This window comes from Siniperca chuatsi, linkage group LG20, assembly GCF_020085105.1.
Source record: "Siniperca chuatsi isolate FFG_IHB_CAS linkage group LG20, ASM2008510v1, whole genome shotgun sequence".
Lineage (NCBI taxonomy): Eukaryota > Metazoa > Chordata > Actinopteri > Centrarchiformes > Sinipercidae > Siniperca > Siniperca chuatsi.
Genome location: NC_058061.1, coordinates 25,222,372 through 25,352,108, shown reverse-complemented (window position 1 = coordinate 25,352,108; position 129,737 = coordinate 25,222,372). Strand labels below are relative to the sequence as shown.

General features: G+C 40.8%; 3 protein-coding genes and 2 long non-coding RNA genes across 11 annotated transcripts in view; 1 reads left to right on the top strand and 4 right to left on the bottom strand.

Moving 5' to 3' along the window:
* rfng (RFNG O-fucosylpeptide 3-beta-N-acetylglucosaminyltransferase) overlaps positions 1-1,408 on the bottom strand; it is a 41,736-nt gene extending 40,328 nt beyond the window's left edge. Inside the window, exon 1 of the mRNA XM_044178338.1 lies at positions 1,053-1,408. The gene's annotated coding sequence lies outside the window, so the exon portion shown is untranslated. The remainder of the gene's footprint in view (positions 1-1,052) is intronic.
* Positions 1,409-4,353: 2,945 nt separating this feature from the next.
* LOC122867491 lies at positions 4,354-12,311 on the bottom strand. The gene is made up of 3 exons (XR_006375933.1): positions 11,017-12,311; positions 10,848-10,897; positions 4,354-5,912 (listed from the first exon to the last, which is right to left on the bottom strand). It is a non-coding gene; the product is annotated as an uncharacterized LOC122867491 (long non-coding RNA).
* Positions 12,312-30,189: 17,878 nt separating this feature from the next.
* LOC122867481 (V-type proton ATPase 116 kDa subunit a1-like) lies at positions 30,190-75,473 on the bottom strand. Of its 6 annotated transcripts, none has more exons than XM_044178317.1 (23): positions 75,373-75,473; positions 74,296-74,363; positions 72,725-72,887; positions 72,078-72,156; positions 71,686-71,783; positions 70,136-70,264; positions 69,968-70,050; positions 66,187-66,313; positions 65,899-65,981; positions 65,210-65,303; positions 64,103-64,315; positions 62,551-62,701; positions 61,236-61,375; positions 60,954-61,117; positions 59,814-59,904; positions 57,735-57,853; positions 52,405-52,621; positions 50,255-50,362; positions 47,217-47,417; positions 44,817-44,834; positions 41,538-41,655; positions 41,150-41,321; positions 30,190-32,859 (listed from the first exon to the last, which is right to left on the bottom strand). In XM_044178317.1, the coding sequence occupies exons 3-23, from the start codon at positions 72,839-72,841 to the stop codon at positions 32,766-32,768; spliced, it is 2,616 nt and encodes an 871-aa protein (XP_044034252.1). In that variant the 5' UTR covers positions 72,842-72,887; positions 74,296-74,363; positions 75,373-75,473; the 3' UTR covers positions 30,190-32,765. The 6 variants fall into 6 exon arrangements, with proteins under 6 accessions (XP_044034252.1, XP_044034254.1, XP_044034253.1 ...); XM_044178319.1 differs by having other exon boundaries at positions 47,217-47,324; XM_044178318.1 differs by lacking the exon at positions 44,817-44,834.
* Positions 75,474-77,730: 2,257 nt separating this feature from the next.
* LOC122867490 lies at positions 77,731-78,938 on the bottom strand. Its single transcript, XR_006375932.1, has 3 exons — positions 78,656-78,938; positions 77,976-78,162; positions 77,731-77,858 (listed from the first exon to the last, which is right to left on the bottom strand). It is a non-coding gene; the product is annotated as an uncharacterized LOC122867490 (long non-coding RNA).
* A 2,687-nt stretch (positions 78,939-81,625) lies between these two features.
* Positions 81,626-124,751, top strand: LOC122867485 (caveolae-associated protein 1-like). Of its 2 annotated transcripts, XR_006375930.1 has the most exons (3): positions 81,626-82,509; positions 120,929-122,141; positions 122,271-124,751. XR_006375930.1 is itself a non-coding variant. In XM_044178329.1 (2 exons), the coding sequence occupies exons 1-2, from the start codon at positions 81,979-81,981 to the stop codon at positions 121,805-121,807; spliced, it is 1,410 nt and encodes a 469-aa protein (XP_044034264.1). In that variant the 5' UTR covers positions 81,626-81,978; the 3' UTR covers positions 121,808-124,751. The 2 variants fall into 2 exon arrangements, 1 of the variants encoding a protein (XP_044034264.1); XM_044178329.1 differs by having other exon boundaries at positions 120,929-124,751.
* The last annotated feature ends 4,986 nt before the right edge of the window (positions 124,752-129,737 follow it).

Below are 129,737 nucleotides of genomic sequence, written 5' to 3'. Positions count from 1 at the left end.
ATATATATATATATATATATATATATATATATATATATATATATACATATATATATATATATATATATATATATATATATACATATATATATATATATATACATATATATACATATATATATATATATATATATATATATATATATATATATATATATATATATATATATATATATATATATATATATATATATACATACATATATATATATATATATATATATATATATATATATATATACATATATATACATATATATATATATATATATATATATATATATATATATATATATATATATATATATATATAGTGTAAAAGTTTGTGAGTTGGCGAGTTTTGGAGATATCGGCTGTAGAGATGTCTGCCCTCTCTCGGCTATAATCGAACAATATGGCACTCGGCTTGTGGTGCTCAAAGCGGCAAAAATATTTATTGTATTAAATTAAACCAATGTTGAAATAAGGAACCGTAGTTCCTAATCTGCCTAGAAAACAATGCAGTATCCGTAATTGATACTTCCTTGCAGAACATTGCCTTTAATTGTTTAATGCCAGCACTTAAACTAGCTCTGGCAACTTTCATATCAAACAGCTATGCTATTTCAGTTTAAAATTCGATCGGCTTGTTTATATGCAGTGTTACATATCGGTTACTTATGGCACAAGTGATTTTAAGAGGCAAACAGACACACTGTTAAATACGACATACGTATAACGTACCAAGCAATTCTCACTTTCGTTACATTTGCACGTTTACATTTGGTTACTGCTTACAGCTGTGAAACCTAGGTGGAGAAAATATGTGAATTCTGAGATGCCGTTAACGTTACAAAAGTAGAACTTTGATTCAAATATATGCTGATTGAATAATTAAATGTATGACGATTTGAAGAGTACTTTGTATCAAGTCCTATACGATTTACCCTCTTGTTCTATGAGACACAGGAGTCAGTGCAAATGGAAAAATGAAAAGATCCAAAGTGGAGTTTAGCGTGGTGTAACTAACAGCTTTGTAAAGAATGGCATTGGGGCTTCGCTGCAGCACTTACCATGAAATTTCAGAAGACACATTTGACTTCTTTTTTCCAGTATGGCGCTTTTAAGTCACTCTGGAAACAGCAGAGAAGCATACAGCTTTTACTGAAACCTAACTAGCTAGCTTACTGGAAAAACAATCCTCAGTTTCGACGTTGTTGAATAAATGCCACCGGATCCACTGCTCGACTCGAGTCAACAGTTTTCGTAGTTCCTCTTCTGCCCTCTCAGTTTAGATAATCGGTCTTATTTGGCGTTAATTAAGTTGTTAAGACGACTTTTAGAAGCAAAATATAACCAATTATTCCACAAACCACTAAACTCAACAGCTGTGCCAAGATAGCAAGGATAAAAGAATTGCTGTTCCCGTCAAATCTTTCAAAATAAAAGGTTAATCGAAGCAATTTATCACCAGTAGGCTAGGTAAAGCAAGATGGCCTGAGTGGACATTGGTGTAACTTGCAGAAAAGTCAAGAAATAAGAACTCTCGTAACTTTTTGTAATATTGGGGAAAAGGTAAGATCATATAATTTCATCAAATATCTGCTACTCATTCACAATGTACTCATAGTTTTCGGTGCTCTTAGTTACAATGTTACAAAATGTAACTGCATAACAAAAGCATTTATTACAATTTGTTAAAATTGGTTTCAATCAGTCGTATTGCCCATTTATTTTATTATTTAACATTAGGTTCTTTTCCCTCCTCTATAGGCTAAATACAGCCATTTGTGCTTGTGCAAAACTGATAACATTATGCAATTATTTACAAATTAAATGTCAGACAACTTGGAATGATCACGGTTAAAATGCTAAACTTTTCAATATAGTTAAAATATGCTTTTATTCTGAAAAAGTGTACTTGTGGTATTTCGCGGGCTAACTCTCGTGAGCTTGACGCAGCTATCAGCCGAGCTCTATTCTCTGATTATAGTTTGCTTCTAAAGTCGACTTCTTTAAATTGCACCTCATCGCCCTCTGCCGGTCGTGATAACAAGGTGCTTGACTAGCCGTGTGTAAAGCTGCTTCACTCTGTGAACATGACATATGTATAACATCGTAACTGTGGTCAGTTCTCTGCACAGACCTTAATTATGCTTGAATGATGGAAAAAGCACTTTTTTTTTACTGCATTTAACACATACCCTACATAGAAATATATACACTAGTGTCACTTCTATTTGGAGGAATCCATTGTTATCACAATGCCACTATTAATATTATAATCTTCTATCCCACAATATTCATGTCATTATCAACCATCCATTAACGATCAGAAATACTACATATATTACATAACAAATTAAAATAGATAATATCACCTGTATTGTGTGTACTTAAATCTGCTTATTTGGCATTAGTTAGATGCACGTACTTAAGGATAAAGGATAAGGTAATATTCTGGCAGTATTCATTTAATACTGTGTATTTTTCTTATCCAACAACAAATATCATGTGCAGAGTCAAACCAACAATCAATGTATCCTAATAACAAGTATGGGGAGGTGGAAGGCAAAGTCAGCCAGTATCCAAAGTCTGATATATCTTCTTCCTCTGAGCCGTAGAGCTCCATTGTTGTCCAAAAACTATTAAAAATACATCAATGAGCCACACTATTGCACTGGGTGAGATGTTCCTTCATTACCATGAACACACACATCTTCTCTCTCCCATAGATCTGTGCCTTCTCATTTCTCTCCTCTCTCCTTCTGTCGCTTTCAGCAGGTATTTCTGCCCCCGGGGGTGCAGAGACTGGATCTGTGGTTGTGGGCCCTGTGTTCCTGCTCGACAACTGCTACTACAGTTATTGTCATTGGCTCTGTTAATTAATACTGACATTATTTGACATGTTTTTTCTTGCCACTGTCACCAAATGCTTGCTCATGGTGGGATTTGTTGGGTCTCTGTAAATAATATTATAAAGAGTAAGGTCTAGACCTGCTCTATAGGAAAAGTGCAATGAGATAACTTCTGTTATGAATTGGCGCTATATAAATAAAATTGAATTGAATTGAACTGAATTGTAGTATTTTGACTAAATCCCACATTCACCATTCTGCTTAATGTGGATGAATACACTGCTGAAAATAGTCCCCAACAAATGCACTATTTCCTCCTGTTTGTACAGTAACTGTTTTGTACAGTAACTAACTTTTTTAGAAAATTATTGAGCTTTTAAAAAAAATGTTTAACCATATATGTTAAACATATATGGATATGTGTGGCTTTTTTAAAAAAAGATTTTTGTCTTCAGTAGGAACTAATGGGCTTTGGGCTGAGAACCATAGACAGAGTTGGGAAGTCAGAAAGTATTGAGAGATGGACATTGTTTGTTTTGGTCTGTTCATGGGATTTATTGACAACAAAAAAAATTGAATAACTCCAACCTTATCCTTTAATTAGGTAAGAAATGAATGGTTCAGCTGAAACGTATCAATTCCATTAGACTGTAATGCCCCATATGGGAGTTTTTCCACTTTTCAGATGATTTGGAGAGGTTCTCTCTGTTGGGCCCTTTGATTTGTCTGTATATGGTTCCAGTAGGCTGAAGAAACAAATATTGAAAAAACAAATACTGAATCTTTATCAAGAAGTATATCAAATTTGACCCTTAGACGTGTGAGTGGAAAAGATAACAGAATGTTGAGAACAGATCATTCATTCTTGACCGTGGAAACAGTATTTGACAAAATAATCTCACCCCAAGATTTGATTTAAATTTTTTTATTTTTTTGGCAGTAGGGAGGAACTAAAGAGAGGGGGCGCATGACATGCAACAAAAGCCCCCACCTGGAATCGAAGCAGGGACATAGCAGTATGTGCCTCAACCACTCAGCTACTGGGATGTCCAACATTATTGTAGAAAGTGAGAATTTTTGAAAACATTAGCGCTGGATGTAAAAAAACAAAACAAAATAAACATTGTCATTGAAGGTGATGCCAGGTTTGGCATAATAGTCCAATACCCATATTCTTGTCTGCACATACAGTGTCTTCAGAAAGTATTCAGACCCCTTCACATTTATTATCTTGTAGATGTAATTTTAAATGGATAAAAGTGCCATTTTTGCCCATCAATCTACTAGAACTAGAATTACCACACCATGGTTGTATGCCTCCACCAACTAGTCAAGTTGCAGCTTACATCCATGTCTGTCCAGACTCATATAATAAATGTAGTCAATACTTGGAAGGAATTGAATAAAAAGGTATAAAGTATATTTTTTGGCTAAATGGAAGAAACATATGTATGATTCCAGTGAATATACATTGTTGAACTGATTAATGAAGGATTATCACAGATGTATTGGCCAAACAGGTACACATGTACTTGATTACTATGTAAAGATGGATTAGTGCTATAGTGCTTTTTTTTTCACTCACTCACTCACAGAATCATTATTAGCAAGTTTGCAGTTATGTGATTTTGATGACGCTCGAAATTCAGAATGAGGCAGGAAGTGAAATGCAGATGGAGGAAAGCCTGTACTGTGCTAGTTATTGTCTAATTATTGTGTCGTCCCAGTCAACATGTGTGTGAAATCTGAAATCGCCCAATTCATTCTTAAATTATGGCTAAAAACCTGTTTTGAGGTCACAATGACCTTTGACCTTTGAGTCAAAAGTCTCACCAATTCATTGTCCGGCCAACTGTGAAATATGGTCCTCAGTTATGGCAAAAAACTTGTTTTGTGAGGTCACAGTTACCTTGACCTTTGACAACTAAATTCGAATCAGTTCATTCTTGTGTCATTCTTCAAGTGGACGTTTGTGCCAAATTTGAAGACATTCCCTCAAGGCTTTCCTGAGATATCGCGTTCATGAGTATGGGATGGATGGATGGACGGACGAACAACCCGAGAACCATGCCTGGTTCTCGGGCTATCACCGGAGCGCAGGCATAAAGACTGAAATCTCTCTTTTATATAAGTATTCAGACCATTTCCTGTGGCACTCCAAATTGTGGTCAGGTGTATCCTGTTTGCTTTAATTATATTCGAGTTATACTTCACTGTAGGGATGGTATTAGCCAGGTGATGAGCAGTGCTTGGAGTTCTGCCCAAAGAGTTACATTTTTATCTCATCAGACAAGAGAATCTTTTTTCTCAAACTCTAAGCAGGCTCCTCGGAACACTCAAAGGTTTAGAAATGGTTTTATACCCTTGCCCTGATTTATGCCTCGCCACAATTGTATCGTGGAGGTTTACACAGAGCTCCTTGGACTTCATGGCTTGGTTTTTGTCCTGACATGCAGTGTGAATTGTGGGACCTTATATACATAGATGTGTGGTTTCTAAACTATGTCCAATAATTTTAATTTGCCACAGGTGGACATCTCAAGGACAATTAAAGCAAACAGGAAACACTGACCACAAGTGCCACAGCAAAGAGTTTGAATACAGTTAGACTGAATACATAAGATTTCAGTTTTTGAGTTTTACTAAATTTGCAAAAAATTCTAAAAACATGTTTTTGATTGGTTTTGATTGATGTGCAAAAAGGCAATTTTATGCATTTAAAATTAAATCTACAACACAATAAAATCCGCAAAACGTGAAGGGGTCTGAATGCTTTCTGAAGCCACTGTAGGTATGCATTTATGTGGTTGTGGTACGCTCTAGAATGTTGCAGTTAGGAAGGGGCAGGGCTGTGTATGATTTTGACTCTGTTATTGTGGCAGGCAGAGTAACTAACAGCAGAGCAGTCCAGACTCAATGAGCTGTCGTTCCTTCCAATCTAGCTGTCATCACTGTATCCACTCCTTTTCAGATCAGGATATGCCTGCTCCTCCTCTTCATCTGTCACGATGTTGTTCTCTTACAGGAAAAGGTTCCTGTGTGCTGTGTCTGGGTCCATTGTGAGTTCACAGGAATCTGATGGAGAGAACAAACCAACGGTCAGACGGAGTGGGCTAACCAGGATTTGGAAACCACCCTGTGTTGCCTAGTTTCCTCTAACCTCTCTTCTTGGAGTTGGCAGTTGGCTTGGATGGAACATAATTCCCTCATAATTCTCTGCCTTGTTTTGCCACAGCTCTGTCTCCTTTTGAGGGTGCCCTCTGTTACCAGCCACCTCTCTTCCTGAGCCAGGAGAGGGAGGTCAGTGTTCCATCTGCCCCGGAGTTCATCCGCCACTGTCGCCGAACCTGGAGAAGAGCATGTTCCATCCTGCTGCGTACAGTCTCCAAGTACAGGCTCCAGACAGACTGGCATCATACTCCAACTCCCCGCTACCAGGTTGGACAGAGAGTGTGGCTTTTGTCTAAGGATCTTCCTCTCAGAGTTAAATCCCGCAAGATGGCTCCCAAATTTGTGGGCCCATTCAAGATCATCAAGATCATCAAGATCATCAACCCTTCTGCGGTCCATCTGCAACTTCCCATTCTCTCTGGATCCACCCCCCCTTCCATGTCTCCAAGATCAAGCCGGTTGCCACCAGCCCCCTTTCTGCTACTACTTGTCCTCCACAACTGCCTTATCTGGTAGGTGTTTCTGCTGTCTGTACGGTCAGGTGTTTGCTGGATGTCACCAGGGCAGGGGCCTCCAATTTCTGGTGGACTGGAAGGTATACGGAGCATGTGTCTGCATTTTTGTGTGCCCACCAGAGGCTTGGCATCATAAACTGACATTTTATCGAGTTTTTAAGTCATGTTTCTACACTACACTGTTTTCCTGGCTATTGTTTTACCTATATGTTTTAACTTAGTAAAAGACGTATGGATCTTAAGTGATTTTAAGCTGGCTATCAACTCGACGTGGTTTACCGGACTGCCTCCACTGCTGATAGCTCAGCTAGGTTTGTTTTTAGCCTGGTGGCTAGGCTAGCTGGTTGCTTTTATTAAGGATTTTAAGCTTTTAGCATTTTTATGGACTTTAGTGTGCATTTTAAGCTTTGAGCACTTTTACAGAAGCATGATGGCTGAGTGTGGATCTTGTCACCTTGCCGTCATAAAGCTGAAGAAAAGTATCGCTTGTCTGGAAGCCGAACTCAGAGAAAAAGACAAGCTCATCCTGAAGTTCTCCACTGTCGCCTCAGCCCAGGCAAAACACCTTGCAGTCCTCAGCTTCTCTGGCTGCGGCAACCGGACTGCTCCACTCCAGTACTGGACAATGATCCCACTCTTCCGTGGCTCAGCTGCATCATCACTGGCACCCTGCAGCATGAAGCCATTTCAGCTAAGCCTGAAGATCCGTGGCTCCTCATGGGTGCAAAGCCCAAAGCAATGGCCATTTCTACTCCTTGCCGAGCCCCAGTGGATGTCATTCGTCAGCGGGGTTGGTTAGAGGGCTCTGGTGAGTTCAACTCCACATCAACTGGAGCACTGGACTGTAGCCTGCAAGGACAAACATGGTGGAAAGTGCCAGCCTCCTCCTCTTTCACATCGGGACCTCCCACTGGTCAATAGGTTTGACATCCTGGTTACGCAGGACTTTCCTCCACTGGAGGGACGCTCCCACTTTCCAGCGGTCAAGTCTTCCTTCTCCTCTTGCCGCAAGTTACTGACAAGAGGCCTTGATCAGGAGAAGCTCTGGAGGTCTCATTCATCCAGAGACAGCAGAGAACACCTCTGCTAAGAAGGACGCCACCCCCTCGCCGCAGCAGCCACGTCTACCCCAGGGACAGCTGCGGTCTCCACAATAATCAACTCTGCCTCCTCCTCAGGGGCAAATTCACAAAAGGATCTTGCAGCTTTTGCGGCCGCTAAACCTGAACAAATAAACGAATGAAAGAGCGGGGGGAGTTAATAGATAATTATAATAGTTATAATTCTAATTAGAATAAGTTCTCTTTCAAATCAAATATTTTAAGATATGAGTGGAAAGCATTGTTCTTGCAACTGCATTTATAAAAATGTTTGACTCAAACATTGCTTAACCATGTCAAACTGCTACCTGAATGTTTTGTACACTGCTTTTTGCTATTGGTAAATAGAGTCAGAGTTTAGCGAATCTGTGCATTTGCGGCCATTTGTGGATTTAGAACTGCTTTGTTTCAGCCGATAAGATCCATTAAAATACCCAGATTGGTCCAAACACTGATCCTGTAGGATTGCCTCTGGAAATATATACAATTCATCTTGTGCGGAACATAAATTTCTGTAACAAATTTCATAGCAATACATCTAATAGTTGTTGAGATATTTCAATCAGAACCAACAATGTTAACCTGCTAGTGACACTACAAGAAAAGTCAGGGGATCACGAAAGTAATTAGGATTCATTGTCTGGAAACCGTGAATGTCCGTACCAACATATAGTATTTCACTGGCAGTAAAAACTTTGACCTTTTGCTGCATCATCTGCAGAGAGTTTCTAATTCTAATCTGAGAGGCTGTTTTTACTGTGTGGAGGTACAGTACAGTAAGTTTGAAGACATAGCTCCAATCATTTGAGATGAATTGTAAATCTAACCTGAGAGCTTCCAGTTTACAGTGTGGACTCTCCAGGTCAGCAGACAGGAGCGTCACTCCTGAATCCTGCAGGTCATTGTAATTCAGGTCCAACTCTATCAGACTAGAGGACTGGCTGCTGAGAAATCGGGACAGATCTTTACAGCTTCTATTTGATAGGTTACAGCCACACTGTCTGAAGAAGTTATTTTCTTTCTTGTATATTTAAGGTTAATTTAATTGATTTGGTTGTGTATGAAGGTACAGAGATTTACTGGAGACTTTGACCACTGGCAGCAGCCACAGAAGACCTTCCTCTGAAGCAAAGTATTTCCTCAGGTCAAACGCATCCAGATAAAGACCAGAGCTGACCACTGAGCAGGAGAAAGTTTATCTGTGGAAAGACTCCCTGAACTCAGGTACAGTTGGATCTCCTCCACTAGAGAACAGTTGTTCAGCTCATTCAGACAGTGGAACAGGTTATAGCTTCTCTCTGCAGAGAGATTCTCCCTGATGTTTCCTGATTCATCTGTGAGCTTTTTTGTGTCAGCATGCCTTGTAGGAGAGTCTGACTGGTCTGCACTGACAAGCCCAGGAGGAAGCAGAGGAATAAGTCCAGGTATCCATTTGGACTCTGTAAGGCCTTGTCCACAGCACTCTGGTAAAAGAGTTTTACTATAGATTTGTGATTTACTGGCCTAGACATCCGAGTGGATTGTTCTTCTGACAGCAGATTGACACCAGAGTTGGTGAATGTCAGATGGACGTGAAGAGCAGCCAGAAACTCCTGAACACTCAGATATATGAAGCACAACACCTTGTCCTGGTACAGCCCTCTCTCCTCTGTAAGATCTGTGTGAACACTCCTGAGTGTACTGAGGCTGCTCTGATATCGATGCCACACTCTGTAATAGAAGATCAGGTTGCGTTTTCCCAGAGACACAATCATCTTCCTGCTCTCTGGATTCCAACGTGGATCAGCCTCAGCTCCAGATCATACTTGATGTTCTTCAGTTTGGACTGAACCACCAGGAAGTGGATTTACATCTCAGTCAGGAGCTTGGGCAGCTCTCCTCCCTTTCTGGTTTTCAACACATCCCCCAGAACTGTAGTAGTGATCCAGCAGAAGACTTTGATGTAGCACATGATGTGGAGGCTTTGTGATATCTTGATGTGGGAGATGATTCTGCTGGCCTGCTCCTCATCTCTGAATCTCTTCCTGAAGTACTCCTCCTTCTGTGGGTCAGTGAACCCTCTAACCTCTGTCACCATGTCAACACACTCAGGAGGGATCTGATTGGCTGCAGTTTCTGAAGCAGTTTCCCTCTGATGAGGTTTGTCAGCAACACATCCACCGAGGTGGACTCAGTGACATCAGTCAGGATCTCATTGCTTTGGAAGTCCAAGGGAAGTCGACACTCATTCAGACTGTCAAAAATGAGCACAACCTGGAACTTCTTAAACCTGCAGATTCCTGCTTCTTTGGTTTCAGTAAAGAAGTGATGAACCAGATCTACCAAGCTGTACTTTTTCCTCTTTCAGCACAATCAGCTCTCTGAAAGTGAATGGAAATGTTAACTGTATGTCCTGGTTGGCTTTGTCTTCAGCCCAGTCCAGAGTGAAATTCTGTGTTAAGACTGTTTTCCCAATGTCAGCCACTCCCATTGTCATAACTGTTCTGATTGGTTGATCTCTTCCAGGTAGAGGTTGTAATATGTCTTTACATGCAATTGTTGTTTCCAGTCTGTCTGGTTTCCTGGATGCTGTTTCTGTCTGACCTCATGTTCATCACAGACCACTCCACTCCCTCCCTCTGTGATGTAGAGCTCTGTGTAGATTTGATTCAGAAGTGTTGGGTTTCCTGATTTAGCAATCCCCTCAAACAAGTGAACTTAAGATTAGATTTGAGTTTACACTGGCACATAGCAGCACTAGTTCCTGCCTACCCCTTAAGTACAACGAAGAATCTAACTCTACAGCCCTAAATCCACAACTAGAGTTTGCTGTTTAGATTAATTTCACAAGTCGAGTTAGCAATATAATTAACCATGCTGTCCAGCATAACTTGGAGAGACGAAATGACTCAAATGTTGGAGAAATGCAGCTGGTGGCAGGTGCAGATGAGAAAAAGCTGGTACAGAAATCACATGACCCAGGAGTGTGACCTTTTCAGGCACAAACTGCAGCTTGGATAAGCTAGCTTTGTGGCCATTTTCTGCAAGGTGACTGAACAGAGCTAGTGTGACCTTTACACAAGCTTCTCTTGTTTTTGAACAGATCATAAGGTCATCTACATATTGTAGGAGCGCACTTCCTTCTGTCAATTTTAATGTTTCCAAATAGTTTTTTAATGCATCATTAAAGATTCCAGGACTCTCCGAATACCCTTGGAGTAGTCTGGTGAATGTAAAACTCTTACCTTCAAAAGAGAATGCAAACCAATACTGGCTGTCAGGATCCACTGGGATGCTGAAAAAAGCATTAGCCAGGTCAACAACTGAAAACCACTTACTACCAGATGGCACCTGTAAGAGTATTTTGTGTGGGCTGGGAACATCAGGTGCTCGTGCATGTACTGCTGCATTTACCGTCTGTAAGTCTTTCACGAATCTCCAATGTTGTGGCTCTCCGGCGTCCCGGAATTTTCGTACAGGGAAAATAGGTGTCCGGACTGGAGATCTTGCATATGGAATAATCACTTCCCTGTTGCTATAGCTGATAATCTTTTCCGGAATACTTGAAGTTGTCTGTGAAAATCCACACCTGAGTCTGATGTCTTTACCCAACCAGCAGCTTCCTCACAATGTCTGGTCCAAGGGCCCATGCATTCCCATGTATCCTGCTTTGCTTTGACCAGGGGGACATGAGAATATGTGTTAGGGACCTGAAACAAAGCTTTACAAAGTGGATCATTGAAAGCTACTGAGACAGTGCATGTTTTTTTATCATTCCAGTACAACCAGGTCAGCTTTAGTGTGTTTCTCTCTTTGTCTTGCCTGAACCATGTGTTTATCAACCCCAAGATGTACATGTGATGTGCTGTGCAGTGTAACTCTTGTGGTTCCTTGATGTCATGTATAGTTGTCTGGAAAGAGAGCTTTGACCTCTGTGAGCAGTGTTATTTACAGAGCCAGCAGCTGTGTGAGGCAGCTTCCATTGATAAGAGTACATCAGCTCCCTGTCGCTGTGTTTCACATATTGTAATGCAGTGTCAGAAATTCTGGCTACAATGATGCCTTCAGGAGTGGAAATCAGAATAATTCCTTATCTTATCATCATACCTCTTCCGATAATATTGATCGGGCACAAGAAAAACAGTGTCTTTTCCAGCAACATTGATTGTGTGTTCAGGCATGCGTTTGTATGCATCATGTGTATATCCAGTGTATATCTCTGCTGGGGCTTTGTCATCAGTGGCTTGTGTGTGCTCAAGGTAAGAGATAGCCTCACTTATCAATGTCTGTGTGTGTGGCTGTGTCTCATGCAGGCAGTTGTCTTTGCGTCGTGTGTTCACATGCTCTTTTGTGTCAGTGTGGGTGCTTTTACGTAACGGATGTGAAGAATGCTCTGTCGTCTCCAGTTCAGTGTTCAAGCCAGCCCCTTCCCGACCTGGCGTCGAAACCCTGTCTAGTCAGTCAGCCTGACCGTGATTCTTGGAGCAATCTTTTGCCCAATGTTATCTTTCCCAAATCCATTCTCAAGGGAAAGAGTTTTTTTGTTGTTTTATTTTGTCACAGAGGTCACTAATGGCCTGCTTATACAGTATGTTATCAGCATGGTCCCACTCTGTCTGTTTCAGCCTTATATCCGCTGTAGGAAAGCCCCCCCTGTAGGGGAAAGACAGTTTACAGACTCACTTGAGAACGAAAAAAAATTAACCGTTCAATGCCTTTAAGAGCGGGCTGCCTCAGATCATGTTTGGCATTCACACCTTTTACTTACTCACTTTTTAAAATATATTTTACTATTGTTTTATTAGTTTTTTTCTTCACGCATCCACTCCCCCCTTTTTTAAAGATGAGTTCCAAACTACAAATCTTTAGACAACCCACGAGGGAACCTAATGAGTGAGGCAAGTGTGTAGAAAAGAATCGGTCTGTAAGAAATACCCGTCTGACAGTGAAAATTTTGGCCAAATACTGCAATGATTCACACAGTATTCCCAGACCTGCCCTGCTGAGACGTCTGTCACGCAAACCCCTCATGGTAGAGAGAATCGGTATACCCCAGGCCCCCTTGAATAAACTCACTAGAAAGAGAGTGCTGCCACAGCCACTAGATTCACAGCGGTGAACGAGCCTTGGACACTCAGTGCAGCAGGTCCCCTTGTCTCCAATAAAACACTAAGTCAGACAGAGTCAGGTGCAATTCATAGATTCAGGCAAAAATACAGCAAACCGAGGCTGGTTCATGAACCAAGACACTGAAGGCTGAAAACACAATACATCCGGCAGAAATCAGAAATAATGATTGCTGAGGACCTTTTTGGGGCTTGGGGGCCTTTAAATCTATCCTATGGTAAATAGGCCTTTCATACTTACTATTTTCATGTAGTGCTTCTTTTACTGTTAATGATTAACAGTAACAGGCATTGCCATCAACTAAACCAGCAAGATGACAACCCATTTTACATGGCCCACAGTGCGTTGCTCTGCTCCATCCATAGAGGCAACAGTGGTAAAGTGGGTCGTCCACTGTGAGAATTAATCATTTAAACGAAGGTTGCTTGCCTTCGTTTCTCTCTTCTCTCTTCGTGCTTCTCTCCAGACTTTTCCTTTGCAAATAAACGAACGTGCTGACAAATTCGGTGACCCCAACGTGATTTGCTGAGGAAGAAAAGGAGAAAATTTGATGCCGTCCACTACTGAGGTTTTTTCTGGTTTCTCTGTGTTGACTCCTCGTCACTCATCGGACCCCCTCAAAGAAAAGGTAAGCAGAAACCTGTTGTAACAACCAAATTCTGTGCATTGACTAATACCAAATTAAAAGTGAGTGAGGAGAAGGTAAGGAAATTACAGTCTAAATCTTATAAGATAAATAACTACATTGAACAAACAATAAGTGACTGGTGACTTGTAACAAAGTAACAAAAAAGTAGGGTTAGAGTCCCTAAGAAAACATGGTTAGAGTCCCTGAGGGTTGGTTGTTTTATCACAAAGTACCAATTGTTGTGGCTTGTATGTTGTGTGATTGTGACTGAGCTACATTGGTTTGGGTTGTATGATCTATTGGAAGTAATTGTAAAAAAATAAAATAAAATAAAATAGACGACTGTATAGAGAAGCATAATGGAAGACCAGCCTATGACTTTGGGCCTGCTGAAGGCATATGTGATAAGGAAGTTAGAAGAAAAAGGAAATGATAAGGACAAAGGACAGGTAAAGAAGGCAGTAGAAAAACTGTGGGCGAAATAGATAAGACAGGGTCTCCTCACCAGCAACCAGGAAGCCGAGCTGCCTACCCCTCAAATGATCATGTGCATGATGACTGCCGCAGCTGCAAATCATAGAGAAGCCCTTTGTGATTGGGAGACGGCAGGAAGCCATAAATGTGGATTGGCTTAAAAGAGACTAGGAAAAGCTAGCAACAGAGATGTGACCACCACAGCCATTTGCGCAATAATGACAGCAGCAGGCAAGAGCCAGGGGAAGGCAAAGAAAGAAAAAAAAGGAGGGGTCAGCAGCAGCCTCAGCAACAGCAATTGTATTGGCAGTCTCCCCATCAGCACCTCCAGAGAAAGGGGATCCGCCCAGCCAACTATACCCTGGATGGACCCTCCCCTATACTATACACCTCCCAGCTCCAAGAAAACCCTCCTCTCCACTAGTGCAGGCCCCTGTGGTGCTTGTAAAAGGAGGGCAGCTTAAATCAGAGCAACCGCTCTACCTCTGAGCCTCCTAACTGTGCCCGCTTCAGCTTCACCATCGCCTGCAGCCTCCAGAGGAACACCAATAAGAACTCAGGTTCAGAAAAAGGAAGATTAGCCTCCACCTGATCAGGGACATCGAACCCCCCTCCCTTGGTGGATGAACCCCAGGTGACCTATGGAAAACAGTGGAACGGAGGGATGAAAAACGGTGGGTCAATGGAGAGAAAAGGACTGGGGTGGCAGGACTCTGATAGAGAGAACAAACAAGATAAAGAGATAAGGGAGATGAATAATCAACTCCTCTGGACCATGGGTCATGATCCTGTTCGATGGCTGGAAACTCCAATCCAGAGATTGGCGGGAGTGCTTATAGGCCAATTTGAAGGACCAGACATATACTTACACCAGACTACCACAAGACTATCGGGACAGCCCTGGACTGTTCAATTGTGTATTAAAACAACACTTCACACCCTTGGCTCTACCCCAAGATGTAGTGGTCATACAGTACGTGGACAACATTCTCTTGGCTGCGCCTACAGCTGAAGCCTGCCTGACTGGTACACACTCCCTGCTCACACTGCTCGCAGAACAAGGGTACAAGGTCAAGAGAGAAAAAGTGCAAATTTGCAGACGCATGGTTGTGTTTCTAGGTCGTGAGAACTCTCATGAAGGACACACCCTCACCGTCTCACAGAAGTCATCCATCCTGTCACATGGAAAACCAGCCATAGCCCAACAAATGTTAGCCTTTTTAGGCCTGACAGGGTATTGCCGTAACCATGTTCCTGCGTATGTCGAGCTCACACAACTCTGTGTGAGCTGTCATGGACTCAACCTGCAGAAGAGGCCTTCACCCACATGAAACAAGCACTGGCACAAGGTCCTGCTCTGACATCACCTGACTACACAAAACTTTCAATCTTGATGTTTCTGAAAAAGCTGGAGCAGTTAATGCTGTGCTTTTTCAGAAAAAGGAGGGAGAAAGAAGAGTGCTAATGTACCACAGCTCCAAACTGGATAATATGGAAACAGGGATCATAAAAATAAGCCACATAGTGATGTAACACGACTTTGTGGAGTAGTGGCATTTTTGGGATCAAGTGCATTCACCTTCTCCACAGCAAGAAAGAAAATTCTGCTGCAACCACATGTCACATACCACACTGAGGGTGTGAACATGGCAAGAGGACTGACCACAGACAATAGCCAAGCGCATAACCGTGCTGAGATGTAAGACTCAGAGCGGATCTGGAAATAGAACCTCTACAAAGAAAAACAGACTTTTCTTTTGCAAATAAACAAACGCGCTGACACCACCTGTGTCACCAGGGCTTACCCCAGCCCACATATTGAAGTGTCTTTGGGCAAGACACTGTAGTGGCAATTCCTTCGGAATAAAGAAACACTCAAGGCAATCACTTGTCTTTCTGTAGGTTTACTTCAAGCGTCTGCAGACGGACTCACAGCAGCAAAACATACATCAGTATAATCTGCTCTGAATGAGTACAGAGGAAAAAGAGCATCAGTTATTTATCCAGTCTTCAGGGTCAGACTCCTCAGCCCGGGGAGAAGAGTGTCCCTGAAGTCTGGACATAACAGTCAGTAGGATAATTTGTAGTTCCATGTCATCATTATCAGTGTACTGTTCTCATCTCACAGTCCAAACAATCATACACAAATGAAGTATTGACGCCAAACAATTATAATAATATCTGTATATTATTATATCAGAGAGTCCGTTTGTTCTTGCCATTACAATTCCTCCCTTTTTAGCATAAAATCATCTTAAAAATAAATGCTAATCAAAATAATTAAGAACAAACTTCAAGTAGGAAAGGAAAAATCAAACAACCAGACAAGTGGGGAAAACCTCAAGCGTCAGAGGAAGAAAAACCCCACATATACTTACCATTAGCTTATCCAACAAACTTCAATTCAATAGCCTGTCATTAGCAATCATTATCATTATAACTGGAGACAAATAGGAATGAACTAAAAAAATTTAATGAGACTAAACCAAAAAACTAAGTTATAACCAATAAGCATGCGTGAATCAGCAAAACAACAGAACTATTATTGTTATTATAACTTTAACCATTAGGTAAATAGCTCTAGCAGTAATATATGAGCATACATGAACATTTTATTCTAAACTCACATCATACTTCAAAATCCAGTGACATGCAATTTTACATGCAATTTTATTCTCCTCAAATCATCTCATTGTCAAACGGTGGAATCCATTCAACAGAGCTGGATGTTTCTATTGGCATATTCATATACTGACCCATAGATGATTTAATTGCTGTAGCAATCATTGATCTGAAGCAGGGAATTACACAGCAGGTCAAAAGGAGGAAGAGCACAATAACTAGGAGCACAGGTGCCAACACTTTCATCAACACGTTCTTCCATCCTCCCATAGTCAGCCATGACCATATGTCCCATCCTCCCACACTCTGGGAGTCCAGGCTTTTCTCCTTGTGCAGTAGATCGTTCAGATGGTCTGTGATGTCTGGAACATAGGTGCAGCAACCAGTCCCAATAATATGACAAACTCCTCCTTGACTAGCCAGCATCAAGTCCAAAGCCATTCTGTTCTGCAGGGCCACGTTTTGATCCCCTGCATGGTAGGAGTGAGAGTGGAAAACCCTACCTCTACCAGTGCCGTCAAGTTCTCAAGATCTATGGCCAGGTGATCTATCTTGTGTGCATTATTCACAGTCCCCACCAGGGAGGATGCCACTGATTCCTTTCTCCCCTGGTGACACTCGTAGTGGATCGCTGTGCTCCACACGTGCTCTCTTAGGGATCCAAATCCATCCTCCGTAGGCATCAGGACGATGGGATTGTCGCTTCCTGGGCGGTTTAAGCTGGTGGTGTCAGTCAGATTCAGCTGAGCGATGTATGGCTGAGGTCCCCTGCATTCGCTTGTTCCACCCGGTGCCGCATGTTGTAGTGACAATCTGTTTGCATGCTGAAGTCCCCAGGAAGTGGTCTCTAGGACGTGTAGCACTGTCTGGTGAATCCAACCATACCGGCCTGGGACGTTGGATTGGTAGTCATGATGGGCCAATGAATTCCTTGCTGGGTTATTTGGCTCATGTTCCAAAACCTGGCTGTGGAGCCGTCGTAGTTGGTGATGCTGATGTTACATAGCTTGAGTGCAGCTCCAATGTCTCTCACTGTTCTGTTCTGCAGAGTAACCCCCCGGGTGAATGCCACCATGACTCCTAGGGTCTCAGAGACATTTAATGGCGTGGGTTTCACTGGGATGGAGTCCCCCACCCCATGGGGGAGCTGCACACAGGCGTAGCAGCTCTGGTTAGTCACTTTTCTGGCAAGGATGTTGGGGAAGACGAGTGGCACCTCCCTTTTGACCCCTCCTTCTTCTGTGGTTAGTTGTGATTTGAATGTTTCCATTAGTGAGATGACAGGACAATGATGATAGCGAGCAGCACCCCGTCTCCGTGGCCTCCCGGTCCGTCACCCCTCCTTCGCCATCTTTCTCTGGTCTCAAGTGTCATCTTATCAGTTGTGTCACCTCTGCCTACCCCCTAATCAGTGTGCCCGTGATGTTGGTTCGGGAGGGTAGTGGTTCTAGGTGGTCTCAGTGGAACCTCTGTGCTCAGAGAAACTCCCCCACGGGACCGCCACTCCCCTCCAATATCCCCTGAATGCACAAGGGAGGAAGGTTCGGTTCACTCACTGATCTCGATCTCACTTGTCTGGTGTTTGGCTGCTGGCCCGGCTCGGGTACTCGTTTGCAGTGGGTGGCGTGGATCCATGTAGCTCTCTCTGCCACCTTTACAGCTGTTTCAGTGGTGAGCAAGATCTGGTAGGGACCATTCCACCTGCGAGCCCGCCAGTTCTTCCGTCTGAAATCCTTCACCACGATCCAATCACCAGGCTCCAAGTCATGCAGTTTCCTCTCTGCAGCCTTTGGAATGGCTTCCTTCACCTGTTTGTGAATATCAGAAAGCACAGTGGACAAGTTTGTGCAATAGCGTAGCATCTCATCCTCCTCACATTGGCTGGTGTCAGGAAGTTGTCTTTTCACTGGCCCAATACCAGTGTTCAATGGCCTGCCAAATAGGATTTCAAAAGGACTGAGACCCCCCCTGCTTCTTATCCTGGACCTCATGTACATCAGAACAATGGGGAGTGCTTTTGTCCAGGGCAGCCCTGTCTCATCACAACACTTAGCAAGCTTGTTTTTCAGAGAACTGTTCTCCCTCTCCACGGCTCCTGCGCTGGCTGGGTGATAAGCACAATGATGTTTTAAATCAATACCAAGATACTCTCCTACACTCTTCAATGCTGCGCTCATGAAAGGTGTACCGTTATCACTGGAGATCTTATCTGGAATATCCCAGCAGGGGACGATATCTCGCATAAGACTCCTTGCTACTGCTGCTGAATCCTGTTTGGCCTCTACCCATTTAGAGAACATGTCAACAATGACCAAACAATATTTCTTTCCCTCACTGGGTGTCAGCTCAATGAAATCCATCTGCATTTTTGGCAAAATAAAATTTTTGAGAGAAGTTATTAAATCCCTTTGCGAACCAGCATCTGTTCCGCTCCAGCACCATGCTCCTCTTTGACCCATGGTCTCGCCCATGGGTCAACACAACATAATTATGGAACAGATACTTCGGTAAGCATGGTCTGTCACTTGGTCCATACCACACTTTGTCTGTGACAGTGCAGCCTGCCTTTCGCCACACTGCTTTTTCCTCTGCCGTTGCTCTTGTCTGCAGTCCCTGCAGATCAGCTGTAGGTGTCAGAGGTTCATTAGTTAGTGCAACACATCAAGTGGTCGGTGTTTGTTGTTATCCGCTCTGGCATTCCCCTGTGAGATAGGATCAAGGTTGTTAGTGTGTGCTTCACATTTACAAATGGCAATCTGCTTAGGCAACAGCACAGCATCCAAGAGTTCAGCAACCAGTGTGTGATGTGCAATGGGTTTGGCTGTGGATGTAAGGAAGTTTCTGTTTGCCCAGAGTTTTCCAAAATCATGCGCCACTCCCCATGCATATCTGCTATCTGTGAAAATGTTCACAGTTTGGTCATTAGCACATTTACATGCTTCCGTTAATGCAACTAACTCTGCTGCCTGTGCTGAGTAATTTGATGGGAGTGGTTTAGCCAGAATTGTTTCATACAATGTTGTTACTGCAAACCCTGCAAGATTTTTACCAGTTGCTGGATCTCGTGATGCTGAACTGTCAACAAACAGCTCCAGCTCTGGATTGATCAATGGTGTTTCCTGCAGATCTGGTCTGGGGGAGCAAGTCTCTGTTATCACTGCCACACAATCATGAGGTTCACCGTCTGCCGCTGTAGGGAGGAGAGTTGCTGGGTTAAGCACTGTACATCTCTTAACAGTGATATTAGGCATTTCAAGCAATATGGTGTTGTATCTTAACCACCTGGCTGTTGAGAGATGTGATGTTTTCTGTTCAAGCAATATCATTGAGACAGCATGTGGAACCAACAATGTCAGATCAGCGCAACCCACAATGTCACGTGAGGCTATAACAGCTTTCTCTGCAGCCGCCACAGCCTTCTCTGCTTCTGGTGTCCAGTGGACTTTGTCTTTTGCTGCAAGACCTTTCCCATGTACAATATCTGCAAGGCGATTGAGCAGAGCTAGTGTGTCTTTTACACAAGCTTCTCTTGTTTTTGAGCAGATCATAAGGTCATCTACATATTGTAGCAGCGCACTTCCTTCTGTCAATCTCAACATTTCCAAATTGTTTTTTTTTAACGCATCATTAAATATTCCAGGACTCTCCAAATACCCTTGGATGAGTCTGGTGAATGTAAAACTCTTACCTTAAAAAGAAAACGCAAACCAATACTGGCTGTCAGGATCCACTGGGATGCTGAAAAAGCATTAGCCAGGTCAATAACTGAAAACCACTTACTCCCAGGTGGCATCTGTGAGAGTATTGTGTGTGGGTTGGGAACATTGGGTGCTCTTGCATGTACTGCTGCATTTACCGCCTGCAAGTCCTGCACGAATCTCCAATGTTGTGGCTCTCCGCGTCCCGGAGTTTCCGTCTGGGGAAAATAGGTGTTCGGACTGGAGAATTTGCGCATGGAATAATCACTCCTGCTTTTAAAAGAGAATCAAACACCGGTTTAATACCATCAACAGCTTCCTTCTTCAAAGGATACTGGTTCTGACATGGCCTGTATGAAGATTTTGGTGTGATTACTACAGGCTCAGCATCTTTGATTAATCCTACATCATACTTGTGTTGTGCCCACAAGCATGATGGTACCTGATTTAACTCAGGAATTTCTGAGACGTCTTTCACAAAAATGTTTCTGTCATGACTTATTTCATCCTCTGATGTTACCAAACTGGTCATTAAAAACTCTGAATCTGGAATGAGCTTAATGCTTCTTACCCCTGTTGCTATAGCTGAAAATCTTTTCCGGAATACCTGAAGTTGGTTGTGAAAATCCACCCCTGAGTCTGATGTCTTTACCCAGCCAGCAGCTTCCTCACAACGCCTGGTCCAAGGGCCCAAGCATTCCCATGTATCCTGCTTTGCTTTGACCAGGGGGACATGAGGATATGTGTTAGGGACCTGAAACAAAACTTCACACAGTGGATCATTGAAAGCTACTGAGACAGTGCATCTTTTATCATTCCAGTACAACCAGGTCAGCTTTAGTGTGTTTCTCTCTTTGTCTTGCCTGAACCATGTGTCCTCAAAATGTTTATCAACCCCAAGATGTACATGTGATGTGCAGTGTAACTCTTGTGGCAACTTGATGTCTATTCGTGTATAGTTGTCTGGAAAGAGAGCTCTGACCTCAGCAATCAGAGTGTTATTTACAGAGCCAGCAGCTGTGTGAGGCAGTTTCCATTGATAAGAGTACATCAGCTCCCTGCTACTGTGTTTCACATATTGCGATGCAGTGTCAGAAATTCTGGCTACAATGATGCCTTCGGGAGTGGAAATCAGAATAATTCCTAATCTTATCATCATATCCCTTAGATAATGTTGATCGGGCATCGTTTAGATAACAAGAATGAATGTTTAAAGTGTTTCTCAATTTCTTCACTGCATGGCAATGGTGTGGTATACCTTTCCACCAGGGGCGTTCCTGAAACTCCCACTGTCCTCACAAATCTGCCACTCATCTTTGGAAGGACTGCAAATTCTGACTCTCTGATGACAGAATCAGTCGCACCAGAATCCACAAGAAAAACAATATCTTTTCCAGCAACATTGATTGTGTGTTCAGGCATGCGTTTGTATGCATCATGTGTATATTCAGTGTATATCTCTGCTGGGGCTTTGTCATCAGTGGCTTGTGTGTGCTCAAGGTAAGAGATAGCCTCACTTATCAATGTCTGTGTGTGTGTCGGTGTCTCATGCAGGCAGTTGTCTGTGTCTTGTGTGTTCACATGCTCTTTCGTGTCAGTGTGGGTGCTCTTACGTAACTGATGTGAAGAATGCTCTGTCATCTCCAGTTCAGTGTTCAAGCCAGCTCCTTCCTGACCTGGCGTCGACACCCCATCTAGTCAGTCAGCCTGCTCGTGACTCTTGGGGCAATCTTTTGCCCAATGTCCCATTTTGCCACATTTGAAACAAGCGTCATTCCTTCCTCGTCCTCTTCCTCTTCCTCCACGTCCCCGTCGGCCTTGGTCTCGACCTCTGTTCTGATTCTCATACGCCCTCAGCTGCGCCATGTGTAATCTGTCCGTCAGCTGCGTACTTTTCTTCCTTTGCTCATCTTTGAGGAATTGTTCTGCATGGATAGCGTGTCTCTCTATGGTCTCCAGGTTACCATACTCCCAGGTCACGCATATGTTCATGGAATGAAAATCAGTTGTGAGGTCCCATCTCCTGCTGCCACCTCCATCATCGGTGCAATCGCTTTTAAGGAGGTGCGGAGTTTGATCTGGGCGGAATTCTTTGTTGCTTCGAGTGTGATGAGGGCTGGAAGGGCGATTGGGGGTGTTTGGGCCACCCCAATGTGATTTGTAGGCCTCTTTGGGTGTTGGAGGTGCGGGAATAAATGATCCTTGTCCTCCTGTTGCCTCGTCTGGGTATTTTGAGGCCGCAGTTGGTGGCTGTGCCTCTGCTGGTGCTGCTTTTGTAGCTGCTGCTTCTCGTTGTTGAGGCTGACTTCCTTTGATGGGGGCCGAGTCCAGATCCAGCTTGGCACACTGTGGGACATACTGAGACACAGAGGTGTTTGGCTGATCTGCCCCTGCCTTATTTATTTTTTTTATCCCTGATATGGGCTTCATGCTGCCAACAAGCATAAGCCTTCCAGTCTGCTTTAAATTTATTTTTTTTCTTTTGAGTGACTTGTTCTTTCTCTTCTAATTTGCCTTTTAATATCTCTATCTGTCTGAGAGAGAAGCTGCCGGTTGATGGAAAACCAAATTCCTTTACCCAGATGTCCAGCTGGTCAATGCTGTGTTTACCATAATTGGTAATCATGTAGTTTATATTAGGGGATTTCAACATAGGTGATAGCAGTTTTGATCTTTCATTCCCAGAAGTTTTGCTATTGTTAGAACCCATATTTATTCTTTAACCCGGATTCCCCAACTATAATAACTTCGTTTGGTGTTTTAAATGGCCTCTTTGTGCTTTTTAATATTTTGGCTGGATTCTTAGGAGTGCTTCTGCCACAATTAAGAGGAAAGAAAAAAAAGGACCTTGAAGCTGGCTGCTAGGGGAAAGACAGTTAGATAGTTCACAGACTTTCTTGAGAACCAACCCCCCCCAAAAAATTAAGTAATATTAACCCTTCAATGCCTCTTAGAGCGGCCTGTTTTATTGTCTTCCCAGATCATTAGTTTGGCATTCACACTTTTTACTTACTCAGTTTTTTAATTATTTTATGTTTTGTTTTGTTTGTTTTTTTTTTGTCTTTTTATTTTCCCTTTCACACATTCACTCCTCCTCTTTTTTAAAGATGAGTTCCAAACTACGAATCTTTAAATAACCCAAGAGGGAACCAAATGACTGTGTAGAAAAGAATTGCAGAAAAGAAAGTAAGATATACCCTGTCTGACAGTGAAAAGTTTGGCCAAATACTGCAATGATTCACACAGCGGTCCCAGACCTGCCCTGCTGACACGTCTGTCACGCACACCCCTCACGGTAGCGAGAATCGGTATACCCCAGGCCCCCTTGAATAAACTCACCAGAAAGAGAGTGCTGCCACAGCCACTAGGTTCACTGGATCACAGCGGTGAGCGAGCCTCGGACACCCAGGGCAGCAGGCCCCTCGTCTCCACCCTTCCTTGCCGGGAGGTTGAGGTACAGAGTCCCAGACTCTAGCCGTACACGGTGTTAACCTGCCGCTCCGAGCGCCCAAGTCTCCTCACACGAGTGAAAATGCCGACAACGCCAAATTGTAGTGGCAATTCCTTCGGAATAAAGAAACACTCAAGGCAATCACTTGTCTTTCTGTAGGTTTACTTCAAGCGTCTGCAGACGGACTCACAGCAGTAAAACATACATCAGTATAATCTGCTCTGAATGAGTACAGAGGAAAAAGAGCATCAGTTATTTATCCAGTCTTCAGGGTCAGACTCCTCAGCCCGGGGAGAAGAGTGTCCCTGAAGTCTGGACATAACAGTCAGTAGGATAATTTGTAGTTCCATGTCATCATTATCAGTGTACTGTTCTCATCTCACAGTCCAAACAATCATACACAAATGAAGTATTGACGCCAAACAATTATAATAATATCTGTATATTATTATATCAGAGAGTCCGTTTGTTCTTGCCATTACAACACTGAACCCCAAATTGCTCCCGAGGTCTGTACCTTCAGTGTGTGCTGCCTAGGCAACAGCCCCATCTTCCTGCCCAGCTGTCAGCCCTTCCAGACGTGAAGAGACAGATAGGAAGACAGTGAGGTGAGTTACTGTGCAGGGGTTTCAAGGTCAGCTCCCTTCTCAGGGTTGCAAGTGACTCCTATGTGATTCGTTATATTGACCTTTGACCTTCTTCTCCCCTGTTGCATTAATATCTTACAATGGCCCCTTAAGGAAATTTCCATCACAGATTCCCCTTTTGATCACTGGTGATCACATTATTCTGCTATAACCCTTTACATTTATTGGGATCAGTCATAAGCATCTCAGAATGGAAATGACACATACACTTAACAATCCAAATAATCAATTTCTTTTTCCTTTCGGGTGTTCCCTTTCAGGGGTCGCCACAGCGAATCATGTGCCTCCATCTAACCCTCTCATCCTCTTCACTCACACCAATTAACTTCATGTCCTCTCTCACTACATCCATAAATCTCCTCTTTGGTTTTCCTCTAGACCTCCTGCCTGGCAGCTCCAACCTCAGCTGTTGACCCTAAGTACTTAAAGTCCTGCACCTTCTTCACCTCTGCTCCCTGTAACCTCACTGTTCCACCTGGCTCCATCTCATTGACATACATGTATTCTGTCTTACTGCAGCTAAGCTTCATTCCTCTGTTTTCCAGAGCAGACCTCCATCTCTCTAGATTTTCCTCCACCTGCCCCCTGCTCTCACTACAAATCACAACGTCATCCGCAAACATCATAGTCCACAGAGATTCCTGTCTAACCTCATCTGTCAGCCTGTCCATCACCAGAGCAAACAAGAAGGAGCTCAGAGCCGATCCTTGATGCAGACCCACCTCCACCTTGAACTCCTCTGTCACACCTACAGCACACCTCACCAAGGTCTTACAGCTCTCATACATGTCCTGCACCACTCTAACATACTTCTCTGCCACTCCAGACTTCCTCATACAATACCACAGCTCCTCTCTCGGCACCCTGTCATACGCTCTCTCTAAGTCTATGAAGACACAATGCAACTCCCTATGACCTTCTCTGTACTTCTCCGTCAACATCCTCAAAGCAAATACTGCATCTGTTGTACTCTTTCTAGGCATGAAACCATATTGCTGCTCACAAATGCTCACCTCTGCCCTTAGCCTAGCTTCCACTACTCTTTCCCACAACTTCATTGTATGGCTCATCAGCTTTATTCCTCTGTAGTTGCCACAGCTCTGCACATCTCCCTCGTTCTTAAAAATTGGCACCAGTACACTTCTCCTCCATTCCTCGGGCATCCTCTCACTCTCCAAGATCTTGTTAAACAAACTAGTCAGAAACTCTAGTGCCATCTCTCCTAGACACTTCCATACCTCCACAGGTATGTCATCAGGACCAACTGCCTTTCCACTTTTCATCCTCTTCAACGTCCTCCTCACTTCACTCTTGCTAATCTTTGCTACTTCCTGCTCCACACCAGTCACCTCTTCTACTCTTCGTTCCCTTTCATTTTCCTCATTCATCAACTCTTCAAAGTACTCCTTCCATCTTCCCATCACACTCCTGGCACCTGTCAATACATTTCCATCCTTATCTTTAATCACCCTAACCTGCTGCACATCCTTCCCATCTCTATCTGTTTGTCTGGCCAACCTGTACAAATCCACCTCTCCCTCTTTAGTGTCCAACCTAGCATACAAGTCCTCATATGCTCTTTGTTTGGCCTTTGCCACCTCTACCTTCACCTTACGCTGCATCTCCCTGTACTCCTGTCTACTCTCTTCAGTCTTCTCAGTGTTCCACTTCTTCTTAGCTAACCTCTTTCTCTGTATACAGTCCTGAACTTCCTCATTCCACCACCAAGTCTCCTTGTCCACGTTCCTCTTTCCAGATGACACACCGAGTACCCTCCTACCTGTCTCCCTGATCACATTAGCTGTAGTGGTCCAGTCATCTGGGAGCACTTCCTGACCACCTAGAGTCTGTCTCAGCTCCTCCAAGAAAACTACACGACATTCTTCCTTTTTCAACTTCCACCACTTCGTCCTCTGCTCTGCCTTTGTCCTCTTCATCTTCCTCACCACCAGAGTCATTTTACACACTACCATCCTGTGTTGTCTGGCTACACTCTCCCCTACCACTACTTTACAATCACTGGTCTGTTTCAGATTACAATGTCTACACAAGATGTAGTCCACCTGAGTGCTTCTACCTCCGCTCTTATATGTAACCCTATGTTCCTGCCTTTTCTGGAAGAAAGTGTTCACTACAGCCATTTCCATCCTCTTTGCAAGGTCTACCACCATCTGTCTGAAGACCCATCACATTCTCATCACCTCTGTTCCCTTCATCTACATGCCCATTGAAATCTGCAACAATCACCACTCTCTCACCTCTGGGGATGCTCTGCATCACTTCATCTAACTCACTCCAGAATTTCTCCTTCTCTTCTAACTCACATCCTACCTGTGGGACATAATCACTCACAACATTGAACATCACCCCTTCAATTTCCAGCTTCTGACTCATCAACCTGTCTGATACTCTTTTCACCTCTAGAACATTCCTCACAAACTCCTCTTTCAGGATAACTCCTACTCCGTTTCTCTTCCTATCTGACCCATGGTAGAACAACTTGAACCCTGCTCCTAAGCTTCTAGCCTTGCTACCTTTCCACTTGGTCTCCTGGACACTGCATCATGTCAATCAACTCTCTAGCCTTCCCTGTCATAGTCCCAACATTCAAAGTCCCTACTGTCAGTCCTACATTCTTAGCTTTCCTCTTCTCTCTCTGCCTACGAACACACCTTCCTCCTCTCCTTCTTCGTCTTCGACCTCAATTCAACCTCCACTGTTACATAATTAAATTATTTATGCACATGTCACATTCAATTTTTGCTCTTGTCACCTTCATATATTTCATTCCCCTAATTGCTTTGTCCATAGCACAGTCCATATTTCCTTTGTAAAGTCAATATTTAATTTCAAGTTTTATATCCCATTTCAAAACTAGTACTATTCCATACTGTAAATAGATTTTAAAATGTCAATCTAATTATTATTCTTGGGTGTTGCGTTTTTTGGGAGCAAACGCCAAGACACAATCTTTGTATGCTTGCATTGTTTAATAAAGCAGATTCTGATTGAATGGGCTATGTAATGCTGACATAAAATCCCCAAACCAAGATTCATAAAGATACAAAAAATCACAAGGGTTGTGTAAACAGTAGCCTATGCGTCCCTCGGTATTTGATGACCTGTGAATGAGAACAAGTTGGTCTTTTCAGCCATAACCCCAGCACTTCAGGCCTTCCTCCAAGCCTGTGGTACTAATGCGGTAGATTGTAATATTGTACAATAATCTCTGTAGGTGACTCATTTTGGTCACAAGTTCCACTAAAAAAGAAAAAACAAACAAACAAAAAGCTTAATTTTATATACTGGAGCTAAACCAGATTCATCGTTGGAAAAGCTGCAAACTGGAGAGTAAGACATGTCAGTATGAAGATTCTTCATGGCTCCTGCTTTGAGATACTGCCCTTTGAACCTTGGCCTTGGTGCATGTTTGAAGGCTTATAATCCAGCAACAAAAGAGGCTACAAACATGGGACCAACTGTTATAGAGAGCTCTTGACTCCAGATATCATATGAGCATAGCAACAACTTGGGGTGCCATCAAAAAAGATAAATTTCATTGATCCCACACAGGGGAAATTCGCTTGTTAAAGCAGCTCAAGATTCAACACGTACAGGAAAAGGTTAATAGATAAAAAATAAAAATAAAATAGAAATAGCGAATAGAAAATAAGAACTATAAACACTATATACACCTATCATTTATAGAGCTATGTGATGGTGCACAGAAGACTTGCACAGACATTGTAATACACACATGGTGTGTAGCATTATACTACAAAAAAAAAACAAGGGGGGTGAGGGGGCACAGTGGTGACAGAGATTGTGTCAGGGATCGTGTCTTCCTCAGCTCGGGTTCTGCGCAGTATCTTAGCTCTTCCTAGGACTGCACTCTTCTGGACAGAGACTTCAGATGTTGTACCTGGAATTTGCTGGAGCCAATCTCCCAGTATGGGGGTCACAGCCCCCAATGCTCCGATTACCACTGGCAACACTGTTGCTTTTACTCTCCACATCTTTTCTAGCTCCTCTTTCAGCCCTTGGTATTTTTCAAGCCTCTCGTGTTCCTTCTTCTTGATGTTGCTGTCACTTGCGATTGCTACATCTATCACCACTGTCTTCTTCTGCTATTTGTCGATCAACATGGTGTCTGGTTGGTTAGCCATACAGAATCTTAGCTCAGTCATTCTCAACTACCTTAGGAGGTGTCTTCCATTTTGACCTTGGGACTTCCAGCCCATACTCATGGCAGATGTTCCTGTACACTATGCCAGCCACTTGGTCATGGCATTATATGTACGTTGCTCCTTTCTGCATCTTACACCCTGCTGTTATGTGCTGAACTGTCTCAAGGGCATCTTTGCACAGTCTGCACCTGGGGTCCTGTCTGGGGTGGTAAACCCTAGCCTCTATTGATTGTGTACTGAGTGCCTGTTCTTGTGCTGCCATAATTAGTGCTTCTGTGCTGTCCTTTAGTCCAGCCTTTTCCAGCCACTGGTAGAATTTCTTGATACCAGCCACTTCTTCTATCTGTTGGTGGTACATGCCGTACAGGGGCTTGTCTCTCCTTAATGGTTCATCCTTCTCCTCACCCTTGGGTTTCTGCTGCCTGAGGTATTCACTTAGCCATTTGTCATTGGGGGCCATCTTCCTGATGTACTCCTGGATCTTTGTTGTTTCATCCTGGAAAGTGGTTCTGACACTCACTAGTCCTCATTCTGCTTAGTGTATACTCTCAGGGTGCTGGGCCTCAGGGTGCTGGATTTGGGTGAAACCCTCCATGCATTGTGAGGAGCTTCCTTGACTTGATTGACCTCTATCTCCTCCTTTGGCCAGTTTATTATACCAGCAGGGTATCTGATGACTGGCAGGGCGTATGTGTGGCTGGCTCGGATCTTGTTCTTCCCATTCAGCTGACTTTTCAGGACCTGCCTTACTCTGTGTAGGTATCTGGCTGTGGCTGACTTCCTTGCTGCCTCCTCCTGGTTTCCGTTTGCTTGCGGGATCCCAATGTATTTGTAGCTGCCCTGAACATCTGCAATGTTGCCTCTAATGGTTCAACCCCCTTGGTTTTGACCATTTTCCCTCTTTTTGATACCATCCGTTGTTGGCTTCTAGACTTGTTTTCCATAGCCCCACTGAGTTGATGAAGGCTCTTAGTGTCCTGTTGATCTTGTACATTTCCAAGCATTCCAGTATCCATGTGGCATTGAGTCATAGGCTTTTGTGTAGTCAATCCAGGTGGTACACAGGGCGGTCTGCCTTGTCTCGAGTGACTGCTCTATCAACTAGTAGTTGGTGATTGGCTCCTCTGGTATTACTACCAATTCCCTTCTGGGCCTATTTTCTGTGCAGTCAAATTTATTTACATTGTGCAACTACCTCCTGCTGATGCTCACAGTGTCCTATAGTCCTTTAAAGTATTAAGACTATTTTAAGAGGCACTGAATGCAAAAATGTTTTTTTTCTGGGATTTGGGGACCTGAAGTTTAAATTTAAAGTTTACTTTTCATCATTTAATTAAATTTATTAAATTTGAGTATTTTCAGGCAAAGAAAAATTAAGAAATACATTATGAATAAATACAAAAAAAAAAAAAAAAATCCACCACAATGCAATTCCTAACAGTGGGAGCTTTTTTAGACCATGATGTATGAAAACTTTGGGACATGCAACAGTTTTGAAATCAAAACCACCACCAACAAAGTTAAAATGAAACAGCTGAATTAATTAAACCTGAAAACATTTTTACAGATGTTTTACCTCAGTGTTTCTAAAATTTTGGCTATGGCCCAGATGCTGCATAACATCCAACAATTTTGTAATTAATCAGTTCTATAATTACCACACAGTGAACCTGTGCCCTTCAGGGCTCCTGAGGATCTGAGGATTTACCTGCTTTACCCAGAGAGAGTGAGAAAAAAAAAACAGGACACAAGATGAATGCCCTGGTTTCTATTTATTATTGATCACAAACACATTACCTTCCATATCACCAGTCACTGACCAACATCACTTACATGTGTTGTTTAGAGGCTCTTTTTGTCTGCAGCCTTTTGGCATCAGAATGATACAACTGAAAATCTCATGTAGACTTCACAAACATGTTTTCTGAAGCAAAACAAACAAAAAAAGAATCTAAATAATGAAAATCAAATACAATATCAATGACTTCATTATCATTATCAGACTACCATGATTGTTGTTATGAATATAAACTGTGCCTCAGTTTAAACAGAATAGATGTTTCAATGCAGCACAGCATACTTTAAATCTTCACCTTATTTAACCCTTAATGGGTATGGTGACCAGATTGAGTAATTTGTTTAAAATGTTGCACACTGTAATTTCAAAATTAAAGTTAAGATATGTTGAAAAAGTAGTGTACATTTTTCAAAAACAAAGGAAGGACAAAGTTGTGTCACAATTCTTTCATGAGTGATATTATTTCCCACATTGAAACAACTGGAGGTGATTCCACACAATTAACATTTAGATACTTTAGAGTAAATGTATCAGTACAGTTCTTCAGCTGGGGTACAACAAGAATTCACACAGACTGAGCACAGGGAAGTTACAGATCACAGCACAGAGGACACCATGTCGTCATCTCATCATGGACAACTGTGTTCTCCTCTCAATATAACACTGGGTCATGGTCAGATAATAACAAATCAATACATCCATTTGATCCATACAATGATTCTATAAACTGGTGGAGTTTATAGTGAAATTAAATGGAAATGAACAATGTGATTTCTGGGTGTACTGATCAAATACTGGGAGGAATCATATTGCTTTTTAATCATATTGCAATGCCAAATGTTGAATCATGGCCTTACAATTCCACATCATATCATTTCATGGCAAAAACTACACTCTACAACCCATAGTAAGTGGTAGCTGTGGCAGAAGATAAGCCATGCTGTATGGACAGCACATAAAAGGATAATTCCAGCTTGGGTCTTAATTTTAATAATTGCTGAGATCTGGGAACACACTAAGTCATAGTTGAAGCAGGAAGTTGGTCTGTATACTTTAATAATTTTACAGTTCGCCATTTTCTCTTCCAAATGCGTTTCACATTCATCTGACTGCTCGTGTTTCAGAATCCTTTTTAGCGATGTCACCACATTCGGAGATCTTAGCATTTAACATGACTGGGCCTTTAATACAGTGTTTAGCTATGAAATTAATTCTTACTGTATACAAATGTATCATAGTACAATTCTTCTGTCTTGTGTCTCAATATTGTTATTCCCTTGCACTGTCTGATGATTTGTCAGTTCTTAAAGTAAAACTACAAGCTCAGCGTGAACACTGGGATTTCTGCAATGTTTGTGTAGATTTTCTGATTATACTGGAGTAAAACAGCTGGTCTTACAGTCTTTTTCATTAGCAGGATGAATCTTTAAAGGTTTTTCCATTGCCTAAGTGCTCCATGCTGTACATATCCGTAAGTGAGGGTATTTTACACAGGTTTGCAGTGGTATTTATGTCAACTCTGGATTCTGGTTCAGTTCCAGACACCACCTAACCACACTGAGAAAATCTTGTTCCAAATCCTCCTCCAACAAAACTGTAGTGCAGTTTATTAGGAGAGGCAACTTTAATGTAGACTCACTACAGGAAATGACACCAAAATGCAAAGATGTAGGGGTGTTGTCTCTCAAGCGCCACTGCCATTACTGTGATGGGAGAGTGGAATTGAACACGTTTACACTGACAGGACAGATGTTTGGGTATATCAAGGTAAGCAGTCGCCCCCTCTGACATATGAAGGTATTCTGTGTGAATGTGGAACTTATCCAGTCACAAAGTACCGGGGAGAAATTAGCAGTGTAGCGCTTCTGTCCGACCTACAGTGAAACTGCTGTGTGGAGGAGCTCATTAACCCAGCAGGAATAGTGGTTAGCTATGATTTAAATCATCAAACTTCATGATTTCTTGCATTGTAATCAGAAGAAATGCATGTAATAAAAATCGGAAATGCATGATACTGTAAAAGTGGAATTTCAGCCAGGAAACATAGTACCAAGCTAGCAAGAAGCAAGGGCTGGTGGCTCACCAGTGGTCCTGTGTAGGCAGATCACTTGGTCTTTAGTGGTCCCTGGTCAGTCTTTTGTTGGCAAGCCACTCAGAAAGTCATCTAAACATGAAGATTTTCCAAGTTTTACTTCTGCCTACAATCCAGATTCATCTATAAGGACACAGACCAGGCCAAATGTATTTGGTTATGGATATCTTAGAAGGAAAGTTGGAAGAGGAGATGTTATTACAGCGGTTGTGAACATGCTGAGTGCTGAGTACAGTGATGGTACTGTGCCACAGCACTAGAAGCTCCAGTATGGGCATAGTGTGCTCTGGAAAAACCCTTTACAAGGACTACATTATAACTCATACGCAAACGTTTCACAAATGACCACTAGAGGGGGACAGAGGGCTGCACCTGGGCTCATGCACACAAACACATACATAGAGGAGAGAAGGGAAGGCTGGGGACTCTGCTGGGACTCTCACTCGTCAAATCGTCCCTCCAGGATGCTCTCAAATGAGAAGGGGACAAACTTGAAGCCCTGGCCAGAGTAGAACTTGTTCTGGAACTCCACCCTGAAAAGGAACGACAAGCAGAAAGAAACTGGTGGTGAAAACTGGGGTTTAATGAGTATGGTCAAATATATCGATATATACATATCACAAGATCAAAGTGTTTCCTGTTGAATATTATTCTTGTCAGGGTGAACTGAGGAAGATTATTCTCAAGCTGAAACACTGTCAGTTAATAAAATATATCATGAATAATAATATAACTGAGCTTTGGACAGTGAGCAGGATCTCTATTTTGTCCCGTTGGTGGCTCTTCTCCATTAAACATAACAGGCAAATTCTTGTATTTATCTTCCCAAAATGGTCAACATATTTGACCATTTGACCACAAGGTAAATATATAATAAACAAACATTACCACGACTAAAGGCGTCAGGATGTTAAAGAGCATCTAAAACCCTTTTCCTATACTGATATTGGAATTGGGACTCTGTGACCTACAATTTTGGTAACTTTTCAAAGGACAGCTCTGTTCTTTTCTCAAAATAACACTGGTTCATGGTCAGGAAGTAACAAATCAATACATCCATTTGATCCATATTGATTCTAAACTGTGGAGTTAAGTTAAATTAAATGAAAATTAAACATTTCTGGATATACTGATCAAATACTGGGAGGAATCATATTGCTTTGTAGTCATATTACAAATATCACCAAATGTTAACTCACGGCCCTACAACGCAACACATTCATTTCATGGCAAAAACTACAATTTACAATCCATAGATAATAATTAATATTATAAAGAGTACGGTCTAGACCTGCTCAATGAAAAGTGCAATGAGATAACTTCTGTTATGAATTGGCACTATATAAATATAAATTTGAATTGAACTGAATTGAATAGATTGTTTCTAAGTGGTGGTAGCTGTGGCAGAAGTTACCCCATGCTGCATGGACAGCCCATTAAAGGATAATTCCAGCTTATTACAACTTGGTTCTTAATTTAATTGCTGAGATCTGGGAAACAGTACAATAAGTCAAAGTTGAAACAGAAAGTTGGTCTCTAAACTTTTACAGTCTGCCCTCATTTTCTCTACTAAAAACTGACAATCATACCCACTTCATGCAGTAATTGGCCAGGTGAGTATAGGTGAGAAACATAAGTATAGCTGACGCTGATGGGACTGTCATTAGTTTGGAAGGTATTTAGTCATAAATTAAAGTATTTGACAGATAAATATTTTGACGTGATGATGGTGCTTAAAACATTTAAAAAATGCCCTTGGAGTCTTAATAACTATGTTAGCATTACTACAAGAAGACAAAACAGTGTATCAAGACAACAAAGAAAGAAATAATAATACGTTTTTTCCCCAGCTGGGTAGATCATGGATACCTGCAGCTTTCTTGTTCAGACTACCATTATCTTCCAGTGACATCCTGGCTGAGCTGACTCATTGTCTGAAAGGCAACCGCCAAAACCTCGCTCTTCTAATCAGACAACTTCACCTGTCATACTAACAGACCGACTGATGTGCTAATGATCCCTTTTTATACTTATTTTGACTTTTCCAGTCAAAACAAAGACAGGAACCCGCCAGCAGATAGCATTAAAGTACGCTAGAAACCAGGAAAGTTAGCATGTATAACCTTAAGACTGAAGTGCAGTTTGTACCTTGATATAATGTTGTGATATTAATCTTATTCCTTAAAACTAATATTTATTTGGCTGTTATGTCTTTAAGGTAGGGCACATTCCAAGTAAATCAAATTCAAATCCTCCCACACAACAGTGCAATTAGTCTCTGCTCTCTGAAATGACATACTATTATTATTACTATACTCATACTGTACAAATTAAAGTGCCTCTCCATAGTAAGGTGCCTTTGATAAAGGGTTTATGAAGGGTTATAAGTTGTGACTAATGGCTTTATTTTAGTTGTTAATAAATCATAAATCATGCACTCAATTGATCATTTATAAGCATTGATAAGAACAACTTTTGGGTTGCCAGTTGCCAATCCCAGTTTGACCACTTGGAATGGACCAAAATCCATTAATCAACCACTTATTAATATTTATAACTGCAGACTTGATGGATTTAAACCACTTAATGAATGTGTTATTAACATTGCTAACTGTGGATTATTAAGAAGTAAGAAACCCATGAGTATTTATTTGTGCATTACCAACATTTATAACTCCATTATTACCAAATAGAAAGGATAAACACAAGTCAATGGGAGTTTTAAAATTTAAAGCAGTAAGATTACAAAGTTATAAACTCTTTATAAAGGTTCCTCATTAGAAAGTGATAGCAAAATATGTCTTGAAAACCACAAGACTGGTTAATCTACTTCCTGAACATGCTTTAATAAAACCTCAGATAAACTTTGTAGCTGCAGTGCAGCGTGGCATTGGGGAAATCCAAGTGGAACTTTTTCCACATGCAGGAAACCACTCCGCCCATCGGCCCACATTTCTGGCTTTAACAAGCTCCATGTTCCACAGACCAGATGCTTAGCAGTAAGCTAGTGGGAAGCTTAGCCTTTTGAAATCCTTGAACTCTTCACTTTGTTGTTTGTACAGAATAACATGTCTCAGACATTTACACACACACAGATGACAGCAGTAGGTAGAAATGAACTGTGAGAGTCAGTGAATGGAACACATAAAAGGAATACAGTCTTATGAACTGCACAAACTCAGATTGCTATGTGACCAAATATGGCTGCTGAAAGCCACAGTCATTGACACCTCCTCTCATATCTCTACCAGTAAAACAAGACTCTGATGTGCTGCCTGCTTATTGAGAAAAAGTTATGTTCATACAGAAAATGAACTTTTTCAATGAATATGTGATAAAGTTCATCAGTTTTTGAAAACATTTCCATTCTGGGGTGCCTGCTACTTCAGATGACAGGGGAGTTGGAAACATGGAGAATGCTAACTGCACTTTTTAAAATACAGTTTTTGTGAATTTCTGGCTATTTCCCCCAAATTAAGGGGTTATTATATCTTAAAATAAAAAGGTCACAGAGCTTTAAGCAATAAAGTTATTAATAATACACAATAACATTCTTTTCAATACCAGCAATCACTTTCTATGAGGGGCGGCTGTGGCTCAGGAGGTAGAGTGGGTCGTCCATTAATCCCAAGGTTGCTATATAAGTGCAAGTGCTATATAAATATAATCCAGTTACAGACTGTAAGACTTGATTGTAAGATTGTAAGTGAACTGCACTTAATTTTCTGATTCATCTGCAGTAAAATGAAAATCATTTGGTTTTCGCTCTTTTACCATATTTTGAGAATTTTCCTCAGCACGCTAAATTTACTTGCATCCACAGTTAGAATAATGTAATTCTCAAATCCTGGCAACCTCTGATGTCTTCATTTAAGAAGAGGGGATTTTTAGTTCCTTCTGGTTCCTGGCCTCAGCAAGCAAGGGGAGTGCCCAGGAATGTCTCCCAGCCGTGGCAAATATTTGGCCTGCTGGACCTGCGAGAGGACAACACTTAAAAAGACGAAAGAAATGAGAGATCCTCTTATCTGCCTCTCCACACATCTGTGGAGGTGTAAAAAATGCTCGTACCTAACACACACTACACTCGACTTACTCTGGTGTGTGTGTTTGTGTGTGTGTGTCTGTGTATGTTTGTACAAATAACTCATCAGTATGTGTGAAAAGTGGACAGCAGAGCAGAGGGTCCAGGTTGACTGCTGTTTACTTTGAACATGACTATTTCCATTCACCCACCTCTGTGAAAAATACTCTACTACTCTTTTTAACCTTAGCAGAGACCTGTTGAGCCGACATGCTACTGCTTTATTAACAAAGTGCCTCACATTCATACAGTTACACACACTGGAGTCTGAAATCTGCCCAGTATAACCACAGCCTCTTTCTGTGGACCACTGGAAGCTTATGCATTCACTTTGTTAGAAAAGTTAATTGAGAAACTCACTCTGTCATGGCTGAAGCACTGAGCTCCATTCTGTTTAGACAGTGTGGCTCCTGCCTCAGGGGACACCCTTCCTCTTTAGTTCACTGATTCACTCAGTGTTCATGTCATTTGAACATTCTAATTTAAAGGAGCTGTAACCCACTGAGCAATTTTCCGTTGATTCGACGTCTAAAAGACGTTTAAATAGCACATAGCCATCTAGTTTAAAATGTTTAAGACTTGAAACTAGTGATTGAGACCATAAAGTGTTTACTGAGGTAATAAATCAAGTGAGAAGTAGGGTCATTTTCTCATAGACTTCTATACAATCTGACTACTTTTTGCAATCAGTGGAGTCGCCCCCTGCTGGCCATTAGAAAGAATGTAGGTTTAAGGCACTTTCTCATTGGCTCCACTTTCTGGCCCAGATGTTGCCGCTTGGTATAAAAAGAGCACAGAGAGGGTGGGATAACAACACAGGCAGAGGGAGTGTGACGTCATCCTCTGCTCAGGATGCCATTACTCCACTATAACTTAGTATCTATAGTTGTTGCTATATTAATGTTCAGAATCTCAGTTACAGAACCTTTAAATTCCAAATCTATTTTACACCTTTTTTGTTACCTCTGTATATCAATACTGAGTTTTTGAAGCTGATAAAAATATCTTATTTGAGAATTTAAACGATAAGACTGGCGATTCTATATATTTTTCTGTCTTATTGTAATAAATCCTACCCTGTCTGTGGCTCTCAGCCACAAGCCCATTGGTTCCTACTGAAGATGTAAATCTTTAAAAAATAGCTCACAAGTATGTAGTTTCATTTAAAGAAAAGGCTAAGTTATTTCTTAAAACAGCTGGCCACTGTGGCTTTTATCAAACTTTGCTCAAGCAGGAGGAAATGCATTTGCTGGGAACAATTTTTAGTGGTGGATTGATACACATGGTGCTCTAGTGAGCGACACATAGAAGCGCTTTCTGATCTGACACCCCTATCAGCAAGATGACACCATTTGTCTGTGCCTTCCAAAACTGTTACAAATGTTGAAAAATATGTTTTATAATATGACAACGCTATGATTAAGGTTTAGTAAATTTTAAGCACAAAAATCACTTGGTTAGGTTTAGGGAAAGATTACATGGAGGTGCAGATTATCTCCATTTAATGTCAGTTGGTACACACCCATTTTTGGACGTCATATACAGTATATGTCCTATGCAGGTTCAATACCTTAGATGAAAATTTTAAGTCTTTTAAAGAATGCCTTTGAATGTCAAGTTGCGTTCATGACAGGCTCGCTATTAGACGTCTGGCCAAGACCCCCTCTGATCGTGTATGGACATTAAGAACATGGTCAAAATTTAAACTTCTTTATAAGACCACTTCTGAATGTCAATGAACGTTGACAGGCTCACGACTAGAAAGCTTGTTAAGACCATGACTAAACGTCAGTAGACGTTCAGAACTGAGTCACAATTTAGATGAGTGAATGTTCATGCTGTTAAGACCCCCACACAGTTTGACCATTTTGTGTCCAAGTGTGGTGTCACTTTGATGCGGTCTTCCACCAAGAAAGAACCGTCAGGATTTCTAGAAATACAGAAATACTGCTTAACTCAAGAACAGATTCTACTGTCGCTCAACTGTGGCCACCCAACACTGGCTTTACTCATAATTGCGGATTTCCTACATTTGTACCGCTAGAGGAATCCGCTGCTAGCTAGCATTGGCTGGTTTTTAGCCAAAGTAGCTAGCTAGTGCCCCAAGACGCAGTGTCTTATATCTCCAAGACTCCGGATACAATGCCCTGTGGAGACTGCCAGCTGCTCCAGAAGGCTAACAGAAGCATAACTAACCTCAAGGAGAATATCTGTAAACTCTCAGATGAACTGAAAAAGAAGGATAGTCTCTTGTCCGCCTTCAGTGACACCGCCTCTGCCCAGGCTAAAAAGACACTGGCGATGAACTCGATCATATCTGACACCGTCCTGTGGGATCCAGTAACCCGTCCTCAACCCTCCTCCTGCTCAACTCACAATCTAGACCAAGGTAGTGGTCAGGGGCTGCAAGAAAAGTGGTCACCAGGCAGTCTCACCACCTCCTCTCAATATGTCAAATCCCAACGCTGCTTTCCTGTGTTCCTCAATAAACTGCCAGCGGTCCTAGAACGCCATCCAGACTGCTCCAACCTGGTCATTCACGTGGGATCAAATTACGTCAGTCAGAAATCCTCCGTGCAGACTTCCAACTACTCATCTCTGCTCTAAAGGGCAATGGTAAACGCATCCTTATATCTGGTCCAATCCCATCTCTTGGGCGGGGCTGTGGCCGTTTCTATTATTGCACACCTGGCAGAAAGGAAAAATGCAATGCAAAATGAATGAATCTGGACTTTATTGACAATTTTGACCTGTTCTGGAATCGTAGGCAACTGTACAGACCCGACGGACAACATCCAAACCTGCATCGGGTAAAGCTGCTCTCTGCGAACATTGACTATGAATTGGTTAACCTGCAAAATGCCTGTCAGACTGTCTGAGACAGTCCATGCCACCATGAACAGGAGTGTAAATGGTAATGACTGTACTTGTATAGCGCCTTTCTAGTCTTGCAACCACTCAAAGTGCTTCATCATTACATATCACATTCACCCTATTCACACACATTCAACTGAGTTCTTTCAACTCATACAACTGAGTTTTAACAAGGTCAAAAAAGAGGGAGCCCATTACTCCCATTCTTGCCTCCCTACACTGACTCCCTGGTAGCTACAGGACTTATTTTAAAATCCTGATGCTTACAAAGTGTTAAATGGTCATGCCCCCTCTTACAATACAGAACTCCAGTCCCCATATCACACTGTGAGAGAACTGAGATCATCTGACCAAAGACTTCTGTCTGTCCCGAGATCCAGGACTAAGTGTTATAGGGACAGGGCCTTCTCTATCGCTGCCCCAAAACTATGGAATTCTCTTCCTCCCACCATCCGATTCTCCCCTACTACACAACCAAATAAAGAAACATGTATTTTCTGTTTTTGCAGCGCATTTCTGTATTTTTCTCAATGCAGCAGTTTTGCTGCACATGTGTTGTCAAATTGATGTTTTCTTAATTTGCTTGTGATTTGTCTATCTGCATGAGTTTTCTTAGGTTGCAGTGCGTTGAGCTCTAATGGTCGTAAATATCCGTATATATCAATCTCATGTCACATTAGATATGGAGCTGGAGTCAGCAACAAAATGTTGAACTATACATTTAAGTGCCTTTTATGTTTTCTAACAAGAAAAGTAAAAGTACAGTAGTTGTATTTTCTTATCATTATTACAATAACAAAAACAGGAAAGGGGGAGAGAGAGAGACAATGACATGCAGCAAAGGGTTCAAGCCTGGGACGCTGCGGTAAGGACTCAGCTACTGGGGCGGCGCTCCCAGACAAGTGATGATTCTTAATGCCAATTTTGTTGACTTTCTGACCTTTGACTTGCACCACTATCATCACAAAATTTCAAACACTTGGTCTATGACAAGGTAAATACCAATGGCCACATTTCACTGAAACTTTGCTGAGGATATTAAAGAGAGATTCGCCCAAATTACAAAAAACATAGTTTAACATTCTTCTTTTAACACTCTCCAAAAATGAGAAATATCACTTTTTTTTTCATTTTGGATGGAAGGACTGTTTCACTTTCTCTCCCTCACAGTGTGTAGCTACTTTTACTTTTTTTTTATTGATACATATCTACTATCTGACAGAGAAGCTCAGTGTGTATATGAATCAGTCCCTATGTGCTTATAAATCACTAGATGCATATAATTATGTACTCTGTGCTGAAAGGGATGTTTCCCACTTGGGATACTGAACATTTATCATCCATCACTTTCACAACACCTCCTCCTCATAGTTCTCTGCAGTACTCCGCCTGTGTCCACATCTCAAAACACTGGTGCAGGCTGGATCAGCAGGGTGGAGGTGGTGCTAGGAGGTGATGGAGCTGGAGGGTGTGAGGTTATCTGGAGTCCTGTACACTCACAGTTTGGTAAACCACTTTAAGTCAGGAATGTTTCATTCTGCTAGCATTCCTTATGCGCACGTAAAACTGAAGAACTGCAACTTTGACAGAGATACTTGGTTCAAGAGGTAAACAATGACAGCTCGCTGGGTGTATGTTTTCTATCAATGTGGGATTCATTGTGTAGACTTGAGAGTGTTTACTTTCTGCATGTGCTCCGTGCATGTGATGTATGTGTACATGGTGAGTATGTGTGAGTGTGCATGTGCTCACCTTGCAAATATGCACATATAATAGTTAATATAATATTAGCATGCATGTGGGCTGTATGTGTGTGGGTATTTCATATATATATATATATCGTGTGTGTGTGTGTGTGTGTGTCTAACCAGTGCAGACGCAGGGCATGCAGGAAGGCTGACAGCCCCTCCATGATGAGCAGGATGGCAACAGTGAGGGTGGCAAAGGCAGAGAAGATGATGGACAGGCCGAAGAACCCACCCCCGCTCCTGGAGGACAGACCGAGGTGCATCACCATAGACCAGAGCACCTCTGACAGCTCTGCACACACACACAGTGATGACAACAAGGTTTTCACCAAAATATACATGTCAAGCATCTTTGAAGCCAGCGTTATTGAACTAATGTAGCTACTGTATATAGTCAAATAGGGTATAGAAAAGGGTCTTTATCTACAAAGTCTTTAGATAATGTTTTGCAGAATATGTATCATAAAACTGTGCATGCTTGTGCGTGTGTATGTATGCTTTTACTCACGTGCATGAGCCAGGCTGAGGGCCCAGAGGCGCAGGTAGGAGGCTGTGTTGGAGATGCATCCCAGACAATACTCTATGGTGTGGATTGCCTGGTGGACAGCGACGTCACCAAAGTCAAACTGTGGTGGAAAGACAAGATGGTTAGCGCACACGGCAAGGTTACAGTATAGTAACATATTTTTGTATATATATTTGTGTGTGATTGGTTGTTGATTTTTTTGGGAGTGCAAAGGAATGGCTTCAGTGTCTTATTTAGGAACACAATTTTCATAGGACAAAGCTGACGCACTGCTGTTAATGGACTCATTACACACATTTTTAACCTTTACTTAATCAGGAATGTATCACTCAGAACTTTTACATGCACAGTAGTAATCTGGTTACTGTAATTCCATGTGTACATGCAGCGAAACAGGCACCTTGCAGGGGCTCAAAGCCCATTAATCACCACGGCCTTGCTCAAGGGCACCTCAGTGGTGGTAGTGAGGGGAAAGTGCTGCTCTTTCACTTATCCTGCCAGTCCAAAGGTTGAAATGGCAACCCTCAGGTCACAAGCCAACTTCCCTAACCTTCAGGCCACTGCTGCATCCACTGTAGTATATCTGTATTCTTCGTGGTCATAACAGGAACATTAATCAGGTACTGCAGTGATTCCACTTTCATAAAGTCTCAGAACATACAAAAATAATGCAGCAGAGGCAAAGTTCCAAAAACACTGGATCCTCAAGCGTCTCTCATAAGACCATCCCTGCCTGGTAAACACACGTTTATGTCACATTCTATGTGGAATTTGCATTGTGCTACTGTATGCTTTCTTACCTCCTGCTCTCTCTCTAAACTCAACCGGCAGTGGCGGATGGCCGCCCACCATTGAGTCTGGTTCTGTCCAAGGTTTCTGCCTCTTAATGGAAGTTTTTTCTTGCCACTGTCGTGCTTGCTCATGGTGGGATTTGTTGGGTCTCTGTAAATATTATATAGAGTACGGTCTAGACCTGCTCTATAGGAAAAATGCAGTGAGATACCTTCTGTTATGAATTGGCGCTATATAAATAAAATTGAAGTCTTTCAAACTCCACACCCCCAGTAGGTAGCATGTTAGAGGTTTGTTATATTTCCAGTCTCAGTCTTAACAAAGTTCCTCCAGAGCTACAGAAGGCATTATGCAACTGCTTTCATAGGCTGAGTAGTACTAATCATGACAAGTAAATGACTTTGACATGTAAAATCGGTGGATTACATCTTCAACGATAATGATTCTTTTGTCTGCAGCTTTGCTCCAATCACTACAGTATCTCCCTTTAAGAATGAACATTTCTGTTTAGTTTAGCTTTTAATTAGACTACTATTGTGAGTGTGTGCTTTTGTCTGAATCTATGTTTTAAAATGTTTTGACTGTTTAAGTATAAAAATGAGAGTATAAATTAAACAGCGTGTGTTTTAAACAGTGACTGCAATAGTGAACATCACTGGAAAAAAGACTATAACAATAGAATTGGCAGTATGTCATTACTTACACATACATAGCTTATCAACGGAGGTGTGTAAAACAAACATTTTACTTTCTACTTAACACTGAGAGATGATTATCACCGAGCTCTGCTATTCTAAATGTGGCCAATAATAACAACTGTACTGTCAGTATGGCATGAACTGTGGAAATGACCTGAAATGGAAATTCTGTTATCATCTTAATGAGTGGCTCCTTTGACACCTGCCTGAGCCTTTAGCTCTGATCAGGCAGAAAACAAAAATCCAAGACATCTGGCTTGTAGAGTTATTTTTTTTTTTTTTTTGCTTTTTTCCCCAGCAGGATCACAGTACAGGGATTTGTTTGTGTACTGTAAAGCCAACAGAATTCCTCTGTTCTCTCCTTCCTGGAGCAAGACTCGCCTTTCCTGTATGAAGTGGGCAGGGAGGGGGAGTCATGGAGTCTATTGCCCTATGTCGCTCTTGTTGGGTTTGACATTGTGCTAGTCTGGTATCCTCTTCCCAAATTTCTCTTTTGTCCTTAGACCCATGAAATAGAGTTCATGGAAGCAGCACTCATTGTTGTTCCCATTCAAAGGCTAAGTGGCTAATGAAAACAACACTGGCTAACATGCCGTAATGGAAAAATACAGGCCAGTGGCTCTGATTAATAATGTTATGACCAAACATTTCAGCTGAGCAGCTGAGTCATGTGATTTCACAACATACATTTACAATGTACAAGACTCTGGATGTGATGGAGTGGGTAAATAAACAGCTCACTCAAAAGACAGTTTTCAGTATCCACAAACTAATTTCAAACTGAGTTTCTTTTGATACAGGGACAAAAGAAAACTCAGGTGCTGATTCAAAATTTAATCAGAACATATTTCAAAAACAAGGCTGTATTAGAGACAGAGATGGCGACTTAAACTACGGTATATTTCAAGAGCAGAGCTGTTGTACTAGGACTTGATTGTTATGACCCAGACTTGATATTTTGACTTCATTCTGAAGATGATAGATGTTTCCACTCAGGGTTTTTAATGCACAAATTGAAAATATGTAGAAAAACAAGTGGATAGAAACACTTTATGATAGCCTTATCTGACACAGTGAGCCTCTCAAAAGGAAAAACTATTGTGTAGTATGATCCCCACATAATACAGCCGTATTAAAAATATTGAATGGGCACTGTTTTGTTTGTTTTAGACACACTATGACTTGCACTCAACCCTGATTTGGACTTGTTCTTCACTCGATCTTGAAACTGCACATGGATTTGTCACTGATTATACTTCAGTGGCTTGTCATCAGCTCTATTCAAGGGGACACTACAAAAATATCCAACTTAACAAGTCATTAGGTCTCTCATTGAGTCTTAAAAACTCATTTTTACAAGTGATGAGATCTGACAAAAAGTTGATACTGGCAGAGTGATTTAATTTATTCTGCCTTGTTTCAACAAATGACACTTGACTCAAGAAAAATCTTGCTACCAATGAAAAACTTTTTGCTTTTGTAAAATGTGTTGAAAATCAAGACTTGAATGACCTGCAGTGTGGCTTGTCACTGTTTCTGTGACAGACGCAAACACACATGTAAAGCTGTGTGTTTGTGTCTGTCACAGAAACAGTCACACACATAAACATGCCTGGTACTAAGAGGTGGACAGTATAGAAGTACAGGAGACTTCAGACAGATTAACCAGAGTTCAAAGAAAGAAAGACCACCACTTGGTACTAAAGGCACAAATAGATCAGGCAAGACAGCATCCAGACATGCTAAGAAGATACCAAACTCAGGTTCTTACCGCCTCTTCCTCTGAGTGCTTGAAAGGAAGCAAAGGTCAAAGGTTAGTGGTAGAATTCACAAACTGCATTGATCCAGAAGGTTCCATCCTTCTTTTGGATCATTGTTTTGCAGTATATTTTACTAGACTCTAGAGTTCTGGAACCTGACCCAAACCTAACATGTCCTGAAAAAGGTATCAGTTGTCAAATGTAATTTAATAAGAAATTCCACTATTCCGATCATCTGCATCCATTTGCATCATGTGTTGCAAATAGATATGCACTTGAGGGAAAGAGATAGCATGTGGCAAATGAAATGCATTAGCCTGGCAAGCTAGCAGCCAATAATAGATGGAATGAAGCAAAATATAACCTCAGTCTCCAGTCAGGTTCGTGTCCTAAATTTGGCACTATTTATGTTCAGCCGGGTTGGATCTTAAAGGATAGGTTCCGATTTTTAAAAATGTATATCTTAATACAATACTCTCATGCAATATGTATGCTGAAAGAGTTATCGGTCACAGAAATCAACACATAAGGTGTGCATCTGACAAAGTTACAGTCTATAACATAATCTAACATTATAATGTAATATTCCCTTTTTGCGTGTCCTTGCTAAGCCATGGCGGGGGGGATACAGTACGTCCTGGAAATCACATGTAGGTTTGTTGCAGAGACACAGCACCGGCATACACCTACACACGACTGGATTTAGATACCCACTTAATAAGACCAATTTAGACTGCTGAAATCTTAAATTAGCTTCAGCTGAATTTTAGAATGTTTTTTGCACAGAACAAGGACTGTGGATTTTGACGCTCATCTCTTACAATGTAGTCATGTTAATTTCCCAAATAATAACCAGCACTGCCAGAAACCATTGATTAGAAGTTCAAAGGTCAATGTATGTACTTTAAATGACATTCACAATTCAAAAGAGCCAGATAAAACACAAGAGAAAAGGAGAAGACAGATTTTCCATTTACCTGTATCAATCAATGTACACTGCACTGTACTACAATGTACTGCATTTTCTATAGTATGTAGTAAGTTGATCAGCCAGATACTCTTACAGTCACTTGCTACTCCCAACATTATGCAATATTAAATTCCATAACCTTGTTGATAAGTCATTCCCATGTGGAATATCATATGCTTGGAATAATGATGACAAAATGCAGTCTTATTACATTTAAGGTATGCAATAGTTATCACAACATAAACACTCAAGAGATTTATTATGCAGGAGACCTGGCAGACACCAAGCCTCTGAGTCACAGATAGAACTGGGTGGTATTTTCAGAAATTCCATTCGCTGGTTCTCATGAAAACCACCTCGCTGTTTATGTTTCTGAAATGGAAATCCATCTCTTATCTGCTCCAGTCCATCCCTGCCCGGCCTTTCTGTCTGCGCGCTGTTGTGCCCACATTGCTCTCTGATAAGAACATACAACAGGGAGTAAAGCATGGCGCTGGTGAATGGAAGTATTTTTTTAGTTATAAGCTTTTGACAGTCTAAAGCTGTAACTACACTGAGCTGAACTAAACTATTGTCCTCATTGAGCTTATATGATTGATTATATAGCAGACTACATGTTTGTTAGCGAGCCCAAATACAAGTGATTGTAGTGCAACAAAAAAACACTATTTAGGTGTTTGAATGGCATTTTGACCCCACCAGAAAAAAAAGATAACATGGAAACCTTTTGCAATGACAAACTTTCAAATGAAACACTTTTAAATACATGTGCATGTACAGGTACCGGTGAAATCTTAAATCAGAATCAGTATTAAGTTGTGCCCCAAATCTAGTGCTGAAATGATTAGTCGACAGCAATATTGATACTTGATTAAGCATCAAACATTTAAAAATTGCAATGAGTCTTTAGTGTCTATATCTAGTCCTGAGTCAAACCCATTTTAAAGTCCCTTTAACATGGGCTGTTAAAGGGAGCTGTCGTAAGGAAGAACTTGCAATATTCTCTGCTAAGTTGATGGGTGCATGAGGTTTCAGTACCACAACATCAGCTAAAAGGCACATCAGGTAAAAGGCCAATGCTAAGAAAGAGGATATTTTAGGTATGTGTTTCATATTTTGGCATACAGAAAATTGAAATAACCCATCAAATTAAATACGGACAGCAAACCTTTTAAAGTGCCTGGAAAAGTGGAAAACTAATTTGTTCGTTTTCAGAACACAAAGTAAAAATCTTGTACTAGCTCAGTGACCTCTTTCATCTGTAACATACAGAGAACACAGAGAATAGTCCAAGTCCATATACAATAGTGAAAGTATAGTTAGCATCATAAAAACTACTACACCTACTAAAAACTATTCAAATTTTAAATCCAAACAAAATAAAGTCTGGAAGAGGATGGACTTTGAATCAGTGATGTTTGGTGATATTTTATGGGCTCACCTCATCTCCCTCCTCTGAGTGCTGGGAGAGCTGGTCGTGGTCCATGATGCCAGCCTCGTCCTCCGTGGGCCCGTTGCCCACCCGCACCCCTCCAAACTTCTGCGTGCCCTGTTGGGTGAGTCCGGTGCATGATGAGGACACGCCTGTTTGCTCTAAAGACTGCTCTAGATTCTCTGCAGGGGTTTCTTCCCTCTTCTGGGACTAGATACAAAAGCCACAAGAGCTGTGTCTAGCTTAAAGCAAGCCTTAGGTTGAACGATTTCTTCTTAATTTACTCCAATTTTTTAAGTAAAACAGGGCACCCAGCACAGAAAGTGAAGGCTTTCATTCCAAAATGAAATACATCCTCCACTTGTGAAACCTGGTACTTACTTTTAATAAATAAAAGGTGGCAAAAAAATGAAAATTTTCAAAGATACAATAATCAACTGAAATCTAGTAAAACAATGTTATTTTATAGACTAAACCAGTATTACATTATTAGACTGGGGTAACCAATCATTTATTGGACAGCAAGATAATCTCACTGGTTGAGTTAAGCCTCAACAGAGGTGAAGACTCCATTTTGTAAAGTGCAACTTGTAAATGTAAAACTTTAAATGGCAAAGAAAAAACTAAAACCAACATGTCCTGTTGGGTCATCGAGCTACCAGTATGGGTGGGCGGTATACTGGTTTCATCACCATCACCTGCCACTGCCAGGACATGGATTTTGCAATACCGTCATTACCACGATAAATGTTTTAGCATATTAAAACTAATGTGCTTTACTGTGGCTGCAATAACATGCAGGTAGAGGGCTACGCACGTACTCATAGAACTGGAGTTAAATCCAGTAACTACTATTTTCCTCGCTAACGGCAACTCCGATAACACAAAGATGTGGAATGTATGAGCAAAGCCCGCCAATTTCTCTGTTGTTGGCTGTAAGAACCAACACAAAAGTCTTCATCTACTCCCAACATCTGAAGATCCAGTGGATTAACTTTATTTTTGATGGAGATGTCCTTACAATAACTGGAAAAATCTTATATGTGTGCCCAAACCATTTTACTTCAGACTGCTATCTCAACGAGGGCCATTACAAAGAAGGATTTGCTTCAAAACTTAAGCTCAAGGATGGATGGTAAGTTTTTTTTTGTTTCTTATTGCTTATTTTGCCGGTTAGCCTGTTGAACTTGGCGTTAGCACGTTCTATGGCTAATGTGGCTAGCGTCACGCTGGAGCAATATCGGAGTATTTAATATTGAGGGACAGCCATGAGACATTGTGTGAACGTTAAGCCTCATTTGAAGCCAAAAATAACCAGAGTAGTAGGTTGGTAGTAGTGCACTTCTTCCAAAACACATGTACGCCTATTCCTCATTTTCATTTCTATTTGGAGCCAATAAACACATATGTTTTTTTTATAATTTTTTCTTTCTTAAGATATGTTCCCTTACATGACCAATAGTGTGAAAAGAGGTAGAATCATGTTTTGAGTGGAGTATCCCTTTTTGTAATACAGTGATATAATACAGTCACCGTAAAAAAAAAACAAAAAAATACCATGATATAAATTTGAGGTCATATCGCCCACCCCTAGCTATCAGCAACATCCTGCAGTACTTTTGTTACACGTCTAAAATAGCCTTCATGCGCTCGTCAGCAGGCTAGTTAGCTCTGGTAACTAATTTCGATCCGGAATGTCAGCTAGCTAATTACTAGCTAATTTTTAACAACTTAATAACTTAATGTTAATACTGCATTAATACACTATTAACACTATTATACAAATGGAACTGGTACATTGTCAAGTGCCTGTGTCACAGTCTGTCTCTCTGTCCCTCCTCTCCAGCCACAGTCCCTATCCTCAGACCCCTTCATTGCCATTTTCCATCCATCCACCAGATGCCCTTGGACTTTCCCTCCTTTCCCCATCACCTGACTGCCCCACCCATCTACACACCTGTTCCCACTTCTCTCATCTGGTCTGCAGTTGCCTTCCCCGCCCACCTCCTCATCAGCCTCTCAGTTCACATACAAGCCCAGTTGCATTCATTCCCTGCCAGACCATCAAAGTTGCCATGTACCTCATGCCATTGCTTTCTAGCCAGAACCGGAATTTAACCCTGTACCTGCTTGCTTGATGCCTACCTATAGCTGCCTGTAAGCTGTCTATTTTCAATAAATCACTGAAATTAGCCTGTCCGCCTTGCCTGTCTGCATTTGGGTTCTATTCCTTGCTGCCTCACTCTAATACAAAATCTTACTCAACGACCTGCATGCAACTGTGGAATTGCTCACATTACAAAAAGCTAATGTTAATGCAACTTTATCAAAGGCTGTAGATGTAAGCCGCAGAATACTTATAAGACATAAAATAAAAAAAAATACACAACAAAAATCTGACTAAAATTTCACTGGCCAGTTTTAGTTAAATGCACAGTATATACATTTCTGCCGCTATGGGTCTCTCAATCAAAACAATAACAAAAAAAGCTAATGTCAAAAGACTGAGATTAAAACTAATTCAGAATCAGTGCCGAAATGCACATTGACTGGCACTTACAAAATCATGAATACCACAACAGTGAATTGATCTTAGGGGCTCTTCTTATGAACATGGTAAACACATAATTCTTTTTAATTGGTACTGATCTTCAATCTGATGGGACTGCATTTCTTTGAGGTTTAAGACAACCACTGAGAACAATGAGAGCTTCAAGCTGCTATGTCAGGTATTTCAGGTAATTTATATTTGTTGGATATATAGCATTTTGAACTCGTCATATATACTGGTAGAATAATAATGGATTAAAGAGGCTGATCATCAGCTAGGGTGCCTTCATCCTGTGAAGGATTGCGGACAAATTTCCCACGTTTCCAAGGCAGGCTTTAAGCATTTATCATGGCAACACAACCAACCACATTACACAATACAATGTGAAATTGAAATGAATGGCAGAATAGGAATGAAAAAAAGGTTATAACAAAGGTTATAATTGTTATTCATCAAAGGTGGCAGTGAGGTTATAGGTGTGGTCAGATTCACATACCAGGTGCTTTTTCCACAGGTGCTGACGCCGAAGCACCATAGTTTTCACAACCAGCATACAGGGTACACATGCAAGCGCAATCAGCACCAACAAAACCTGGATCCCCATCTACAGATTCAAACAGAGAGAGGTTAACGAGATGTTGGTGATGTGTAGCAGTGATCAGAAGATGCTAATCCCCCGAACAGATCCTGGTGAGGCCTAACTCCGTCCTCCCTCTCACTGCTAGTACAGAAAAACCTTTCCTTTGCTTTCTTGCAACAAAGTTACTTGTTACAGTTATTTGTTTTAATCTAACAATAGTAATGTGCTTATCGGAGGACAAAACAAATATATCAGATGTATCAGGAAACCAAGAATAATGGCTGATTGATTACCTCTACACCTATAATAACTCAAGTTGTTAAAAAGAGAACAGACTTTTCTGCAAGACTGTTTTCTGTGATTTTCGTCATCTGTCAAAAAGAGCAGGAAATTAACATTAACTACGGCAAATGTTGGTAAATTGTTTGTCTGACTGAACGGATATGGTCCTCTGAGATAAACCTTCCTTTGGCTGAGTTTTACATTCTCCTTTGTTCCGCTCTCCTTTCCAATTTCTGTTGTTGCTTCAAATGAGAAAGAAACAAGCTCTTGACAAGAGCTTGGCGATAGAAAGAGTATAAACACTAAATGTGAGAGTCAAAATTCCCTCAATGATAATGAGAAACTGATACTGGTGATAGAGTCCATTGCTCGATCATGTACCAACAGCCATTCACATTACAGAAAGAAAGCTATTTCTAACCAATCATATCAACAGAGAGCCCACTCCCCAAAATGGGCATAGCAGGGTTGGTTAAGTTAACTGAACACACCACATGCTTTTGCTTTGGTATCAAAAGCCAGTCAGAAGAAATGAGCACATAAGGTGTCGGCACAGAAAGCGACAGCTCAACACTCACAAAAATCTTAAATGTTAAGAGCTGTTGTGTATAAACACAGTAATAAGACACTGGTGGTAAAAAGTGGTTGAGACAATCCAAAAAACAGGGCTAGACAACTTATAATCCTGGAGGTGGGGAAATTAACCATAGATGCATCTTCTAAACCAACCACTTAGTCTTCATCCTCAAAGCCTTTTCACTTCCAAAACCAAAACACAGTTTGAAAACACTAACACATAATTCTCTTTTGCAACTTGTCCATGTTTGTTTTAGAGTGGAATTGAATGGTGCTGTTGCTGCTCCTTGTGGCTGATGGGGGGAAATAACCCACTACAAGTACGGATTTGTACAACTAAAGGGAAACGTTATGGCAGTTCTCACCAACTGTAGTTGCAGTGGGTGTTTCATCCCCATCCAGGAGGCCATAAGAAGCCCATTCTGGCTTGGCAAAGGCACTTGAAAACTTACTTGGACAAGCCGTATAAAGGTGAGATTTAGGTGTTTTCAAACAGTATATTTCGGTTTTAGGGCAGTTTTAGAACAGTCTCCCACACAATAGATGAGACAGGGCTAGGTTAATTATAGCTCCATTTGGAACCGCCTTCTCCACTGCATGGAAAAAAAAAGATTGTGATCAAATGTTTGCCCTATCGCCCAGCCCTACTCTCAACCTAGTAAGCTAGATGGAAAACTTAGACCAAACTAGGTAGATTAGTAACTAGCACGTAACTAGCTGTGCAAAAGAGTTTCCCAATAACATTTCCCTCTGACACTATATGTTGCAAGAGCCAGAAGGTTTTTAAACTTATAGTCATTTTAGCTTCATTTCACACCCAATCTGCTAGAGTACAACCAAAAAAATAAATAACATATTACTGTCCTAATACTTTGTGACTGTACTGTAGGTCTGGTAAAGGTTACTACAGTAGTTTGAAAGACTGTCCTTTAACAGGATGACCTGAGTTCAAGGCTAATGTAAGCAAGAATAACTCCTACAGATGTATCCTTGAGCAAGACACAAACTCCCTGCCAGCTCCAGTGCTGCTGTTCTGTAGCTGAGATTGACCTCTGACCAGAAGAAAATAAAGTATATTTAATTATTATTATGATGATTTGCTATGAGCTGCTCATAGCAGCAGTTGAACCAGGGTTCAACCATACTAGTGCGTGAGGGGGTGGACAGGAAGCTGGGAGAGGCAGAAGGGTGGATGAGGGAGGGAGCACCTGTCCCCTGTAGAGGGGCTTGTTGGTGGGGTCGTTGTAGTTGAAGAGACACATGTTGATGAAGTGAATGAGCAGGCTGGGTGCGTCCTTGGAGGTGTAGGCGTCATAGGCTGTCCACTTGTAGAAGACCAGCAGAACAAGGTAGCCAAACAGGCTCGACATGAAGACAATCTCTGGGATGAAGCCCAGGAAGATGTTCAGCGGCTTCTTGAAGTACCTGCAGTGCAGTGATGTCAGTTAACAACACAGACACATTTTACAATACATCTGTTGTTGGTGATGGAGAATCTAGTGTTGCATTTGTTGAGTAGTTTCACTTTGCTGACATTGGCTAGCACTGGCATTGTCAACCAGAACAGCTGCAACCTGACAAACCTGATCAACATGTCTCAATAACAGAATATGGAGAGAGTTTCCAACCAGGGTAATTGTTTCATCATCATACTTCATCATTGTTATCATATCCATTCAGATGGATTTAATAACCCTATTAAACCTGAGTCATAACTCAGATCCAATCACACAGACATCATACACATACTGCTGGAATCAGTGGAATTCATTCTTCAAATTTAAACTTTTTCTTCAGTGTGAACAGTATGGTGGGTGTTGTTTGCTGTCTACATATGCAGTCACAGAGCAATAATTTACTGGAGGATGACTTTTCATGCTGATTTACCAAAATGAAAATACTTTTTTTTTTAAACAGAGCTCAGGTGGAAACTAACTCACTGACTCTGTGGGAACATTTTTACTTTTGATTTTGATCACCTAAAGCATGACGGGGAGCCTGATTTCAAAATCTCAACACATTTTATTAAAAACATTTTTAATTAAATTAAAATAAAATTAGAAGCTGGGGAGAGAAAATCTAAGAATATTATCTGTTTTGTTTTATACCATCGGTACACTTTTTGACAATATAATTGTATTGAGTTGAAAACCTGTGGACATACAGGCAAAAAGCTCAAACTATTTCAAACTGCATAAAACTTTTTCTCATAGAACATCGTCATAGAACATGTATAGTACCACTTGCATGCCAATTGTTAGCAGTTCTGACTAGTTTTAGGGCCTCAGTATGCTTCAAACGAAGTTCGTGTCAGATTGTCCTCCAATGACGTCTGAATTTTTTTTAACTTTGCAAAACAGACAAGATTATCTAACTTCTCAGGGTTTGAACTTCTCTCTCAAGCTCTCTTTTTTCATTATTCAATCACACAACTCGCGCAACACCCCGAATGTCTTTCAGCAGAGACTGTCCAGAAGTGTGCGCCGTTATCCCTATTTTTATGATTAATTACATCCTGCCCCTCTATATGACAGCGTTCAAGAGTGGCCATTCAAATCAACTATAAACACTTTTGCCTTTAGACGTTGTCAGATGTACAACATAGTTCATTTCACTAGCAAGGACCACACGATCATTTAAATGATTATGAGCAAAGCTTGAACTATTGTACGTCTTCGGTCTGTTGCTGCATTGTGGGGAATCCGCCATAGCACCCGGGCACGACGGACCCCCAAAGCCTCCAGTTACTTGAGACAAGATTGAGCGGATCTAAAATCTTTGAGATTTGAACGAATGTAACGGTGACACGCTTGGGAATACCAACGGCCCATGATTTGTATTAAGTGATCAGGGATGCCATTGCGGGATGTCGAGGTGGCAGCTTTGATTCTGAAGGAGTGACCATAGTAATGGACGGGAGAAATGCCGGACAGGGTATGTGGCGGAAATGCTGGTGGAACCAGAATCGAGTAGCTACTTGTCCGGACTCAGAGTTGAAAAGAGCATCTGTCACAGTTATGTTCTGGGATTTCCGGAATTGCAAGTAGTTTGCAAGGGTCTCGAAAGGATTAGTGGTGATTGGATTTTGGAGTAAAAGACGACTGTAAGCTAACTGGATTGATTTATTTTGGTTTGCTTTAAGTAAATACCATGGTGTTGTCTGAGAAATAAGACGAGTCGGAAATGCAGACATGAGTCGAAGCGAAGGGTAGAGGCGGTGAATTCGGAGCATCTGAGGAAACCAAAAGAAACATGACAACAAGAATATGGTTTCTAAAGTTCGAGCAACATTGGGGATGCTGTATCCAGAGTGCATGGTGTGGATGCAGACTGACAGCAAGTCTACGGCAAGGAAGGTGGTGAGGACTTTGAGCAGGATCTGAGAAGTGAAGTTATCTGAAGGCCAGGCCTGGGCTGAAGGTTAGGAGTTTAGAGAAGTTAATGGCGCTAAGGTAAACTTTGATGGTATTTGTTTTGATGGCCATCATGAAATGGGCGTAGGTAACAAAACAGGTGATGGTTACGAGATCAAACGACGGGAAGGTTATGTTGTACTGGTCGTGAAGGTAGCGGAAACTCTTCCAAGCTGACCAGTAAGACGAGACGGTTGAGGGTGATATGCTGTTGATGATGAAGTTCTGGGATTTGACAATCAGGGGTGTTAGGGCAGGATTTACAGGTGAACGTCAGTGCCGAATATGGAGGAACCGGTGTTGGGTGGGTATCTACCAGAGGGGCCGAGCCTCTGAACTTCTGAAATGAGAAACAGGAAAGAGAGTCTGCTATGGTGTTGGAATGACCAGGAACATGACCTGTGCGGAAAACACTTAGGTGTGTAACAGAGTGCCATGTTAGGTGGCGCATGAATTGTATGATGGATGGGGCGTTGGAGCGACCTTTGTTGATTATGTCTATGACTGAGAAGTTGTCGGAGTATATGAGGATGGACTTGGGGGACCATTCGTGGCCCCACAGAATAGCTGCAGCTATTATGGGGTAGATTTCGAAGAGAGCAGAGGAAGCGACCTGGCATTCACTTAAGCGCTCCAGGGGGCATTCTACTGTGAACCATCTTCCATTGTAGAAACCCCCAAGAAGGAGACGCTTCGGTTTACAGATGTATGTCGTGTGGGTGAGTCAGTTGTACGTTGTAGAAAAAGGTCATCCCGTTCCATTTGGTGAAAACCAAACACGGAGTTTGGCACGACCTGGACTGTCCAGGGAGGTGAAACTCAAGAGTGATGGGATGGAAGAAGCAATTGATAGCAAGTGAGAGATAAAGGCTCGCCCTTGGAGAATGATATGTTGTTATAGTTTGAGGTTTTGTCATTTCCTGTTTTATTTTGTAGTGTGTTCCTCTCCTTGTGTGTCTTGTGGTTTTACTTCCTGTCTTTGTTTGCTTTCCCTCCAGTTTTGATTGTTGGCCCATCCTTGATTGTTTGCACCTGTGTCTTGTTGTCTCACCTCCTTTAGGGTATTTAGTCCAGGTCTTTTCCTTTGTTCATTGTCAGACCATTGTTGTTCCTGTCTTGTGTGTGTTCATGACATTTGTGTGTCGCCGTTTGGAGCACTTTTCGTTGTACCTTGTTCCCGTGCCCAGTTCCCCGGCATTCTTACCGTGAGTTCTGTTTGGATTCTTTGTCTCCCTTGGACTGTGTCTGGATTCTGGACTTTGAACTTTGCCTGCTCCCTATTGGATTTGTTCAGCCTCATTGGACTCACTTCCTTGGTTCCACCACTGCAGCCGGTAACTCATTTTCCCTGTACCTGGACCTGTATCTGCCTATTTGCCTGTTACCTGTTTGTTGCCTGTCTGCCTACCGGTCTGTCTGCCTGTACCTGTCTGTAAGCCACTTCACCCCAATAAGCACTGTAGCCATCTGGCTACTTCATCCTCATACATCTTCCTGGTCGTCTGCATTTGGGTCCACATACTACACCACCATACGACATATGTAGGGCTAAGTTGAGGTGACCTGGGAGGGAGAGAAGTTGGCATTTGGTGCAGCATAGGGAAAGGAGGCTTAGTGTGGGTGAGAAAGGAACTGGAACGGGTGGGTGTTCTCCCTTTCAGGTAGAGGTACCCTTTGTCCTTCAAGGAATCTGTCGGTAGGTGGTGGATGAAGGGAAGGCATGATAAGGAGAGCAAGATCGGTGTATGTCTATGATCTGTTGGCGTAAACTGGTGGGAACTGGAGAAGGGCGGGAGATAAAAGAGTTAGGATGACAAATGGGGGGACTGGCTGTAGATGGGGTGAAGTTGATAGTTGCCTGCTGGGCTGGAATGGGTTAAGAGGGAAGACCGGAATTAAGTATGGAAGGAATTTGCTGCAACGGCAGTGGGAAGGAAAGCTCTGCGCCGCCATCCCGGAGCCGAAGCCTCCAGCTGACATGAGCTGCAGGGACTGGGAGATGGAAGATCCTGGCATCCCTGAGCCAGGAGCCCCATCTAGAGAAAGCTGCCGCGGTTGCTGGAAGTGGGCGGCAGGGGGGCACTGGCATCCTGGTGCCAAATCCCCTGACCAAAGCTTGTTGCTGTGGTTGCTGAAAGTAGGCAGCAGGGGGCGCCAGCATCCCGGTGCTAAAGGGTCCAGCTGACATGAGCTGCTGGGAGATCCTGACATCCTGGTGCCAACTGGTTAGAGCAAGCTGCCGCAGTTGCTTAACCTTGCTAGGCAGCTGGACTTCCGAGATCACAAAATCCATCTTGCCAGGGTTTAAGCTATGTGCTTGTGTCTGCACCACAGTTCGTTTGCACCAATCGGTGTCCTATGATGAAATACAGGCAGCTACAGCATGAGCTATGTGTGTGTGACGACGTGTATGTGAAGTGATTGTTCACTCGAAAACAACAGTGCTAAAGAGGTTAGCGTATATGCTGCTAGTATCAGTTATATCTGATCTGGAGAGTATTTCTTCATTTAAAGAAGAGCAAAGAAGGCTGAAGGTGTTGTGAGGCCCAGAGTAGTCCAGATGATGGCGGGAGGCTGGAGTTGTTCTCGGAGGCGATGGAGTCAGAGAACTGCAGCGACAGCGATGGACTGTCCTTGAATTGCCTCTTCCACTCTTTTCTGCTGAGGGAGGTGGGCAAGGAAGAGACTGTGTAGGGGCTTGCTGGACTAACTCGCTTCATGGATGGCTTTTGGATTACGGAAATCAGGGTCTCAGGCATGGAGGTGGCGGAGAAGTTTTTGGCTTCTGTTGCTGGGTCTGCTGGTGAGGGTTGATGGAAACTTTGAGCATGGTCATCCTGATTTCGTCCGAATAATTCATCGTCCGATGGGGATAGTGAGGCGAAGTGCATATTCAAGATGAGGTGAGTGGATGGATGAAGTTGCTGTTAGGATGAAATAGTAACATTAGCTCACTTTTCTGAGTGTACTCGAGACGTAGTTGCATGATCTCGGTTCTGGTGCCGAATATGAGAGCGAAAGAGGAGGACTATGCTATAAGCCTGTAAATAAAGGGAGTGAAAACTAAGAGACACCCAAGGGTTCAGGTGTTAATTTGCAGCATTGGTGTTGAGTGTAGCACTTGCAGGTGGTTGAAGAGACTGAGAGACACTCCGAACAGCATGTGGATGACGCCCAGGATCACAGACATCTTCATCTTGAATGAGTTGAGGAAGGTCAGCTTGTTGGTGGCAACATTCCAGATCTGCAGAGATGACACAACAAATGTTTGAGATCAACCAAGGTGTGACTGGTCCTTATCTTTTTTTTGTATTAGGGTAAACTAGGGTGAACATAAACCAAATATATTGGGAACTCTATATTATTTGCTCCTTTGTGGTAATTCTTTTGGTCATTCAGTCCATTGTTTCCTACTGAAGACCAGAGGTGGGTAGTAATGATTTACATCTACTCAAGTCACTGTAAATTGTACTTGTCAGAGTAGTTTTAATGCAGCATACTTTTTACTCTTACTTGAGTAGATTTTTAGAGAAAAATCTTAACTTTTACTCCGTTACATTTCGATGCATACTACTTCGTACTACTTTTATTTATTTATTATTTTACGCATTCATGATCTGTTAAGAGGCAGGTGGTTAGCTGGTCCCAGGTCTGCTGGCACTCTGTTATCCTACCGCAACCACGCCTCCACATGACTCTGTTCACAGCAGCATAATGGCTGAAGCTTTCAAATAGCGCTAGCAGCAAAAATTTACAGACAAATCAACAGTGCACAGTGCAATGGGCTCCGTTTGTGAACGCTGTTCTGAAATCAGTACATCAGAGAACCGTGCCCACACTGAGCTGACAGAGAGCAGTAAGTATGTCTGTTGTGTTAATGCTAATCAGTTTAAAAATACTGTATATACACACAGTATATCATGCTTCAAAACTACTACTGCTACTTTCTGTCGTAATGTAGCCTAAATATTTAAGCATTTAAGCAGTGTGCAAGCAGTGTGCATTGAACTAGCCACGCTCATTTGTGTAGCCTGATGAAGAGAGACAGAAAAGTAGAGACCCAATTATGCACATGACAAAAAGACAATTTTTATTTTATGTGGACATGACTGATATAACGTTTCAACGACAAATGATCTTCCTCAGGTAAAAGTGAAGAAGTAAACATACCTGTATTTAACAGGGTCTAACCACTAAAGAAGACCATCTGTGGTTGAAATTATTTCAGTCATATCCACATCAAATAAGACTTGGGGAAAAAGATGGTAGTGTGCCAGTGTTTTTTATTATTATTTTTTATTTCTTAAGTTACTCGCTACTCAAGTCATTTTTTCAGTAAATACTTTTGTACTCTAACTCAGGTAGTTATTTTGATGACTACTTTTACTTCTACTTGAGTATTTGTTTTTGCAAAGTAACAGTACTTGTAAATCTTTAAAAACAGCTCCCAAATATATAGTTTCATTTTTAAAAAGGCTCAGTAATTTCCTAAAAAGCTGATCACTGTAGTTTTTATCAAACGTTACTCAAACAGGAGGAAATATTGTATTTGTTGGGGACTATTTTCAGCAGCAGATTAATCCACATTTGCTGCTGTAGTGAGTATTCCTGGCAGCAGGGCGGTGTATGTGGCATTGAGTCAAAATAAATTACAGTGTTGTGTGTTCATGTTAATGAAGGAACATGTCACCCAGTGCAACGGTGTGACTCACTGATGTGTTTCTAATAGTTTTTGGGCAACAATGGAGCTGGAGAGAGATATATATAAGATCATTTTTGTTTAACCAGAAACAGTCTTGCTCAAAGAGAAGTCTCGCTCTGAAATCTTGCGATAGGTGAGTTGTTGCAGGAAGACCACGGTTGAAACGTGAGTCAGTAAGTCATCTTACAAGGGGATTAGGGATAATTTCCATAATGTTGTCAGACAACAATCTGAGCCTGTCAGTTGAAAAAAGTAGTGGACATACTTTTGACGGGTGCAATTGTCCCCAAAGATTACGTTGCGGCCATTGCAGCTTGTTTCGCAGCTGCCGGCTGAGGCAATCTACTGGACCAATTCCAAAACTATACAACAATGTGTAAAAATAGGTCCCAGGATTACCCTTTAAGTTTACAAGCCAGAGGTAAAAAATGCACTGTGGTTCTAACCAAAGAAAACAGCTGCCAGCTTATGTTGCTTGTTTTAGTGAGTGTACAGGTTTTACCGGGTCAATTCCGAGTGGATAAGGCCCGTTGAACACACCAGGAACAGCTGGATCTAACTGTAGAACTGCATTTCCATCAAGTGTCTCAAGCCTAGGACAGACCAGCAGGAAATTAATGAATGTATTGAAATGAAGAAGATTATTTACATGCTGCAGCTTTTAGAGGGAATAACAATACATTTAGAACATGACTCAACCACATACAGTATAGCAGTAAGATAAATCATAAAATAAGTGTCCTGGGCCAAGGTACTGACCCCCAAATTGTGAGTGTGTGCGAATGATTAGTTTATTTCTGATGATGAACAGTTGGCACCTTGCATGGCAGCATCTGCCATCAGTCTATGATTTGGGTGAATGTGACATGTAGTTTAAAGTGCTATACAACGTGCGCTATACAACTACAGTCCATATTCCATCTGTAACAGTTCATTTTACAGGTATGTAATTTCCTAATTAATTCCTAGGATGTTTCCTGGAAGCTGGAAAATAGAGACAGTGATCAATATAAACTTTCAGATAATTCATTCAAATTAGTTGGTAGCATAGCCTAAGAGTGAACATGCAAAACTGTGCATTATTTCTTGATAAACAACAATTTAATCTATCCACCCAGTTCTTCTGTTCAGTACCTCTGGATATAATGCAGGTTAGTGGGCAGGTCAGTGAGCACAGGTTTTAGTACAGGTCTCTGTACAAGCACGATGGCATCAAACCAGCCAAACTCACTGTGACAACAAGACTTCAGGAGGTCACTGCACCTGGCTGTTATCTGGCAAGAAATAGTTCCAGCATGTAACTTCCCCAAAACCAGAGTTGTTGGTAGGTGTATTTTGTCACTTTGGACGGAACCAGGCTAGTCTTTATGCTAAGTTAAGATAACCATGTCCTGACTCCAGCCCTGTACTTAACACACAGACATGAGATTTATAGCCATCTTCTCATCTCACTCCCAAAATGTTCCTGTTCCTTTTATATATTTTCTTTTACAATTTTCATGGCAAATATTTACAAAAATACAAAAATCAGGCGTGGTGCTCAAATTCATCTACTGATTTGAGAAATGACGTACACGTGAAAAACACATTAGTAAAAATCAAGGATGTGGCACATCAGTCCACTCAGAGTTGGCTGACTTACGACCAGTTGGCTCCTTTGGGGCCAAACATGGGCCTGACGCTCCATCCAGAGCCGAACATGTTGAGTGACTTGGAGAAGCAGTCATTGTAAATAATGCCGGTGTAGATGGAGAAGATCCCCATCAGGAGGATGATGTAGCGACCAGCAAACACCATGTTGAACATCTACAGAGACACGCAACAACTTAGAAATATGATATATTGTATGTTTCTAATATGTGTACTATGAGGTTGAACTGTAAAGCTTTTTATTACTGTATTACTTGTGTATGTCTTATTGTACCTCATTGTCACTCTTCTGGGCGAGGAGGCGACTCTCTCGGATGACCAGGTAGAGGGCAGCACAGGTCATCAGCACACCATGACCCATGTCACCAAACATCACCGCAAACAGGAAGGGGAAAGTAATGATGGTGTACGGAGCTGTAACAGGTGACACACAGGAAGGGACCATCACACAATGAGGCTCAAAAAATCCAATGATGGGTGAGAGAAAATGAGATGTTGTGTTTAAGGGTTGATTAGTTGGGGGGGGGGAGGCCACCAATTCTACAAATCAGCCAAACAAGTCAAGTACAGGGTTTATATTGCGGGGGGGATTGGGGGATCTGACCTCCCTAATTACGTACATACGGCGTATACCTACTTATTTTTCAATCGGCATTGCGTATACCCACTTCTAAATCCTCTCTGATGCGTATCATTCAGTAGTGTGCTATATTTGATAAACGCCAACGGGCAACAGTGTTTACAAACTGCCGCTCGGAAAAGATAACCGCGTTGCGTGTTAAGATGCAACCTCTGTGGGGACCAGTCCAGACAATATATGGGCGTGATGGCACTCCTCATCGGCGCACATCATTTTAAAACAAAACAATGATTATCTAGTCACTCAGTCAAGGATTAGTTACATCTCTGGACTGATGCAAGACGGAAAGCAATGGCTATTGATTACAGTAAATATTGAATTTAAAATGTTGATAGCTGGGCACACTGGGCAATCTCTTAATAAATAATAACCATCAAGTATTTAGCCAAGCCATAGTATAAATAGTATTTTATATTTGAAAATGTATGAAAGGAAATCATGGGTCAAGGCAGATGGCCGCCCACCCAGAGCCTGGTTCTGCTCGAGGTTTCTGCCTGTTAAAAGGAGTTTTTCCTTGCCACTGTCACCAAGTACTTGTTCATGGTGGGAATTGTTGGGTCTCTGTAAATAATATTATATAGAGTAAGGTTGAATTGAAGTTAAGTGACAATATGCAAATACTACTGGCCCATTTCTGGTGAACTGAATATGCAAGAGTAGTCTTACATGTCACTGTTTATAACACAGGGCGTTTATCCTTTGCTGGATGGGCTGCTTTAAAAAACATTTTGGGCATAAATTAATAGTACACCAACTTCTCCAGGCACTACTACACCACTGGGTACTCCAATACAAAAAACAGCCACAAAAGTGACCACAGAGTTGAACCCACTTATTTGACACTCAGTAATTAGTTTTGCATGATGAGGGGTATATAAGAGAGAGCCACAACACTGTTTTAAGGTGTCTTGACAAACAACACTGAACCAAACTGTAATTCCTGTATAACCTGGATTGATTTCCCGGTAGTTCCCGATGCCGTAGGCGTCAACGATGTTCTGGAAGCCTGATGTGAACTTGTTGGTCTTGTTGAAGGTAGGTGGAGTTTGCTTGGTCTGCATTCTGTTGAGGATGGATGGCACTGTCGAGCCGCTCCTTTCCTGTCAAATAAAGCCCTCACTTATCAGCCACATACTGCCCATGTTGTACTGGTAAAACCAGATGGCCTCCACACAACATCATGACTTATAGAAAATTATGTCAAGTCCAACTGAAATTAATACTGTATACATATACATATTGTATATGTACCATATGTTTGGCATTTGTTTTGGCTTTGGAACTTATCATTACCAACAAGAAGAAATAAAAATTGTATATATTTTTCTGCAGTGATAGCGCCAAATGTTGTTCTCCAGTCGGTATAAATTCGTACAGGATGTTGGTACTATAAATTTATTGGTGCGAGTATATTATAGTTTAGTGGATGGGAACTCAAAATACTGTGTTATTACTTCAATTCCAACTGCCTAACAGGCAATTGTGAGTAGGTATGGTGTAAACCAGCTGGGGGGCGGCGATATTATTCACTGCTTAGCTTCATCTTCATCTTCCTCAGCACCCCTTACGTTACTCAGCGACTCAGTACGTTACTCTGTAATTCAAACCACAAGCTAACATATGGACTGCTAAGGTTACAGGACCACCTGTTGCTGTTCGTTTTTCAAATTTAACAGCACAATTAGTCCTCACAAATGTTGAATGTTCTAAAAGGACAGGCAGCATAAATCACTAATAGAATCTCCTCATATCATCATTTATAAGTTTAACAGTATAACTGTCTCCAGTTTGCAGCCCATTTGCAAGACTGAGATGCTGTTTCAACAATTATGTGCAAATACAGTTTTATCCTCTTTTGAAATGTAGACAAAATATGCACAACAGCTGTACTATCATTATAGTTTATATTTCCTTACAGAAAAGTAAAGTACACAAATTTCAGTTCAACTTTACCACAGCTAAACACTAGCAGAGACTCAGTATGTTCGGCTGTATGCTGATATTTCTCCAGTAGCAAGCTTATTCCTATCATTTCAATCAATAAAATGTTTCCTTTGTTACGTCACAGAATGAGAAAAGCCAAAGCATACCGTAAGTAAGTATACGTAAGTGTATCATAATATTGCTCTGTTTAGCAGCAGCATTTTCAGTACAATATGAAAAATGTGTTAATGTATGAGCATGGAGTGATAGCTCACAACAACAGGAAGCAGAGCCACAGAGAGCTTGGAGTGAAAAGAGTCAATAGAGTCGAAATTTTACTCAGGTAGAAATAAAATTGCGGGTAGTAGAGTATAAGATATTAAGGTTAATATCTAAAGAACATTTTTATAAACTCCCTATAAGTTACTGAGTTGCATGAAAAAAAACATTGTTGCCTATCACCATATAGATGTGATATTTTTTTCTACACTACACTACAAAAACAATAATATGAAATTGATTACGTGATCAGCGTAAATAAATAAATATACAACCAAACCAAAAAATAATAATCTCACCGTCCCTCTGCGCAGAGCGAACTGGATGGAGTCCAGGTCTGAGACAGGACACCACACCTCAGCAATAAGACACTTCTGGGTTACGTCAATGTTGCAGAGGTTGAGGGTGTGGTAGATGGCCTTCATCTTCCTCACCTTGATGAACCACACCCGCATGGTCTTGGAGGCGGCCTGCAGCACTCGCTGACGGTGGTCCTCTGTTTGGTTCAGAACCTACAGTAGCAGTGTGGAGCAATTTGTGTTAGATTGTAGATCCTTGTCCAATCAACACTGGATGTTTGGATGGTGTTGGGCCTTGACAGTGCTATAGGCTGTCTATTGGCTGACCTGAGGTGAGGTGTAATAATGATGTCAGTGGTAACCAAGTGTATCCAAAAGCCGTTACGACTACACTTGTTGCTTATTGTCATGGTTTTGTGATATGAACATAATGTGAGCGAAACACCTAGAATGTGCAGTATTTGTGATGTAAACATGTTGGCAAATGGAACAAATGGACTGATTTTACTGTACTGGCTCCCAGACTCAGGTCACGTTTCTGCACAGAGTTAGATTTTCTATGTAAACCTAAGTAAAATGCTCTATTGTAGTAGAGTGTAATACATTGTATGTGGTTGGCAGGCTCAGACTAGAGCAGACCTCTCAAGCAGAAACAGGTTTCCAGGCTTATAAGGCAAACTTTTGGGAACCACAACACTATGAGACAGGACAAAGGTCCTACACAGATAAGAACTAATGCACAAGAAAACCTACGCTATGAGGGCTTTTGTAATTTGATTGAAAATACATTTTTTCAAACTGAGCAGGAGCCTGAACACATACATCCTGTTGTGCTAAGTTTCTGATTAATTTCTTGTTGTTTAGTGAGCAGCAGTGTAACAAAGAATACAAAGACCCTTTGAAAGAATTATTAAATTAAAAAAGAACTACACTGCTAATGTTAATGTGCCTTAAACAATAAGCAGGCTTTACTCCAAGGTCAACCACCTCTGTGGAAACTGACTCTCACTTTACTCTATTTTCTTTTTATGAACCTTTTTTGGTTTATTTAATGTGTGTGTAATGTTGGTAATGGGAGGTAAAGATCCATTATAGTGACAAACATACCATCTGGAGGTCGTCAATGCGACTGTTGACTCCAGCCAGCATCTCCTTCCTCTCCTGTGGGGTCTCTGGACACGGATAGAGTGAGGCACGGAACCTGGAAATATACACCCACCAATAGAGTCAACTCACAGCATCTAACACTCACTGTACTTTCTCCTAGTTTTCTTCTTTCTTACTCATGTTTATGATGCACACATGAAAATAAGTCCAATCCTTGCATGGTGGGGTTGACAAACCATTGTTAACCATTTACCATTGGTTAAAATGTTGACAAGAGAGGCAAAAATGCAATGAAATTTTGTACTTAAAGGTCCAGTGTGTAACATTTAAGAGGAGCTATTTGCAGAAATGGAATATCATTTTAAAAAGTATGTTTTCATCAGTGTATAATCACCTGAAAATAAGAATCATTGTGTTTTCGTTACCTTAGAATAAGCATTTTATATCTACTCCCTTCCACGGAGGTCACCATTGTGCACCGCCATGTTTTTATAGTAGCCCGGGCGCATTTTTTCGCGGCCACCGTTGTTTCTCACCGTTGGAAGGGGCAGGTGAGGCGAGCGGTATTCAGATGGTTGCAATCTGCAATTTCACCGCTAGATACCACTAAATCCTACACACTGGACCTTTAAGTTGAATGCAATATTCAGCTTAAATATATTTTAGGGTACTTCCTCTATAACACCCACCCCTCACAGATCTTCTTCACCCTGTTCTTCAGCTGGTCACCTTGGAAGAAGATAATGAACACTGATTTGTGGACTTGGTCTCCCTGTTGGAAAGAGAAGGAGTTGTTAGAAAACCTACACTCACTTACATAATCATCACTGATGAGTTGTGCATCTATTTCTAATATGTAAAAATATCAATTATTATCTTATAAATGGGTATGACTGATTTTTGTATGCTTCTTTGTACTTTTTCTTCTTAATATGTATCTTTTCTATTCTCTCTGATTGTATGTTATGTCGGCTGACCGTGGTGGGGTCCTCCAGAGGGTCCTCGATCTCTGCCTTCCTTAAGAAGACGTTACCACGACACACCCTCCAAAGCATCCTCTCAAACGTTGGAATCCTCTCCCTGCTGATCACTCCAGCCACAAACCTGCACAGAAAAAACATTCACGTGCTCAAGAGTAGATAACACAAAAGAAAACAGTCCACAGTATGTACATAGTGAGCCTTTTCAGTGGTAAAAATAACTCATTATTTAATGTTAAAAATGCTGATATATAAATAGCAATGACAACTTTAATGTTCATTCCCTCACATTAGTTGTCCTTGCTCAGCAGGCAAGTTAACTAGCTCACCTGGATAGATTCCAGCTATTATGACAACACTGAGCATTTTTTCTTTATGTTGTGAGAGATATATACATAAAAGCTAACTCGTAGATTATATTTTTACTCAGTAGCAAGAGCAAGAGGTTTCATAATATTGGCTTCCTGCTTTCTTCCTCTTCCAGTTAACAAAATTATTTCTATTAAACATCTTGCAATGTTTGCAAACTTTTCTCTGCTTGAATGACGTGTTTAATTCCAGCAGTGTGCAACAATCTGCAGCAAATTTTGAGATTCTTTTGAGGGTGTGTGAGTAAGGGTGGTGAAACCCAACATAGTGGTAATGGATATAAAGATGACAATGTTCCAAGAAACAATTATAACACATCATGGAGCACAATTTTATGACTAGACATTTGAACTTTCTCTCTCAAAGTTTAATTATTCAAATAAGACAGAAATTAAACGTACCCTATGGCGTTTTTGGCCACTAGTAGTGCTATGGACCAATGTCTTTTTGAATGGGTCCCTGTTTCGTCTTTTTAGATTAGATTAGATTCAACTTTATTGTCATTACACATGTACAAGTACAAGGCAACGAAATGCAGTTCGGTCGGCAGTTAGATCTAATCAGTAAGAATGCTGCGGGCTCGACGCTGACAGCGTTTCCTCTGGATGTCCTTAATGGCCAGAAGTGGAGTCCCCGTGATGCGTTGGGCAGTTTTCACCACCCGCTCCAGTGCCTTGTGCTCTGCAGCAGAACAGTTCCCATACCAGACTGTGACACAGTTGGTTAGGATGCTCTCTACTGTGCAGCGATAGAAGTTCACCAGGACAGCTGAGGACAGTTGGTTCTTTCTTCTTCAGTGTCCTCAGGAAGAAGAGGCACTGGTGAGCCTTCTTGACCAGGCAGGAGGTGTTGGTCGTCCAGGACTGGTTCTCCGAAATATGGGTCCCCAGGAACTTGAAACTGGAGACATGCTCAACAGCCATCCCGTTAATGTGGATGGGGTCATGTGTGCCTCCTCTCTCCTTCCTGAAGTTCACGATGAGCTCCTTTGTCTTGGAGGTCTTAAGGAGCAAGTTATTGTCTAAGCACGATGTGGCCAGGTGCTGGACCTCCTCCCTGTAGGCATTCTCATCGTTGTTGCTGATGAGACCAGTCACCATAGTATCGTCATAGTAACTTGATGATGGCGTTAGATCCATGTGCAGGCCTGCAGTCAAGTGTGAAGAGGGAGTAGAGGAAAGGGCTCAGCACACAGCCCTGAGGTACGCCAGTGTTGAGTGTGATGGTGATGGCGCAGTTGTGGCCTGACCTAACAAGCTGAGGTCTGTTTGTCAGGAAGTCCATAATCCAATTGCAAATGGAGGTGTTTGGTGATTAACTTGGAAGGGATGACAGTGTTCAATGCAGAGCTGAAGTCAACAAACAGCATTTGTGCAAGTGTTCCTATTGTCCAAGTGTGTGAGTACAGAGTGCAGTACCATAGAGACTGCATCCTGTGCTCCTATTGCTGCGGTAGGCAAACTGGTATGGGTCCAGTGTGGATGGGAGGAAGTCCTTTAGGTGTGCCAGGACCAGCCGCTCAAAGCACTTCATAACAATGGGTGTGAGTGCTACAGGGTGGTAGTCGTTCAGGCACGTTGGACTAGAGTGTTTCGGCAGTGGCACAATGGAGGTGGATTTAAAGCATGCTGGCACAGCTGCTTGGGCGAGGGACAGGTTGAAAATATCCGTAAAGACACCAGCAAGCTGCTCTGCACATGCCTTGAGTATGCGACTGGGGATGCCATCTGGTCCAGCAGCCTTACGCGCGTTGATCCGGCTCAGTGCAGTGTAGACATCTGTGGAGGTGTGTGTGATGGTCAAGTGGTCAGCTGAGGGTGTGAGCTTGGTGGCAGTTTCCCTATTGTCTCTCTCAAAGCGAGCACAAAAGTCGTTAAACTTGTTCAGGAAGGAGACGTCTGTTGCTACAGGGGTGGAGTGTCTGGGTTTGTAGTTGCTGATGGCCTGGATGCCCTGCCACATGCGTCGAGGGTCGAGAGTTGGAAGAGTGCTCCTCTAACTTTAGCTTGTAGCAGTGCTTGGCCTTTTTGATGCCCCCCCTCAGATTTGCCCTGGGAGTGCTGTAGGCCTGCGTGTTACCTGATCTGAAGGCAGTGTTGCGTGCCTTCAACAGGAAGCGCACCTCCTTGTTCATCCATGGCTTTGGGTATGTGGTGATCTGCTTCTGAGTTGTAACACTGTCTATGGTGATGCTGACGTAGTCCAGTACAGAGGAGGTGTAGCTGTCTATGTCCATATGAGAGCCACAGGTGGCCTGAGAGGCAAACATACTCCAGTCTGTGTGTTGAAACCTGTCCTGGAGTGAGGAGTCTACCCCCACAGGCCATACTTTGATGGTCCTTACTGATGACTTCACACGATTGATGTGAGGTGAATACTTGGGGGTGAGGAACAAAGAAAGGTGATCAGATTGACCCAGGTGGGGGAGGGGGGTCACGGCGTAAGCCTCAGCCATGTTTGTATAGACATGGTCCAAAGTTTTGTTTCCTCTGGTGTGACAGGAAAGATGCTGGTGAAATTTGGGGAGCACTGCCTTTAAGTTTGAGTGATTAAAATCTCCCACAACAATAAATGCAGCCACCGGGTGAGCAGTCTGTTGTTTACTGATGGCCGCATAAAGTTCACTCATAGCAGGCTTGGCATGTATCGCATGTATCACGCATGCACGCATGTGACACTAGAATCATTCCTGCCAATGGTTTCATTTTATTTCACTAATCTACATGTGGTAATGCACAAAAAAATGCAGCATGAAATGTGAGAACTTCACTGCATTTGTGTGTTGGTTTTTGGAGACTTCCCTGCCACAGCTCAATTCACAAATGCATTTTGTGCATTTAAGTTCACACATGACAAGCAGTTTATAAATGCAGGTTCAACAGTCTGTATATAAATGTAACAACATCCAAATATGTTTTTGATGAAATTTGCCAATACTTTTAAATACATATATTTGTGGATTTCTATTACATTCATTTAAAACAAGAAATATCTGTGTGTGCATCAGAAGTGAATCTTCTTTTTTTTATATGTAGATTTGTTTTACATTTATATACAACGATAAATATTTTTGTGTGCACTGAATAATATTTTGTGGAGAAAGTAATTTATATATAAATCATGAAATACATTTGTGAATCCTTCTGTGTGCATTCATTCACATCGAGACCCATTTGATTCCATAGTTTATATGACTGCTTAATCTGCTGAGGGACAACAAATCTGGAGATAATTTCAGAGATTTTTCAATTAAATCACTAACTAATTAGTCAAAACAATCTTTTAACTACACATTTCTTTAGATGAGGACATCCTACTGACCAAGTGCAATTCATATAACTATTTCAATATTTGCTAAGACAATTGGAGCATGTGTATGAGAGAATATGATGCAGTCCTTATGCTTTACCCCAGTCTGAGCGGGGCGCCGCGGCCCCCCTCACTGCCCTCCATCAGTGCTGATGACTCCTCCAGCAGGTTGGGATCCTCCATCTGCCAAAGACATTAGGAAGACCTCAGTTACTTGATTTATGGAAGCACATCAATTATTTATTGTGAGAGTGTAAAATAAGCAAACCTCATCAAAGAACTGCTGTGTTCGACGGAGGATGTGTTTGAGCTCTGTCAGCTCCAGGAAGTTCTTTTTCAGGGCTTCCTGGTTGGTGTTGATTTCTTTCAGTTCATTCTCCAGCTTCTCAAAGGTGGCCTGCCAGTCACAATCAACAAACACTCACTGTTATGGATTCATTCCAGAGGAGAGCGTTTACATCTGCTTTTACAATGTTTTGGCATTTAGCTAATGTCTAATCTAAAAGCAGGTAGGGTATTTCCAATTAGGGATGCAAACAGGTTAGGACAAAGGTGAGAACATTGCATGGATAGAGAAAACCGGGTACAACCTTTAACGATTAAATGCATTAAATGCATCAATCTGGCCTACTCTGAAGAGAAATATGAAAGTTTTGTTTAACTTAAAAATGAATGATTTACTCATGCATTGTATCAGCAGGTTAAATACAATAGGAATATAGAAATTGCACAAAAGACCACCTCATCCCTAAAGCCTACAAGACAAAACAAGATGGCTAAAAGTATGTTGGAAAATCACCTAATAGTAGTTTATTTATCTATTTTATTATCTATTATTATACAGTCTTCCATTGCATTTTGGGCGATGGCAATTAATGTTCAGGCACAGCAAGCAGAAAAAAGGCAGCGCATCACTTTCCCAGCTCCAGCTCTGACAGCTAGCTAGCTAGCTAGCCTTTTGCCAGGGGCAATATGCCAGGAGTTGTCATTTTCACCTTCTCCACCCTGTCATCTTAGAAAAATCACTGTGCTAGCTAGATAGCCCCCCCAAAAAAGTTTCTCCTCAGATCTACACAGATCTCGTAGGTGACCTATTTTGAACTCAAAACGGTGAGGAGGTGAGGAGTCTCTGTCCAATGCTTCTATCAACATGCAGTAATCAGTTACAAAAACTGAAGTAACAATCTTTAACAGTTTCGAAGTTGGGATGGGTGTTTTTGTATTAGCATCTCTCAAACAGAAGAGGTTTGATGGGCTTTTCAAACAAACCAACCAACTGGGCTGATGAGTACATAAAATTCACAATCCATCAAAACCCAGCTTTGACTTAAAATCAGTTAGCTAAAGAGCAACAAAAACACCTTTCCTCCACAACTGTCATTCTTGAATTATCCTCTTGAAACAAATCCACTGAAGTTCTTTAATAAAATGTGAACCTCATCTGGACACTATGGGTAGCACTTTCAAACTTTGTGTCTTTGGCTACTCTCTTTTACAGCCCTGACAAGGGCCATATTAGCAGTGCCTTGGAAGAGGAGGATCACTCTTTACAACAGGGAAGCGGATAATTTGGCCTGTCTTGTCATACTGTGCTGAGTGTGGTGTTTGTGGAATATGACAGTCTATCCTGCAATTTCTCCCTACCTTTCTACCAAGTCATCAGTATGCATTGATAATATTTAATACATTTAACAACTGTGTATTTGTTCATCAGTGACCCCCTTTTTTGACCTTTAATAAAGTGCATTTTAAATCAAATAATAATAATAATAATGATTGATGATGAGTGATAATGATTACAGATTGTAGACTGATTACCTCTAGATCGATCATGTCCCTGGGAAAAGGCACCTCTGGATTTTCTCCAGTGTCCACAGTTTGGATGTTAGCTTTCTTGATCTCCTTCTCCACAAACCCTGCTCAGCAGAGAGAATCCATGATTCAAAACCTTTCCAGTGTAAAAACAAGTTCTTCATATTTTTTTAGACGAGATGAAGAAAATAATTTTCTCACTGACGGCCGGTTACAGATTTTTTTACAGGTTTCATTGGCCTGGGACTGACCCACTCAATACATACGTAAAAACAAAAATATCTAAACTGAATTTTTGTGGTCTTCCTTTAACAGGAGCAATGAAGGATCAGAAATTAAAGCAGGACTGACACTGTGCCTATGGCTGGGCCTGAGTGTTAATTTGTCTCATTACTCACTCAGTTTCCTGTCCATCTCCTCACATCTCCTTACTTCATTCACAAACTTGCGCTGGAACACGTTTACGTCTGGATTCAGCTGTGGATGTAAAAAAACAGGGAAACAATTTTGACACAGTAATTATGGATATTTGGCTAAAACTCAAGGTGACTAACACCCAGAAAATTGCAAATTGAAAACTTATATATGAATTCCTTATTTTTTAGATTAGATTAGATTCAACTTTATTGTCATTACACATGTACAAGTACAAGGCATCGAAATGCAGTTTAAGTCTAACCAGAAGTGCAATAAGCAAGTGCAGGATATAAAGTGTGAGCATAAATGCAGGATAGAGCAATATTATGAAAGTATTTTTGTCTTTAATAAGTGGTACTATGGACATTATATAAAGATGGCATTACTATAAACAGAAGTATACTGATGGATATGTACAATAATGAATTGGACTGGGCAGAACAGTAGTGCAATGAATATAAAGTAGTGCAATTTATGTAAAGAGTTAATACCAATAGATGTCTGATGTAATATGAAAGGCAGGAAACGAGTAACACCACATGTCCTCTCTGACCTCTCACCTTTTTCACTGGCTTCAGAGGAGTTTTACCACCCAGAAATGGCATAGCATGAGGACATTTATACTCACATCTCTAAACTGGACCATGCCCAGTTCTCCCAGCTCGCTGACGCAGCAGTAGGCTGCCTCTGACTGGAGAAAGAGCTGGGCCAGGGTCATCTCCTCGCTCCTGAACAGTTCCCCCATGATAAGAACCACACTCCGCCTCAGCTACAATAAAAAAACACTGCACCTTGGACAGGAAGATACAGAAAACTATTAAATTTAAAGATGTTTTAAATATATCCATTGATTTTGAAGTCAAAGGACATATACAAAGCCATTTGTAAGTATGTAGAAGAAAATGTAATACCTAATAGTTTTATTTTATATCTTGATATCGTTGATCTTTGTGTACCATGATTAAGTACATGCCTTCCTGTATGTCTTGACAATGAGCTCTGTGTTGAGACAGACTATTTACACTTCAATGATAGACCTCTGTGGGTGAAACCTGAACTACTCATGTGAAAGAACTTGGTCTAGTGAGTTGTTATGAGGGGACCATAACTTACATGGGAACTCAACTTGTTCCAGAATCTCAGCAGTTTCTTTAATTTAGTGAGTGAAGTTTTTATTCAAAAAAAGCTTCTTCCATAAGTACCACACTATTATACTATACTACATTGTGTTGTATTGTAGTCAAGGATGGACTACCAAGGACATAGTGGACAACTGTAGGGCAGCAACTAGTGATTATTTCCATTATTGATTAATCTGCCGATAATTTTCTTGATTAATCGATAAATCGTTTTATAAAATGAAAAAGAGTGAGTCCAAGGTGACGTCTTCAAATGCCAGGTTTTGGCCAACCAACAGACCAAAATGATATTCAGTTTACTGTCATATATGACAAATATGACACTTATTACTACACTACATTTCAATGGGAAATATTTAACTTTTTATTCCACTACATTTATCTGACAGCTGGAGTTACTAGTTAAGATTTTACATAGAAAACGATTGGTTGATTAATCAGTTAGTTGATTAGTCAATTACCAAAAAATGTATCAGCGACAGATTATTTGTTTATGTTTATGTTGTTTGTTCATGCCAAAAATGCCAAATGTGAAGTTTTGCTGCTTCTCCTTGTCTTAAATTACAGTAAACTGACTGCTGGACTGTTGGTTGGACAAAAGACATTTGAAGGTGTCACTATTTTTGATGGGCATTTCTCCCAATTTGTTCTGTTTTACAAACCAAACAATAAATGAACTGATCAAGAAAATAATCATCAGATTAATCCATTATGTAAATAACCATTAATTGTAATAGTTAAAAATTAGCTCCACCTCAACCAACTACAAGAATAAAATGCTGCTTAAACATAAATGCATGAGTAATACTAATCTAATGCTATTCTACATAACAGTACATATACAGTATATCTCATAGGGGCCATTTTTCTGAATTGAGTACTTTTACTTTTCATACTTTAGGTACATTTTCCTGATAATACTTATATACTTTTACATATTCAATGCAGGACTTTTAGTTATTGGTACTTTTACTTAAGTAAAGGATCTGAATACTTCCTCCACCACTGCTTCATTGCAAATTTGTTTGATAATGTGTACTAAAGCCCAATATATACTTACCTAATAAAGGCGCTGAGACAGCTCCTGTATTTTTTCCTGATCTTGAGACCCTGTCCTGTTGAGGTGCCCTGAGTCAAAACATAATTTTAATGTTTGTTATATAATTTTGTACTCTGAAAAATTAATTGACAACAATTCTGATAATCGATGAAATGTTTAAGTAATGTATCAAGGAAAAAATGGTTCCAGCTTGTCAAATGTTAGGATTGATTGGAAAATAATTGGCTTGATCAATTGATAATTAAAATATTCTCTCTATGTTTAATCAAATTACCACAAACTAAGTGACCTAGGGCAGGAAGTATTCCAGCATGGAAGCGGAGGGGTACAAAATATATATGTATATACAAGAAGATGCTAAAGCTAAATACGGAAGGGAATGGCGCTTTTTGGCCAAGGATGGACAAACCTTTATAACAGCTCATACACAACACAGTGATGTAGCCTAAATATCAGGCTGCTAAATTGCAAGTTATTAAAATTCATTATAAAAATGTTCTGCTTTATATAATCGAGCTTCTTAAGAGTCCCAAGCTAACAGCACGGCTGATGTCGCAGCATCCTCTCTGCTGGAGCTCTGCCCTTCACTGCTCAAGGACGCCATGATGCTGCTGGAGTCCGGCCTACAGCTCTGTGTGAGCATGTCACCTCCTCTCACACGGAATGCCTCCGCTTTTAGAAATAAGACTCTATTCATGACATATCAAAGATAATATCCTCTTTATGCGTTTATTTCGTTACACAGCAACATTGTGCGCCCATTATAGGCCCAATACCAGAATATAATTTCGGTTAACTCATTTAGGCTATAGGCTGTAGTATAACATTAGGACGCTGTAGTAATATTTGAGACCGCGGACGACTCGGTTCATATAACAAACATACATTTCATTACGTAAAAAATACATCATTTGTGAACATGAAGTGCCTACGAAAGAAGCAGTTGTCGGTGTAACAGCGTCCTCATACGTCGAAATATTCTCATTCATAGGACTATGGTTCCCTCACTGGCAGAATCTGAAACACTGACATTACCCCATTTCACGTTAAAGACTTTCAAAATATCTATTGACTCACCTGTGTAACCTGCAGCTGCTCAGTTCTGTCTGGCCTGTTGAACTCCCCTGGATGCTGGATGCTGTGGTCCAGGGCGGTGCATCAAGTTAGATACAATCGGCCTGAATATACCCGAAAATAGGCTATTTCAAAATAAAAGCATAATGCATTTACTTGACGGACATGTTTTACTTTTTAAAATTGACTCCAAACATGATAGTGATACCAGTGTATTTCAAATATGTTATAATTTTATATATAATCATAGTGCTTTCCATTGCTCAAAATCATGATAATAGATTCGTCATCATGGTTTTATTTTGGAAATCCCAACCGGAAGCAAATTTTAAAAATTCTGTTGAGGTGATTGATATTTTTAAGTTACTAGTTATGACATGGTGACTTAACTGGAACGTCCACATTGTACACATTTATACATCAAAAGGGTAAAAAACACACACTGACACACATAGGCATACATTTTATTGATCCACACAACCAATAGAGACTGTATTAGAGGCCCTTAGAATAAGAAATACAAATTATGAGAACACAGAGGTAACATATTGTTTTTAATGAATACCTGCTTCATATCTATTTTACTATGGGACTATGGGTTCGAAATACAGTGAATTTATCACATAAAAAGACCGAAAACAAAGTGTAGTATGGTTGTGAAGGACCCAACAAATGAGGCACAAGTAACACAGTTGCTTAATTGAGAGTTTTATACTCAAACATCAATGTCAATGGGAAACAAACAACTTGGACATCAGTATGACCACGTTTACTGTAAGAGGAGAAGATAAGGCTCAGAAATGGACTTCTTCCTAGCCTCTTATAAATGGTCCAAAGCAGAAATTGGACTACAGATATGAACACTGAGCAGACTGACATGAAGAAACAAAAGAAGAAACATTTACACCTGTCTGGTCAGACTATGAACATGCTATGCTTAAGTAAAGGGAGAACATTAAAGGCCCTGCACACAAACACAGGTGTTTTCAGTTGTTCTGTTGTTCTAATTAGACCTCTGCTCAGGTTCAAAGTGGGACGAGCTATAGGAATTACGTGAGTGAGGTAACTGGACTCCTTGTACAAATAAGAATGATAAAGGTGTAATTGGTGTGCCCTGGTGGCCGAGGGGTTTAGAGCACGTGAACGTCCATGTATGAGTCTAGCCAGGGACCGTTTCTCATCATCATGTCGTTCCTCATCTTTCTTTCCCTTGTCTCCTGTCATCTTTCTACTGTCTCTATAACAAAGGCAAACAATGCAGAAAAATATATTTTTTAAATGATTAAGATGTAACTTGTTCCATTCTAACAGTTGTAAAAAAAAAGCTAACAGAAGCTAACAGGTGGACCATGGAGATGTCATTCAAAAAGAGTCTATACAGTCCTGACAAGAGGTCTAATCATCCAAAATCATTCAAATCACCTGTGGCCTTTAACATTAGCTAAAGATAGTTTCTCAGTTTAATCCACAATATTACTGCTCTATTGCTCTGTGATAATAACAGCATTCGCTTTGAATAACACATTAAGTTATGGATTCAGTTTTAAGCTCCTTATTGAATCCTGATAATCCTGATCTCTTATCATCCTTAACTGGGCAAACTCATGTGCTCATGAAGATCATGTGATATGATCGAAATCTCTGTTACTAAATGGACCTTGTTGTGAGATTGTTTTCTGTTTAATTGTTAAGATTCTTATTAATCTTCATTTGTACTCTGAAGGCTGAATACACATTATGATAACAGAATGTTAGTGTTGACGATCGAATGATTCTTAAACAAACATCTGTGCAGACTGATGTTAAACCCTGACAGTCTAATTATGTCTGACAGATCAATGAAGTAAACATATGTCTTGTTCTTCTGCTTTTCCTCTACCTGTTTATGCATGTTTTTGCAATTGTGAGGATCTTTTGACTATTAATTGATTTTTTAATTCCTTTGTTTTGGGATGTGAATGAGTTTGAGGTGGACAGGAACATTACATTTCTCTGTAAAATAATAATAAAGATGAAGATAAAAGAATAAACGCTGTTATGATTATCACAGATATACAGCATTTCAATAGCATATCACAAAGGACATCATTTAAACAACAATTACTGGTGACTGAGTAAAAGCTGAAATCGTTGGTCTAACAGATAACATATTACTGGATCAGGATCTGATCTAATGAGATCTAAATGCTAATGTGACGTCCTGTATGGAGAGGGCTGCTGGAAACTGCGGCTTTAGTCACTTCCCCCAACTGCAGCCTCTTGTCAATGCAAAAAGCGAAACAGCGCCCCAGTCTTTGCATTTACATTTACATGTCACCATGCTCTTTTGGGGTCAAATGAAAATGAAAATGAAAACTGTCAGTTCTCTCATCAAGCCGGGTCTTCAGTTAGGGAGTCACTTGCTTGAAAATCTGCTGCTTCGCTCATGTACGCAGTCCGCCTGTGGCAGAAAGACGAGAAGGCGGCCAGGCTCACTGACTACTGGATTACTGTACAAAAACACAACCTTACAACTGTATTCACTGATTTTGGTGAAAATGGATGATGATGATGATGATGATGATGATGATACTTTATTTTCAGATCAAGTCTTAAATGTTTCTTACATCACAGCAGCTCCATTTGCAACATCACAGAGATAATATTTACTGGTTTTCCCTCTGATGTTCTCCGGCTGCTAGTTAGCGGTCCTATTAGCTGACTCTGCCCGGACTGGGAGCGCAGAGCACCGAGTGATGTTGTTTACACTGTTAACACAGGAGCTTCGGACCGCCGAGGAGGAGGTTTTCAGGGCTGACATGGAATACAGTACCGAGGTGATTAACAGCGTCAACGACCAGGACTCTTGTTAGAAAATTGCATTTTCATTTTCATCTTGACTTATATATCGCTTGCATAAATGGAAAATCAGCTTACATTGTTTATATTTAATTTTCATTTTCAAATTTGAATTAACATTTGAATATGTCCAGTTTACAGCGGGTTACAATTATGAAAATTTAATGTCAAACAACTTTTCCATTTTCTTTTTAATATGGTCATAGAACACTCATACAAGTATGTGAAAATGAAAATTGGATTATGGCATTTTCATTTTTACTCAAATAACACATACATATGTGCTAAATTATAATGCTGTTGTGAATTTACATTTGAATATAGTCCTGTATAGGTGTCACGGATACTCCAGGCTCCACTACCCACAAATTATCCACACCTGCTCCCAATTACACTCCTGCTCCACATTAGGTCTCAATCACAGGCAGCATAAAAGCCCTGCACTCACCTCAGTATGTGTCCGACTTTGTTCATGACTAGCACTCTCCACACTACTCGGCATTACGCCTATTCACCCTGCCTCCAGCAATCACCCAGTCTCCGTGCCTCCGGCGATCACCCGGTCTCCTGTCTCCAGCGTTTCTCCTGTCTTCAGCAATCTCCCTCCTACAGACTTCCCTCTCTCCATACCCACTATATCTGGCTGTTATTCAATAAAGAACATTCTTTGTCCATCTTGGTGTCCCCTGTCTGTACTGTAACAATAGGCTTCCACAGTTATGGGTTCCCAGCAGATTATAAAATGGAAAGCAAAGATTCATTTATAGTTAGCTATATACACATCCAGCAGACAGAGTGACATTAGCATTTATTTGGCTTTGTGTCAACTTGATGTATCTAAGTCCAATATTCACTCTGCTTTTAACTCTGTTTTGGTTACCAACCACTGAGAACAAATATATCACTCTTTAGCTGCTAAATGCTCCAATATGTTCACCAGCTAAACACTATGTGGGAGTTCAAACCAAAAGCAGGCCTATGTTTAAAAAAATGCAAGTGGCTCCATTGGTGGGAGCCTCTTGTTTCAGGTACAGGTGAGACAATGAAACACGATCCAGGAATTCCAGTTAGTTTGACTGAGATCAATGAATTTGAGGGTTTATCAGACACCAAAACACTGCAGAGGCTTATAATATTATGAGGAAAGATTATACAACTCTGGAAAATTATCATGGTGACAACTATTATATCCTTTATTGCAACGATATCCAGGTAAACAGTAGAAATATGGCGTTCATGTTACAAGTAATGTACCAGGAATAAAAGCTCTGTAGACCTGAGGGGACCTACAGGGTTACTGATAATTCTCTGTGGATTCATCACTACCAGTGACACCTTTCACATTACACATCGTCATTGGTCCAGTGTTATTGTAAAATTATTATAGCACCCTTAATATTATGCTATTAATCGGTCCTGTTGTGGAGATCTAACTCCCTCTTAATTGTTTACAGTCTGTATTAGCTCTGATTAAATGACTATCATGTACTAACTTGTTCCTGTAAGATGCTTATGCACACAAAGTGCTACCAAAACCACTCTTCTACATGTCCTGTGAATAAGGTCTACCAGATGTGCTGGCCAAGTGTGGAATCAGTACTAACAAGATCCAGTAGAAATGTTCCTCTTGCAAACAGCCACAGTAGAGTTTCACACCCTCTCAGTTCCACATGGTGCATGCAGGGTTTAAACCAGGACACTGGCTGGCTGCCAGCATGCAATTTTGGAAGCATGGAACTCCCATAATATATATAAATTGTAGCGGCACACTTCTACGAGAAACAGCTTCTCAAAGATAGCTTTCTGCCTCATTCCGGGGTGCCATGTGGTTTTCATAATTTGTATGCATTAGAAGTGTTTGCTTGGTGTGCAGAAAATAGTAGAGAAAAGCGTGTGAGATGCATATGGAGTAAAATATCAAGGGAATGACTGGAAGGTACTCTTTGGAAAATTGCTTTCTATGGATTTCAAATAAGAGGTTATTTGTCTCTCTCTTGTTGGACCTTGACCCTTGGCTACTAATAAGTAAAAAAGCTGATAACTTGTTTTTAAAAAAACTATCTGTTTTCTCAATGCACTTTCAACTACTGACTGTATTTACTGAATCAATGGCATGGCTCACTGGCTAAATGGATGAGGTGTCCAACTGTAGGCTAACCATGGTGAATCTTGCTTTCAATATTGCTTAAAATGTATAAAGACATAATCAAGTAGTTGTGGAAAGATCAGTTCACCACACCCAATAAAAGCAGTCTTTCTTCTACTTTTAGACTACACAGATGAAGCATGCTTCTAGTCAGGGCTGCAGTCTGTACTCTCCTGAAGGTGCTGAGTTGTCTCAGTCTATTTTGACTCTGAATTAGCATGATCTCACCCATGACTGGCTGTTGACGTTGAAGTGCTGTACATGCTCACTGTCAAGTACCTGTATTGGTGTTTGGTTTATTTTATCCCCAGCACCATAGACAGTTTGAGAGTTTAAGCCATTTTGTGTATAAATTCGTCAGTCTACACAATAACTGATAGCACAGTGCTCCTGCTGATATATCTCAATTTCTATTCATTTTATTGTTGTTGTTATACAATATTTAAAAAAAAAAACACGATTGTACATCATCAGTTTACTCAATATGAAGAGCCTCAGCCTGTGAAAACAGTTGTAATGTCTTCTGTGCCTCTGGAGGATCTTTATCAAGTATGGGAAAATAACCCTGATGATGTTGTAGTGACGTCATCAAGTTCTCAACATGGACTCGAAATTTCAATATGTTAACAGATAGTCTGTGTTACAAAGAGGAGGTTTGGAGTCTAGAGACTAGAGACTAAAAGTCAGGATATTTCCGCCAATACTGCTTTAATTTTGGCCATTGTTTTTAAAATCTGTCTTTAATCTGTCCCCCAACTTTATGGAAGTGCAATACTGAATTCATCTGAACTACCTTAGACAGGAAGTCTCCATCTCATTTAAAACCCTGCAGCAAGAGTCCTCACACTACATGAAAAGCCAAACACATTGCTCCAGTACTTTTACAGTAACACCGCTTCTAGAATTCATCAAAAGACCATTTTGTTTTATGTCTTTTTCCTTCCTGTCCTTTGTCTTTCATCCATAATAAATCTAGCCCTGTCTTCCATGAACTGAACATGCTCTGCATCGAAGGGAGAAAGGAATGGAAACAGGAACAGATACTGCCTGACATTCCTCCTTCTGCTGTGCCTGAGCTTGTATACAAGCAGATCAGTGCAGCTCTGCTGTAACTATTCCAATCATGCTGATGGGACAAGGCTAGACCAAAGGGGTGTGTTATTGAATCATCAAGGGGCTGGACCTACTAGCTGTAAGTGGAGTCTTACTGATGTGTGTGTATGTGTGTGTGTGTGTGTACTTAGGGAGGAGATGAGGGAGGAGTTTGAGGAGAGGGGGAGAGTCTATTGGCTGTAACTTGACTGGAGGGTTTCTCTGCCTGGTGTGGCATTCACATCAAATACGCTCATGTGGTAACATCCAGCATCGCTTCGCTTCCACTGCACACTGGCCTGATTCCAGGGATTTGAAATAGACAGGACAGACAGACAGTGAGAAAGAGAGACAGAGTGCATGTATGCTGGAGAGATAAGTGAGTTTAGAAGTAGGAGGGAAAAAGAACAGAGGTCCGGAGAAGACAAGAAAGGGAGAAGCAGGTGAGAAAGCAAACAGTCAAAAAAGGAATCTAGAAGAACCTGTGGTGAATAAAGGCTGATTAGCTGACTGCACACTACAAATCCACTGACATGGCAGCCATGGAAGCACTGGAATCCTTAAGTGCCCAGCTAGAGCCTCAAACCCTCACTGAGATCTCAGACGATGAGGTAAACCTTCCACCCTCAGATGACGAAGACGATGCCCTTGTCCCAGCCAAGAAAGAGCTGTCCATCATGAGCACAGAGGGGGACGCTGCCGAAGACAAGGATGAGGTGATGAAGCTAGACCCGCAGGTGAACGGGGTCATGGTGCTGTCTTTGCTTGACAAGATCATCGGGGCAGTGGACCAGATCCAGCAGACCCAAAGCGGGCTGGAGGCCAGGCAGCAGGAGATGGAGCGTTCGGTGACCAGCATCCAGGGTGAGCTGACCAAACTGGCCAAAAGCCACAGCACCACGTCCAACAGTGTCAATAAGATGATGGAGAAGGTGCGCAAGGTGAGCGTCAATGTCAAGACAGTGCGGGCCACCCTGGAGAAGCAAGGAGGCCAGATCAAGAAGCTGGAGAGCAATGAGGCTGAGCTGCTCAAGAGACGCAACTTTAAAGTCATGATCTACCAGGTGGGAGAGTGTATGTGTGTATAAATACATGTATCAATGTGTGGTTTTAGTTTGTCTGTTCGAGGCGTAAGGTTGTGTATGTAAAGTACATGACACCATATTGGTTTAGGGATGGGTGTGGCCCTGTTTTGAATGTCACTGCCACATCACTTTCCAAAAAAACTGCTGAAAATGATTCAGTGATGGTTTAATACAAATTAACAGGAAAGTGTTGGTTTGCCAAAGATGTTACTCAATTTGCTGAGGTGCAGAGGATATCAGGGAGTGGTATTGCTGGCAAGTGCTTAAGTGACAGGCTGTGCTATCTCTCATCACTGAACCCACAATACCAAAAACATGGCACTCAGAAAGTAATGTTTTTTCCAGGACAGATAATATTTAAGAAACAGAAAGGTACTCTTTACCGCTTACATCTGCTACTTTATCATACTTAATCACCTAAGGTAAACAGGAATATTCAATTTATTTATGGTCTGCATGCTGCAGCTTTGATGCTTATACACTTCATGTGAAAAATTTACCCTAACCCTTAACTGAAGTGTTTTTGTAGTATAATCCTGACCACACACAGGTTGGGGACATGAATCCCACGTTACGATGTCAAAAGATTTGTATACCAACTATCCACCCTGACCACCACCCTACAACTTCTGTAGAGTAGCAGTACTTATCAATTCCTGTGCTGCCTGTGTTCATAATCCAGGCAGAAATGATGTTGCCTTCAAAATGTATGTGGTAAAACAAATTAGTAGTATATAAATGTCATTTCTTGGAGACAGGGTTGCAACCCAGAGTGAGTACCATCATAATGAAATGCAGTTTAGCATCTTAACAAAATGTGCAAACAGTAGCAAAGTGCAGATAGACACTATATTTAATTCAATTCAATTTTATTTATATAGCGCCAATTCATAACAGAAGTTATGTCATTGCACTTTTCCTATAGAGTAGGTCTAGACCATACTCTTTATAATATTAATTAAAGAGACCCAACAAATCCCACCATGAGCAAGCACTTGGCGACAGTGGCAAGGAAAAACTTCCTTTAAGAGGCAGAAACCTTGGACAGAACCAGACTCATTGGTGCGCGGCCATCTGCCGCTGCCGTGTTATGTTTTGAGAGAGAGAGAGACGGGGGGCGGGCACAATGCAAATACCACCTATATTATAACGAAATGAATGTACAGAATGAAAAATCTTACAGTATGTAAAATATGAGTGAATTTGACTGATCGGAAATAGCTATGATATCTGCAGTATGAACTGTAACCAATATTAAAGTACACAATAAATCATGTTTTTGTGCTGAAAAACCAAATACGTAATCCAACATAACTTGTCAAAAAGATTGTTGATACACATCCACACCTATGGAAACAATTACCTGATACATTACTCACACTTATTTATCGGAAAACACAGCTTCCAGTCATTTTCCATTTGGTTTGGTCCAAGTTTGGTTTTCCGAGTATTCATAAATGACCTTTTATAAAATAGTACATAAACTTAAATTGCATCAAGCGTCAAGCAACGCTGTTTTCACAGATTCTCTTTGTGGCTCTATGATCAACATACAAACATTTGTTTTAGCACTTCTCATACTTGTTCATTCTACTGTCAGCCTGTACAGGCACAATTCATTATATTCAGAAGCAGAATTCATGGGTGTATGTTTATGATTGTTAACCTTCCAGATGTTGTTATATACCAACCCAGCCCCACCCCAACATCTACTGTACATTGGTTCAATACTCAGTAGCCACTACAGGTGGCTTCCAGATATTTTTCTTCCATAGCACAATATGTATAGGACTAAAGAATACAAGCCTTCACGTGTGAGCCAAGCTCATTGGCTGCCCAAGTCATACGGAATCCCTTCGGAAAGTCATTTCACTCTTGCCCTTTTTTGAAACAAAGATGGAAAATACCACAAGCATGCTCAAGCTTCTGTTTAAGGCAGAGGAGTGGTAGCAGAGAGGAAGGGACAGGAGAGAGAAAGGGTAGATGTTTAATTTGAAAAGACAGAGAGCAAGTTTTTTCTTTGAGGGGAGTAGAGGGGAAGCATGTTTCTTTTTTTAGCCTGTGAGGCTGCAGTGTGATGTGTAATAGCTTGCAGCTTTTTGCAAAGTGGCGCGAGAACATTCAGAGTTTCCACCCTTGACTCACAGCTGGGCAGTAGTCAAATGAGAGCTCAATCTTAGGCAACCCAGACTGTCTGACTGTGAATTGTTGTGCATTAATACTATTCTATCATGCTTACACAATATATTTGGCTTTCTTGTTCTGGCATACCAGCACAGGATTTTATACATAATGAGCCACAGATGAGCAAGGCAGAGCTCTCAGCAAGAAAAATCTAATCTGATGGAATTCAATGACTGAACTGTTTCTCAGTCTGAAAGGATCATAAATCAACATCTTAATTAGTATCTAATAAAGTCTTGAAGCTGAGGGTTACAAGTTTCCAGTACAATCTTCTTGAAATACCACACAGTAAAAAACAAAACGGGTTGGGATTTTGCTGGTGTTAGCCAACTGCTTGGGCCCTGTGGCAAGAGAAACTCCCCCTGAAATGCCTATCTCTGGCTCCCTCACTAACTCAAAACACTGGCTTTGTTTATGGTTGCCAAGTATGATAGAAGGTTAGATTCATCTTCATTAAAAAAGCAAACCACGGTATATTGTTCTGTTTTCAATTTTCTGTTCTCTTCAAGGGCAAATTCTTTCAAAATCAGCAGTAGACGGAGAAAGATTCCACCAACACCCCCAGTGAACTGTAACACTGTTTATTTGGTTACTTGGACAGTGTGTCAACACATAAATACTTGGCCCTTGTTAGGGCTCATTAGTACTGTCGATACCTCCATGCACAATCACATCAACAACACTCACAACAACAGTTGCCTCCCAAAGGCATCTGCAGTAGGTGTAGTAGTACAATAGTAGTCTGTATTTGTACTCCAAAGAACATCATGGAAAAACAAACAAAACAAACTAGGCGACATTGCTGTGAATCTGTTTAAAGGTTGCATTATATGCACAGAATTAGATCCAAACCAAGGCAATATTATCAGCCAATATTATTTTATCACAGATATATTGGTGTATCGATTATATGTGTATATGTCAGAAGAGAAATGTCAAAGATATGTTTGAAGTCATTCAGAAACAGTGTCTCCATCACATAGTTTGTGCTTTAATGACCACATTTAAGAGATAATTATCAAAAATGTTTATTATGTAATGCGTTTAAGTTTAAAAACAAATATCGACAGATATGTTGTTATCAGATAAGTTGAGCTAATGTTAGTTATGCACTTTTATATACTTTATATAGGTGTCAAATAAATGTAGAGGATTGAAAAAGTACATCTCCCTTTGAAATGAAGTGCAGTATAAAGTAACACTGAAAGGATTACATTACATTTTGGGCATTTAGCAGACGCAGACTGAATAGCAGTATCTTCTTCCTTACACCAGCAGCATTCTTGCTACAGCATTAGTGGGGCCACCAGCAAAACTAGGATTAGTGTAAGTTTACATGGTTTTAATTCAGCTGGTATTATTAAAGAATGCACAAGAAAAATTACTGACTATATTTTCACTCCCACAGCTATTATCTCCTCATGTTAACATCAGCATTCCAATGTAGGGGTCCCTGGGTAATAATCTTATCCACTGGGGGTTTGTGACCCATGCAACCTAGCAACCGATACTGTTTTCTGATTTCTTCCAGACACTTTTCCAAAGTGTTTCTCACTTTTCAGTCTGTGTGAAGTGGGAAATACAACGTTTAGATTAGGACACCCCTGATTTGGACTTGAAAAGCCCTGCCCTGGCGCTCTGCTGATAATACACTGTTACTGAATGGTATTTACTGTTACAGAAGGCCAGCTCACACAGGGAGGACAAAGCTCGAGGGCTTTGTAGTAAAGCATAGGGTGTTTAAGCTCTGCTTTATTAGCGTCTGTCGACCCGCCAGTCTTTGCACCACTCCCTCCTGGGCCCCCTTCCCAAGTGTGGTCCTAACAAGGCTTACACTGATGGGACTTATGTCTTTGTTAATCTTGTTTTCTCGTGAAAAACCAATGTCATCAACCTCAGATATGATAAATATGTATATATGCATTTTAATACAAAAGCCTCCTGGTAGTCTATAAGTAGACTTAGTGATCTGATTCCATACAAGCATGCATAGATATGTTTCTCCCTGGTATCAGCTGAGTTTTACCATTAAAGGAATTTTTTGGCACATAAATCAGATTACATTATTTTTCATTCTGGCACAATCATTGTGGTCAGTCAAAAACTAATATCAGTCAAATGCAAACCAAAACCACGTGTGGTTAATTCCAACAATGCAAAATATACCCCACAATGCGACTGGCATGCTGAACTAGCTCAGGCTACTGTATGATGTGTAAGTGGAACCTAACCTGTGGCAGCTCTGTCACAGGACACAGCACATCAGCTGGAAGTGACTGTCTCCCTGTTAACATGAACAGCTGTCGTTCTCTTGGAGTATATGTTTGTGTCTGTGGGGTGTGTGTGTCTTTGGCTCATTTAAGTCTGAATGTCCAGTAAGCCTGAGATTTACTCCCTTACATCTGTGTTCAGTTCCTTGACAACTGAGGCTATATGCTGCCAGAGAACAGAGCTTACTGCACTTACCTGGAATGTGACAACTCTACCCCACAGTGTGTGGATGTGAGAGGGAGAATCAGAGGGAGCAAGGCAGAGTGATGAAAATATAAGTTGATTAAAGCTGCACTATACAGTTTTTTTATATTAACAATGGCTCTAATGAATAAGTGTAATGTTAAATGGGTCATGTGTAGTAACAAAGCCACTGAGAATTATCAAAAACTCCACAGTTCCCCTCAGCTCTGACAAGTTTAGCGTCTTTCAGCCCATTGTTTGGGTTTCTGGCCCACAACTCTGCTGTCAACAAACCCATTTTGAGATGCAACAGGCAGCTGATTTCAGCAAAAATCAGGACTACCCACTGTACTCCACCTGTCCAGCACCACACTGGAGACAGACAAAGTTAGCAAGAAAGTGGAGCATTGAGTAGCTTAGGAGCCAGATATTTTTCTCAGGAGTTGAACGCTTAAAGCTTAAAGAAGAGTGATTAATTAGGTGGACACAAACATGACTCCAAATAAATGTTAATTAGTGTCTGCTGAGCAACTGTTTGCCAACATGCTCACCATAACAACTTCATAAGATGATATTATGTCAGTGTTGTGTTTTCAGCTTGTTCCACTGCCCCCAAGTGGCCTAAAATCACTTAATGTAGCTTTTATCTGTCCACGGAATTAATCATTGAGATTTAACTTTGATTAATTAACCTACAAACTAATAGGAGGGCAAATCAATAAATAAATAATCTTGAGTTGCAGTCATTCAGAGGACTGTGCTAGCAAGGCACTCCACCCAGAGTTCTCAATGGAGGTCCTTATGGGTTGCTAAATTTTAATTGGAAAAGGTCTTGCAGTATTTCACAAATCTCTATATTGCTGCATCTAACAATTGTAGTCACTTTCAGAAGCAGACAATCTATCATGGCCACTTTACACAGTGGATAGGCACACAGAGGAGGGGAAGTAGGCAGGGTTTGGACTCTTTCAAGCCCTTTATTTCATTCTTCACACTACTACTAGCTCCATCACTTTTCATGTGTACCACTGAGTGCAACAATATGAATGCCTTTGAGGAGAGACTGTCTGAAAATGTATTCCTTCATCTTCATTTGTACAGTTCATTGCATCTTCTCTACAGTGTGATGGCAGACTTTTCCCCCCGCATTCAAGTGCAGCCATTTGGAACAGCTATAAACACTTTGACATTTAGATGTGGTCTGATGGCACGTTGTACAACTTGGTTCATTTAAAGCATACTGAGACTTTAATGCCCCAGCTACCGTGGGGGTCTAGGGACAATGACTATGAAGACCAGGTACATGCCCACTGTTTGTTTTGTGCCCATGTCCCTGAATGTGTCTGTACGCTACTACCACCTATAGTAGAGACAGTAGGCTGAGAGAAATACATAGTAGTGAGAATATGTGAAAGATTGACCTGCTTCCTCCATGAGCAGGGTAGAATAATATATGTGGGAAAGTAAGAGCGAAAGATAAACTGGAAGAAAAGGAGATGTCCATCCACTTTGTACAAGGAGTGGATGGGTGTGTTGAAATGAGGGACCATATTTAAACAGCTGATTCATAGCACAGGCATCCCCAGCTCTCCATGCTAATGTCCTCCTGCCTCCTCCTCCTCATGTGGAACCAGTCACAGTGCTGTTCCTCCCTCTCCCCTGCTCCTCCACCCAGGATAATTAACTCCACATCGTGTCCTCCTCACCCCACCCCGCCCTACACACCATCCCTACTCCCTTACCACTACTCATTCATTTTCCTCTCATCTGATTATTTCTCTTTTTCATTCGGTTATTTTAGAGTTGATTAGATCCGTCCTCTTGATTAATCAGGTCATCTAACTGAGATTGAAATATATAATGCAAAAGAGATCTGCAATAAAATAGATTCAATATTCAGCATGTTCATGATAAGTAATTCTAAAATATGAATTAAAATATGAAGGGTCCAATCTGCAAACCATAGCAAGGAAGTATCATTGTGTTCTTTTAAGGAGTGTTTCAGTCATTTGTTGTGCAAACACTCTTTAAAACCAAAACCATTTAAAACAGCAACATTTTTGAGCAAAATCAACTCATTTCAAATTAATCACTGCAATCAACAGATCCACTCGCAAAGTACAACTTTGGTAAACTTTTGTCAAGGCGTGGCTCTGAGCTAATATAGCTCAGTAGCAGTCTTTCCTCTAGCTGAGGACATAAACATTTTGTGTTCACTGCCAACTCACAACTTTCATAAACTGACCAAAATTTAAACCATCTTGGCAGTGCTGACAATCCAATTTTCTATAAACCTTCTCTGCTGGAGAACAACAGCTCTACAGAGCTTTCTAGCCTCATTCAGCTCATTGTTTTGGTTTTATGGGGGCAATTTGGGGTTCACTATCTTGCCCATGCGGACTAGGGATCAAACCGCTGACCTTTCAATTAATGGACAACCCGCTCTACCTCTAAGCCACAGCCGCCCCTTACTCATTATATCATGCTGTCTCTGCATTGGACAACATGCATTAAGCTCCCATTTAATGTTCTCCTTCTCTTCTATGCTGTACTTTCCACCAACACCACCCACAACACCTGTTGCCTCCACAGTCCCTACATTTCTGTCAATGGCACCTTGTCCAACTGCCATCTTATTTTACTGTGATCACAGCGTCATCCAAATTATTTACAAATGAGGTATTCTGAACATTTTCCCCTTAAAAGATTTCAACCAGATCTACAAAGCTGTAAAGTACAAGTTTCAACAGCCTGGAGCGATCAGACTCCCAGTAACGTTTTGCATGTAAATCCAGAGTGGACCCATTCTTCTCACACAGGTCGATCCAGGTCCATATATGGACATGTGAGGCAGAAATGTTCCCGGCTCAGTTTACAGGCCAGATTGTGTGTAACATTGTTTCAGCTGGGAGCAGTGCTTTTATGGATGAGTGTTTTTGGCTTTGGTACAGTAGGTCGGAGTGGTGTGCATGTCAGGCAACATGGTCAGGACATTGACGAGAGCTTGTTGACAAAATGGGGTGGAAGGGAAAGAGAGAGTGAGAGGAGGAGAGAGAAAGGATAAAGGGGGCAGAGAGGGAGGTAACAGACGGCTTATGGAGATGGAGAAAGAGAAGGGGAGAGGCATCTAAAAATAGCAACTATCGCATACTTGTTTGATTGTGAGGAGGAAAGGGCCTTTAGGAGATTGTGTTCCTGTTTGGTTTTGAAGATCTGAGGTCGGGCCTAGACAAGTGGTGCTGACATTCAGGCCACAACATCAGCTTGTTTGTTAATGCGTGATGTTCAGACATTTGTCATCAGTCAACTTTGAAAAGGGTTTATTCCTCTGTATTTCTCTCCATTTGTTGGAGGCTTTGTTGGGCATTGTTTCACGTTCTTTGGATCATATACTGAGGTGCCATTGCTCCTCATCCTCACCCAAATGTTTGCCTCCTTTCAATTTGCTACCCCAGTATTTCTATAAGAAATGACTAACTGCTGGCAACCAGGTGTAAACATTTGTCTCCTTATACCCATAAACCCTTGTGCTTTGAGGTCCTTTTCTGTCTTTGCTTTGAAATATTAGCTGTTAGGTGAAGGTCGGGACCTGTATGGCACCAACCATGGCCGAATGCTGAAACGAGTTCTCCACTAATTTACCATCACACTCCTATAACACGTAAGACTCACGATTCACAATTTTTAAAAAAGGAGAAAACTAGAGATATCATCTTTTTTATTCCATGCTTTCCTCTTACTTGTCAAAACCCGGCACCACTGACAGTTCAGTCCGAGATTTGGGTGTATCATGCTTGTAGCGGCTAATGTAACTTCGAGCTGCTAGCCTCAAGCAGAGGCGAGAAGCGTGCTACAGAGGTCTGGTAAACTCGCTTCTTCTAACTTCACACCCCACGTTTAGCTGTGGTGGTTGTGGCTTGCTCTTTGACCAAACTTGAATTTATAATAATAATAATAAACTTTATTTAAGAGCAGATATAATGAGAATAAGGTCAAGACAATAAAATGTATAAGATCAAATAAAAAGGAATAAAAACAGTATAAATGAGACCTGGGAGTACCCAGCAGGGCTCCATCTCAATGGTCGAGAGGGCACATACCAGGTCAATAAATCAGAGATGTATTTAGGGGCAAGGCCGTTTAAGTGAGCAATACAATTTTAAAATCAATTTGAAATCTATCAGGGGTGATACACAGGGGTGATGTGATCATGCCTCCTTGTCCTGTTAATGAGTCGAGCAGCAGCGTTTTGTACCAGCTGGAGACGGTGAAGGGATCTCTGGCTGATAACCGAGTAAAGTACATTGCAATAATCAATCCGAGAATAGAGAAAAGCATGTACAACTTTTTGGAGACAAGCAATTGATAAAAATGACCTTGAATTTTATATTGAGCTGGAAGAGACATGACCAGACTACATTTTTGACTTGATCATCAAAAGCGAGGTTAGCATCAAATGTTGCCCCTAGATTCCTAGCAGCCTGCTTAATATTATTTGGCAGACCGCCAAGATTAGCACCAAAAGAGCTGATGAAATTTGGGGGGCCGAACAGAATGACCTCAGCAATGAAATTTAAGTGATGTAAATGTTTTAGTTTTATAGGAGAAAGACTTCAAGAATAAGGACAAGAATAAGGTTGCACCTCCCCGCCTCCAAATTTGACCAGTGAGTGCACAGCCACTTCTCTTTTTACGCTTAGGGAAGCTTGAAAAGCTTTTAAACGGGGCAAGAGCAGTGAAAGCTCTGCAGCTGGTGGCATATGTGTGTGTCAGTGTGTGTATTCAGAAAATGTTCAATAGTGTACTCTTTAGCAAAAAAAAAAAGAGAAAAGAATGAAAGAAAGAAAAACAAAATCATTCAATTAAAGTCAGTGGAGAGGAGCAAATATTTTGACTCTATTGTAAAGTATTGTGGGTTTTACTATTTGGCTGCTTCATCAATGTATTAACCTCACAATGGGTAACACTTTTTTCACTGAAGGACCACAAGTAATGCTATGTATATATGGACAACAGGCTCATTTCATATACAGTGCTGAAGGTAGAGCTAAGAATCTCTGTAAGAGACAGAAACATCCACAAAGTGATAGACCACAGAATGGAGCAGGCAATTCTGGTTAAAAACACACGTTCGCCTTCAAATTAAAACCAGTCCTGTTTGGATCTAGCACATGGATAGCATGCAACTGTTTAAATCTTTTGTGTCAACTAAGTGCTCCCATCTCTTGAGCTTGTTTACACTTTAGGCTGTAGATTCTCTCGTCACAGTAATAATTCATTCAAAAAAGGGAACAGTCAGCCACTGCCAGACACTTCAAGTTTCAGTCCCACTGCACTACTTTCACACCTTTGCATATTCAATAGCTTGTTTAAAACTCGGCTGTTCAAAAATACCATCATAATTTTTCAGCTGTGGTGAAATGCATGACAAATCTGCTCTAATGCTGCTCACTTGATATCAACAGAGAAATTATCTTTCAGATCCTTGTCTTACCCCCAAATAATTTTTTTATTTCTAAGTGGAAACTTTTCCACATGAGTCAGACGTCGATGACTCATAGTCAAAAGCTGTGGTTATTGAAAACATTACTTTGTTTCCTCATATGATCCACCCCGTCATATGATTCCAGCTTTGAATCCTCTCATGGCTACTTACATTATTGGCCCTGAACAGAGGAATGTTTGTGATAAATCACCAAATCATCTAGTTCTATGATGACTTGAACATTAGGATTACTTCTTCTTTGATCTACAACATTTCTAAAGTTTATGGCATGTTTGGTGACGAGTCATAATTACTGTGTAAAAATCATTCATTACTCTAGTCATTACTCTCAACGGGCTCATTTAATTTAATGTACTTTTGTTTAAAACAGTAGATTTAACTTCATAGAAAGTTTTAATATCTTTAATTTCTAACTATAAAACCATTATATTAATTATGTCATGATCTCAACATAACAATTGACTTGATAATTAGTCCTTAACTTAAAGTCGAAAGATTTTTTTCTTTCAGCCACATCTCTTGGCTTTCATCAGCAGATGGAGTTTGCTTAGTTGTCATGGAGTTAAAATGTCATCATGTGAGTTAAGTATGATACCTTGGTCATATGATACCAGTTATCAAGGCAGGTCAAAGATCAGGAAGAAAACTAGTAAGTGGACCTTTAGTTAAGAATTTTTTTTGTCAAACTACTACTTCCAAAGTCAAGGATGAACCTTCAAGCTTAACAAATGATGCTCTAGGTAACTTTATGTGTAGCCCTTTGTGTGTTTTTGCTTGGTTCTGGGACTCCTCTTTGTCTCCAGGCTGAGTGGAATGACTCTGTGATGGAACTCACTTAGATAGACTACAAAGTGACACACAAACAAAATTCTGCCTTGAGATACGATTGCTAGAAAAGCTGAGAATGAGGATCTTGCTATCTCGAGATAAGAGAAACAAGTTATTATTATATTTTCAGCAGTCAGTTTTTTTCCTTTTAATTCAGACAATGACACAAGACAAACAAACAATAGGCTGCAGGGATAGTTGACAGATCAATGGCCTGGAAAGATCATGGCCTTTATGGCTGATTATGAGACCACTGATTGGGATGTACACACAAAAATAAAAAGTGGTAATGGTATTAGTAGTGGTGGTAATAGTAGTTAAACAGCAAGCTAATCCCTTTAGTCTCATTATGGGTAGAAGATTTCATGGGTAGGTTTCCCTTTAAGTTGTCCTCCAGCGTTCGGTTTTATCGTTTGGTGTTTGAAGTATTCACTACTCAGCTCAATACAGTGGGGAAAGTAAATGTTTTTGGGCCACTTCCATCGGTGATGGGAATGTCACTACAGAATACATCTTCTTCTTACTGATGTGGTGCACATGGAAAAATGTTATAGTTTTTTACAAAATTATGTGTTCTCTTTATTCCTCTGACTCTGAAGTTAATATTATCCCTCACAGACCACAGTGTAGGTCCAGCATGGTTTCCTTCAGTGAATTTTTCTCCTGTTCTCATCGCTCAGTGTTTTAAATTTGGATTCCAAAGTGGAAACAGTCATTTTCAGCTGCTGTATTTCTGCCTCGCTTGCTGTAACACGCTATTTCAGGTCTTTAAATTTGTTCCATAGATGAGTCCCAAACATCCAGTGTCTTCAGTTTCTGGAGATGAGTTTCTGCCATGCCAGAGCTGGTAGCTTTGGTCTCAGATAACTGCTGATTTAGCACTGTGTCATCTGTTAGAATTAGAAAGGAGCCTCAATGTGAGCTGAACACATATTTGGTGACTGAAAAGAGCTTTTTTTTAAGTGCAGAGCTGGAGTCAGGACGTGGTTGGCCTTGTTTAGCTGGTAGCAGACTGGTAGCAGGGGAAACAGCTAGCCTGATTCTGTGTAAAGTAAAAAAAAAAAAAACTACCAACACCTTTAAAGGTCACTAAATTTATTAAAGTGGCTATAATTGATATTTTTTAATAACGTATCAAATAGGGGTGTAAGCAGTACATGTATTTGTCCCGAACCGTTCGATACAGGACGTTCGGTTTGGTGTGTGACTTCCTCGGCTTGGTAAGCTCTGTGACCGAAACTATTACTGTCAAATAGTCTATTATGTCGACTACTCGCACCCGCGGAACAGAAATTCTAGAGTGTGACTTTTACCCAGAACGTTTTGGCAGAGCTGTCTATCAGTTGTAACATGCTAGTCGGCTTAGCCTGGTTAGTCTGGTTAGTCAAGCTCATGTAGTGTCGCTGCCTCTAAACGGCAAATCCAAATGAAAGACCAGAGCTGGAGGATCCTCCTGCGACATTTAGATTCACTGTATGAGAGCATTATGGTTTCCCAGTCAGTTACGATGGGCAACTATGAGAGTCAAACTGTATGCCAATATTGTTCAACTGCAGTCGGGTTTGTCTGTGGAAACACTTCAAACATGTCATTTATGACGGCATCACCCGAATGTGTTGATTAGCGGAACGAGACAAAAACAGACTGGAAGGCGAGTCCTTCTCCCCACAGCGTTCAGGCAGCCTCTCGCTGCAGATTCAGACCGTGCCAAAGCAATAACTAATGTTATAGGAGTGTTTATCGCTGCAGATATGTGACCATACTCGGTCATAAAGAATACAGAATTTAAATATAAATGAGGATTACTGACATTTGTGTTATTTATTTTTTCTTACTGACAATATGCCAGCATTTGAGTGCAATAATTGTAACAGTAAGAATCATGGCCAGTGAGCAAGTTTAATGTTACATAACATTTAATAACATTTTTCATCAGGTGGACACAAACACGACTCCTAATGAAGGATAATGTTGCTCTGTGATTACTGGATGTGTAAATAAGCAACTATATCAACTAAAATCACCATATTAGCTTAAAGGACCAGTGTGTAACATTTAGGAGGAGCTTTTGGCAGAAATGAAATATAATATTCATAAGTATGTTTTCATTAGTGTATAATCACCTGAAAATAAGAATCGTGTTTTCATTACCTTAGAATAGGCAGTTTTTATCTACAGAGGGAGTGGGTCCCCTTCCACAGAGGCCGCCATGTTGCACTGCCATGTTTTTACAGTAGCCCAGAACGGACAAACCAAACACTGGCTCTAGATAGGGCTGTTCGCGTTTTTCACGTGTTTCACGTGTTTCGCGGCCACCGTAGTTTCTCCTGCACACTTGGAAGGAGAGGCTGAGGTGAGCGGTATTCAAATGGTTGCAATCTGCAATTTCACCACTAGATGCCACTAAATCCTACACACTGGACCTTTAAAAGGTGATGATATGCCAATGTTGTGTTCACAACTTTCTTCTGCTGTCCCCAAGTGGCTAAAACATTTTTCTGAAATGAAATGACTTTTTTTCATGACAAAGACAAGACATTGATGAGACGAAACTGACTTCATTAAACAATACACCCTACGGCTGTGTGCGCACAGCCAATGTGAGATGGTGATGGGAAAAGTGCAAGCTGGAAGCCTGGCATCACCAGACAAATTAGTCTGGAACCTCTCAGTTCATTTTTAATTTCCAAGGGGCGTTATCAACAGGCGCAGACCAAAATGCCTCTGGACGCAATTGGATAGACCAACAACCAATCAGAGAAACGAAATGTGTGACGTAGCATAGTTGGTAAATTAAACTTACCAAATCCTGTCACAAGTATGACAAACACATCTTTCTTTAAGTGCAGTTTGTTCTTCTTTTAGAGAAAATATACCATCCAGTTTGTTTAGCGGATTCAACAGAAACAGTTCCACATCAGCAGCAGCCATCTGGTTGTATACAAAATGCCTCAATGGCCAATAAGGTCGCACTACTCTGTACAGTCATCACATCAAATGCACCCCATATTAGATAAATGGTTGTGACTGGCCCGACGACATGCAGGACAGGTGGAAATCTGTCTGAATGGAAGGGGGACAGACGCATCAGCCAAAGCAAATATGCGCTCGCAGATTTGTCTGGTTCCGAGGCCAAAAAGCTGGGCTTGGTCGGAAAAAACGTGTCAACATTTGGACCCACTTTAAATATATTGTGTAGTGACATTATTGTCAGGAGAGAAGCCCTGCTGCTATAAAATAGCTTGAAGAATACTACAAACAAGAAGAGACACCGGAAGGTGCACCACCCAGAAATTGAGGTAACTTTAACGATAAGATGTTTAAAGTAATATAAAGTTATGTTACTTTTTAACTTATTGATTGTATAATAATATTATAAAGAGTACGGTCTAGACCAGCACTATAGGAAAAGTGCAATGAGATAACTTCTGTTATGAATTGGCGCTATATAAATAAAATTGAATTGAATTGAATTGTCTGTTGTTGTTGTTGACTGTCTTTAAAATATTTAAATCATACATTATTTTGTGGCTTCTTTTCAAAAACAGTTCTTTTAACCTAAAATCAACTGGATGAAATCTTATTTGAAAGTCGTTGCCTGAAGTTTGATTAAAATGCTAATTTTTGGTCTTGACTAAAATTAGACAAAATGTTTACAACATTTTTGTCAACTAATCTTTTGATGACTAAAATGCCAAGTGTTTTTGTCAGCTAAAACTAGATTGTTCATGGTTTTCTTTGACCAAGACAAGACTAAAATGTCCACAGTTTGAGTCGCATAAAAACTGACTAAAAAAAAAAAGGATGAGGTTGACTAGATATGACTAAATCTAACATTGACTTTTGATCTCAGGACTAAGACTAAATCTAAAAATATCTGACAAAATAAACGCAACACTCAGTACTTCTGTGTAGCATGTTTCCACAACCAGTCAGTGAGTACAGATTTGGTCTCTGTGTTGGCTGGCTGGTGGAAAATCTGACGACAAGACTACAGGAGGCTGCACACAGTCACTTTGCTTGGCTGTTGTTTTCCAAGAAATAGTTCCAAGACTTAACCATGTCCTGACTCTAGCTCTGTACTTAACAAACAGACATGAGATTGATATCAATCTTATGGTTTCACTCTTGAAAAGAAAGTGAAAAATCTTATTTACCAAAAGATTACAGGTGTGCATGTCATAGCATCAGTATGTCAGTCAGCTGCATGTTCTCTGAGCATCATCTCAGCTGTTTTATATTTTGAGACAGGTAGCTAAATAAATATTTGACGATAAATATGTGCACCACAAAAATACAATGTATTGTCTCAAGATAAAGAAATAATTAGTCCATTATCTTGATTATCACAACCCTTAAAGGGGCACCCCACCTATTTTACACATTAAATTAGGGCTGCAGCTATTACTATTATTTTAGTGTTCGAGTATTCTACCGATTATTCCATCAAGTTTTCATGGACACTTTCTCTTCTTTGTGCCCCTCGCTATTTTCTCTCTTCTTCTTTTTTGTAATCCGCGCTGTCAAATCACACCAAAGATGCTCTGAACCGTCTCTGATCACAAAGCGTAAGCGCGTTGTGCGACAGTAATAATCATCCGTGCGAAACGCAGCGCGCCGTATATAATTATATGGATTAAACAAAGCTTCGATGCAAATAATTTGACGATGATTTTTAGTAATCAAGTTACTCGAGGAGCCCTACATTAAACTGATTATTATTTGTCATAAGGACTGCAACTGAGCCTGTGAAAACAGTTGTATAATATCTTCTGTGGCTTTGGAGGTGCTTTGCTGAGTCTGAGAAAATAACCTAGATGATGTCGTCAGTGTTCTCTCAGCTTGGGTTTTGGCTGCAAACAGAAAGACTGCGTTACAAACTGGAGGCGTGGAGTTTGGAAAATGTGGGCATTTACCAGGCAGGCAGTCTAATAAAAGATGGTATCAAGTTGCATTATGTGAAGTGTAACGTTTTTTGAGCTAGTCCCATGCTACACAGTGAAGTCAGGATTTCACGTTTCACGAGTTTTAGTCTGTTTCTCACACTGTTCCCGGAACATTATGAAAGTGCAATACAAAATCACTGTAACCCTTTGAAAATGACTTTCCATATACTGTGTATGACTGTAGACTAGAGGAAGAAGCCACTTCTCCCGCAGCTCCATAAATCTCTCCACAAACATCAACCATTGTTATTGGAAAGAGTAACAAGGGTGGCCATGGGAACGACCACTGTCATCCCTTGCTGTCCAAGTCCCTGTTAGTCAAGCATGGGGAACTGTACATAGACCCAGAGAGGGCCAGAGAGGAGGGAGACAGGGCTGTCAAGCTTCCACTGCCTGTCCCATCATAATCAGATCCCTTTTTAGTAGAATTCAGCTGAATGTGGTGTGATGTGGGTGCGTGAAGTGTGCAAGTAAAATGTAAAATTTCTGAATGGTAGGCTCATTATGTGTATTTGCATAAAGCTGTCTGTGGATATGGCACTGAAATGGTTCATAGTATCCATATGGATGTTATCACTCACAGGAGGAATTATTAATGATGGGGTTCTGTGTTTGCTCACTACAAAGGATTGTAGGGTCTGCATTTGCGTGTGTGTATGTGTGTGTGTACATTTCTGTCTGCTCCTACATGAAAGTACATGATCAGAATACCCATGAGCCAAAGTATGTCGTAAAAACAACCTCCAGTGATAGCCGACAATGGCAAGCTGTATCTTGTAGTGAGAGCTGAAAAGAGAGAGAATGAAAACAGCACAGAGCTGCTTCACACACATGTGTCTGCAGCCTTGGAAACACTTCAACAAATCCTTATTCATGCTAGATTCATGTATGCTCCTATGTTTAAATAGAAAAGAGGTTTATGCCAACTGTTGTGGTTTGAAGCTCCACATCCTGAATACACAAAGAAGCCTGTTGTGCTGCCTTTAAGCACTGTAGGAAATATTGTCATCACATGTTGGCCACAAAATAAAACAAAAAGGAGACACATCTGGCCAGGAGAGGAGAGGATAGGGGTGATGAAAATATTAACAATGAATGTGATAAAAACTGATTTAAAGGGATAGTTCAGCATTTCAGGAAATTAGCTTGTTGTTTTCTTTCTGATAGTGATATTACATTACATTTATTTAGATGACGCTTTTATCCAAAGCGACTTACAATAAGTGCATTCTATGAGAGTACTTTTGTGTCTTTATCATGCAACCAAAAAACTGATTTGAGAGCAAAACTATTGAAACTGCAATCATTTTTTATTGCAAGTAAAATTAATTTGTTTTAATTAGTTTTTAATTAGTTTTTCTAACAGCAAGCAAAACCGAAAGTTTTGCTTGCTGTTAGCTGACTCTGGTGGGCGGCACCTATGCTGAAAGATTTAAGACACGTCTCTAGTGGCCAGCCTCGAACAGAGTGACAGCTTGGCAACATCCACATCCACATCCACTGACAACAGACGGAGTTTCATGGAGAAGACATCAGCGCACAGGTATGTTTACAGATAATTTCCATCTTACTGATGGCAAGAATGTTATGTTTGAACTGGTGTATGTAGATTGCTTTTGTTTAAGGATCTGTGATAATGTAATGGGTTAAAAGTCAGTAACGTTACGTGCCCAGTCTGCCTATTAGCCTGCGTGACGTTGTGCATTTAGCTACTAGTTAACAGGACTGCTGCTATTATTAAAATTGAAAATGTGCATGAAAACAGGGGGATGGAACCCAGACAGCTCAGCTAGCGTCACACCTAAGATGAAGTGACTAACATTAATTAACGTTGAGCTACAGGCTGATAAAATAGTACAGCACGTCACAAATATAGAATTAACTAACGTTAGATCGTTGAACCTAAATAGTCCTGTTAACTACTAGCTACATACTCACAACAGAGAGTCTTTAAATTGCACATACTACACACTGCTACAGAAGATTTCTCTCCTCGAAACCAGTATATTCGTACTAGAAAGAGACAAAGACGAACTTCAGGATATAATCCCGATGTCGCCCATTATTGGTGAGTTAGCTCAGAAAGAGCTGCCAGCTCTGAATGACACTGTTGCTTTTCCAAAACTTGAAAAGATAAAGACAGTTCCACAGAAACTAACCAAGCCAACGGCGTGTACTACCCACTGGCAGAATCTTGGGGCCAAGCCCAAAAACATAACCTAGATTAAGTCTAGATTGGCGCTGATGTGCGGGAAGCAGGCTCATTCCACACCAAATACTGAGCCAACTAGAGCAGCATGGACTGGTCAGATCGGACAGTCACAGACTCTACTGCTGCAGAATAGATTTGAACCAATGAAAAATCTACGAGAACCAGAAATGGGAGCTACGGCGGAACGCTTGCTAAAGAGTGAGGAAAGACGGAGCAGGAGACGTGCGGATGTAAGGCCTAGGAATTGGATTGAATTGAGCGTGGGTTCTTACCTTGGCAAACAACTGAACCTGACAATCTTAATGTGGGAGATTCAGCTATCAGAGACATATGCGGTAAGACAGTTAAAACATACTGTTTGCCAGGTGCGACAGTTGATAAACCAAAAGCTATTCAAGTTATTGTGCATGTAGGATTCAATGATATCCACAGAGAGCAATAGAACTGCTAAAGGATGACTTTAGTGAACACAATGGGCAAATTAGAAATCGAATCATTCATCAGTGGACCCTTACCAACAGTTGATAGGGGTAGTTAATACGTTCAGCCGGCTACTTGGACTGAATACATGGCTTCCCAGAACCTGCAATGTAGAAAGACTGAACTTTAATGACAGCTTTGATCTGTTTTGGGGGCACAAACATCTTTTTAAAGCAGATGGCCTCCACCCAAACAGGTTCGGTGCAAGGCTGTTAATCGACAGCTTTCGCTTTTCCCTTCATCACCCGTCTGCCCCAAATGTTCCCCCTAAGTTCTGCTAGTAATTATTTACAGGCCACCAACATATTCTCACAACTTCTTTGATGATTTTACAGAATTACTGTCTATTATTTCCACTGATTTTGACTAGTTATAACTGGTGACTTTAATATTCATGTTGGTAATTCTAATGACAATGGTGCTAAAGAATTCTTTGCTATTTTGGACACATTCAAATGGTCTCCGCATGTGAAAGGGCCCACGCACAGCCGCACACAAAGGGTCTCATTATGCTTCTGTTATTGATCCTTCCTTATCTGACCATTTCTGTATTTTCTTTAACATGTCTTTTATTTCTGACATCCATATTAACTCAAATACTGTTAAAAAAAACCCAGTACAATCAATGAAAATACTAGTGCACTTTTTTTTTACCACCTCTCGCCCTCAAGCTCTGCCAATGATCTTGTAAATAACTCTAAACTTTTGAATGTTATTGATATCATTGCACCTCTTAAGGTTAAATCATTTTCTGGCAAGCAAAGAGCACCGTGGAGAAATGCTGCATCTGTAAAAGTCCAGAAAAGAGAATACCGTAAAGCTGAACGCACATGGTGCAAAACAAAACTACATGTATATCTTGACATATACAAAGAGAGCCTCTGTGCTTACAATTTAGACATGAAAAGTGCTAGAGAATCCTTTTCCCCAGTGTCATTAATAATAACATTAATAATGCACAGACCCTATTTGCAACCGTTGAGAGGCTGACAAACCCCCCCTGAAATCCTATCCACCCATAAATGTAATGAGTTTGCATCCTTTTTCACTAATAAAATTTAACATATTAGACAAGCCATCAATACTTCCATGTCAAATAAAACTGTTGGATCTGTACAATGTTTATATAAAAGTAATATGGAAAGGTTGACACAGTTTAATACCATAGACTATAAAACTCTTGATGAAACAGTGAGACAACTTAAGCCATCCACTTGCTACCTCAATGCTCTACCTACGATCTTCTTTAAGAACGTATTTGACTGTCATAATGCACGGATCTAAGGACCCAAATGCAGAACACAAGGAAGTGGTAACTTGGATTGTAGTAGCAACAGTCTTTATTATAAAACTGAAAGCAATCACAGGTGGATAAGCGCTCTTCCAGAACGGGTTAGTCCGGTGTAGCCCACTGTAGCCAGTGATGACGTAGAAGACATGGTCCGTGAAGAACTGGCTAGGCTCAGAGGACGGAGACAGTGAGTGTAGGTTCTGGGCTTGGCTCGTGTAGCATGATAGGCAGAACAGGCAAGGCAGCTGGCTTGTGTAGTGTGGCAGGCAGGACAGGAAAGGCAGCTGGCTTGTGTAGCGTGGCAGGCAGGACAGGAAAGGCAGCTGGGTTATGTAGCGTGGCAGGCAGAACAGGGAAGGCGGCTGGCTCGTGTAGCATGGCAGGCAGAACAGGAAGGCAGCTTTGCAGAGATCAGAGAGGATACAGTGTCTGTGATAACCGGCAGGGGATAGCTCTGTGCCAGAGACAGACAAGGTTACAAGAGAGACAACAATAGCAAGTAACAACAACTTAACTTGGTCGAGGTAGGCGCGATGGAGATGATCTGGCGCTGGTTGTATGGTAGAGCCAGGTAGATATACTGTGGAGAATGATTGGATGATGAACATCAGGTGTGCCGGTGATCAGCAGCAGGAAGGAGAATCAGGGAGCCCCGCCCAGGCCAGTACACACACACACATACACACACCCAGCGACAAACAGAGGACAGACAAGGAACACAGGGAGAGGAGAGCACACTAGAACACACAAGGATAGAGAGCGAGATGTGGCTAACTATGACATTGACTGCTTGGTGATAGACATAGTGGTAATAGTAAACAGCTCTCAGCAATCAGGCAACTTTCCAAAGGCTCTGAAAACTGCAGTTATTAAACTTCTTTTAAAAAAAATCATTAACAACTACAGGCCAATATCAAATCTACCATTCATAAATAAAATCATTGAGAAAGTTGTATTACAGCAACTTAATTACTTCTTAGTCTCAACTGGTTGTTATGATAACTTCATAATGATAACAGGATTTTGAACTCTCCATTGCACCAAAACTGCTCTTATTAAAGTTCTAAATGATGTTCATCTTAACACTGACTCAGTGCAGTGCAGTACAGATCTCAGTGTTGCATTTGACATTGTCAACCACTCAATTCTTTTGGACAGGTTGGAAAATTGGGTTGGGCTTTCTGGCACAGTCTTGGGCTGGTTCAAGTCCTATCTACAAGACAGGAACTACTTTGTTTCAAGTGGCACGTATTTATCTGAGCTAACTAACATTTACGTTAATGTGGAGTCCCCCAAGGTTCAATCCTGGGGCCGTCTCTATTCAACCTATTCTACATGCTTCTGCTAGGCCAAATTATGCAAAACAACAATATAGCTTACCATAGTTATGCAGACGACACTCACATTTAAATAGCTCTATCACCAAATGACTATGATCCTGAATTTTCTGTGCCAGTGCATTGAACAAGTCAATGACTGGATGTGCCAGAATTTCTATCAAGTAAACAGGGGCAAAATGAAGTTGATTATTTTTGGTGCCAAGGAAGAAAGGCTAAAAGTTGGCTTACATCTTGACTCCCTGTCTTTGAAAACCAAAAACTAAGCAAGAAATATCGGTGTTATCATAGATTCAGATCTAAGTTTCAACAGCCACATCAAGTAACAAAATCGGCCTATCACCTTAAAAACATAGTAAGACTTATCAAGTCATCCGGGACCAGTCTGCTAACTGTTCCCAGAGACAGGAGGGGGGGGGGACAGACTTCCAGAGGATTTGAAACTTGCACCAACACTGACCACCTTTAAATCTAGGCTGAAGACATTTCACCAGTGCCTCCTGCTAATCTGCAAACTTTGCACTTTTATTTCTGACATTTTGATTTTATTATTTTACTTCTTTTTAATCGAAATGCTTGTTCTTACACTTTTATTCTTTAAAATATCTTTTCATGCATTGTTTTTAAATCCTGTTTTATTGTATGACATTTTCTTTCCATGTGAAGTACGCTGAGTCAGCCTTGTGTATGACAAAAGCAAATTGACGTGCACCAGTTCTAACACAACATTCTTGCAATCACTAAGACGGAAGTTATGTGTAAACATACCTGTAAGCTGATTTTCTGTCTTCTCTCTGCTCCCACTCCGTCTTCTCCATGGAACTCTGTCTGTTGTCTGCTAACAGCGCTTTGAGTAGACTAGAAAGGCGCTATATAAGTACAGTACATTTACCATTTACCATTCAACAGTGGATGTTGCCAAGCTGTCACTCTGTTCAAGGGTGGCCAATAGGGTCATGTCTTACATCTTTCAGCGTAGGTCCTGCCTACGAGAGTCAGCTAACAGCAAGCAAAGGTTTTCGTTTCAAATGCAAAACTTTTGGTTTTTCATTAATACATTTTAAATCACAATTGAATTTTACTTGCAATAAAAAAACATTTGATTTTCTTTCCAGGACATCTGAGTATTTCTTTCTACTCTCCATTTCTCTCTCTGTCTCTCACTCACTGAGGAGGACAAGGCGCGAGCATAGGTGTGAACGCACGGCAGAAACAGGTTGTGATAACGAAAAGGAAAAAAAGGTGTGGAAATTTGTCCTAAATTGTGAGAAATGCAGGAGAATTGTGACCCCAGGAGGAAACTGGGAGAGGACAATGAAAAACAGGAGTCTTCCAGGAAAATCAGGAGGGTTGGTAAGTATACTATGGACTAAGATGATTTCACTAATTTCCATGCAAATTAGCTTCCTTCAACAAGATTTTTAAATCAACACTATTGGAGTAATCTGCCTACCCTGTCTGATTTCATGTCATTGGTCAAGGACCTTAAAACTTCCTGGAACAAGTGAAACTAAAAAGTGAGATTATCTGGCACAGGAATATTTTTTGTTTGTCATGGAGCTGTGGTGCTGATCTGTTTCATTCCTCAGTGATCTGAGAATGTAAGTTTACTCTTCTACCACTGACTGTAAGGAAACCATGGACAGTAGAAACCAAGGAAGGTAGAGACAAACAAAGAAAGGAGTGAAGGCAGGAAGGAATGAATAGAGAATAGAAGAAGTTGAAAGAGACAAAAAGAAAGAAAAAATAAAAAGTAAAGAACAAAAAGAGGGTTTCAGCTGTGCTCCAGTGCAACAGGCTTAGTGACTCATCCCATTCTCTCCCCCCTCAGGGACCTGCGGCATGCCATCACTTTATATAGAAATCTCTCTCTCTCTCTCTCTCTCTCTCTCTCTCTCTCTCTCTCTCTCTCTCTGGTCCCATGTCTGTGATTAGAGGGGACGAGTGGAAAACAGGAGGAAAGTAGGGAGTTCTCTCCCCAGAGTTTTATACTGTGTGTGGCCATCATGCTCTTTCCCATGACACTCACATGAGAAATGTACTCAAAAACACACACAGTCCCTTGACTGGTTAGAACAATGTATGCCTACACATCCATCACCCAAATGAGCTAGTCTGACAGGACGGGCATTAGAATTAGACTAATGTATCAGCTGGCTGATATTGGCTTTAGTTAGAAAACAGTATCAAGCAATCAATGGAAACCATCTCTCATACTGTACTGGATATTTAACTTAAAGTGAAACTATGTAACTTTTAAGAGGAGGAAATTTCACATCCTTTCTCTTGCAAATTCAATACACTCAGGGCTTTGTACTTGCCCCTGTATGACCAGTAATTTATGATGGCTACTGTATAATAATATCTACCTAATGTTAGCAAACATTAGGTAGATATTAGGCTGCATTTTTGTCTGGACTTGTGGTCTCATGGACTTGTGAAACATCATCAGTCATGACCTAAGTGCTGTCCCAATTCAAAGTCCACATTTAGCCAAAATTGGTCTCAATGTGCGGAAGTGCTCTTGCTCTGCCCATTTTATCAGCATTCCATGATGTTTTGGGGGCTGACTTGCAAAGTCAGATGAAAGATAAACTCACATACTCAATATGTGGTTGATTTATCAAAATAATCCTTACTTGAAAGTTTGCTCTGATGTTTTTGGAGATGTGAGGCTACATTGGATGGGCAAGCCATGTCTAGCTAGGTCAATATCCATAGTCATCACCATTATCTCAGCAAGGCCTTTACTGGTGACACTGATGTTGTAGATAGAGAGTTCGCTGACTTTATGACTCTTGTCTACTTGTGCTACTTTTAGCATGTGACTGATAAATATTTAAATGGTTTTATTTCAAAAGTAAAACACAAAGTGAACATAGAGTACTTAATAACCTACTTGTGGTTCCATTCCATGTGCCCTCAGTCAGGTCGCCTAATGATGAAGATATATTTACAGCAACTGACCCAAGAGAATCTGTGCATTCTGTAAAACCCGTGATGAAGCTTACAACTGTCTTGAATGTGATATTTGTATATTTTTAATGTTAAACCCAACATATCGTTTTGAAATGGGCAAATTAGAACCATGTTTTCCATAAACCCTGTTGCTTCCTGTAACTTGGATGTTACTTCAGAGGTCTACAGTTTTTCTTCAGGTGTGCTTCTTAACCTAACCGGTACAGTGCCAGTTTGTGCTGGATAGGAGTGATGTGTAATCTATTTAAAGGGTTGGTCTACCCAAAATACAAAAAAAACCCCACATTCTTTCACTTACCTCTAGTGGTATCTAGCCATGCAAATAGTTAGATAGATAGTTTATTTTATTTGTTCAGGTTTTAAGATATCTATCACTGACATTTATGCTTCCACTCCAATAACAATTGAGGGAGATGGATGTTGCCCTTCCAAAAATGTTCCTGTTGCTGCTGTAGTTCACCTCATTACAACTCGTCCTCAACAAAAATTATTACCACAGCATCTGCCACACTGTCTGTAATCATCATCTGATGGAGATTTAAGGTCATTCATGCTGCATTATGTGCCTCATACAGTACACTCCATTTACGCAGGATTCCGCTTCCATCTGTCCCTGGTCTAAAATATTTTATGACTGTTTCCATGGCACTCACCTGGACTTGGTTTAGCTTGTGTTGTGTGTTGTTTTTAATGGCTTTACAGTGTGCTATGTAGTTAATTCTTAGAAGTGGAATATTTATTTTGTGTGGCCAAAATGAAGAAGTGTACCAGAGCCTTTGGAAGATGTTTGATTAAGCATTTTTCTTCTTTTTTGTGGAGCCTGTGTAGTATGAGCTATAAAGTACATGAGTTAAGTGAGTTCACAGTTCATTTTTGACCAGCAGTTGAAAACTGAGCTTTCATTCATATCACATCACATGATCATCATTGATTTAAGTCCATAAAGTTTTCAGAAGTTTTCAGATCTACATTTCCTTGGCAAACTCCATGAACATACTAATAATGATAATAAGAGAGAGAGAAAGAAAATATATTGAGTGATAAAGTACATAAAAACCAATAAGCAGACAGCTCAGGTAACATCAGGATATGCTTTCTGATAAAAATGTGTTTCGAGAAGAAGACACTGACTCAGACAACCTAATTTCTTCAGGCAAGTTGCTCCAGAGCCTTGGGGCCCTGATGGCAAAAGCTCTGTCCCCCTTAGTTTTCATCCTGGACCCAGGAACAGACAGAAGACCCCTGCCCGAAGATTTCAAAAGGAAATACCATGTCTGCGGATGAAATCATCCAAGGGGAGCATAAATTCAATTCAATTCAGTTTTATTTATATGGTGACAATTCATAACAGTTATCTCATTGCACTTTTCCTATAGAGCAGGTCTAGACCATACTCTCTATAATATTATTTACAGAGACCCAACAAATCCCTCCAGGAGCAAGCATTTGGCGACAGTGGCAAGAAAAAACTTCCTTTAAGAGGCAGAAGGCAGAAACCTTGGACAGAACCAGAGTCAATGGTCATCTGCCGCTGCCGTGTTAGGTTTTGAGAGAGAGAGAGAGAGAGAGGTTTAGAGAGAGAGAGGTTATGGGAAAGGGGGTGTGGGGGTGGTAGAGAGGGAGGCACAATGCAAATACCTCCTAGAATTTTTAAAATAGTTAGAAATGTAATTGTAGTGTTAATATTAATAAATTAATAATAATAGGAATGACAGCTATAGGAAAAATAATGTCATTATTAGTAACAGAGCCAATAAGAACAACTGTAGTAGCAGTTGTCGAGCAGGAACACAGGTGCTTAAATAGGAATCTGCGGTTGTGTTGATGGGCAGAAATAAGTGCAGAGAAATGGCATGTTCTTGCATCCTTCACCATCCTATTACAGCAGTCTGTAATTCACAGTTAATAAAACAATGCAGAGGTGATCAGATACAAACATGTCCCTGAATTCCACAGATGGTATTCTCAGACCCAGACTAAAGACTATTTCTAAAGTGTGGCCACGGGAATGAGTTTGGCCAGACACATGTTGTTGAAAGTTAAAAGAGTTAATGATATTTTAAAAAATCAGCAGCAAGGGCATTAGAAGAGTCATCAACATGAATATTAAAATCACCACAAAGAACAATTCTATCATAATTTAAAACAAGACTGGATAAAAATTCAAGGAGTTCTAACAAGAAGGAGCCAGCTGTTTTTTTAGCCAAAAAAATAATAGCAAATATGACTGGGAGGGGACCACCAAGTTTAAACATGAGCACTTCAAAGGAGGAAAAATCATTGCAAGCTATGAGGTTACATTTTAAATGTTTCCTATAGACAGTAACAAGGCCACCACCACAACCACAATCCCTAGCAGTCATAATCTGGAGGGCACAATTCAGCAAGCTGACTGTGATCACCAGGATGTAACCAGGATTCTGTTAAAAACAGGAAATATAAATCAGTAGAAGAGATAAAATAATTTAAATAAATGTTTTGTTACATTGAGAAGAGCCATCTTAAAAAGTTTGTGCTGGGTTAGAGCTGAAGTTGAGACTGGAGGTAGGGTCCTGGCCCAGATCTTTCTTGAATTATTACACACAGTGTTGGTTGTCTCTGTTTCGTATTAAGGACCTATGCGAAATTACCACGGGAATTTTAAAAGTAGTGCTAAAGGGATCCAGGCTCCAAATAGCAGCACTATGATCCGTCCACAAGGGGGAGTTAGTGACAGCAGAGGGTGCATGGCTGTTTTTGGTGGGCAGAGAAGAGAAAGAAGAAGAACGAGGGGAGACAGGTGATGTAAATAGTCAATTACTTGAGGAGTACAGTACAGCGTGCTGCAGGTTAGCCACCAGCATGCGACTACCTGACTTGTTTGGGTTTGCGTTTCAGGCAAACAAGGAAGAATGATCCCAGAATAAGTGAATTGTTCAAATTGTTCATTGCAAATTGTGAATAAAACCAATGTCATGGGTACTGCAGACAGAAGGGATCCAGGTATGAAGGCTGAGGATCCTGTTAAAACTGCCACTTCCACGACCCAGTGTAGGAATTGGACCCAAAATAAAAGCATGCTTTCCACTGCTGTTGAGCAAGTCAAAGAGGCAGATGAAGTCTGCTTTCATCAGCTCAGATTGCTTGCAGGCTACAGTCCAGTTGACATGGAGTCGAACTCACTGGAGTCTTCTCACCACCCCCACCGATGAGTGATCGTGCATCCACTGGGGCTCAACAAGGAGCAGAAATGGCCATTGCTTTGGGCGTTGCACCCATGAGGAGCCACGGATCTTCAGGCTTAGCTGAAATGGCTTTATGCTCCGGGGCGCCAGTGATGGAGCCGAGCCACAGAAGAGTGGGATCATTGTCCAGTACTGGAGTGGAGCAGTCAGGGGATTGAGATGGGATGGTCACATTTCGGTTGCCGTAGCCAGAAGAGAAAGGTGTTTTGCCTGGGTCAAGGCTACAGTGGAGAACTCCAGGATGACCTTGTCTTTTTCTCTGAGCTCGGCTTCCAGACAAGCAATACTTTTCTTCAGCTTTGAGACGGTAAGGTGGCAAGATTCGCACTCAGCCATCACGCTTGCAGTTAGTCCGTAAAAGTGCAAAAAACTTAAAATCCACAATAAAGTCCATTAAAGCGCTAAAAGCTTAAAATCCTTAATAAAAGCAACCGGGCTAAAAACAAACCTAGCTAAGCTAGCAGCAGTGGAGGCAGTCCGGTAAACCATGTCGAGTTGACAGCCAGCTTAAAATCACTTAAGATCCACACGACCGATGACATTAAAATAAATAGCCAGGATAAAAAGTGTAGCGTAGAAATGTGGATTAAAAACTAGATAAAATTTCAATGGTGGTTTAAGACGATGCCTCTCGTGGGTATACACAACGCCGACGCATGCGCAGATATGACATGATGAAAAGCTCCAGAACAGCTACTACTGTGATGAGATTGTTTACTTAACTCAAGTAAGTTGGTTTCAAAGCTTCAGTTCAAAAGAAATACAAGGTCCTCATTTGGTTCTTATACTGCCTCAGTTCCTCTTGACATGAGCAGTTAAATCATGAGGATTCCCTATTTTCCTGGATTTACTGGAAAATCCCCTCATTGCTTGTATGTGAGTGTGTAATGGAATGCTCATACAGCTCTTGCAGTACAGTATGTGTGTTGCTCATACAGGTACAGTGAACACATGCACACACACACACACACACACACACACACATGCATCTGGCTTTTCCACAGCAGCAGGGGAGTTCTTGGTGGTTTGAGTTTAAACAGGAAAACAGAAACAGAGAGGGGTGTGTTACAGCAGGATTCCTCTCTCTCTCTACATAAGGCTGATGAGTGGTTGCAGTGTGGGCTGAGAGTGGAAAGCTTCCATGGTGTGCTTCTTGTCCCAGACACACATATTTACGCGTGCGCACACACACACACACACACACACACACACACACACACACACACACACACACACACACACACAGGCACAGTCAAATAAGTGAACATTTGCACACATACAATGATCTTCATTACAAAAACACACACGCTTGTATGATCATACGTAATCTGTATACAACGCACAAGTCAACGCACATGCACAAAGTTACACACAGAGACACACATTTGTGCGCATGCTTGCACACAAAGACATATGCACACACACACAGACACACAAACACATACACACATACACTTCCAAAGAAACATCTTTTTCCTCTCATCTGGAAACATTATAGTTCCAGTCAGGCCCACCACTGTTACCATGGAGACAAAAATACAACTAAATATTTTTGACTGCAAGTGGAGGCGATAAAACTGAAAATGATTAGTTCTGGCGTGATTTTTATTTGTAGACTTCAAACAGTCATCAGAAACTATGCTGTAATACCAATGACATAAAGTACACAAGTACTGATTTAGCTAAAAATCATAATAAACTGTTTTCACTCTGAGGCAGGAAGTGTATACACACACTTGGCAAACACTTGGCTGAGGTAACTGCTCTGGCATTGTTGTTGCTGCCATGGTTTCCCTGTGCTGTTGATAGTCACAATGGCTCACCACTGGCTACACCCAGAAAATCTAATATGCCCCAACATCTCTGAAAGGAGACTTTTAGGAAACACACAGACCAAGAGTGATATTTAATGTAATGTGATAATTTACAACAAGGTTTAGCTAATGATATAAGAAAATAATGGACGAGGTGGAGATGAAGAACACCAAAATGCAAACTAGAGTGGTATTTGCCTTCTGTCTGTTGTTAATGTATCAGGACTCCTCCAAAGCATTCCTGCTTATACAATGGGCCAATTACCAAAGGAAAAAACACACACTTTGTTTAAACAATAATTTTTAAAGGACCATACCAATGTGGTTACCAGTTTTAGCTCCTCAAGCATGTTATTGTAAGTCTGTAGCACTGGACTGGTAATCTGGCGACGCACCTTGGGGCCGATTTAATTTTAACTTTCAATTGGTCCATTTCCTATAATGACACTAAGCTGGCCCAATCACATCTTACTGGGCCGGCCCCACCCCTCCCCCTCTGTCCTCTCTGTTTCTCGTGGCTCAGAGACAAACATCTGTGGATGAAGGAGGGCATTTTTGTCAACTGTCAAGATGGATAAGCAATAATGAAAGAGGGTGGTGCGGGCCAAAAAATGAAGAATCTAGATGCAGATGCTGCCAAATGTGCAAAAATGACAGATATGTTTGCTGCAGGGGCTGCAGCAGTAGCTTCAACATCTACGGCATCAGCAGTACTCGGTATTATGCAGCAACAGGTGGAAGGAGGAGAGGTGGCTGGCCCTGGACACTGCCAGGCAGAGGAGCAGGCATGTGACAGGGTATCTTAGGAACTGAGTGAGCAGGAAGAGAGTGTAGTTGAAGTGGTAAGCAGGGAGTAGCATGCAGGGAAATGCAGGGAGGGCACAGGGAGGTAATGTTAGTATGTGTGCCATGCTATGATGACGACGATGAAATGACTTCAAGCAGACCTTTTTCTTTCACAATTAGGCCTACTTGTACTTCTACTTGAGTATGGATATTGTGTACTCCACAGCCACTTCTGATCAGCAGGGAGTCAGTAAAGAGCGAGTGAGTATACTGGTCCATTTGCACTGGTACACTTGTCCATGGTACTCAGCTTTGTAGCAGTTTAGGGGAATAGTATCCATCCATCCATCCATCCATCCATTTTCTACCGCTTGGTCCCGTTAGGGGTCGCGGGTGACTGGAGCCTATCCCAGTGACTTTGGGCCTTAGGCAGGGTACACCCTGGACAGTGGCCAACTCGTCGCAGGGCTGGGGAATAGTATAGTATGCCTATTTAAGGGGACCGCAAGGATGGTGTACTGGTGGGTGGTGTTCGACCAATTGTGGTGGGGGGCAGTCTTTGCCAAAAATGCCAGGGCCAATTTTTTGTCCCAGTCCAGCCCTGCAACTCTGCATTCATTTTTGTCAGTGTTACAATATTGTTGCATACTTATGCAGTATGAGTGTAGATTAATTTGAAAAGTCTAAAAAGCAGAATAAGAATAATGTAACTGTGACAAAAATGAATGGATTACACGACTGAAGCACTTCTTTTATTTTAATGGACACTTGCCAATATATGAGAAACAAGTATAGTCTTTATATTTATACTTGGAAATACTTGGAAACGGAAATGAAATCTATTACAGCTAAAAGTAAAAACAACTTTATCAGAGTGAAAAACAATAGGGGCTCAGGCCTAAACACTTGTGCTGCACTGTACAACAGAACAGTGGGACAGAAGTCACCATGCACACTCATCATGAAAGAAAATCACTGCGTTGTGCTGACAACACAGAACATCAGCCAGCTGATCTCAGCAACTGATGCACACACAAACATAGGGTAAACATCCATATTAAGCCCACCAAATCCGCTTTTCAGACATTTTTAATATATACTGTGATAATTCATCTGTCTGAACCTCAGTCCCTCTCAGCGCTCTCCAACAAAGTAAAGCTAAAGCTACACCAATGGTTATCAATGTATCCTCTGAACGCTGAGTTTCTTTTTTTATCTGGAGCATCAGAAACCTTTCTCGGACGCCTCTTAGGTTTTTCTGCCATAGGCTCTGCCATACTTCTAGTTACTGTAGCCTACTCCGTCGCTACGGTTGTTCCAAAGCCATTTAGAGAGATAATTGCGTCATCTCCGTTCAGTTTCAATTCAAATGGCTTTATTGGCATGACTGCATACAATACAACAAGCCGAAGCATATTAACACAAACTATACAATAATAATAAACTCTGGCAAACCAATCATTGCTGGTTGAACGCACCACTACCAGTGCAGTGCAATCTCTCATTTGAAGTATCAATAATTCATTTATACCAATTTCTGATGTTTTTATTGTTTAATTTGTCAAAATATATCAAAAGTCTGGCATGGGCTTCATGGGTACCTAACGTACCCTTTCAATATCAATGTTCTAAGGATAGTAAATGAGTTCATTTCAGGGTTTACAATCAAACAATAACATTAATGCATTTTCAAATGTTAATCACATTTAGGCTAGTAGTTTGAAAACATTGTAAAAACACATCCAGTTCATTGTGGAGTAACATTAAAACATACAGCTCATTGTGAGGAGTTATCAGTCACAACATCTTGAAGCTCATGTATCATTAGCCCATAAGCAAAACAAGAAAAGAAAAGAACAAGAAAGATGCCGACTTTTCGTAGTGACATTAAAAAAACAACAATATGAAATAAATCTTTATATGGTGCACTAACATAACATGAAAAGTAAAAATTTATCATGCAGAGAAGTAATTAGCTATACTCATTTACATCCACCGCAGAATGTGATTTTTTTGCTAGTCCCCTTTAAGCTCACCAGGTAAAAATGTTAATTAAAAAATAAATAAAGATAAACATACACATTTATTGTCTATTTAACAGTATAATAATATAAACTACATACAATAATGTAAACTATTCATGCTTTATATCATTGCAATGAACCATACTATGCAGCTACTGTATTGCATGTGGTCTGTTTGCCAGCATGCTAAAACTCATATTTTGATTTCAAAAGAAACAATATTTCTAATCCAAGTAATATTCTAAAATACAGTATGTCTTCAAAACAGGATTGAGTTTTATAACAAATATATACTGTATATATTAAAAGCCAAACCAGGTATGGGTGCTGCAAATTAGCTTTAGCTAGATGCCCTGCATCTGTTGCAATGCTTTTCCTTATGTTACAATTTTGATCTGTATGGTCCCTGTTGAATAACAGCCACATGACAACTGAAAAATGTTCACTTTATAAAGTCACTAAAATAATTTATTATTATTTTAAAGATAATTTTTGTCTAATTTTGCCTTTATTTGACAGCCAGTAGAGAGAGACAGGAAAGAAGGGGAGAGAGAGGGGTACGACGTGCAACAAAGGTCCCCCAGCCGGTATTTGAACCGTGGACGTTGTGGTTATGCACCTTAACCACTAGGCTACCAGGGCGCCTCATATTAGCAGTATTATTAACAGTGTACTTATAATGTATTTTGCCAGAGAGCTAAAAAGTGTGCGTATTCATGCATTAGTGCACACACACATAGTGGGTTATAGGTTGTTAGAGAGAGAGAGCCAGAATAAAAGCACTGTAAACACTTCTTAGTTGAATGACTTTTCCACCAGCCATGACTCACTGCATGCAGCAATCTGTCCACCACTGACAGACTGACGAGGGAAAGAAAGAAAGAGAGATACTGAGACAAGAAAGAAAGGCATAACAAGAGATAAAGAGCAAAGAGCACAGCCTCATATTGTGATGAAACAAATCATGAGACAACTACCCCCATCACTCCAGGACACACTGACTCTCTGTCTCTCTATTTCTCTCTCTCTCTCTCTCTCTCTCTCTCACACACACACACACACATTGTGGTTCAATATGTTTTGCAACTAACTTCCCTCCCGACTGTCATTTTGTAAGTTAAAAGCAAACCAAATATGGAAATTATCTCCTTGTGCATGTTTTACAAGAGCTAAAGACAAAATGTTGTCTCACTGCCACACACACACACACACACACACACTTACTCACAGAACCACTACATACCTCAATTGTCTATTTTCCATGGCTCTGAGTGTACCTTCCTGTCTTTGGTGCAGCAGCCTCATGGAGAACAATGCCCCATTAAATTTGGAGGGTCGGGAAGTCAACACACCAATGTGAATTCCTGAACTTCCCCATACACTCTTTCCACGTACTTTGGAAAAACACACACACACACACACACACACACACATACACACAAAGAATTCCCCCCTGTACCCCAGCTTCTGTTGAATCCTTCTTATGCAAACACATAAACCTATGACCTCGTACACTCTGCTGTCAGACTGGGCTTTCCCAGGCACACACCGTATACACTGTATGTCCAGGCTCCTCAAAGATAAGGGAGCAGTCCAGCCACATGTTATTTTAAAAGCTAATGGGATTCAGCTATACCAACCTTTTTTCTGGGTTATTAATTAGTAAATAATCCATGAAGCCTTAAATGACTCCACAATAGTTTGGCCAAGGCCCATTAATTTAGATTTTATTCTCTGTGGTCCAAGGTGTCCATCATTTTAACATCTGTCCCTCATTCCCAATAAGATCCATGTGGGACCAGGCTGGATTACCTACTGAGCAAAGTGACAACTGCTCCAGGGCCCCAGACCCCACATCCCAGCTTCACTGCATGTCAGTTGGTTTTGGTAATTTGATTAACTGGAAATTTGTTAGAAGATTTGCACCACTAAAGTACAACTGACACAAATATAATGTAGTGAAGCTGTCACGTGTTATCTGTTGTGTGCACTGTGCTTCATGGCAAGTCAGAGGAAAGTGGGTACATGCACAAGGCACAGAGGTTGGGGGGTCAATAGGGGCTCAAATAAGCCATGATGTGAGCCACTCAGTTGGCTTCAATTGACTGGGTGCAAAAAAACCTAGCCTTGAATGAAACTGTGCTGTGATATGAAAATGAACTGGACAAAACCAACCAAGGATTCCATATTAATGTTCAGTGTGATCAACACGCCAATTGATCTGTGCAGCATAAGCATAAAAGTCACTGGTTCTGGCTGTGCAGAAAGGTCAATAAAAACATGTAGAGTGAGTCAACTATGCATGTAAAATATCAATATATACTGTATATATATATGATATGATGGGCCAATTTTCATTACATTTGCAATTTTCCTGTTTCCGTTAGGACTTTCTTATCACCCCCGCAAGAAAGCGTATAAGTGCATTTTCCAAAATATTGAACTGTTCCTTTAAGATACGGCAGGAAACTCCTGTCTCCTTGGAAAGAAGTGATATTATCTCACAAGAAACAGCTGCAAACATTCAACCCTAATATCCACCTTTAATAAGAGCTCTTCTGACAAACTGTGGGGCCATGTCAGAGACTTGGACCACATGCTGCTTAAGCGATTTACAACACACACTGCATTGTCTTTAAGATTGAAACAAGATGTAATGAATTTGAGCGAGGCAGGTATTTTCCACCACTCCCACCTGTCAACACAGCTGTTCAGGAAAGCCAAGATCCCTCATGCAAGGTCAAGTTTACCCAAGATACTGCAGTACAATACCTCCATAAAACCACAATCTAACTGCAACAGAAAACAATAGACAGGAGGCCCCCCTCACCCACCCTCAGCTCTCATACCTCCACCTTCCAGCCAACACTTTGATGCTATCATCTTCCTGCTGAGCAGATGTTTTTCCACGACTCTAAAGCATCATCCCACTTGTGCTATTACTCGATTCATATGACAGCAGAGAAGTATCTCCCATTTCCACACCTTACCCCCCTTCCCTGTGGTCCTTTGTTCTGGCTCTGCTGTGTTCCTGTTTTGACCATAAAGGCGTGTAGAGGGAGAGGAAAAGACAATATGTACAACAACTTTTGGCCCCTCATGCAGACATTCAGGAGCCCAATTGGACGAGGATTTGCCGTGATGGAAAGAGGAAGCCCCCCTCCCTTCACCCCTCCTTCCAAGCCGGAGCATTGTATTTATGAGGTGAATGGGGTACATGAGAGAAAGGGAAAGAAAGGCTCCCTCATCTGGAATGCAAACAGGGAAAGGCGAGAAAAATGTGGATGGGAAATGGAAGGACCAGGGGAATGGACGATGGAAGGTGAAGATCATAAAGTAGTGCTGTGCACTAATGCTTTATCGGAGCGGGCTGGGGTCAGGTGGATTTAGGTCACACTTACTTATGTTTTGTGTATGGTGTTCTGTACAAGAGGTGTAAAAACTGTGCTGAGCAAGTCATTTATGTAAGAAGACTAAACATCCAAAGCCAAACTAGTGGGCCCTGGAGGTTGCAAGATTACATTACACCCAGAATGATGGAAGTGCTATCTTTACAGCCTTGAATGTAGTGGGGCTACTTTGTCCTGAGGAGGATGCTAGAGGAAAGGTCATGGGGTCAATAAATTCCCATGAGCAAATTGCATGGAAATCTTGTGTGGAAATTTGATGTTCTGTCCTGTGGGTTGTGCTAGCTAAAATGGAATGGGTCCATGTTGTGGGGAGCTGAAACCTGTTTACTAAATTTCCCGCCATTCTGCCTAATTTTGAGTACATGTACAAATTTTTGATGGCGGCCCTATAGCAAACATTGTGGATTCACAAATCATTGTATTTTAAAGTCTAAACACTGCCCATATCACATTTAATTTTCTTCATAATATTACTTAACTAAACTGCACTTCACACCACCATGTCTTTCATACATCTCACCAGGCTGCATTCTACTGTATATACTATGGTCATTATTTGCCTCTTAATCAAACTGAATTGCCATTTTGTTTCAGTTCATTCTTTTTGCCTGATATCATGTTCATGTTGGGCAATTTCTGTCAGGAGGGAGGTGATTTTGTTTTAATTTGCCCTAACCAATAGCAACTGATGTATCTGTCCCTCTGATGTCATTTTCAGTCGACAATGAAGTTGCAGTAGCTGTTACTAGGAGCAGTTATTTTAACAAGTCAGACTCCGGTCATGAATTTGATGACTTTAGACTTGACAAAATCAAAAAAGATCTGCAACTCGACTTTGACTTTAACACCAGTGACTCATAACTTCACTTGGACTTGAGCTCTTGGCCTTGGAGTGACTTGATATCCACCCCAAGCCCGAAATGTAAAGCCTCTCTTGTCGTCAACATCAGCAGCATTACACAATACATTCAGCTCAGAAATGAGAAATTATTGTAATTATGAAAGAAGGAATAACATACCAATACCATACCTTCTCGGCTATGTTTGAAAGCAATAAATACAAATGTAAAAATATATACAATATCTATTAACTGTTTCTTTGTCTACAAATTTAAAATGGCATTAAATTTGGTGTCTCGACTTGACTCTTGACTTGTGACTCTCTCCTGTTGTGGTTGCTCATGTCTCTGTGAGCAGATAATATAGTGTTTCTGGGTGAATACCCTATGAGGGAGAATTAGACAAAACTTCCACTCACCCTGATCCTGATGGGAACATCCTGGATGTCTCTCCTCCCCTTTGCATCCAGCCAGTGTGTGTTTCTGTGTGTGTGTGTGTGTGTGTGTGTGTGTGTGTGTATACGGTCCGTTAAGTGTGTGTACTATGCATATCTTATTAACGTGAGCAGAAGAATATGTGCAGCTTTGCACTCCAACTGTGATTTAGTGTGCATGCTTCAACACAGCTTTAACAGAAACCCCCCCTAACCTCTTTCCATTTCCATGTTTCCATTCCTTTGTCTCAGACATTTTTCTCTGTCATGGCTCCCTCTGGTATGACATAAATGAGTGAACCCTGGAGTCTTGTTACAGATTCCACTTGGTCTTGGCCTCTGCCAAATGTAATCAGCCCACATCTTTGTTTAGGCTGGCCTCTGATGCCTCTATTGTGTAGCAAACCCCGACTGGTGAGTCATGTTCCTCACCTCAGTTAGCCTGTGTGTACCTGTGCACATAGAAAGAGAAAGGAAAAATGCACAAATAGACATACATGCATTTCATAATAATGAAAACGTCCCATTCCATTTACCAATACCCCTATCCCAAAGATAGTGCTCATGCCAATTCTTAACCTTCAACTAACCAAACCCTAATTCCAACCCTCCTGCTTATCCTCAGCGTAACATAAATGGACTGCATTTACCTTTAGATGAACCTAAAGCTAATCATAGCCGTAAAGCTGCACTAATCAATCTTTTTATATTAACTATGCATGGAATGACCGGAAAGTTTTTCACTCATAGTGACGAACCCGGAGAGAACCACCTGACTCTGCAGTTCCCCTCAGCTCTACAGAGTTTTGTATCGTCTTTTCCGTCATTGTTGGTTTTACAGCCCACAATGTTAGTGTTTTGGTTCAGTCTCACCGCTCACACATTTCTAGCAGCAGCAGCAGCTGATTTCAGTGAAAAGTCTCTGATAAACCCACCGTACACTACTTGTCCAGCACCAAATAGCAAAGAGTAGTTGGTGAACATAGTGTAGCATTTAGCCAAAGAACCAAATATTTTTCTTAGGAGTTGGTTGAGACCAAACCAGAACAAAACAGAGAGTGAATATTAGACTTTGCTTGGGTTAGGTTAATTTAGGTTAGCCATACCAACTTTATATGGTGATATTATGTCAGTGTTGTGTTTACAACTTGTTCCACTGCCCCCTAGTGGTAAGAAAAGTATTGTTGCTTTAATCATGAACTGGTAAATGGCCATGGGATTTCTCACATTTTTATATTCTTATGAAGGTATTTTGGCCCAACCAAGATGACCCATGTGCATGTAGCTGTATTATAGTTTTAGTAATGCCAACTTTCTGGGAGATCTCTTGTTATATTTACTATATCTCAGCCAAAATCTTAAAGCCATCAAATATATCAACTATACAAGTCCATCAACTTAACACACAACATGTGCATTAACTATAGTATGTGCTAGCTGGTGGAGCTGCTGCAGATTCATATCTCAAGAAAGATTTTTCTCTGTAATTTTCCAGTTACTTTGACCTTTTATACTGTATTTTTGACCTTTTGTTGCTTACAAAGTAGATGTTCCTCTGCCTACATTTTCTCACTTGTTGCCTGAACTTTCAGAACCGTCTACCTATCACACTAAATTGCATTAACATTCTTTATGTTCTCTTCTCCACAGGATGAAGTGAAGGTTCCCTCAAAACTCAGCATCTCTAAATCAATGAAGGTTTCTGAGTCTGTGTCAGGAAGCAGAGGAGGCAGCCTGTTAGAGCTTAAGGAAGCTGTGGAAGAGCCTGGAGAGGACGGAGGAGAAGGAGAGAAGGCAGACAAACCCCATGTAGACCTCTCATCAGATGAGGAGGGGGTGGAGATTGAGGAGACCATTGAGGAGTCTCGTGCCGAGCGCATCAAGCGTAGCAGCCTGCAGCGTGTACAAACCCTGAAGACGGTCTTCTCAAAGGAGAAGATGGATAAGACCAGAGCGAAGACCAAAGAGAACCTAGAGAAGACCAGGCAAAAAACCAAGGACAACCTGGAGAAGACAAAGCAGAAGACAAAAGAGAACCTGGAAAAGACCAGGCAGAAAACCAAGGAGAATTTAGAGAAGACCAAGCAGAAGACCAAGGAGAACTTAGAGAAGACACGTCACAACATTGAGAAGAAGATGGGAAAGCTTGGAACACGCATGAGTGTCAACCCTGAGCGCAAGCAGAAGATCCAGACATCCCGTGACAAGATGAAGAAGGCCTTCACACCAGACCATGTTGTTTATGCCCGGTCCAAGACTGCTGTGTACAAGGTGCCCCCCTTCACCTTCCATGTCAAGAAAATCCGCGAGGGCGCAGTTGAGGTGGTCCAAGGCACTGAGATGGTGGAGGTGTCCCAGGATGCTGAGCACTTCAGTGGGGTAGATGAGGGGGTTGAGGAGGGCCCAGTGGAGGTTGAGATGGAGATGATGAATGGAGGAGGGGATGAAGAAGAGGCTGAGGAAGATGAAGAGGAGGACAGCCAAGATGCCTTGCAGGAGAATGAAGACAGAGATAGAGACAGCGACTAGATAAAGAATAAGGAATTTGCCAAGATCCCAAGAAAATCCTTTGCACCAACCCTGAGGTTCTTTTGTAAAAAATTGATAAATTGTGGGCATTGAGAAAATTATTTTTATAATTTTGGCCATTATTTCTACCAGTTATGATAACTTTGCACTCACCAAAGTAATTACTGAGATCTAGAAACAAGGTGTCATTGCAAGTTCGATGGGTCAGTGAGACGATCAGACAGGTGGCTAACAAGCCAACAGTCTATCCAGATAATCTAAACCACTTCATTTGGAGGTAAAATTGAAAAGGCACCCCCAAAATATCAGTAACATTCCTTCATTACACACTATGGTAAGTACTGTAGGTAAGCCAGGAGGCAATATTTGTCTTTGTTTTCTCTTTCAAATGAATTTGGCTAACCTGTGGGTTTGTTTCCATCCTGTCTGATTGTCTAACTGCTCGTGTCTCTTGACTCACCAGACTATTTTTCAGCAATGGCTGGATTACCAACTGGGCAGAGGAGGCAACTGCCCCAAAACTCCACTGGCCCTGAAAGCTCCAGTATTAATGTTGTGTTTACAGCTTGTTGTGCTGCCCTTAAGTGGCCAAAAATTACCAAAGAGCAAAGCCAGGTAGTATTCTATTTTAGAAAACCTGTACACATTGCACAGAGAGTGGGAAGAACTGGTCAGTAGGTGACTCAGCACTTGACTTGGTCAAGACAATGTTGTTATTATTACCAATAGGAATTATGGCCAAAACTACAAAAATAAGGCCCACATTGGAAAAAAACCCCACAATGATCATTTAACAACTGAAGTTTTACTTTATTTGACTATAGGTTGTGTAGTCAAAAATCATAATTTAAAGGGCTTACTGAAAATTTTCCCATTTTTGCAAAAGTACTTCAAGGGTTGTTTAGAGTCCATTTGTGTTTGGGTGATGTTGATGATCATGAAAATTGGAAGAAGAAGAAGAAAATAGGAAGAGGAAACAGAAAATAACTTTGTTGTGGGCGGTGCTGATCATGGCCCTGGGCTTGATTGTGGCTTGATCATTGGGAAGGGATACCATCATTCCCATAGTGAGGAAGTGTCATTTTTCAGCATTTCTTTTCTTACTTCATTTTTTAAATCAAAACACTAACCACTCACAACTAGTGGGATGAGAATATGGAAATAACTCATCTCCTGTCCACTGAATTTCAGTAGTATTTGTTGAACATAAAGAAAATGATCTCATGGTTTGTTGGGTAGCAGATTCCCAATGGCCAACACACTGAGTACATGTTTGTGCTTATCCAGAAAATCCTTGTGTTTTAGAAATTTTACATATTGCAGATGCAAAACTATTCTTTCCAACCCCTTTGTTGTTTAAATACTGAAGTGTTATCTTGCTCAGCTTAATTTACTCATTATTTAGAGGCATAGTGATTCTGATGTAATTTCTAGGTTTTGATGAGCTCACAGTTAAGTATTTGTGTGTGATTTTGTATGTGATGACAATTTACACTAGGTTGATGTCATCTCCTTTTCATTACTGACAGAACGAAGCCTAATAGCTGTCTTTTCAGCACACCTTGTTTCATTCAATACCCCTATGTAACATTTTACTGCCAGTGTTCCCAAAGAATAACTGATACCCATGAAAATTAAGGTCTGCAAAACATAAGGCAGAGATAGCTCATCCTTTCAGCTCAGTCTATTACATTTCACTCACCAATGGTATTCAATTTGATTATTTTCTCATGAGAATGTTCTTCTTAAAACATGTTATGTGCTATTTATAGTATGTATTCCATTAAAAAAAAAAAAAACTTGGATTAGGACCAATACTTCAGCAAGTCTCACAAACCTTATCAACTGTGTACTCTCAGGACCTGTCTAATTACAGGGCGAAGTTTCAAAACAAGGGTGTGTGTTATTGCTGCAGTCTGACACTGACCCCTAGTGTTCAGTCATCTCACTATAATGTTCTCTGCTCCAGATTAAAGGTGCATTTCACCAGATCTCCAACTGCTCTCTTTCAAATGACCATTTCACTCAAATATCTCCACATAGGTTTCCTCTATTGTCCTCATTAATTGTTTGTAACAAGAGGTATAAATGTGTTTTATATATTCACCACTATTGGTGGTATTTCATGAGTGCCCTGAAAGAGTGAATATTTTTCATTCTTGAATGTTCTGCTCTGACTGTATTTTTCTAGCATATTCAAGATAAATTTCCATCCACCTAAGCATTTACAAAACTATTCTGGTCAAGGTAGCGGCGGTTGGAACCTATCCCAGCATACTTTGGGCTGAAGGGGCCTACCTCCTGGACAGTTCAGCAGTCTATCAAAGGGCTAACGAAGAGACAGACACAAGATACATTTGTGAATCCAAAGTAAGAGAAAATAGAGTTTTATATAACTATTGCCAAAGTTTACCACATTGCCATAGTATTTGTACTGTCAAAGTTTAGTTTCTAGCTCAGACACATCACAGTTTTATTTGTGTTAATTTTTTTGTATATAATGTGAATTACTGCCAATGCAGATCATAATGCCTTTTGATTTTATTTACCAGAGAGCCTCCTGCCTCCTGCTGCTTGCACTTCTTCTGCATTTAGCTTCTTGGGCCAAATAATTTTGATATTAGCACAGATTTTACAATGCAACACATGACATTGGCACTCTTACATGTACGCAAAGATAACATATTCTAGCTTTTTGATACACAATTGTGAAAGAGAATTCTTTCAGTGGTTTAATGCTCAGCCATTCAAAGTGCAATAACGATGCCATGTCTGTCAGAGCAGTAACAACATGCAGCTGTGCTGAGGCCTATGGCAATGGAACATAAAATGTAGTTCACACTTAACTGTTTCCTTGCTTTTGTTTTGTTGGTAACTGATTCCTGTATAATGTTTCATCGTTAAACCACTAATGATTTAATTAATAAAAGCTATTTGGTTCACAGTTTATGTGTTTTTATTGAATGTTAGCAGAAAAAGTGAAGGACTGGACACAAAAAAGTTTTGTAATCAACACCTGTTGATCTAGTTAGTTATTTTGGTCATTGTTGTCTTATTTTAGTGTTTTCTATTGTAACATTTGTCAATCATGGCAAATTATAGTTGTAGCTCATGCTAAAGTCTAACAAGCTGAATGTCACCAGTTGCACATAGAAACATTGCTATGAATAGCCAAAAAACTGTAGAATACGCAGTTTTTTTTACTCCCACACTACTTTTTTTATTCATTGACACTGTGAAATGTTTTGATAAATCATAGATCTTTATTACCACAGGGACCACATTATATACATATCTCAAAATGATACCAATAGGCAACTGTGAATTCATATTCAGTGGACAATGGAATTATCATCATCCATAAGTCACAACAATTGGAAATAGCATCATATCATATATATCATATAGATATATTATATGGCGAGTCATACAAAACCACAATTTTTTTAAATAAAATAAAAGGAAAAATTAAAATGAAAGATGCATTAGAACAATGCAGACATTAGAACAATAATATTAATTATACAAAACATAAAATAAAATATAAACGTCATCATTCTTCATTTTTCTAATTTCCTTCTTCATTTTATTTTATCCATAATTTTCATTCATAACTCTTTTCATCTAACTGGTTGCCTTCTTTTATTCTGATTCATCATCACAGAGGTGGGGCTGTTAGCGGAAATAGGAGAGTTGGCAGGTGTGTTATTTTATTCCCCCACCCGTTTTGTGACAAGTCCTGCCCTACTGTGCTGTGATTGGCAAGGTCATTACTTCGACGCGTCCTTGTGATTGGATGCTGCTAGCTCCACCGGTTTTTCTGTTGAATTTTATCTATGCTTATTATCTTAATTTATTAGAGGTATTAGTGTGTGCGGAAAATTAATTAAATTATCAGATCTTTCCTATTTCGTAATAAAGATCAACAAGAAAATGTATGCAATATTACTATTGGATTCTTGTTTACAATTTACCGAAACAGTCTGACTTGTAGGCTATATAGACAGTGTATGTTGTTACTCATTATTATATTGTTTATATATGTATAAACAATGTATTGATAACATATATTCTAAAGATATTAAGACATTTATTTGCACTTTATTACACCCTTATTAGATCCCTGACGGACATATTCAGCTCTGTTTGGTCAGCTGATCAGTTCAAATACTGCAGGGAGGAATAGTACAAACAGAAACAGTCACAGTGAGCTGAAAAGGGCTGCAGGCGACAGGCTCTTACTGTGGTTTGTGACCAGCACACCTCCAACACGTCATCAAAGTAAACTACTTTACCTTGCTGTGTGATGCAGCGGAAAAACACCTGCACCGTGTCAGTGTGCTCCACTTCTTCACTGTTCACAACATGATACGGCGCAACTAACCCCCCCCCCCTCCATTTACTATGTGCACAGTTACATATAACTACACATTGCTTCTTAAATGTAGAGATGTTCATACACCTATATGCATTGTGCAGATTTTAATTATTCAGTTGTAGAGGGTTTATCAAATTGCATTGTTACAATGGCTTAACCTCATAATGAAAGACAGACCATCATTTTTAACTTGTCTAGTAGATGTAAAACATACAATTCCTACTGTAGTATGACTGTTTTGTACTGATAAAGACCTGACAAACAGCGCTGCAATGAGCAACAGAGATCAGAGTCAATGCACCAGGTGCTGTCCTGTGTGCACTGAACAGCTGGGGGAAAGGACTTCACTCTGCTTCGTTGCATGTCTCTGCATCTCTACACCTAAACACTTCACTTGTGCGTGGCTCCTTTTTCTTCTTCATCCTCACAAACCAAACCAACTTGTTACCCTACATTGGGCTACATTGGGCTACATAGTTTTACACCAGTTCCGAAATGTTGTCAGTGATGATATGTACACTTATTTATGATGTTATTATGACTGATTTTGCTTAGCTCTGTTTAATTCAGTTGAGGTGAAGACTGAAGGAAGCTGGCCAGCAGACAGTACAAGTAAGTTTGTTTTCTTGGGCTGGAGGGGTGCATGGTCTTCCCCTAAATCTGTTGATTTAGCACTGGTGTCTGTGGGAGGCTACATAAGAACACAAGGTATGTGAGGCTGGAATACACCTCTCATCCTTAAAGAGCCTGTAAGCTTTCTAGACTGGATCCTGTAACGCTGACTGGCTGTTCACTGTTTACTTTTTTTCTGTCCACGGTCAAATTGAGTGTGACAACAAGGCTGTGATGTGTGCTACCTCTGATTTCCTGTAAGTACCAAATACATGCATTTCTTGTATATGAACTGCAAAAACAGTGCACTCTCAACATCAGTACAGAGTTTACTTTAGATTGCTAGTATATTTTATAGAACTGGGACACACTTCCACAGAGGTTATTAGACAAATATCATATAGCAGAGAGCTTTGGGTCTGCTGGAATTTACTGGCTATGGGTAAACACAAAGAGGTTGTGTTGTCTGTTGCATCCAGCCGCTAACGGTGGCTTCAACAAGATGCAAGAGCAAAATTAAATAGTTGTCCAATAAAAGAAAACGTATTAGCACATGCTTTGTTTAAATGGCAAACTAACATTCAGACAATTGTTTTCTGCTTTTTGTTCCAGATGGCTGATTGTTCTTGAAACTCCTTTTGGAAATCTGTTGAATTTTACAGAGCTGCTGTTTGTTAGGTCTCCACAGGGTGGCTGTGAGTAACTGTGAGGTCACTTGCACTGCTTCAGTTCTTCCTTCAGTTCATGAGGAGAAACCAGAGAGAGAGAAATAGAAAAGTGATGCAGTATTTTGAAGAAGTAGATTTTTCACTTTGTGTGAGATCCTTACTTACTTCCTAGTGAGGTGCTCTTCCACATTAGTGAGTCTTTAACAACCTGTCTATAATTATGTGTCTTCTGCTGATATCTACTGTACATCTTTACAGCACAATCACAGCATTTCTGTAGAATCTTAAGCTCTGATGCCAGAAAGGGTCAACTTTGGAATTGGTTAGTAACCCTGCAGTTTACATCTGTAGATCAAAAACCTGTTGGTGGTCGTCGGATGTGTGAGATCTGGATGGCTGCTAAGTTAAATTTAACATTTACTATAACCTCCTTTATAGACTTATGGTAAGTGATGAAAACTGATACAATGGTCAAAAATTAAATATCTAGAAAGAAATAGTTTATTTTAGGATATAAAGATGAAAATTAGCTGTGCAATTACACATCCTGCCATGACTCTAATGGGAATATGATACAAAACAAAAAAGCCAGTTCAGACTTCAGAATGAAATACAGTTTAATCACTCATTTTTATTAAGATTTGTATTACTTTTAAACTGAAAGTGTATCTTTGAGACCAACTAAATTTAAATACTCAGTAAACTTTGAAGTTCAGTGGCAACAAGCCAACTGTACTGTGGTTCTGAGGGATAATATGAATTAATTTAGATTTTTGGGGGGTATTGTTGCAATGAACTGTGGTGACAGTTTGCCCCAAAAATGTAGTATAATTACTCTGAATAACAATTGCACTATTAGATATGATAGTTTTGTAAATTTTTGATTTTATAATTACTGTATTATCACCATTATTTCAATAGATTCAGATCAATCTTACTAATCTTTATTGCCAGTATTATTTACTCACTACTATTTGCTTGTTATTCTGATTGCTCTTATTAGCATGATATTGATAAGGTGCCTGAAAAACAACGTTTTATACTGCTATGTATTAGTAGTGCTATTGTTAGTAGTGTAGTAATTGCTCTGGCAGTGTTAGGGGTCCTAATTGAAGGCGTATTCGCTGAAACGGAGGAAGACGGGACAGCGTTGAAGCATCCCTTCAACTCTGCTTGGCGGTTGCCTCCGCCGACCGCCCGGGGGGAGCTGGAAGAGGTTGACGCCGGGAAAGGGATGCCTGCTGCGGTTAGATGGCCCCGTCGCCACCACGATAGACGGCGGGTAAATGAAGACAAGGAATGAATGGATAGTTGAGCTGATGAAGACATTTTTCACAGTCAAAGCTGTATGGTGTCATGTATTTTAAGGTATGAGCTAGTAAACGGTAACGTTACCTGAAGTGTAGGGGAACGTTTAGTCTTTGGTAAAAAACAAACAAACACCACAATAGCGAACGTTCGTGGAACGTTATCTAAAATAATAATAATAATATAATAAATAATATATTTATTATAATCTTAATAAGCTACACTTACCTTGACAGTTCATGCACTATTACTTACAACTTGTATTATTACATTGTATTATTATACCGTACATACTTATCATCAACCGGTAAATCCACTTTGTACTTTACACTTATTTTAATTTTATATTTATACCCACTTGGTACTTAATTTATCTGACCTGTATTATATATATTTTTTTGCTTAGTACTACTATTCCTGTGTGCACTGACGTGATTGTGAGCTGCTGTAATAAAAGAGTTTCCCCTCGGGGATCAATAAAGTATTTCTGATTCTGATATTCTAGATTCATTACACAAAGTGAAATATTTCAAGCCTTTTGTTTTAATCTTGATAATTATGGTTTACAGCTCATGGAAATCAAAAAATCCAGTATCTCAAAATATTAGAATAAAGAATTTATAATACAGAAATGTAGACCTTCTGAAAAGTATGTTAATTTATACAATCAATACTTGGTTGGGGCTCCTTTTGCATGAATTACTGCATCAATGCAGCGTGGCATGGAGGCCATCCGCCTGTGGCACTGCTGAGGTGTTATGGAAGCCCAGGTTGCTTTGATAGCAGCCTTGAGCTCGTCTGTATTGTTGGGTCTGGTGTCTCATTTTCCTCTTGACAGTAGAGTCTCTATGGGGTTCAGGTGAGGAAAGTTGGCTGGCCAATCAAGCACAGCAATACCATGGTCAGCAAACCAGTCACTAGTAGTTTTGGCACTGTGGACAAGTGCTAAGTCCTGCTGGACAAG

Bases quoted from the DNA above. Each gene is read 5' to 3' on its own strand.
- LOC122867481 (XM_044178317.1), bottom strand. From the start codon at position 72,841: ATGGGGGAACTGTTCAGGAGCGAGGAGATGACCCTGGCCCAGCTCTTT. The intron at 71,784-72,077 runs GTGAGTAATGAG...TCTGCTGAGCAG, and splicing joins GGAGATGGACAGGAAACTGA to GGTTTGTGGAGAAGGAGATC. The intron at 62,702-64,102 runs GTGAGATTATTA...TTTATTTGACAG, and splicing joins TCGCTCTGCGCAGAGGGACG to GAAAGGAGCGGCTCGACAGT.
- LOC122867485 (XM_044178329.1), top strand. From the start codon at position 81,979: ATGGCAGCCATGGAAGCACTGGAATCCTTAAGTGCCCAGCTAGAGCCT. The intron at 82,510-120,928 runs GTGGGAGAGTGT...TCTTCTCCACAG, and splicing joins TTAAAGTCATGATCTACCAG to GATGAAGTGAAGGTTCCCTC.